Raw genomic sequence first — 144,179 nt, forward strand, 5'->3', positions numbered from 1 at the left:
ACATACGCATATTTATCTATATTTTAATACACATAAATATATAATTGCACATGTATTTATTTATGTATATATCTAACTAATTAACAGCTTCTATTCCAATATGACAGCCCAAGGTGTGCTCTTATTTCTCCCATTTTGATGTTTTTAACTTCCTTCTTGAAAAGTGAGAAAACTGCCTCCCATTATCATAAATATATTAACACATTTTTTCTCAAGCCTAGAATACACAATAATTAATTTCAAAATTGCCAACCCACGCCACTCTTAAAAGCAAATAGACTAGTAAATTCAATTTTTCTTAATATCTGTTTGAGGTTTAATTTACGGTGAGGTACACAAATGCTTTGTGTATACTTTAACAATTTTTTTTTTTTTGAAAAAACTCTAAACCCAGTAACATGCTGGAGCTGTCTCACAAGAGCTGATTATTAATTTTCAGGAACTTTATGAGCTAGTTGTTAAAGGCATCTATAGGATATTTATTACCTACAGGAAATTTATGTTGATTACTTTTACTTTTGTTATATAATATCTTATTAGGATCCTGAATGTATTCCTTTCCCTTTTTCTAAAAAACATAAATTAGATTTTTCAGAAATATTGTTGAGTGGTTCCTATAGGGATTGAGGATGGACTAGGATATTTGTCCAAACTTCACAATTTAAGAGATCTCTCTTCCGTTGCTACAAGATTGCCCATTTTCTTAAAATAGGGTTCCTATATGTAACCATGTCTCATCTGATTCCTACAGCTTAATCTTGCTGAGGACAATTTTTACCACTACTTTTATGATTCTGTATTTTCTTTATAAACTAAGTCACAGGCTACTGTCATCAAGGGACACAGCATTTGCCTTCCAAGTTGACAGGATCATAGTTGAGTGCATATTTGGTTGATGTTCTTGAGCTCTGCAATTTCCTTGCCCCTGCAGGTACTTTCCATACTTTATTTCTCCATTGCACAGTGTCACAGTCTTGTTAGGTCTCAGCCCAGCTGATAGCATCTCTCCCCTATTCTGGACTCTCTTTCTAGAAATAAATACTTGCCAGAGCTTTCTGAGATGTGTCACTGACTGATCTGATCATTGACCAAGAGAGAGAGAACTGGTAACTGATGACAAAAGAGATTGAAATAGTCAGCGCTAAGCTAGGGAAATATTATCAGCTCTCTCATAAAGAAATCTTCATAGTCTAAACTAAATGCCTGCTAGAGTTTATTGCAATTAATTTTAAACCCTTTACTGTAGTGACTGAATTTAATCCCATTAAAATGTGTTGGGGAATGGGCTGATCATATGCCCCAGGTTCTGGGTTTGTGCTTCCATTCCACTGCTCCCATGTCAAAGGAGCCACTTAGATAGAGCTCTGTCTCTACACCCAAAACCACGTATAGAGTTCTCATGTTCATTCAGATATCTTAGCTGCTTGCTGCCTGTTCTAACTAGGAAAGGAAACGTACAGATGCCACCTTCCTGGCTCTGTCTATTGTGTCCTGGCACTCCATCTCCCTACCTACTACCAACCCGCGTTTATAAAACATATTTCCCCTGGATTACCTCTTCTGTGCATCAGAGGATAATGCTTCGTATTTTTCTAATTTAGGCAAAATGGTATGGTTCCTGTGTTAGAGTTAATAAATTTCACACCTGGCCAAATGTTCCATATTGACAAACCCTGCTGCTAACTAACAATGATAATAAGACTACCACAACTAATAATAAATTAATTTTGAATTGGGTTTGCAAACTTACCTGAAAATAGCTATGAAAATATGCAATTTTACTTAATTTAATATAGCTTTCTAGTCATGCTATGGTGGAATTTGTTTAAGCTTATTTTTTGAAATATCTATACACATAAGTCAAAAATAATCTTTAAATCATATGAATAGAAACATCGTATTGTCACAAACATTGATGAATAAAGTAAAAAATAAATTCAAATTTAAAGAGAGATGAAGTCATTTTCTAAATTCTAAGTCTAGTTTTTGTTGTTGTGGGCCACCATTTTAATATTTATTTAATTGTTTACAAGTCCCAAAGGTACACCTGATATTCAGCTTACTTTGGTATATTCAAAGTATGTTCAAAGTACCTTTGACGGATTAATAATAAATTGAAAGTCAAAACCCCAACCCCCAATTGAAATTTTTTTCTGCCATAAATAGTTATTATGTTAGACTTGGCTGGATGAAAAGGAAGTGAGAATTCCAAATTGAGTATCTTCTGTGTTAAATATACTATTATTTTAAAGTGATTTCAAATTAGAACATGTAACATTGATTTTGAGAAGCTGACAATGAAAAATTAGCTAAATGAAAATGAGAGATGTTCTCACCAATTTGAGAATAACTGGAAGATCTTGGAGAATTCTGGTGTTTCCTGATCTAAACACACTCTTACCTCTGAAAGAGGGCTGTATGAGCTTGGATGTGATGTACTACTCTTCTGAGTCAGGAATGCGCAGATTCTCAGAATTTCCAAGGGGTCACCCCAAAAGATGAAGAATTATGATGTTTCTCCTCCCAAAAATCTGTTACAAATTGACAAATTAAGAAATTAAACACTGTGATGTTGTATGAATAACCATCCAGACAAGAAGCAGGGCCCTTTGGTTCTGAGTCCGTGTGAGCCCCTATGGGGTTTGAATGTAAAGGAGTTAGAATTATCCTGTTTTTCAGATGCAGAAAAATAAGCACAAGTAGGTTGTCTTTTTCACAATAGAACAGAAAAGTCTGTGTAATTGATTGTGCCTACTAGTGACAACCATCCAAAATAAAAATAATTTCCCCACCAACAGAACTCAGAGAGTAGGGCAAATCTGGTATACTAAAATGCTTGCATGTTTGCTCAAAATTGGCAAAAATGTCCCATACAATAGTCATTTTCTCCAGGAACTTTTTCCTAAACCCCCTGATTGGGGGGTAAGTCTGTGTCCTTATCCTTTGAAACATCCTGCACATCTCTCCACTATTGGAATCTATTGTCACTATTGAAAATATGTAATTATTTCTGCAGTTAATCATCTCAAACATTAAAATTAAAATTTCATCAGGCAAGACACTGTTGCATCTCAGCTTCTAAAACCATTTTTAGCACATAGTAGGAACCTAATAATTATTAGTTGAATAAAAAATAAAATTTTCAATAAGCAATATAGTAACTAGCAAACAATCATGCTAGAGAAAGACTATAGATCAAATTATATTGTAAAAATAAAAAAATCTCTTTACACTATTAAGACTTCCAGGTTGCAGCCAGAAACTATGATGCTAATAGCTATTTTTGTTGCAGTTAAATTTCAGTTTGCTCACTAACATAGTAACTATTGATGCCGACAATTCCGTGAAAGAGACAAGCCAAGAGAGGAGACTCCAGAATGTTCCTAAAGCTGGAGAGGAAAACTGGAAATTTCCTTGGGGAGGAAACCTGAATTTAATCCCCCAACCAGAGGATTTTTTCTTTTGCAAAAGTAGAAATATGTTTTTCTTAAAAAAAGATATCAAAAATAAACTTAACATTTTTCTCCTGATATTTTAGCTATTTTCCTATTGTTTATAACTATCAGCAGGAAACAGAACAAGAATCTGCAGATATTGATGCATGTGTGGAATCAGTATCCAATGTATAATATTCAATAGTAGAGGACCAAAAGGAAGCAGCAGTTCTTCTTGCTTTTTACCTTAAAATTTAATGAGAGTTTAGACAATCCAGAGATTTTTCTACATGATTACAGTACATATTTAGTAGCAAAGCAAAGCCTGAAGAATGGCTTGAAACCCTTAATGTTCTAAAGAAAACACACATAACTAGTTTCATGAAAGCCACAGGTAATGTCCAATTGGCCTTTGGAATCTAGAGCATCCAGGAAATGTTGGACATCATGCCAAGAAATGGAATACTGGCATTCATAAAGACACTGATGCAGAAACAGAAATCTTTGCTCAGGGAGGTGGGAGGGGAACGTGTATATCATCTCAAAAGCACTGTTCTTTAGGGAATGCCATAATCATTCTCACATGCAAGGTATGTGCATACAAAACAAAAATGGTAAAGCATTAGGGAGCTCTGGACGATGAAGTGCCAAGTTCTAGGTGGTTCCAGCAGGAGAGTTGAGAACCTGGAGTTTCTGGCTGCTTTTTGAATTCTCTCAGCACAATTGAAAGTTTGATCTATGTATACATACCTCCCCCAAAAAAACTGAAACAAAAGAGTTTTACTACCAAGGTTCCAATTGCTATAAGATGCTAGTAATTGTTATAATAAATTTAATGCAAGGTAATTCCTTTACTTCATTTCAAGAACTTTAAAAATTAACTTTCATCTCTAACATCATTTTTTATCTTCATCATTGTATCACATTCTATCATAATTTTAGTTTATTCTATATAACATGGCTCTCAAGTTTTTTGTTTTAGTTCTGCTTTCTCTGCCCAGTTCTCAGAAGACCACCTGACAGAAATAATGACGAGACATCCATCACCTTGTTGAGTGGAAGATGGCTGCTGGTTTTTCGGGGAGGTGCCTACCCGCAGCTGACGTATGGCTTGAGGGAATTTTTTAAAACCTACTGATGGGGTCCAGTTAAAACACATTGTGAAATAGTGTAAATAGAATTTGGAGTTGGATTGTTTATATGTTTCAGTTTTCTTTTGACACTTAAAGGTGGAAACTCTAAAAGCATGAATATAACAAGCACAGCTATATGAGAAAATGGAGTGTAACTCTGATTAAACAGCAGGACAAGGAGATTCAAAAGAGAGGGATGATGTTTAAATGTTTTCTAACTTTGCCTTTTTAGATGAATTCACACAACCATAAAATATTTCACATTCTACAGCAAGCTTTATGGTTAATTTTTACATGATTTGAGCTTAAAATGAAACTAGTTTTGGATCTTGGCTTTCTCTTCAATATTTAGAAAGAGTATGAAGAAAAGCGTTACCTTAAATACTATAACACATTTTCAGTTTGTTGCTGTAGAAGATAATTCCTACTCCGGCTGGCTATCCCTCATTATTTGACTTCTTCAGAAAAACTTTTCTGACAATAATACAAAAAAACACAGTCAAAAAATCCAATCCAATAAACTGGAAGTTTAATAGCTCTGCACCGCTCTTGTCACTGATACTCAGAGTACGGTTTTACTGCTATGTAAATATAAGCCCATATTTAAGGAAAACTTTTCTGGTTTGTAGGATGTGTGGTATTGAAGCTAGTGGCTAGAGGGAGCTCTTTTGTTTCAGAAACAATTATCTACAGAAGTAACTCATGTTTAAAAAAATAGACTTTTTTTTTTTAAATAAAGGCAATAATATGAAAGTACAATGGATAGCCAGCATTTGATTTAAAGTTTGTGTTCCTGTTTTTGTGTTTCCTTTGCATAAGAAGAACAGATAAAGACAAATCACGTCAAGTTCAACGTTTTCAAAGGGCATGGAGCCAAGTGCCGATGCAGCCAATACCTCATATTTATCGTCTAGAAGTGGCTTGTCAGTTTACACGAGTTTAAAGACATACTATCAAGAGTGTGTAGCTTCCTTTAGAAAAAAGGGAGAGTGGAAGGACTTCGGCCCTATCACTGAGAAGGACAAGGATTCTCCTCATGTGGTTGGAGAACACATGAAACTTGAAAACGCTTTGGCCAAATGCATCCTGTCTGGCCCAAGCAGCAGAATCTCAGAGCCGAGGGGTCACCTGCTTTCCTCTCTTTTCCTTTCATTGCTGTGTGGGAAAGTCAGAGGCAGATGTGAGAGAGAAACAGTTACAAAAAAGAGATGAGGAGGGAAAAAAGCTTATCCTCTTACCAATTAGTTTGCTTGCTTTTGCCTTTTCTGTTTCAGACCACCGGGTGCCTGGAATTAATATATTTAGGGCCAAATCCACTTCAACTCAGCCACAGGTTTGGCAAACTGAGCCTTTGCTGTGTGGCTTGGTGTGCCTTTGGCCTTCTCTATCTGCTGGTCAGGTAGTTAGTTCTCTCTAACCATGAAATTTGTGGGCTGGTTTCCTAAGCCTTTTCCTTACTCTTTCCATAGCATAGAAATTGGAGCGTTAATATTTATTTAAAAATCAGAATCTTTGAGTGTTGGAAAAAAAAAAAGTGTGGAGCTTAGGTGCCCTTACGCTGGTGGTATGCGCTTGAGAGACTGATGGTTTGGGACTTTTGCCAGAGGAGGGTTCAATCTAATTATAAAAAGCCATCGATGTCACTGAGTCCATCTCTGGTAGAAACTTTTAACTGCGAGTCTACAGAACCTGACCACACACTAGGCCTTCTAGAAACCTGAGGTATGCTCTGAGGGTGTGGTCTGTACTTTGCAGATTCCAGTGTCCGGGTTAGGAAAACAGGCGGCAACTTTCTCTGAACGTTAGAGTTATTTTTTTAATTTACCTCTGCCTAAAGTTAAAGGCCAATATTTTTATTATTTTGTATGCCACACATTTCAAATACTAACCAAGACACTAACATGTAAAAAAAAAAAAAAAAAAAAAAAAAAAAGAAGGTATACTTGATTTGCTGCAAAAGGAGACTATTTTTTTTTTTTTTTTAAAGAAAACTTCTGATTTTTATTGGGGGATCTCAAAGCACTACCAGTAGTAAGTAACCTAATGAAGTGTCCCTCTGGTTTTCACAATGTGGCTTTTGGATAACTGGAACCCGTGAAGGTGTTCCAGGTGGTCTGGGACAAGCCCAAAATGCAAGTTACACACATGCAACAACATATTTTTATAAATGTATTTTCCACAGCAGATCTGAGTCTGTGCTGGATAGCACAAATATGAATTTAAATTTAAAAATCTAACCACAATAATGATTACAGAGCCAAGCAAAAACACCACAAAATGGTATTGAGGGTTTTGTTATATCAAAGAAAGGAATACACTAGGATAGGTGGGCCTTGGGGACTGATTCCCTGCCTAAGTGGTCTGTGGAAACCACTGCAAAGCAGTGGAACCACCATAATTTTCCCAAAGTCTCTTGCAGGTGAATATTTATCTTGGAAAAAGGGCCACATTTTCCAACGTTTGGGAGTTTTTCTATATTCTTTATACACACTTCTATGGTGAATTTAAAATTCTGAGCATATGATACTCAAAATTTTTCTCATGAAATCTCTCTAAACTTAAAAGTACGTAGAAGTGAAGTGTTTTAAGTTAGGGGATCAACAGATATATATGTAAACATCAGTGTCATTTGGCATCCTGCATTCATTTATATTTTTTTTAGAGAATGGAAGCTGTGGTATTCTATCATATCAAGAGTAAGTTCATGCCAAACTACTTCCTTATTGGATATATGTAGAGTTGGGGAGGGGCTTGGTAGAGAAACATCTGTGGGACACCTGCTATAGTATGAACACAATGTTACTAACTTTACAGGAATTGTCTCATTTATATCTTCCAATAAAACTTTCTGATAGGTATTATTATTTTGATCAAATATACTGAGAAACAGAGGCTCAGATAGATTCAGTAACTTGTCCAAAAATCATACATCCTAGAGGTAAGGTGTAAACCTGAACCAATGTGATAATGTAATCAAAGCTATTTCTATTATATCTCTTTTTAATCAGCTATCCTGAGCTTTTTCATAGATTGATTTTTAACTTGACTCTTTTTTCTCACGTAAATGGTAGCGACTATGCTCCATCTATTTCCGATTCTCTTTATTGAAATTCAGGGAGTACACTGCTTTTCACTGTAACTGAAACTATGATCTGGAAGAGATCTTTTTACTTCATTGGGAATAACCTGTGTATTCAGAAATTGAAGGTTAATTTGTCATTTGAGGTTCCTCAAGAACTTTGGGAGTCTTTTAGAAGAGACAATTCTCTATGGGTCTCTTGCCTCCTATAATTCTTGATGTGGCCAAGAATGCAATGCCCTGGCCCCTCCTTACCCGATTAATTTCTCAGGGTTGTGTTTATGCAATTGATGGATATAACCCTGAAAGATGAGGCAATGTCAACATTAAATAAAGAACAGTCTTTCTTATTGCTTGTTATAAAAGTGGTATATTCCTGAAGCTTACAATTTCTCATCCAGGATGCAAACCCACTGTCTGTGAGTTTGACCCATCTGGACCATATCTTATCATCCTCTGGGGCAAGAGAAATTGTGGCAAGAGGTGGTGGCCAGTTAGCACAGTTGGTTAGAGCGCGGTGGTAATCACACCAAGGTTGCCAGTTCAATCCCCGCATGGGCCACTGTGAGCTGCGCCCTTAAAAAAAAAAAGACATTGTTGCAAGAATTATGATGCTAAGAAGATTCTACACGTAACCCCTGAAACTGTGATAACAATGACATATTATGCTTGTGAATATGTTGCCTTACACAAAAAGAGGAATTTGCAGAGGTAATTAAGGTTACTAAATAGTTGACTTTAAAATAGGGAGATTATACTAGATAATCAGGGTGAGCCCAATGTATTCATATCAGTCTTACAAGCAGAAGCAGAAGAGGCAGTCAGGGAGCTACAGACAAAGAGAGTGTCAAAGAGATTCAGAGAAAAAAGAAATATCTGATGTGTCATTACTCACTTTGAAGACAGAGGGTCCCACAAGCCAATGAATACAGGTGACCTCAGGACAGTGAGAACAATTCCTGGCCAAGCCAGCAAAGAAACAAAGGCCCATTCCTACAACTGCATGAATTTGAATTGCATTCTGCCAACAGAATCCTAAAGGTGCCTGGAAGCAGATTCTCTCCCAGAGGTTTCAAAAAAGAGCCCAAGATCACGAGATCACGTCTCGATTTTGACCTTGTGAGACCTTAAGCAGATGACCAGTCAAGTTTGCTCAGCTTTGCCTACAAAACTATGAAATAATAAGCTGCTGAACTTGTGGTAATCTGTTACATCCGCAAAATAAAACTCATGCAGAAACTAAAGCAAATCTACTGATGTTCAGGTTACTTGCTATGTGGTGAGTAAAAAGTTCTTTTGTCTCTGACCTAGTAGTTTATTGCTTTCTGCCAGCATCCATGAAATAGTAACTGGCTAACTTATTAGCTGGCAAGGAGAGTAAAATTAAATCAAAGACTCATCAGTGTCTGCACTTAGTAGAGACTAGTGATAATGCCACTGTTGTACTGATAGAGGTTTCATGGCATAATGAAAAGAGTATTAGAGTGTAGAAGACCTGGGTTCCAATCCAAGCTCCAACACTTAATAGCTATGTGATCTTAGATTACTTAATTGATCTTTCTGAGCTCCTTCTTAAAAAAATTATAATAGATATGAAATAGCTGAGTATTGAATGCAATTATAACTCTATAATACTTGCACAGAATCTGAAAGATTGTAAAGTACCCTCTCCATCACTTCTTGGACCTTGTTCATATGCCCGCCAAGATGATAGTTCGGTGACCAAAGCATAAAAAGTGATTGAACTTTCTGAACTAAGAAGAAAATAACCATCAGGAAAATAACTTGTTTTCTTTTTTCAATTGATGATCTAGTGTGAACATTAAGGATTTTTGGGAGAAAACGTACACATACACAGACACACACACACAGACAGACACACACACACACACACACACACACTGGTGTTTCTAATAGCTACACTTATACAACCATAGCTATAGACTATTAGTTTATTCTTAGATAATTTTCATGTGAAAACTTTTTTAGTATCACAAATGCATTGATAACTTTCAGGAATTCTTATTCTTCTCCCTTCGTTTCACCCTCTCAGTATCCTGCTCCCCTACACGGAGTTGCCAGGCCAACCCCACAACCACTAGTTTGGAGCCACTTTATGCTTTCAGATCACTGAGGAGACACACCTGGAATAAGCACTCATTAGGTGACACCAGCCAGACAATGTTTGGGATTCATAGGCTTCTGGCTTTGTCACACCAGTCAACAAAGATTTGTGAAATCTTTGAGCTGATATCATCCATTTTATAGATGAGGAAACCACAGTGTAGCAAGTATAAGAATATAGGCCACATGGATCAAAACCCAGCAGTGGACTCTTTACTCTACCCCATCTCTAAATAATATATAGACAGTGTCTCTCCTTTATGATAAATGCTACATAGAGAGACACTGGGTGATACAAAAATTAGTGGCATTCTCTTCCTACTTTTCCATTGCTCTTCTATTTACTCCTCCTTTCCTTAGCTATCAAAAATAGAAGCCACAATGAATACAAATATATTCAGGGCAACAAGGATTGCCTTCTCTGTGAGAGAATCTTGTATTTATTGAGCCAGCAAGTGCTTGAAGGGGCAATAAAGCAAAGGAAGGGACAGAATCAAGTTGAGAACTAAGGTTCTTGACAGGTCACTGTTTGTAGAACATTGCTAAGAGGCTGTTTGCTTCCCTTTCGTACCTAGACTAAGTAAGGAAAAAATTCAGGCTTCTATGGACACGATTTTTCTCCATTTGCTCAACCATCCCTAGCAGCAAAGAAACATTTTAAGAAAGTCTTATTTGAAAAATCCAGGCACTTGCTAGCATATAATTGAACTTGAATTATTTGGTGGAACTAAATTAATATGTCATGAAAGGAATAAAAGAAATGTATTACAAATTCTGATGGTGGGGAACCTTTCTGAATGTTGAAATAGCCCAGGATGCAATGCATATTTCTCACATCATTAACTTACACAAAAACATGCCATTGTCGACTACTTTTCAAATTAAGTAGATTGGATGACTCTAAAAAATGTTTGGTTTGACCCACTCCATGAAACAGTCAAGTTCACCTCTGAAGTTGTAAATATAAATCATGCTTGATTTAGTAATCTGCACTGATTTAAAACATTTTTGTAAAAATGGAGAACAGGTAGTAAAAGAAAATTATTTTAGGGAAAATAAAAGTGAAGAAACCCAAAACATGGTAAATCCGCTCTTGCAGTAGTTTTGAAGAACATTTTGGAAATTAAGACCTATCAACATCTTTTATGCATTTCTTCTAGAAAGGTCTCAGTATCGTCATTGATTTCACTTGTATTTGTACCCCATATAATTTTGCATTCTTACCCATATGTATTTTCCCTGAATCTTTCAGAGACTAGCCGACTAACAACAAAATAACAATAATCAGAAAAATAGTTTGTTCAATATCACTTCCCTTGAAATATGCATAGTAAAGAGCAAAACAGTGAAGTTCATATTTTTAAATCACTTCCCTGCTTTCTTTGAACCTCACTGGAAAATAACACTCCTCAGCCTTCTTTAGTAAAATTTTTAAGTTTTAAGATGTTAATATTTCAACTTATTCTAATTCAAACCTGTATCTTTTTTTTTTTCAATCAACTTATCTGGATATGCAATAGAATTTTAAAAATACATAAAGCCTTTTCGATGTGATTACTTTGTTTTTGCTTTTTGCAATAATCACTGTTTTTCAGGCTAAACCACTTTTATGTCTTACATTTTTCCTCTTTGGACATAATTTATTGTGCTTTGCCACCTTTGTTTCTTTCCTTTGGACCTTCTTATGGACATTGCTATGTATGATCAGTCTCAATGCTTAAAATGAAAGAATTTCAAAAGTTCTCATATTTGACACCTTTCAAAAAGGTATAATTTCTTAAGTTACAGGAGGATAAGAAGCCAGACCTTACTGTATATATTACTGGTTAGAGGTGATGATGGTATGGTTGTTGATAAAGAAAAATGCACAGATTCCGGCCTGAGGTTTTCTGAGATAGTAGATGAGGTTATCACAAATACTTCACCAGACAAAAACGAGCTACCAAATGAATATTGCTCATTAGAAACAGCTAATGATTCAATGAACAGTCTGCAATATTTTATTTTTCATGACAGTAAATAAATAATTGATTCACAATTTTCTTTCTTTGAAAGTATATATTCAAAGCCCTATTATATGCCTGTTGATAGAAAGATATATATATAGTCTTTACTTTTTCACTAGCCTCCCCCTCATTACATTATCATAATTTTATATAAGTGGGAATAAGTGATTTAACTCAATCGAATTCCATGATTAGGTTGGCACTTACTGTCAAATTTCGATTACTCACATATCTGCTGTTTCCTTATTTTTCTATCATATACTAGTATCCATCATTCAATTATCCACTGTTACTTAATATAATTAGATGAGGACAGGAAAATGAGGAAAAATAAACAGCATTTATTGGCTACTTAACACGTTGCGTAGGGCGGGGTTTAAATCCCTCGTGAAGATTCTCATGATCCGTACGCAACGTGTTAATACAGACCAAGTATTTGATATTTTAATATATAATTTAATTAATCTTTACAATAAAACTATGAGCTAAGTTTCTTTGCATTTGTTAAATAGGTGAGAAAACTAAGGCTAGGAGAACATAAATTCACATAACTACAAGCAAAGAAGTGATAAAAATAAGACTCAATCAGGATAAGCTGACTACTAATTAAGATAGTAATTTTAAAAAAAATAATTATTAATGGCTTAAGGGAAAGATTTAGAAACCCTGAAGTAAAATTTCTTAGCCAACATACTCAATCAGTTTATGAAATAAAAATATCAGGAACAATTTGATAAAAATATGGTTTACATATATTTACAATTTAAGAATAAGTGCATAGTCTTCAATTTCCTGTATACCAATTTTTTGTATACAGGAAGCAACACTTAGGAAAGTCAAATAGCACCCCCTACCCGCAACACACACACTTACACACACACACACACACACACACACACACACACACACACACAGAGAATGTTTGAATGTATGGAAGAAGTGACGGGGCAGGCCGACTTTCTACCTATTTTTGTCCTTGGAGTATTTGCTCAGTCTTGGTGGTGGGAGAAGCTGGAAATACAGGCAGAGAATCACTATTAAAATAAAGAGAAACCATTAAGTTTTAGAAATCCTACAAAGCTGGGAAGAAAAATAGACTTTGTGTCTCTCAAGGCAGTCAGCACTTGTAGGGCCAAGATGTCAAAGAGAAAAATAGTGAAAGATATGAGCAGACCACTCAGCGGCTTCCCCCTTAACACACCATCAAACTCTTTAGTTGCACAGGATGAAAGGCTGAGACTAGCAGAAATTTAATAAATACAGAGTGGAGTTTTAAGTAGTCTCACAGTGTGAGAAGATTAAAAATAGGAGCTCAATACCCATTAAGGTGGTCAACCACTAGCAGTCATCCCAGGCTCCTAGGAAGGACGCCTAACTAGTAGGGGCTGGAACAGAGGTAGATCAAGTCTTACAAAGTCTACAGATTAACCCCATTATAACTGGTTATCAGAGAAAAGACTGAACTTTCTCTGAAGATAGATAAACTCATCCTAATCTTCCATTATGTTTCATCCAAAAACAATATATAGCATTCAATTGATTATTACTGAGGAGACAAATAAATAATCCCAAGGCACAAAAGAATAACACAACCAAAAGAGACACAAAATAACTCAGTTATTGGAATTATCAGACTTAGACTTACCTCTAAAATAGGTAACAATAAGGACAATTTCTCCAGATAACTAGAATATACGAAAGTAAAACAAATGGGAATTATGGAACAGAAAAACACGATACTGACATTAAGTAGTAAATGCAAAGACTTAACAGCAGGATGCTGTTAAATTAAAAGCAAAGAAAGAATTTTGAAATCATCCAGAGTAAAACAATGTGTTACCTGTCGTGCCCAAAATACATAAAGAATTCATTAAAAAAAATAGATAACTCAAAAGAAAGACGTCTTTTGAGATTTGAACCAACATGTCAAAAAACACACGATATTATTCAAATAGCCAATAAACATGTGTAAAGATGTACATGTTTAATAGTGATTAGGAAGATGACAATCAAAACAACATGAACTACCACATGCATCTAATTAAAATAGCCAAAATTAAAGACTGACAATACTAAGTGCTGACAAGTTCATGCAAAGATTCGACTTTCATACACTGTTGGTGGTAGTGTTATTAACTGGTACAAACAGTATGGAAAACTCTTGGGCATTATCTACCAAAGCTGTTGACATGCATACTTCACAAACTCACAAGTCTACCCCTTTGTACATATCTAATATATTGGTACCCATTTGTCCCCAAGGGACAAGCAAAAGAAAGTTTGCAGCAGCACTACTCTTAATACCCCAAAACAGCAAACAACCCACATCTCTATCAAATGAATAAGCAAACTGTGGTATATATTGATTGAACAGAATACTATACAGAAATAAGAAAAAACAAACTGTTGCTACATGCAACAATTACATAGTCCACAAACATAGTATCAGTTAAAAGAAGCCAACCAAACATAAGAGTACAAACTCCAATATTGCATTTCTATAAAGTTCAAAAACCGGCAAAAGTAAACTATTGTGAGTGGGGGCTTCTAGAATGTGCTTATATTCTTTCTTCAGCAGAGTGCTGGTAAAGTAGTTGTATTCACTGAGCACTTGTGAGTTATGTTCTGTTCTGTAATTATATTTCTATAAAAAAGTTTACTTTATATTTTATGTATGCTTTATTTTTCAAGCTATGCTGACCCCCCCCCCCAGACTTATCAATCAACCTTTAATAGTAATTTTAAAATTTCAGAATTTAAGTATTGACAAATTAATATGGTCTGGTTACAAAAGGGAGGAATAAATTATTAGATGTGCCAAATGAGAGAAAGGTTTTTAATTTCTTTCCTATTTCAACTATAATCAATTTTTTCCCAAGAAAATATCAATGGAGATATTACTATAACCTAGTTTAAATCATATCAACCAGTGTCTAGTTAAGTAAGTTTTGTCACTTTCATTGATTCTTAAAAATCTCTTTTGGAAAAATCCTAGTATCACTCAATTTTATGTCAAAACATGTGGAATTAAGGCTTGACTGTTTCTTTAATTTTATGACAAGTCATTTGTCGACCATATGAAGACACAGGTTAATGAGTATTTTTTGATGATCGATCAAAAAATGAATTTGACATCTCTTTGTGAACTGATATTCATCATTACTCCTATTAATTTTTTAAATGAATTTATTAATTTCCATATATTGCAGAAATATTCCACAGGCAGAAATTTTAATCAAAATAAATTTAGTGTTTGCTAAGGAAAGAAAAGAGCACTACAATTTTGAGAACACATACTGGAGCCAAAATTGCTTGGGGTGAAGGCAGCATGTGTTTTCCCTGGATGGAGTTTGGATGTAACTAAAATTCTCCCTGATGTTTTTCTATATTTTTATATTAATATTAAAATGCAGTCAACTGTTAGTCTCAAAGTTTTATATCCACTTTTCACTTAGATCATTGAAACGTTATGTTTTGCTTTTAATACAGACACTTTACATTTTTTGCTTTCCTCAAAGTTACATATATACATACAGTCATTCATAAAATCAAATAGTACTATTGAGACAATGGAGAAAAGTAGCCGTCTTCTGTCCAATTGCGTATTCCCCATTCTTGCTTTCAACTCTTCTAGCTAGCATTTATTTGCATATTTCTAAATAACGTAATACCATTATGCTTTTTGTTTGTTTGTTTAGCTATCACTTGGCTTCCTACTATGGAAAACGGTCCTTTAGTTCTTGTCCCAACTTTAGTACACTTTTTCTCCAATATGATTTCACAATTTGTGATGAAGTTTTTCACTCAGATTCAAGCTCCTCAGGAAATCCCTGAGTTTGGCTATGATGGGGTTCTCTTCTTGTCAGCATTATCAGACACCCTGGATCTTCTTTGTGATTTCTCCCATACAGGTGTTGATATCATGAAGGGTGTGAGGCTTATGGTGGGTTATGGCAACCTCCTTCTCTGTGGGGCTTTTGGAGTTCTTAGGAAAAACTTAGTTTGATTGTAAATGTGCATGGATTTTGGGGTTTATAATTTAGTTGTTCTGTCTGTTTTTAATGTAGAGATTTGGAAAGATGCAAAATCTCTTCTGCCTTCTCCAATGCCCTGCCATCTTCCCAGTATCCTTAGACTTACATATAAAACTGGGACAGTGACACATGTTCCTACTTAATAATTATACAGTCATGAGCTGTGTTTAATGGGAGGGATACATTCTGAGACATGCATCCTGAGGCAATTTTGTTGTTGCACAAATATCATAGAGGGTACTTTACACAAACCTAGATTTATAGCCTATTACACACCTAGGTCATATAGTATAGCTTATTGCTCCTAGGCTACAAGCCTGTACAGCCTGTTACTGTACAAAACAACATGAGATTATATCAGGCACAAAAGAAAATTATGCAATCAAGAGATGCAGTAAACATGAGATGTATGAGGCTGCTGCAGGCATAATACCGCAGAGTGCTTTGCAGCATTTTTTTTTTTATAAGTAGAGAGAGCACACTAAAATAATGATAAAGAGTGTAGTGAAGAAAATGCATAAACAAGTAACATGGTCATTTATTATCATTACCTGTATAATTGTATGTGCTATACTTTTACGACTGGCAGTGTAATAGGTGTGTTTACACCAGCATCATCACAAATAAGTGAGAAATGCCTTATGCTAGGATGTTACAATGGCTACTACATCACTAGGCAATATGATTTTTCAGCTTCATTATAATGTATCTGTCATTGAATGAAACCTTGTTATGCGGCACATGACTATATAAGAATTAATTTAGAAGATCACAAATAACAATAAATACTGTTATTGAGGGAAACGTATGATAAATCACTGAAATGGGGCTATACATAACAAAAAAGGATATTTTCCCAATGAAGACTTATGTGATCATCGCAGCCAAGGTAAAAAATTTTTTATCGTAATTCATCTCTGGCATTTACCAGATGGTGACTTGGATAATTTTCACATATGGACATAATTTATCTTCTCAATTGTATGCTCACGTAGGGCAGTGGTTGTATCCTCTTCATTATCACATTGACAAGAACATTAAGCAAAAGTATTAGGATGATGAAAAAATAATTGCGGTTTAAAATGTTAAAAAAGAAAAATTTGCAAAAACCACAATTACTTTTGCACCAACTTAATAGTACTAATGGCAACCAGTAAATGTTTGTTGGGTGAATAAACAAATGAATAAATGAACACATGAATTGATTAAACATTATTTTATTAATAGTAAACACACATGTATCTATGAACAGGTTGTCTATATATCTCAGAGTTATCTTGTATGACAGTCCAAAAGCACTCACTGAAATATTTGCTTATTGATATATGACCTCCTATTTTCTCTGAGCACAGAGATTTCTAAACAACTGGAGAGGTGTTAGATTTAAGAATTAAGAGAGGACAGCACTTAGAGTACCCTATTTTCTTCATGGAGGCTATTACAGAACAAGGTTGAGTTTGGAATTAGATTGTAGAAGTGGGTTCCTTTCCAGTTCCTCCTGTGTCAGATCTTCAAAATGTAGCTTTATATTCTGTTCACCCTATCAGACACACACATAATAACATATGTGTCTAAAATGTTACCACGACTGGCTGAAATAAATTAATTTTGTATTATTTAATATTTTAGATTAATCACTTCTTCCTTGTTGTGATTAATAATAGAATGACTATTAGTCGCATCATTAATTGATTAGCTTATTATTCTCTCATACTCATCTGGCAAATTTAAAAAAGTCGGGAGAGCACTGGGCTCCCAGGAAAAGGAAGAGTATGACTGTTGTAAGAGGAATATGGGGCCTAAATGAACCCACATGTCACAATTGAAGCATGTCAAGGAATTTGGAATCAGAAAAGATGACAATCACAAAGGACCTTAAAATTCATCTGTTAAAAACATTGTAGCTCATAATTTGTGACCCAGAAAGATTATTAAGCCAAAATTTCATATGGCGGCAAACCTGAAACTAGAATCTAGATCTCCTGACTCTCTGTTCAGTGATTTTTCTCCTTCATTTCCTGAATTTGTCCTACAGCAAGTTTGTTTTGATTAGCCAGGTTCTGACCCAGATTATTAACACCTGAAAACCATACACAGAACAGTCCAGAAAAAAATTTCTACAGGGGTCAGATAACAAAAAGCATGATAAAGCCCATAAAGTTTGAGAAGAATTGAGAAGTGGTTCAGTAACTGAGAAGTGGTGTGATACAGACCTGTGCCATGTATGCTTCTCGCTTTGTTCTAAACTGTAAAGCTCAATGTCTCCCGGAAATGTTCCAACGCTGCACAGAAAATTCTATTAATTATAATTCTCACAAGGAATCACTTACAATTACCTTTATCATGCCTCCTTCCAAAATGCATTATATATGTCTATCACCCCGATTCCAGCATGGACCTAGGCAGCAGTAGTAGGTTATAGCTCACATGCATTTTCTCTTGATTTTTATTACTTCGTTTAATTGATGTTTTTTTATATATGTAGCACAAAGCTCATGGATTCTGAAATCTCAAATCCAAAAAGACATATTCTTTCAGATTAAAAAAATATATATCATTCCACTGATAAGGTTCATGTTAATTTGGCCTACTTGTGACCATTAAAAAAAAAAAAAAGCCATTTTAAAGGGAATATTTTTTTTAAAATCTTGACTAAAGTTTAGAATTTATAAGACAGCTAAAATACTATTCTCTATTTTAAGGTAAATTTTTAAGCTGGAAATTTACGTTATTAAAATATTACACAAATGAAATGATCTATGGCTCATTATGGTTTTATTTGCTTTTGTTAACATAATGTTAAAAGGTTTCTTTAACTCATTTTAATTTTAGAATCAACTATATTACTTTCTATAGCTCAGAATGATATATATGTGTGTGTGTGTATATATATATCTTGATAAAGATTAATATTGAAAGAGATCAGATGATTTTTTCATCTCTTTGTTGCTTTTAAATTTTTTCTTTCAAAGTTATCCCTATTCTTCTATATTCAAATAGTACAAAAATATAAAATGAATGCTACAAGTTATACTATTGTCATTCTTCAAATTTCCCACCTTTAAATAACCACAATTAATATTTTTTGTAGATATTCTTAAATATAGGAAGCATAAGCAAACCTACGCATGTCATTTCCCTGTAAGTGGGGTCCCACTATATACATGAATCTATAACTTGACAACCCACTTATCTCTATTTTGAGGACATCTTTACTAGAGTGACCTAATTTTTTATTTCATTAGCAGGCATACCTTAAACCTTTAATTTAGCTGAAACTTAATCACCACAGCTAAATGTAAGCTTCTTAAGACATTTACATGAGAAGAACATAGTACTTAGGGTATTATGTGAACAATTTCAAGTTTCAATTTAGTTGACCATACTTTCCATATTGGAAAATTATGACTGGATTTGGAATAATGATGTTATATCAGATCACTTTGAATTATGATAAACATTAATCCCAAATTGTCTTCCTCAAACCTGAATTGACGTATTTCATGTTGTTTCTGTGTTCCTTTTTAGAATTTTCCTCTGATTCTGCAGATGACATTAGCTTATTCACTAGAATTGAGACCCAGTCCATGGTTTAATATAATCAGAGATGGAGCTCACAAGAGCATAAGTGATGGTATAATTGATGAAAAAAGACCTATAAAGAAGACACTTTCAACTTTTGTGAGATAACATTTCAGATCCTATTACTATATTTGTCATGAAATAAATGGAATTAAAAGAAAATCAAATTAGTACATTCAGGCATTAGTTGATGGTCCAACTGGTGTGCTTAAGCCTTCTTTTCACTTTTATTGTGAGAAGAATTTACCAATGGCCAGAAACTGGCAACTACTCAGTGGTTAGTATGATGGAAATTCTGACCTTCTTTATGGAGATTATTCAACTCTGAAAAGCAATGGAGGAACTGTGAAAAGAGTTTCACAGCCAGAAACTCAACACTCTCACTTGAAAAGTCACTCCATATATATTTTTATTGTTTTAAACATAACTAATCATATTATACTCCTTTCGTAAATATTTCAGCTAAAAGAAAGAGGTCACCAGGTTAAATTGGAAAATTAAGAAAAAACATACTTTCTCATCATTTAGATGTCCTCAGAATGCCCAATTTCATTTAGAATATTTTTAGTGTATGTAAAAATGTACCCCGGGCCATTGTTTTTAAAAGATAGAACATTCCAGAAATCCCCTGGTAGAGATGATGTTATTAACCAATCGGTGCAATGTATACAAGAGACATGGGATTATTTGTACAAAAACTTACAGCCAAAAAATTTATGGCAGTAATATAAACTCATGAATGTCCTGTTATGCCGGGGGGAATTTTCTGCAGTAGCTAGATGACTGATGATGTGTCAGACTGCGATAACAAGTACAGCTGCTTCTATAAAAATGAAATCATAACAAGCTAAAGAATAAATCCTCCATAAGAAATCTCTTCAAGTGACAATCTAGTTTACTTGTTTTCCTATAATGGGATTCTATCATCTGCTTTTTTCCCTCTATGTACAAATGAAGTTTACAATATTTCTGGTCCTGAGTCTTCAAATGTTGTAAAGAAGATAATTTTATAAATGCAATATTTTAAAGGAAAGCATTCTACAAAGTAATAATATAAAGTGAAGACAATTGCACCAAATATGTAGGTCTGTGAAGAATTACTGAAGGAAAGCCTTTTCAGATACAATGAGAAAAAAATGCATCATGAGTGATAGAAGGGTCCTTATTTCTTGAGTTGATTGTAAACTTTGATGATTCCACATCACTTTGGGAGATCCCAGAATATAAAATGTTTTGAACCTTTATTAAAATTCTCTTCTTGCAATACAAATATTTTCTTTACAATTGTCAAAATATGTTTGGCTAGGGTGGGAATTAAAAAGTTACTATTAATTTTATCTGACCTCAATTATGATATAAGAATTACTACAACTTGGATAAAGAATGTGATGCTGCCTATTCCAAGGAAAGAAATCGCAGGGTTTTTGGTAGTAGAGAGAGGCCGGAGTACTCAGTAAAGATGCCAGTCTCCAAACAGAGAGTGGAGGTGGTCTTTGAAACCTACTTCAGCAACAGATGTTCCAATAGAGGCAAGATGAGAACAGTTATAGCCATTCACTTACCCAGTTTAAAAAATTCCCACCACTATCATGCACTGTAATCGTTTCTATAAATGATCTTATATTGTGCAAAACTTACTCTTTAATCCCCAAAGATGTTAAAAGTACATACATACTAGATGTTAACAGCTACCTTTAATTTTAGGTTATTTCTGAGCATCCTCACTAAATTGAAATGCTATCCTATTCAAAGCAATCAGACTTTGCTAAGCCATACGTTAGTTTGACACCTGCATGTATGTGCAGATTTTTTAAAAAACTCAATGGACGTGTAATAAGTAGGGTAATCATATATTCCAATTGATAAAGGTCCTAGTTTCTAATTGTCCTGGCATAGTTATTGAGAGTATCCTTTTTTGCTCAGACACCTTTGGACGATTAAATTATGTGGTTACCTGGCATGAATACCGTATTTTGCCATGTATAATGCGTTCCCATGTATAATGCACACCCACATTTTTGACTCAAACATTCAGGGAAAAAATTCTTTCATTTCCATTTTTTAATTTAAATTTTTATTTGTTTACATTTAGGTACTTGTTTTTGCATTATAAAGGAATTTTAGTATTTATTTATTTTAACATGTCATGGTACAAGAAATTTTATGTAACTAATAGTTACAAAACACAGGAACAGATATAAGGTACAAGAAATTTTATGTACCGGTAACAAATTTACGATATTTATGCATCATAGAAGGCCAAGAACTCTTCATTGTTGCAAGTTCATCGTAAGTTCAACAAAACCAATTATTGTATTCCAGGGTATTATTTTGCATATGGATATCATTATTGATTTCTAAAATTACACTTTTAACTCATGAGCATAAATAAAAGAATTTAAAACATTTATATAGATACTGAATTACTACTACCCATATATAATGTGCATCCTTATTTTTCCCTAACAAATTTGGGCAAAAACGTGCACATTATACATGCAAAATACTTGGGTATTTCTGGTTCCTTTATATTTACCTGACTTTTCATTTCAGAATTCAAGCAACGTGCTAATAAGGCTGATGTCTTTGTTTTATACTTAAAACAGTACTGAAGACAACAGAGTCCTTTAAGCCATAATAGCATGCACTAACCATTCCATGTTAATTATGACAATATTGCTGCTGCTAGTAAAAAAGCTAACTGAAAATATGATGTTAAATCAAATAGGGGAGTCATAAAAATCACAGATACATGTGTACAAGATGCCAAGCTTTCTCACATACACACACACACACACACACACACACACACACACACACACACTTATGAGAATAGAAACTGCCCCCTTCCCCAAGGATCAATTCCAATACGGGTAATTTACGTAAAAACAGATTTCTAAGGAAGTGTTTCATTGAGATGAATCAGACAGATTCATTCTTAGACCAATGGACCTGAGAAAACAATCATCTGTTCCTATATTACATATAAGAAAAGAGAATTTGGGGATTTTCCTTACGCATTGATTAAAGCTCTTGAACAGAAAATATTTGCAGTACATTGCCCATGTATAACAAGTGCTCAATATGGAATGAATGCATGAATGAATGAATGAATAGGCTGAGTAGGGACAACGTTTTTACCCTATATCTCCATTTGAAACTTTTTCCCAACAGAAAATAGTACTGTAAAAAGTGAATCAGTTCCATATTTCTTTGTTATAATGTGAATTAAACAAACTTCTTTCCTTGGACTTACTGTATACTAATCTTAAAATGATTATACTTGAAAGAATGTTTGAGAGTGAGTTACAAAATGCAAGAAAAAATGAGGAGATAGATTACAATAATCGACTACTTAAAGCCAAATATCATCTTAAATATAAAAAAGTTAAAAATTAAAGAAAATATGTATTATGGCTATTCTTTTTTTGCTGATGAACTATTTTTCCATTTAAATTAATAAGTATTTCCTTCTAGCCTCAAAATCTGCTTGTAAATAATTCTTTAGAATCAGTTAAAAAGCTAACCTACATCAGAAGAAGTTGTGTTACTATCAGTGACATGTCAACTCACTTATTTAATCTGCCTTCAAGGGGTAGAACGGAAGTCCTTGATATAATATGAGAATCCAGACCAAGTAGCTAGCATTATGTATATTTTTCTTTTACTGATAAGTAATAAATATAAATTATAAGCATGCTATTACAGACTTAAAATTGAATCTCTAATTTCCCTGTACTCTATCTGCTAATACAGCATCATCTCTTGCAGTCAAATTTTCCAAATGGGCCAACCTGAAATAGTAGGGTATGAATTACCCAGTTTAGTATTTCTTATACATGAGTGGGAGGAAAAGTGCAATGGTACCCATTCTCTACAGCCTTTCTTTTCATGGATAAAGGATATTATGTGTTTTAGATAAGTGATCGTGTTTGAACTAAAATGAGGCTGCCCCTTTCTAGTAAACTGGACTTTGTTATGGCATAGGATATTTAGACTCTTATTTGGTTTGTGAAGTCTGGCTTGAGATTTTTCACTTTTGCTGTAGTTATTTTTTTGGTTTAGAGTGTTGGTTTATTTTCATGCTTAATTTTTCTGTGTTTACCAGCTGAAAGGCCTGATTCATAATGAAACATTTGCGAGCCGTATGCATAGTACCAAAGGTTTTACTAGGTAGCTGCCAAGGACTGCATGCAAACTGGTCAAAGAGAAAATGAGCCTTCTGGAGGATGTTTGTTGGCGTGGAAAGGGAGGCTAATGCGAAAATGTGTTTCCATTATGATAATATGAAGGTTTTGCATTTATACAGCTCCTTTTCTTAGAATGCTCAGAGCACTTATCCTCTGCCTCCATTTCCTGATATTTGTCATGTATTTCGAGTGGCTTTTTCAAAACTGAGATAGATAAAAGAGAAAATGCTCCAAAGTTACTATTTCTCAGACACTGACAAGGTCAAGCAGCCTTGGGGTCCAGGGAGCTCCCAGGTATGACACAGAAATTGGTATGCAGATTCAGACTTTTTCCATCTGCAGACATAACTCTTGGAACTATGATCAAATTAGAAATTCTAGCCTAAGCATGGTTGCGTTGGGTCACCAAGGATGAGAAGCCTCCTAAAAATGCTCAGGTGCCTGAAGAACAGAAAGATACAGGCAGGTTATACAGTTCAGATCTCATCAACGGGAGCCACAGTTTCCTTACCTACTTTCCTGGTAATTTTTCTTTGTTTCCAACCCCCAAAGGAGAAGTCTTCTTATAATGTTTCACACATGTGTCAAGACTATATAAAGTTTCAAGAAACCAAACCTATACTGCAGCCAAATTCCCCAGAAACCATGAACCCATAAAGAGAAATCATTTGCAGCGAAAGAAGTCCATCTAGCCTGGAAATTAACTATTGTTCAGTTGTCTCTTTTCTCATTGTTCCACACAATATTTTATGAAATGAAAACTATATGTGTATATATTCTGCTTAGTATTTAGAAAGACCAATTGTACCTTGGGAGGGAAGGGAAAGACTATAAATTCAAACTTTATTTAATAAGAAGATTTGGAAGATTACAAAGAATTCCTTAAAAAAAAAAAAAAAAAGCTAATAAAGCCTCTTGAAATCTCTGAGTTAAAGGCAATGCTCTTGTAAAGCCATCACCAATTTTACAGGAGAACACTAAGAAGTCATGATAAGATGAGCAGGAAATGGACATCTCATCCCCCAAGCCTGCTTTCCAACAGAGAGTCGTACTCTTTTCCAAGAGCATAGGAAAAAGCACCAGACCTTTATTTGTCTTTCCAAAGAGCTTGACTACTCTATTTTGTACTTTTTCCATAATTGGAATAAAAGATATTTTCTACCAAGGACAACTCTGCTTATAATTAACCTTTAAGACTTATATGCTTCAATTCTAGGGATAAAGTTAATACCATGTTAAAAATTTTGTGCCAAAAAATCACAGAAATGTGAAAGCTGGAGTACATTCCCACCTAGCCAATCTGAATGGAAGAAATCATTGCTTGCTTTCTCTTGAGAGCAAGGAAGTGCACTATTGCCATGACCCCAAGGTCTTCTATTTTACTTGAATTTCTCTAGGTAATTCTGTACCCATGTTCACAATACAGATAGAAGAATACAGGGCTTATGTTTATTAGCAGTAAATCTGTAAAAGGTGAAACGTATTTTTATTTTAATGCACCTTTGCAACAATTAAGAAGAAAATGATGATTCTCTTTGATGTGACATTAGATTCCCTTTAAAATTACTTCATCTTCTAATGCTAATTTAGTTGCATAGAGTCTGTTTTTGTATCACCAGACTACAACCGGTTGAAATTTAAAATAGGGTAATAAAATGGAAGCTTAAATTTAAGGAATGTCTGAAAACACTATTGGTGCAAGCCAAAACTTATAAAATGCAGAAAGGCTTGGGCAGACTGATGTATGGGGAGCAACATTTATTGAAATGTTAAGTGCACTGATTTTCTATCTATTACAGGGGTCAGAGCAGTGAGGTCCATTGCACAAATATGGCCCACCTGCCTCCTATATTTGTAAATAAAGTGTTATTGGAACACAGTCACACTCATTTCGTTAATTGTTTTGTTTGTTTTTCTTGTTCTTCTCTTTTCCTTCTCTTGATCTCTGTTCTTTTATTTGTTGGTTTTGTTTTGGGCCTTTACGTTTATTCTAAAAGTACTACATGTTTATCTTCTACTCTATATTTGTGATATCATGTTTTACATACTTTTGTTTTGTGTATCCCCTGATTATTCATTGTAATTAGTTAATTTTGCAACTGCTGTTTTTTAACCTTCATATTATCTTTTTAAGCAGTTGATTCTCTGTGATTATTGAATACTTGCCATTATCAATGATATTTTTTTCTTTCAAATATTTTCTTATTTCTGGTTATGGCTTTTCTTTTCTGCATAAAGAAGACCCTTTAACAATTCTTGTAAGGCCAGTTTAGTGGTTGTAAATTCCTTTCATTTTTGCCTGTGTGGGAAACTCTCTCTCCTTCAATTCTGAATGATAACCTTGCTGGATATAGTATTCTAGGTTGTAGGTTCCTTTCTTTCAACCCTTTAAATATTTCCTGCCTCTCCCTTCTGGCCTGTAAAGTTGCTTCTGAGAAATCAGCTGATAGCCTTATCGGGTTTCTCTTGTATATGACGTGTTTCATCTTGCTGCCTTTAAGATTGTCTCTTTATCCTTAACTTTCGCCATTTTAATAATAGTATATCTTGGTGTGGGTCTTTTCACGTTCATTTAGTTTGGAACTCTGTGCTTCCTGGACCTGGATGTCTGTTTTCTTCTACAGATTATGAAAGTTTTCAGCCCTTATTTCTTCCAATATTCTTTCTACCCCTTTCTCTCTTCTCCTTCTGGAATCCCTATAATGTGACTAGTAGGGCACTTGAGGTTATTCCAGAGACCTCTTATACTATCCTTATTTTTTTTTAATTCTTTTTTTCATTTTGCTGTTTTGATTGGGTGATTTCCACTGCTCTGACTTTCAGGTTGCTAATCCATTCTTCAGTATTAACTAATCTGCTTTCAAGTCCTTCTAATGTATTTTTCATTTCACTTAGTGTATCCTTCATCTCTGGTCCTTTATTACATTTCCCATCTCTTTGTTGACATGCTCTCTCAGTTCCTCTAGTCTACTCTCAAGTTTGTTGAATATCATTATGATCATTTCTTTAAATTCTTTTTCAAGCAAATTACTTATCTCCATTTCATGAGGGTTTTTCTCTGGAGTTTTTTTCTTGTTTCTTCATTTGGGGCACAGTCTTCTGTCTCCCCGTTTTGATTGACTATATGTGTTTGTGCCTCTGTGTTCGATGGGACAGCTATCTCTCCCAGTCTTGAAAAAGTGGTCTCTGTGAAGATAGACTGTGTGTTGAACAGCTTTGGCAGGCCAGTTGTTGTTGGGGCAAGTGCCTACCGTGCCTGGTGTGTCACCTGAACTGAAGGAGTGGGTTCCAGATGGGTCAGCCTGGTGTGTGTAGGCTTCCTTGCCCTTCTAATCCAAGTGGGGCTACCTGGTGCAGACTGGGCTGCTCAGTGCACACTTGGCATGCCCTGTTGCTTTGTCTATTGTCAGAGCAGAGTCTGGGTGAGGCTGCTCTTCCTGACTGCATCTCAATGCCCTACTAGCTTCACCCTCCCTCGGGTGAGGCAGCCTTGTGTGCCTGCGCAGCCAAACTTTGCTAGTTCTGTACTCTCGGGGGTGAGAGGCAGCCCTGAGCACAGGCTCAGCAGCACCCCACGTGCTCTGTATAGGGCAGCCCTGCGTGTAGGTACCACAAAGTTTTGCTTAGCTTCATACTTTCTTCAGGTGTGGCCGCCCCACGTGCAGCATGGGCCCCACTATCTCCACACTTTGGATGGATCTTGCCTTCTTTGAGAATAAATAATATTACTATTGTTCCAATTCCCCTTTATCATGTTTTTAATGATACGTGTGTGTTTTTTATTTGCAATTACTCTAGAGATTTCAAAACACATCTTGGAATTGTTGCAGTCTCTCTTAATTTGTACTTTAAATATTTCCAGATCAAGATAAGGAACTTGCCATATTTCAATGCCTTCTCTTTTGGGTGCATTGTCATGTATTTTAATTCCACATATCCTTAAACCTATTATTATTGTTGTTGTTGTTGTTTTAAACAAACAAACAAAATATATTTCTATTTAATCATGTATTTAACATTCCCAGATATTTATATTGCCTTCTGCATTACCAAGCTTCCATCTGGAATCAGTACATGTCACCACTAACAATAATACTAGTTGTTGACAAAATCATCATATTGTAACTGTGCCCCAACATTCAGTGGTTTCCTATGTAATAAAGTCCAGATGCCTTGGCCTGACATTTGTGATCCGCTATGAAACTAAATTCTAATCTTATCAACTCCCCTATCCAAACTCATCCTTCTGAGCTCACTAAAATTATCCGGATCATACAAATATATGTACATGATACATTGACCAAGAAAGACTAATAAAATGTAATTTAAAAAGCATCTTTATTTTTGTTTCCCATTGATTTTTGAAACTTTCTTCCGTGGAGGTTACCTTGGATGAAAACCTAGGTAGGTCCTATATAGTTTTATAGTCACTTTTATACATCTATACGATATAAGTTCATCAGTGTGAATATCAGACTAATATATGAATCTACATTCAATCTCCATGCAAAGCTAAGACTTCTTTGCTTTCTCCTGCTAGCTGGTTTTATCCAAAAAAGGGGTGCAGATGGGGAGTATAAATGGCTTCTCCCTTTATGGTACATACATTCCCCCATTCTTAACTGATATTTCAGACCCATTCTGGCCCAGGGTTGAGGAGCAGCATGAAGGATATTTAAAGCAAACCTCTTCTCTCATGGGATACTTTCATAGGTTCTACAAAGACCCCTGTTACTGATAACCTCACCTGCAGACTTCTTGACCATTTTATCCACATGATCCTCAACCCCTGAGAACTCACTCTCTGCCTTCTGCTTCCCTCTAGGTGGCCCTATTGGACAAGCTCTAAGGGAGCCTATAATTATGCACTGCATCTGGTCCTCAGGAAGCACGCAGGCTCTCTGAAAGCACAGACCAGTCACAACAAAGTAAGCACATTTCTCACACTGCCATCAGGTGATTGGGTGGCTTTCTCTGCCTTAGATTTTCCTGCAGGCATCAGGTAGTAGTGAAACTCATTTCAGGAGCCTCAGGAAGTTCTCTGAGTGGTACCACAAAAGGCCCTCTCTTTTGTCTTGACATGAAGGGGGAATTACCTCCAACATTAAAAATTTGGAGAGTGGTACTCAAACATGTAGGTCTCTGTACAGAAAGCCTCTTCACCAACCTCCGTACTCTTCTACTCTCTTAATGTGTCTGAGATTTTCAAGGTGTGCAACAGATTTTGATTCATTTTTGTAACGTGTCTTTGGATTCAGTCTTGATTGCATCTAGTGCCTAAATTGAAACTTCCAATTTAATATTTGGTTACATACATTTGGCATTTACTCATTACCAATGCTCTTTCCAACCCTCTCAACCATTCCATTCATATTTCCATGTTGTAATTACAGTTTGTTTTTTAATACAGCAACATTCAGGGAAGAATCTTAGAAAATGCAAAACACCTGCAGTTTACAAATTTCTAATTGCTAAAGTATGTATATTGCTATTTTTCTAGAAACACTACCGCCTGGGACCTATTTTGGTTTCAAAATGTAAATGATGTAAGTTGGATGAATGCAAACCTTTCTTGGACAAAGTTCAGAATATTCACTTCTAACCCAGTCCAATTGGATATAATACTTTATCGCTAGTACGAGCTCTGAATATAGATTTAGAAATCTGTTTATCAGATTTCTTCCTCTGAAGAAAATATGGATCAAACATCTTTACTGGGCTGCAATTAAAACCAACGTAGAAGCTACTGTTCTGGTTATTTTTAGGTCTAGCTGCATGCTTTGCATGTTTTAAATGCAGTGTAAAGAGAGGAAAAAATGTTTAGAGTCAGAGTGAACTCCATTAGAGTCTCAGTCCGCTATTGAGTAATTGTGTATCCCTAAGTAAACTATTTAACCTCCTGGAACCTCAGTTGCTTTAATACAAAATGGTAATCAAGCAAACTCACCCCATGGAGAGTTAGTGATAAACATATGCAAAATGCCTTACTGGGATCACTAGCCATAGAAAGTGCTAAATACAAGTTACTTCCCTTCTATTCTCTAAATTATCTTGTTTTTATCCTCTCTCCTAATTTCAACCATACCCACCGTAATTTTACTTATGACTTTTAAATCATTTGGGAGAAAACAATTTGGGGCAAAAATGACATTTCCTTTAATGCACCTTCATTATCCCCTTCCAAGATCAGCCTATGCCACAACTACCTACTCTGAGTTTTCCTCACTACCTTTGGGTCACTTCCTATTTGGTAGGAAACACTAGTTTCCTTTTCATTTGTCTCATTGCTGATAATAGATGAGACTTACTGATTTGCAAAAGCAAAAGGAGTCCACACGGACTTCTCACAGGACCAGCATTCAAATCGTTCTTCATCAGGTTAGTCCAGGTATAAGATCAGTGGAAGACAAGTAAAACTTGAATGGGTATTACTAACATGACTATTGTTGTCATAAGTAGAGTAAAAATATTATTCTTATTGTTCTAGGTTACATTCACTGGAAAGCAGATTCTGTGATAGAGATCAGAGCACCGGAGGTTTATTAGGGAGTGCTTGGTGATCAATGCTCACAGAAGGGAAAGAAGGATTGAGAGACAGAAAGGTCAGCTGAAACTCCATCTCAGTGAAGGCAATATCCAGGAAATAAAAAGCTGAAGTGACCTTCATGGTTGTCGTGAATTAGGACAAAGGGCTGGGCCTTAGACCCCTACGAAGATCATCACTGGATACTGAGCCTCTTAGGAAGGACACACAGCTCTTGGAGAGGTGGTTCTCTTAAACTTAAGTAATCCTCAAGGGCTTTCATTTGTCTTCAAATGCAGACAGATTCCCAGCATTTGGGGTAGTAATTCCCTCACTTCTTGAAGAAGGATCTGGGCATCCACCACACCTATGAATGCTGACTCTATTTTAAATAGCACATTCATGCCTGTATGTATAGTGATTAATTGATCATCAAAATAATGAATCTGAGATTGAACAGAACCCTTAAACGTTTTTCTTTATAACCTTAGAAAAAAGTTACGGAACAAGTACCAAATACTAGAACATAATGAGGTACCCAAGTTCAAAAGAGAACAGGACAGTTCCTGCTCTTAAGTGCTTAGTGCACAAAATTTCTACAATATCAAATATATCTTATGTTTGGGAAGATGGTAATATCATCTACATGCAAATCCACATGTGCACATGCTGTGCTTGAAAAAATCATCCTCTGAACATAGATGGACAAACTAGAGCCTGTGGGACAAATCTGACCACTTGGTTTTATAAATAAAGTTTTACTGGAACACAGTCATTCCCATTTATTTACGAATTGTCTCTGGCTGCTTTTCTGCTACGAGGGCAGAGTTACATAGTTGCAATAGAGGTCATATGGCTTGCAAAGTTTAAAATACTTATTATCTAATCCTTCACAGAAAATGTTTGCTGGCTCCTATTCTAATACATTCGGAGACTCACAGGGATATGATATTAAGACTGATCTTCAATATACAAAGTGATAATGATCTGTGTTCCTTTCTTTTTATTTTTTTGAGAAGTATGTTGTCTACACTTTGGAGAATGTGTTATCCTTGATTCTTAATCACATCCCACTTCCTGAGTCTGTAATGCTCCCACTATAAAGAAATTTTCCTTTAAATCCCTTTTCATCAATTTATTGTCATCATCATCATCATTATTTAAACTAAAAGAATGAACATGTGTTTAATAGATCTCTAGATAAATGAAGTTTGGTCAATATGGTGTAACATTTATTAATGGTTAGATGTCACCCTAGACAAAAATATTATGTGGTATTCTACAATTTTTTATACTCTTTTCAACATTTTTATCAGAGATTTGGATGAAAACAAAAAGCATGTTTATCCAGTTTGTGTATGAGACAAAGCTGTGGAATGATAGTTACTATATTGAATGACAGAACAGTATTCAAAGGGATTGCAAAAAGTTGGAAAGATGGTCCAAAACTAACAGAGTGATATTTAACAGGGCTAGCTATAAATTCTATATTTGGATTAAAAAAAAAAATCAAAACACAATTGTACTAATACAGGATGGTGAACACATGGCTAAATGGCAGTAAAAGGTGACCAAGTTTTAGGGTTTTAATTAACTGCAAGCTTAATTATGAACCAATCCTTTGATGTGGATCTGAAAAAAGGTTCATATGAGCTTTAATATAAGTATGTATTCTGTCCAGATGAAGGTGGCTAATTGTATTGCATGCTGCATTGGTCATAAGCCATTTGGAATGATGCGTTCAATTTAGACAGCCATTTTGTGATGGGGACCTTGACAGATGCTGTGAATGTTTGACATTTTTTCCCCCAACATAGACATTGCTCAGACCTTTGAAGCTAGGATGCAGGCATAAAGCTAGGCTCTAAACAGAAGCACCTGCTGTGGAGTTGGGTTGAGAGTCAAAAATGCAAAACAACAGAGAATACTTAGAATTCATTTTAGCAAAGATGAAATCACAGGCTGTAGATCCAATTACTTGAGGCCTCACAGTTAAGTCATGCACGAGCTGTTTTCAGCAGTGAGAGTCATGGTACCTGTGGAGAAATTACGTCTTCCCAATATCAGTCCTCTGTGCAATTTCAAACCTTGTTCCTGGCTATATATCTCCCAGGCATTTGAGGGATGGTGGTCCAGAGCAACTCTCAGGGACTTCTCAATTCTAAATATCTCTAGTCTCCTATTTTCTAGTGGTTACTCTTTACAGCCTGACAAATGTGTGGGGGTGTACATAGAAAGATTATAGTGTCAGGGACAAAGCAGAATTAATGGAGGTAGAATAGAGATGGGAAGTGGGTAGAATCTACTTACTGTTAAATGGCTAACATTGAGGTTATATTTTATAAAGAGAAATTTGGCTTTTTACTTAACTTGCTAATAAAATCTTTCATAGAAAAAACTATGCAGTGCACGCCATCAGGATACAGTACGAATAGGCATAAAACACCAAGTATATAATGTAGAAGTGGAGTTTATGCTATTTATATCATGGCATGTGATCTGTCTGATGAAATTGCCCATAGGATATAAGTGGAAAAGATGACAGTTTTGAATTTTTTCCATCTCATTTAGACATAATCTGTGAAAGCAAAAATTGGCAAGTTGAATTTCATCAAAATTAAAAACTTCTGCTTTGTGGATTATGTCTTTGGTATTATATCTAAAAGTCACCAATAAACACAAAATCACCTAGATTTTTCTCCAATTTTATATTTTACAAGTTGTATAGTTTAGTATTCATCCATTTTAATTTAATTTTGGGGAAAAGTATAAGGTCTGTGCCTAGATTCAATTTATATAACTGCCTAGATTCATTCAGTCCATAAAACAAAGTGGAGGACTAACCCTAACCAATTTTAAGATTAAACCTACAGTAGCCAAGATGGTTTGTTCTTATTATGTTGGGTATTCTGGTCTTCTGCATCCCACATAAACTTAGGCATCTATTTGAGACAACCACGAAATAACTTCCTAGAATTTTTATTGAGATCTTATTGAATCTATAGATAAAATTGTAAAGAACTGACATCTTAACTACATTCAATCTATCTATGAATGAACATTAAATATCTACCCATTGATTTAGATCTTTAATTTCTTTCATCAGAGTTTTGGAGTTTTCCTTGTGTAGATTTTATATATATTTTATTAGATTTATACCTAAGTATTTCAGGTTTTTTGGCATGAATGTAAATGGTTTTGCACTTGTATTTTCAAATTCCAATAGTTAATTCCTGCTATTTAAGAAAGTAATTGTCTTTTGTATATTAATCTTGTGTCCTATTATTATCTTCAGGAGGTTTTATGTCTATTTTGGGGGATTTTTCTTTTTTTTTTTTTTTTTTTTAGATTTTTTAATTACATTTATTGGGATGAGATTGATTAGTAACATTATATAGGTTTCAAGTGTACATTTCTATAGTACATCATCTACATATTGCATTGTGTGTTCAACACCCAGTCAGTTCTCCTTTCATCTTTGGGATTTCCTATAGAGACAATTATGTTATCTATGAAAAAAGACAGTTTAATTTCTTCTTTCTGAAGCTGTATATATTTTATTTTCTTATTGCATTAACTATGACTTCCTGGGAAATGTTGAATACAAGTGGTGATGGGAGTATACCTTTTCTTGTTCTGATCTTAGGGGAAAACATCTAGTTTCTCACCATTAAGTATGACATTAGTTCTTTTTTTAATTTTTAGTGTGACTGTATGTTGGATTTTTGTCAAATGCTTTTTCTGCATCTATTGATATATATTTTTCATCTTTAACCTGTTGATGTGACAAATTACATTAATTGATTTTTCAATGTTGAAACAATCTTGCATACCTAGAAGAAATCACACTTGGGCAAGGTATATAATTGTTTTTTATAAATTGTTGAACTTGCTTTGCTAATATTTTGTTGGGGATTTTTACATGTATGTTTATGAAAGACATTGGCCTGTAATTTTTCTTCTTAGTAATCTCTGTTATGTTTTGGTATAAGGGTAATGCTGTCCTCATAGAATGAGTAGAAAAATGTTCCCTCTGCTTCTATTTTCTGGAAGAAATTGTAGAGAATTGATATCATTTCTTGTACAGAATTGGTATCATTTTTATGATGAAATTCAGTAGTGAAACCCTCTGGACCTGAAGCTTTCTGCTTTGGAAAGCTATTAATCATTGAATAAAGTCATTTAATTGATACGGGCCTATTTACATTCTACAATTCTGATACATATATATATATATATATATCATATATATGTGTATATATATACATATGTATGTATATGTATACATATATATACATTTCTGATACATATATATCATATATATGTGTATATATATACATATACGTATATATATACACATACACATATATATACACATATATACATACATATATATACACATATATACATACATATACATACATATACATATATATATCTATATATATATATATATATATATGAAATACTGAAAGGAAGATATTTTGATGACATTCAAGACATCAAGGATAATACAATGAAAGCTCTAATGGCCATTCCAGAAAAAGAGTTCCAAAATTGCTTTGAAGGGTGGACTAGGTGCTGGTGTCAGTGCGTAGCTTCCCAAGGCGGTACTTTGAAGGTGAACGTAGTGATATTCAGCAATGAGGTATGTAGCACTTTTTCTAGGATGAGTCCGTGAATTTACTTGTCAGACCTTCATATGCTGTGATCAAGAAATATGGTGAATGTTTAAATTAAAAAAATATATATATATTACAGTAAAAGGCCATTAATCCCCCTCAAAATACTCCCCCTTGCTTTGAACACATTTATCCCATCATTCTTGCCACTTTCTGAATCAGTTCTGGAAGTCCTCTTTTGTGAATGTCTTTAGTTTTGCTGTCATGCTGCCTCGATGTCTTAAATCAATTCAAAACATTTACCTTTCATGGTCATTTTAACTTTGGGGAAGAGCCAGGAATCACACGGTGCCAGATTCAGTGAATAATGTATATGAGGACACACCATAATGTTTTCATTTAACAGAAATTGCTGTACCAGAAGCAATGTGTGATATGGGGCATTGTCATGATGGAGGATGAAGTAAAGACACTCACAAAAGAGGACTTTCAAAACTGCTTCAGAAAGTGGCAAGAATGATGGGATAAGTGTGTTCGAAGCGAGGCAGAGTATTTTGAGGTGGGATAATGACAATATGTCGTTCCACTCCCCTGTTGTCTTTGGGTTTCCCTACAGACCCCTTATTAAATAGGATCTGAGCCTACTTTGCAGCTGTAATCACTTGTTATTATACAGGTTCTCTATGGATGTGGTGCTAACATGTCAGGAGAGCAGAAGCATTCTATAGTCCTGAGTAGGTTTCAATCTATTTTTCAGGCTGTGCCCCTGAGCACTGGCCTCTACCTGTGCTTCTCATCTACTAAATACCACAGGTGAGACAGGAAAGCTACAGGGGACTAGAGTGAAGTATTTCCCTTCCTCCAGGTCAGTTGGGCTATGGTTAAACTCCAACTTGGTTAGGCTCTGGTAAAACAGTTTCTCTCAAGGGCAGGCCTTTGTTAAGGAGAACAGAATGATCTGGGCATATTTTCAAATGATTAATTTTCTTCTCTTCTTGCCAGAACCAGAGGGGATTTTTCTCTGATCTCACAGTAAAAACATGATGGGGCTCCTGTAGGTAAAACTCATGTAAGTGTAGAGGGTCCCCTAAAATCATGTTTCCAGGAGATTTTATCCCTCAAGCTAGTCCACACTAGTCTCCAACATGCAGTCAACTACCCTTTACATGTTTATATCAAAAGCTGGCTCCAATGGCAATTTCTCCTTCCAGTAAGATATGACTTCTCTGTATCTGGCTGACTCCCCAGGTTTGGAGATGGTAGTTTACTCTGTGACCTCAATTCTCTAATGTATCTAAGAAGTGTTGTCATGCAGCAGCCTACCTGTCTGTCCCCTCGTACCTGCCCCTAAAGAAAGGAGAATCTGTGAGACTAATCCTTTCAGGGACTTTGCTTCACCTTTGTGCTTACACTTTATGTCTCCCTGTTTGGCCCCAGAAAGATGGCTGGTTAGCCAATGACAGGTAAGATTCCCCATGGGGGGAAAAACCTAAGCCAGGCGCAGCCATGTGGGGACCAACAGGAGAACCTACAGGATTGATAGAGGTGGGCATAGACCCCCACCTTCCCCTGGCTAAGGAGAGCATCTGCCTCTGTGGCTACATTCTTTCCTACAACCTGCTTGGGAAGAGATTCAATGATATGTTAACATCAGTTCTCCATCTATTCATATCCGTAAGTTTCAGCATAAAGATTTTGTCCCTTGGGGAGGTACATCCTGAGACTTACCGTTCTGCTGCTTGCAGGCAAGGGTGATTAATTAGAATCAGTTTCCTAGTATAAAGTATGAAATTCACAGACCGTGGAGAAAACAATGTTACTTCCTTGTGTGAACATCAATAAAAGCCACAAGGTGGCCCGAGTCGAGACTCTCAGTCCTTTGAGGCTGTGAGACCCTTGGCCCCGTTTCATAACTTTCTTGATTTCGATTTCTTTCTTAACCCTTCGCCACCCCTTCTTGTTTGCTTACTGTTGGTGTTGCGCTGGACGCGACAAAGAAGAGTTGTTGATTTTCCATTTTCAGCTTTTTTCTTTAAATAAAAATGAGAGTGATGAAATCTAAGCCCTTTATATATCGAACCAGAAAACTGAAATCTATATATTATCTATTAATTCATTGATTAAAGGATGTGGATATACGAGGTTGAACAATTAAGTTCGTGACCTTGTTGCAATGATGTTGCTAACCTTTTTTGACATCAGAGGAATACTTCATTATGAATTTCCACCAACTGGACAAACAGTTAATCAAGTTTCCTATTTTAAAGTGATTAAAAGGCTACATGAAAAAGTTAGACGACCTGAACTTTTCACCAACAATTCATGGCTGTTGCATCAGCCAATGCACCAGTTCACATCCCACTGTTTGTGAAGAAGTTTTTAGCCAGTAAACAAATAATTGTATTGGAACACCCTCCCTACTCATCTGATCTGGCCCCCAATGACTTCTCTCTCTACCCGAAGATAAAGGAAATATTGAAAGAAAGACATTTTGATGACATTCATGACAGCAAGAGTAATACGATGACAGCTCTGATGGCCATTCCAGAAAAAGAGTTCCAAAATTGCTTTGAAGAGTGGACTAGGTGCTGGCATTGGTGCATAGCTTCCCAACGGGAATACTTCAAAGGTGACTGTAGTGATATTCAGCAATGAGGTATGTAGCACTTTTTCTAGGATGAGTTCGTGAACTTAATTGTCAGGCCTCGTACTCTCTTAATTGCCCTGGGTGAGGTCAGAAAACTTGAGCCAGCCCCTGTGCCCCAGAGTCCCCCAAGTTATTCAAATTAGCCAATCTCCAGGGAGTCTGGGAAATCTAGCTGACCTCCCCCACAATTTGCCATATATCAGGTGCCCCTTTAGCTCAAGTTTGCTCTTATCCTGTCCCAGGTACAACAGCCTGTGTGACCCTACCTGGCAGCCCTCCTACCTTTGGAGTTTTAAGTAACAAAGACTTATACCTTTCATCTATCTGAGAGTCATCTGTATCTTGCCATCAAAAGAGTCTTTAAATCTAATAAAACAGGGAAATATAATGGTGAACAAGACACAGCCCCTGATCTAAAAGACTTTTCATACTTATTGGGAAGACAAGAAGATTCTTCAGTTCCACAACATGACCAGACAGAGCCATTACTAGAAATTAGTCAGTGTCTATGTTTAGTGGTTACCAGAGAATAACGAGGAAAGGAGGTGGCATAAGAGGGAAACGGGGATCAAATATATGGTAATGGAAGGAGAATGACTCTGGGTGGTGAATACACAAGGCAATATATAGAAGATGTATTATAGAAATGCACTCTTGAAACCTATATAATTTTACTAACCAATGTCACATCAATAAATTTAATTTAAAATGTATTAAATGAGGGAAAAGGAAGAAATTATATGACAGGTGTGAGAGACAGGGTAAAAATATTCCAGGAAGACTTTATAGTATTGCAGAGACTAGGAGATAAGAGAAAGCTCAACACATTCATAGAGTATAGGTGGGGAAGTGGAAGAGGTAGGAAGGAGAGGGTAGTGAGGAATGATCTTGATTGAACAGGGATAAACCCTACATTTCATGTTACACCAAGGTAAAGAATTTGGCCAATGAAGAAGTACTAATGGCAATTAGTCAGAGAACTGGTCATGATCCAAATGGTATTTTGGAAAGATCATTCTGACTTTAGTGTGAAAAATAAATTGGGAATTTTAAGGCAGAGTGTAAACTGTACACAGGGGATGCTAGTCAGGAAACCCGTAACACTGGCTACAGTGGGTGGTGGCATGGCTCAGAATAATGGGAGTAGGGTAAGAGAAGGGTATGGGATGACAGAACTATGGCAGATGGGGGTAGGCATAACAACACACCCATAGTTTGTTTCCTGATTAAGGATTTCAAGGACTGTATTTTTAAACTTCTAATATGGCTTTAACATATCCTGTTATCTTTTAGCAGGTACTGGCTCCAGTTCAGGGTTTTATAAAAATTATCTCATTGAAACTCTTCAGCCTAAACCAAACCTTAATCAAAAACATAGTTCCTTCTGACTTTTCCAATGCTAATTTATACAGTAGTAAAAAAATGCGAACTTAAATTAGCTTTAACCTTCATTTATATCATATCATTTAAAATTGAATTAACTTGTTAAATGTAATTGATTACAGATTAAGTTTTCCAGGGAATAAATATATCCTCTTGTGTAAAATGAACAGAGGGAAAATCAAAGCATTTGATGCAAGCAAATCCTAACCAGTCTACTACAACAGAAGGAACAAAAGTTTTTCTTATTTTACATGTTTCATCTATTATTGTGTCACATCTTTATTTTTGCTGAAATCACCCAAAATGACTGAATCCCACCTCCAATAGCTGGTAGATGGTCGTTCAACTCATGGGCCAAGAGATCACCCAAATAATCTGTTTTTGTTTTTGTTTGTTTGTTTGTTTTATTCTAAATAGTTGGAAATTTATTGGTTATAATAAAATTTTCACAGGATGTTTTACTTATTTCTTTAAGTAAGCATTAAGTTGAGAACTTATGGAGGGGCAAGATATAAGAGTATACTTCTGGGATTACGACACAACTTTTATAGGCTGAGTGTTTCTTTTCAGTAAAGTTAAGCTTCATCCTGAGTTATTCATGTTTTGAACAAACCACATCCCCAGACATTACATAGAAAGAATCAATCGTACTGTCCCTCACTATATCCTGCCACTGAGAGGACTTCAGATGGTCTTAGAGGTAACACTATAATCCAGCAGACACAAACTATTCGAGCAATTGTGGGCCAGATCATGAATCAGAATGCAGAGTCTATAAATAGAATCATCTTAATCTGCTCCAGTACCCCTTGAGAAATCTGAGATATAAAGTGAGTCACACATAATTAGAAAAATCATATTGCATTCTGGGAAGAGGAAAGAAAAGGTTTCTCAGTGATAAAGCTACATGTTAAAAGAAGAAATCTACTGAGCAAAAGGTTAGCAGGAAAAGTGTACTCGGTCACCTCAGAGCGTCGCCAGATGCCTACTTTTTTTGTACAGGACATCAAATAGTAGCCTAGGACTGTTGCTTGATTTATCTGGTTTACTGCTCAAAACTCTAAAAAACTCAAAGGACTAGAAAAATAGAAAATAAATACCTTTGAAGTTAGCTATAATATTTTATGTATGCATCTATCATACGGTCACATAGAATTTATGCTTAAAAGGGTGCTGTTGATCAGCATTTCTATGCCTGAATCAAGAGACCTTTTATAACTTCTTATTATGAGATAATTTTAATTTCTTATGCAGTTGTAAGAAATAATACAGAGAGATCCTGTGTACCTTTTACCCCGTTTCACTCAATAATAACATCTTGCAAAACTATAGTATAATATCACAAGCAGGATATTGACATTGATACAATGCACTTCACTTGTGGGAGCCATATTTTGAACTACCCAGTGAACGTGCCCCCGATGTCACTAAGTATCTCTCCTCATATTGTTCTCCACACTCTACTCCCATCTTTACAGCAGGGTACTTGGGCAAATCATTTGCCACTTGCTGCGACGAGGAATGAGAGGTACGTGCGGATGGGTGGTGGCTGGAGGCAAGCGTTTGCATGTTGAGCTGGGGTTCCCTCAGAACATCCAGTTTGAGATGTCTAGCAGGGATTTGGCTTGACAACTCTGCAACCCAAATCTCAACGCTGCCATGCCTAGCTAGAAAGCAAGCATTGTAATTAGGTCAAAGAAGCCAAGAAAAACTTGGCCACCTTTAGAAAAAAACACCACCGACAACAGCCAGCCTATCTCCTCCAGAATGCTCCTCTAGGAAAACTACTTCCTCTATTCCTTGGGGCTTCTATTTACACCTCTCATTGGCCTCTGCAGTGAAATGTCAAGAATACAAAGATTTATTTGGTTTTGTCTGGGGATAGAGTTTATTTTAAAGATGCTAACAAATTCAAGTGGTAGCAGAGTATAGTTTCTATAATATAAAATTTCAAACAGCCAGTTACTGTTCTTCCATCCCTTTGATGGGGCCTAAACTAAACAGCTCCACATTCATTACAAAAGACCTCTGTAGAGTACCTTATTATGCATCATTTAAAGAGAGTAGAAGAACACAAATCCAGGAATCCTTTGGAATTTCAGACTGTATAAATAGCCCTTCGGTGAATGACAGCTTAAGCTGTGCTATGCAAAAAGCATGGCAGAGACAATAAATTATTTGAACTGAGTTGGTTTTTCCATATTATTCTAACCCTTGAGCATCATAGGGACAATTTCCCTTTGCTATATTTCTATACTAAAGTCCAAGGGTAATATTTAGAGTGATTTCCCACGAGCTCTTGTGATGATCTGCATTATTAAAAACGATTATTTCCAACCAGAGGCCATATCTGCCAGGAGCAAGGCAGGCAGGAAGCCTTGTGTGAGCTCCTGGCTCCGAGAACACTGCTGTAGATCCCGGGACAAAATGCCAGCGACTTTTTTCACCTGACTGGAGAGTTTGGAAATCATTTTTCTTTGTGTCTGCAATCCATTTTAACAAAATAGTTTCTGTGTTTAGTTTAAACGGGGATAACAGAGACGATGAGGCCTTTGAGAATGGTTGTTTCATCAACTAAGAATTCCTGGAAAATTTAAAACAATGTAGGATCTCAATACTACTTGATTTTTCTGGTGAAAATAATGCAACCGGTGGTACAAGTGCAGGTAGACTCATGGCTTGGATATGGCTTAATAACACGCAACTGAGATTTATACAGAGATTAGGGAAATGAGTGTACTTGACTAAATATTTGTTAATGTCAGTCGGTGCCTACATCTTGGTTGTGTCTCTTACACTCTTCATACTAGCCTGAGGCTCTAACATTTCTTACTTGAACTTGGTGTGTGTGTAGGTGGTAGGGAAGCTCTAAAGCTGAGAGAAGTGCTAGGGAAGTTTCCTCCAGAAACCCACTGAAAACCTTAGCCTGAGAATCATAGCAACACTCTGATGTCAACAGCCCCTTCCATTTTTTGGCTCTGTTTCTGCCAGTGCCACTCTTGACCCAAAACACAACTCCCTTCACTGTCTTTCTTAAGAAATCCAAGCACATTTAGTATATTATTTTTGAATTTTTATGGGATTGTGGCTTGGGATAGGTAGGTAACATCCCACAGCCCATTGGCATTTCACTTAAATAAATAGACATTTTTCTTTGCCAAGTCTTTCCTTCCTGCTGCCAACCACAAGTTCACCCAGCTCTAACCATTCCTCCCACACAATGTACAGCACCATTTCTTTCCCTTCCCTTCTGTGCAGGGTTCCTTCTTCCTTTCACCAACCCTAGGTGCCAGTCCTGGTCTAGCTTCTTCCCCACCGTAGGCTTTTCAAAATATGTTTTCAGCAAAGCTCAGCCTACCCTACAAAGAAACTCACATCAGCTGTTTGGAAAACCCAGATTTCTCGATATGGTTAGATTAATAATAATGATAATGATCTCAGAAGAAAAGGAAGGAGAGAGTATGTCTCTCATTTGTATCTCAGAAATCTTCAAAGCAGAAATACTACTCACAAACAGAAAAAGGGTAATCGTCTGGGGTGGGGAGAGAGGCAAGAGTCAGGGCCAGCTGAAGTCAAAACAGTTACTGACTCCACAAATGAGAGAGCAGATCTGGCCCTTTGATTTGTTACTGATGGCTGCATATTATTGAGGTGTGTTTAACAAAGCTAGGAGGAGTGGCTGTATGGAGAAATTAGGCAGGAGGTGCTTTTATGTTTTCCAGTTATCAACATTTCAGAATGTACATTTCACCTCCTTAAATTAGCACCTTTTCACCCCACATTGATACATCCATTCCCACAAGGATTTATCCAGTTTTAGGCCTTATTCAGACAGTAAATATAAAGTATCTTTAGAAAAAGCAAAATTCATGAATGCTGAATACTGCCTATGCTAATTTGAGAAAAACCCTCAGAGGCCAAATTTCAATAGGTAAGGATAGAGAAATATTATAGCTGCAAACTATTACTTGATAGATCCTTCCATGTACAGTATGCTCATTAACATCTTTCTCCTCTTTCTCTCTTCTTCACTATCACCCTTCTTCTGAATCTCCCCTCCCTTCCATCCATATCATGAATAACCTTAATTTCTATCATCCATGATAATCAGTATTATATGTTCAGGATTTCATCTCCAATTTCTAAATATCTATGATTTACCCAGAAACTACTGATAAAGTTCATAAATGATTGGCCTCTCACATGTCTCATCTTGCTAAGTGGGGTTGAAAAGTGTCCTTTAGAGAGAATGGCGATTGCTGGAAATGGAACTGTGAAAGGACAGCATCTTCTTTTCTTTGACGACCTACATCAAGGGTGGGATAAAAGTAAAGAGGTGTAGATATTAAACCTTTTGGATTTGGACAGAGAAGGAGTAGAAAGCATGTTAGGCCTGGTATGCTTAATTACTGACGGAAACAAAAGAGGAAAGGAGAAAGTGAGAGAAAGTTGGATAGCCATCAAAGGATGATTGTATAAAAGCTCCCCCCTCCTCTGTCTTTCTATTTCTACCAACCAGTGGGAAACTGCCAGCTTCTCCTGGACATTAACTCTCTTTTATAGTGATTGCCAACAATAGAGAAGTCCTGTTTAGAGAACTCTCTCTGTGCATAAAGAAACTGGAGTCCCAGTGATGAAGAGATATGTCCAGGGTCACATGTGTAACAATAGTGATTAGTTTGGACCTTAAATGCAGGTCACCTGAAAGACAGACCAGTGGGCTTTTGCAAACAACTTAGTGCCAGATGCAAATATGAATATTTTCATGTGCTAGAGTAATATACATAGGTAATTGTGTACAAGGCATTTGTCATTCAATTGACAATATTTATCAGGATCACCAATTACTCAAAAATTATCCTTAGACTAACTCTAAAAGAATAAAAGTAAAAATAAGTAAGACTAGAGTAAGTTATAAATCACTTGGTTGTGACATATTTTCGATTATGTCTGTTCGCATATAGGCACAAAGAAGAAAAGAAAGGCCATCAAAATCATACAAGTCAGGATTCTGAACTCTAAATGATGGCAATATGTATCATTTAAAAAAAATCATATCATTTAAAAATTTTTTAAATGATATGTATCATTTAAAAAATCAAAGTCTCTGATTTCCTCATGCTTTTAGTATTTTTTTTAATATCTCAATTTCTAGCAAGCTCAAGTGCCACATTTTCTTTTTTGTGTAATTAATAGCTGAGAGACCTTGGGCAAGTTACTTAACTTGTTGGAAGATAAGAGGAGGTATTTTATGCAAATGTGCTCCGTCTGGCATCTGGCATATAATCAGTCGTGTTAGCTGTTTTTATTAGTAGTAAATATTTTTTTAATGACAAGAATAAAAAGGGAAGGATCCCCAAATCAGAGGAAATGTAGGGTTTGGCTACAAGCATTGGTTCACTGAAACAGCTGGTCTCTTTATAGGGCTTAGGGTACAGATTACATAAAAAATATATATATAGGAAAAGGAAAAGGGTAAAAACTTGCAAAGTTCACCAGTTGTAGCCTACAGCATTTCACTCAAGCTCATTAGGAAGTTTACATTTATAATGTAATCTCTTTGAAACAGATTTGATTTTTTTTTTTTAGTAAGGATCTTGTAAATTAGAACTTTCCCAGGGGGCTAACCTAATACAAGTTGTTCCAGAGGTGGAATTCCTTCTGATCAAATATCTCAGAGCAGAAGAAAAATGGTTCACTAAGACTCTAGCATACTAGTTTATATAATTAGCAGTGAATATCGGAATACCGGGGGCAGAATTGGCAATTAATAATACCCTTGCCTTCAGAACTGCATAGAGCAAAAGAAATCCATTTAACAAACATAAAAGAACTGTGCAAATGAGCAGTCCACTGTCTCAGCCCAGCTGTTGTAAAGTATTACCATATGGCTTTATAGTGCACCTTTATTTTACCTTGGAGATTAAAAAGCCTTTTTAAAAAATACTATTTCCTAAGGTTGTTCTGTACTACACGCACACACACTCACACACACACACGAATACCAGTACCTCTATACATTTTGGGGAAATTGGCTAATGTATGAAGGTTACAGTTTACACGCTTACCTTTTCCTACTGCCTCATCTAGCCAAAATTCCTATGAATGAAGTCATACTTACATCAAGCAAAGCAATTCAGAAGTGAATTAAATTCTCCTCCCAAACAATGCATTCAGAGACAGTAGCTGTGAAAAGGGTTGATACAGGAATGAGAAGAGACAGATGCAGGGGCCTTTTCTCTGTTCAACTTGATATGAAAATGAGGCCCTTGGGTCAAACAGACTGAGGGTCACATGTAACCACCCAGCACTCTGCCTGGCAGCAAAGGACACCCCATCGATAATGGATAAATCAATGAATACACCTTAAAATGTCATTAGGGTAGAGTTACATGAGTATGCTACTATTTGTAAGGAATATCAGAAACCATAGGAGCGGATTCTATTCTGGAAGACAGATGTTGAAAAATGCTAGATCCGGAATAATCCTGCCTTGGGAGAATCCTGCCACTGGGAGGTGAACAGATTTGAAGTAAAGAAGGTAAGAGAACAATGAGGAAACAAATATTTCGTGAGGATCTCTATGAATGGAAAGATTTTTTTCCCCAACATGATCAAAACAGCTTATTAAGTATTTAAGGAAAAAAAAAATCAATTCAAACAGACCCTCATTTAAAAAATAGAGATAGGCATGCCTGGGATATTTTAATTTAAAGCATAAATAAATGGCACTCTGGAGACAAATGACTAATGTGGGACAAAGGCCTACTCACAGCATGACATGGTTCCTCAGACTTTTTCTGTAAAGGGCTAGATAGCTAACACTTTAGGTTTAAGGGCCATGTTTGTCCTCTCTCTCCTGCTTCCGTGGCTGCTCCTCCTTCCCCTACTTCTTCTTCCTCCTCTTTCTTCTTCTTTTCTCCTTCTTTTTCTTCTTCCCTTCCTTCTCCTTGTTCTCCTCATCTTCTCCCTCCTCCTCATCCTCTTCTTCCTATCGCTTCCTCCTCTGCGTCTTTCTTTCCTCCTTTTCTGCTTGTTTTTTTTAGCTCTTTAAAAATGTGAAAAATATTTGGACTCATGGTCTGTACAAACACAGGTCATGGGCTAGTTTTGACCTAAGCCATAGTTTGTCCATCTCTTGCGTGTAAGTTCACTGCTGGTACTGTTTCCTTCTTTGCCCAAATCACACCCATGATGGATCAAGCGTAAGTTCCAAGTTCTGTTTCTTTTAACTTTAAGCTTAAACTTTAAATAAATCATCTAAAACATGAAAAGCAGTACAAACGCAGAATGTTAAAACATTTTTGTGATTTTTTTTCCTGACTCTTAGTTTCCTCACTCATTCTACCTTATAGTAAGTATTTTTATAGCTACTCGTTTTATATAGTCTTTCCAAAGCATTCAATTTAGTTTTCCTAGAAACATCAGTTACTTTTTGAATTCCGATTTCATAGGCTTGCCTAATGTTCAATTAAACTACAGTAATAACCAAAACAGGAATAAAGAGGTTGGAAATAACATAATGTCTCTTGGGAAACACCAAATTCAATTGTGGGAAGAAGTAACGTGGTTTCACACTAGACTTCTAACTAGGAGCCTTCAGCACACTCTGAGCATTGCTGAGTATGTTTTAAAGAAAATGAAGAGCCTGGATAACCTTGTGACTCAGTTTATAAGTAGGTCAATTCAGAAAACTTATACGGAATTTCTTGGGCACTTTGCCAAGTACTTCATATATGTTAAATGGTCAAAGAGATAATGTTCCATGGCAGAATAAAAAGAGCTAACATATATTGAATACTTAATTCACACCAAGGGATTTTTACATGCATTATCCTATTTAATCCTCACCACATGCTATGATGTAGGTACAGGTATTAATAGTTTAGTTTTAATGTTTAGTAGATATGTGACCTTAGCCAAATTACTTTGTTTCCTCATCACCTAATAGAGTAAAAATATCTACCAAATACAGCCTCTGTCTATTCTTTTAGCAAATATTTATTAAATACCAGTTCCATGTTAGGCACTGAGGATCTAGCAGTGTTTAGAGCAGTACTTCTCAAAGTGCGGTCACTGGCCCAGAAGCATGAGCAATACGACGTGGAACTTGTTAGAGCTGCAAATATGGGGGGTCAATCCCAGATCTACCCAATGAGAAATTCTGGGGCTGGCACTTGGCAATCTATGTTTTCACAAGCCCTTCGAGGATTCTGATGCCTGCTCAGGTTTGTGAAGCACTGGTTTAGAATATAAGGTCCTGTCCTCTTGAAGCTTACATGATAATAAATTCTTTTGAGCATTATTCCAGTTAATCTCCATAGAGGCAGTCAGAATTCTGCCAGGCACAAACTTAATGGTCATTAAATATTTGCTATTATTATTATTATTAGTAGTAGTAGTAGTAGTAATAATAATATCATAACTATGAAGTAAGGCAAAATTCTAGAATTGCTTTCATTTGACACAAATTTGATCTGTATGTATGTTATGAATATGGCATCATGCTAATCTTAAGTAGTTGACTCTAAAGGCAAACTTTAAAAACTTTACAAATTTCAGAGAAGAAAATGATCACTTAAGGGTAGGACAAGTAACACGAGTTACCCCTAGGAGACCTGTTCTCAGGAGGAGACTGCATGCTCTGTATACAGGCCACCACTCCTCAGCTGTGCTCAATGGCTGCTCGGTGGAAACGCAAGCCCAGCAGTGCCAGATTATACAACTGGTTTCAAGTGAAGCTGAAAATCTGAAGTTTTCTATAAAATATCCTGGCTTTTACATATTTAAACCCACTTCACCTTATGGATCCAACCAAACATGTCTGCAGGCCCCAGGATCCTCCATCTGTTGGCAACTTCTGATTTTACTCATTCCTTTTCATTTTACACACACATTGAATGTGCAGAGTAACTCAGAAAGTAATTTAAGTTCACAGCACTCGATAAGAGTAAGAACTATCGTTTACGCCCCTTTTCCCACTACCCCAATGCTTTGTTTAGCCTGCTTCCCGTTCTAAAGCACATTTACCTAAATTGATTGGCAAGGAGTTGGGACAGAGATGAAAGCATATGAAATGAGAAATTGCCGCATACAGTGGGATTTAATAAATGCTTATTGAATTAAATTCCGGCATGAATTAGAGACTTTCAAAGCTCTCATATTTCAAATATTCAGGTTCACAGGAAAGTATAGGGTTTTGTTTGTTTGTTTTTTCTTTTAATATGCCAACGTTGTCTGATTCTTGGGAAGGAGTTTCAGTTTTTTTGAGAAAAATTCAGATTGCTTATTATTGTCTCTGAATGTTTTTACTACCTTTATTCCTTTTCTTTGTCCCTGGTGTCTCAGGTCCTAAATTATAAAATAAATTTGATTTGTAAATGCTATGTTTGCATGCAAGCAAGGTGAGGACACTTCGCCTGTATGAAAAGAGTTGAAAGCCCAGCCTATCTGCACAAGGCCAGATTCCATATGAGGCACCTCACACTGCACCCAATATGGCATTTCCAGGCCCCAAGTGAAGTTAAAGTTAGCCATACTATACACCATCATTCAGACTTGTTTAGATTTTTTCTTTTGATTCATGCCTTTGCTGCATTTTGTACATCCTCCTGACCATTCTTAGCAGCTGTAACAACACTTGTGGTATTACCAGTAATTTGCAACTTATCAAACATGATTGAACCTTGTTCTTTTGTGTAAACGAAACAGAACTCTTTGGTTGGCTTTCTTTATACTTTGGACATAGTGTAAAGGAAACGGAGACTATATTTGCATGCCAGACAATGAAACATAACTCACAGTGTATACATGCCTTTGACATTGTAATTACTAGCTGTTGTTTAGATTCCATGTATGGTCACTGGCTTTGGCTGTGTTGAAATCAGCTGTATCAACATTTAATCAAAGTCTTATAGATTTTGGTTGTATATTTTTCTAACGTCAAAATAGAAATGCTGAGACTAAAAAATAGGTTGGAAGGAATGGAAATGTGTGTGCAATACATTGCAAAAATAATGAACATTCACAGCATAATAAATGAAGTTCATTCGGAATTTGTCAGTAATGAAATCAAACATCACATGGAGCCCATTTCAAATTAGGATTATTTCTCTTGCATTTCAGCAACTTCTAATTAATTTTGCTTCAGTTTACATTCAAAATAGCCCCCATCACAACATATTCTGCTGAAATATTATCTGATTTAACATGAAATATTAAAAAGAAAATAATTATAGGATTTTTTTTGCTGAAAAAATATAATATATAACTCTTGGAAATCACATGTAGAATATACAACCAACACCATATCATTTAACACCATATAACATGATGGCATTCAGCAACATAATGACCAATATTACCTTGTTTCTGAAGAGCGGGATACATTTCTATAGATTTATACATGAGAGTTCTAAAGTTTCACGTACAAGATTTTTTTCCTTGGTGGTGGTATGGGGTGGGGGAGGATGGGAGCTGTGATTTGCAATGTCAAATCCAGGCTTTTGCTCTATGCGTTTTCAGAAAACTCCCAGGATAATAGTCCTCTCTATTCTTTACTTGTCTCCTTTCTTGATTATATAAGGATCCCATAAAATTGAAGGCTGTAAAACCATATGTCCATAACAAAATCATGAATATATCAGTTGATTCATATACTACATGATGTTATCTTGAGCAATATCTTTCATACTTATAGAATCAAAGGACTCACAATGCCATAAAGCAACTGTGATATAAAAGTAATGTATATTGGATGCTTCTTTACTTATTGAACAATTATCATGTGCCTACGATATGTAAAGCACTGTAATAGTTAATATAGGATATATAAAGATAACTAAACATGAGATTTTTCTGCCATGAGCTTACAACCCCACAATAAATAGTGATTGTACAAAACAGAAAGTAAACCATGCAGGAACACGATGATATCTGGGAGTTCAGAAGGGAGAGGAATCACCTCCAAGCACAATGATCAGGGAAGTCTTCGTGGAGAATGACACTGAGGAATAGACAGGGTTAAAGAGACGAACACTTTTATTTTCAAGAAGCCAGGTCTGCAAAGCTGAATTTTAGGGGACTAAGTCCATAAGTCTAGATACATGATAGGAAACCAGAAACATGATTTAAGAATAAAGAAATATATGGGAAGTGAGAGGATGCAATTAGTGGTACAAAAGAAAAATTAAGAGGCTGTTTCAATGATTTTAGGTAGAAAGTAAGACAATAGGCAGGGCTGTTGATGTGCGAATCAATGAAGGAATAGAGCCAGGAAGTAGTAGTAGAATTAACAAAGGAGGCTAGGAAAATTTAGATAATTAAAATTTCAAACTTGAATGATTTCGGGAATGGTGGCCTGTTATTAGAAATAAAGAAACTGGATTGGTAAAACAGATTTAAAAAAACAAACAAACGAAAAAACAGATGAGGGCATGCAAAATTTACAAACAGGAGTCAGCTAGCTGTCATGATTCCCTAGAACCTAGGGAAAAAAAACAGAGCCAGAGATGCAGATTCACAAAGTGGCTGCCCATTGGATGAGGACATTACCAAAAAGTTACAAGGAGTCAAGGATAAAATCTTGAAAAAAGGTGAAAAGTACAAGAACAATTGTTTGTTGAACAAGCCATACCCAGAGAAACAGGAGATTCTTATACGGAAGTCAGAGAAGAGATTTTCAAGGGGAGCTACGTTTCAACAATATTAAAATTTTAAAAGAACCTGGGAAGAATGTGGACTAAAAATTAATTTGATAATTAAGGAATTATTGGAAATTTTTTGTAAGATTGCTTATAAAATTTTTTTTCTTAGATTCCTAGACAGGTATCAATGTAAGATTAAATAATGGAAAAACAGAAAAAATAAATATATGATGACAGATATTTTTAAGAGAACTGTAGAATTAAAACATAAGAAAGATTCATTTTACATTCCCATTAATATACTTAATATCCCCTTTTACAGAAGAGAATTTTAAGAATCAACAACAAATATAAACTAAATTCTGCGTGCTGCAGAACTATGTAGGAGACTCCTATAATGAATGAGCCAATACTTCTAAAAGTAATTTATAAATATAAAGCACAATTAAAATCTATTACTTATTCTTATCGTCCATCCACACAGTAACTCCTCCACTAAGGCTGTTCTCTAAATTCCAAGTCAGGTAACGGGGTTTTATAAGTAGCCCTTCAGATTCTGGTTAAGAATTAGCAAATTAAATTCAAAGATAAGTAAAACACACTTTAATTGTAACAACAGTTAGAGAGATATGTCTGCGTTATAAAGGACGAGCAGGGAACAGAGATGTTGTTGTTTGTTTTCTTTAATTAAAAGAGACATAGTTAGATTTCAGGTTGAAAAGAGGGATTCTTTACAAAGATAGATGGTGGAGAGGAACACTTGATGGAATAAAGTCTTTCAGGACATTAGGGAGAGAAAAGGAACCAAGGAGCTCTATTAGAAATCTCACATTTGGAAAAAAAGGCTTATTTCTTCCCCAGATGCAAGATGGAAGAAAAGTATAAAGAAAATTTGGAATTGGATAGAAAAGTCACATAATTATATGTGCATGTAAAAAGGTGGGATTTAGAGTTCTATATATAAACACAATTCTATGTAAAACCATGGAATCCATAGCACATCAATTTTTTAAAAATGAAATCCCTTGGTAACATTTAAACATATTAAATAGCACAATTCTATATTCACTATGAAGTTCAGCCAGCTTTTGTACTTTCGAATACATATGAATAATGTTAATCATTTGATGGTTAGCCAAAAACCACTATCTGAGGCTACCGTGGAATGGTTCTTTGTGCTGGCAAAGCTCCTCAAAGAAAGGGAGCAATTCAACAGGAAATCTGACTTCTTATTCAGTCTTAATTTTTAGATTGTACTTTTTGGGGGAAAGTTTACCAGTAGTCACTAAATACAGAGACAAATTCAAATAACTAAATATAAACATAAACTATATATATTAATCCTACTAACAAGATGTTAAATGCCTAGATTTTATAAAGACAGAGTTAGCAACAATTTACAACTGCTGCATGGAATTTGAATGAGACTTCATCTGTCATTAGGTAGAGATTCAAGAGTCAGCATATGAGGCAAATGTAATGGCTATAAGCCCCTTTGGGAGAAGATTGAAAACATTACTTTTTAGCTTCCAGGGATATTTAAAAAGCTATCTTTGTTTTCCGAAAATAGGAAATAATTTTTCAAATCCACAATGTTCCCTTTGTAACAGCTAACCTCTTTCTAAAGATGACTTTGTGGGATAAAAGCTTCTTTTTTTGTTTGTTTGTTTTAATCAGAACACGTGGGATGTTTTGAGATAATGACACGAGTTTCTCTGGCTAAAGCAACTCAAAGGCAGACACAGAGGGGCACTGGTGACTGTTACTCAAAGACATAAGAAGGCATTTTGTGGGGAAAGCACTGGAACAGCCCTTGAAGTGTTTTTGAATGATGGCAAAAGTCAGCACTATGTCTTTTTATCTAGCAGAGAAAAGGAGCAAAAAAAAAAGATGAAGAATGACAAGTGACAAGTAACATCACCCAGATCACCCTTTGAGGAGAGATAACATTGAGTTGAAATTGCTTTAGCTAGAGAAACTACTCCCATCTAGAAGTCAAAGATTCTGTGTCTTTTGTTGTCTCCTCACATGAGCAAAACCAAAGTTTACTTAGTTTGAAAATCATTCATTCAACCTATAGTATTGACACCTACTATGTGCCAGGCACATGCAAGGATATAAAATAAACAAAATACAGAAATCCCTGATTCACTGAGCTTACATGTTAATGGAAGGTAAAAGACAATAACCAAAATAACCAGGTAGAAATAGTCTGTTTGGGGGTCATAAATACTATGAAGAATATTAAATCAGAGAAGAAGGAAGTCCTAATAGGGAAAGAATTAATACCTGAGGGAAATGGAGGAAGGAGCTCTGTGAATATCCTGTGAATAGAAAGTACAAAGGCTCCATGGCTTGAATATGACTGGCAAGTTCATGAAAAAGCGCAGAGGCGAAGGCGGCTGAGTGAGCAAAGGGAGAGGAGAAGGGGATAAAGTCATAGAGATGGTGTGTCCATTGGAAACACACTGGCTTTTACTCTGAGTGAAATGGGAAGTTATTGAAGGATGTAGAGAGTGAAACTGTATTCTAATGGAATCACTGGCTGCCATAGTGAAAATAGTAAAGAGCAGGAAGCAGGAATATCCACCCCGAGGCTATTACAATAATCCAGGTGAGAGTTGATTGTGGATTGGATGAAGACAGTGGCTGTAGAAATGTGGTTGGATTCCAGATGTATTTTAAAACAAGTGTTGACAAGATGTTTTGATGGATTGTATATAGGGTGTGAAAGAAAGAAGAATCGGGAATGATTCCAAGCTTTTTGGTCTGAGCAACTGTAAAAATAAAATTGCAATCCACTGAGATGAGTAAGACAGGGTAAGATTTGGGGTAAGGAAAAAGTCAGCAATTCAGTTGTGCATACCTGAAGTTTGAAATGCCATTGGATATCCAAATGGAGATGGTATGTAGACAGTTGGTTTTAACACTCCAGAGTTCACAGGAGAGGTTTGGGCTGGAGATACAAACCTTGAAGCCATTGTCACATATGTGGTATTATAAACCATGACTCACCAAGGGATTGAGCACAAATAAAGAAAGGAAGAGGATTCAGGTTCAGAGGTCAAGTAGATGAGAAGGAAATAGCAAAAAGGAGTGGGAGGAAATGGCTCGAGTAATAAAAGGAAGATAAGATGAATTTGGGTTTTAGACACCAAGGGTTGAATATGTTGCAAAAAGAACTGAGTGCTCATCTGTGGCCACTGACAAATTCAGTATTGAGAATGGCCATTGGGATTTGTATTGGGGAGGTCACTGCTGGCCTTAATACGAGCAATTTCAGGGCACGCAAGAGGATGAAAGCTTGGTTAGGGCAGGCCCAACAGAGAATGCAAGGAGAGATCTGGGGACTAAGTCTTAACAAATTTAATGATGCAGGAGCAAGAAACAAAGTGCTGTCGTGATGTTCTGAAGTAGGGGATAGAGGTAGAACTGTGGTGCATAAGGGAAGAGTTTGGTCTTTGTCAAGAACACAAGCAGTTCATCTGAAACAAGGTGAAACAAGAACAAACCCAGAGTACAGAGGCTGACATGCTTGTAGGAGAGAATGTAGTGATAGAACAAATGGAAATTCTCTTCTGATAGATCTTATTTTCTTAGAAAGGAAGCGGTCCTCAGTTAAGACTGAGAGTGGGAGATGAGGTTTGAGCAAAGGGGGAAAAGCATGGATAGTCATCTAGGTGTGTGGGAATGCAAATGAATTAGGGAATTAATTTCCGTGATTCATTAAGGATCTAGTTGAGTTTAACGATCATAAAATTATTGTGTGACTATTGTTTGTCTTTTTCCCCAGCCATATTCAGCTGCTTGGGTGTATTCATAAGTTTAACAGAAACTTGAGTTAAACCAAACTTCAAATGTTCAAGTGGTTGAAAATATTGACTGTGCTTTTGTTTTTCTGTTGTACCATCTTAAAAAGTGGTACATACATGAAATATTCTTGATGAACATCAATTTCATCAAAATGACATGTTCTGGGTGAATTATTGCAGTTCTATGCCCTAAATTCTTTAGGCTATGCATAGATTTGCCTAAGTAAATTGATTTAAGCTGTTTCATGATACAGGATCTCTTTAAACCAGGGATTGGCAATTTCTTTTTCTGTAAAGGGCTAGATATTACATATTTTATGTTTTGTAGGCCATGAGTTCTTTGTCACAATTAGTAAGCTGTAAGGTTTTCGTAACAGTTACACAACTCTTCTGTTATAGTCTAAAGCAACTTTAGAGAACATACAAATGAATGGGTTTGGCTAAGTTCTAATAAAGTTTTATTTACAAAAACAAGTGGCAGGCAAAAATCACAGACCTTCAGTTGTCAACTCCTATTTTAAACTATTGTAATATATCTTGCTTAAATACTATATGAAAGCAGCCAGGCATGTATTCAATAGCCATTAGTAAAATATTTAGATAAACTTAAAATTTGTGACAACATCTACGATTATACCTGGCATGAGCTAACCTACTTAGAACATTCCCTTCCATGGGACATATGGTTGGAATCCTTGGTACTCAAATAGTAGTCTACAGATATGCAGCATCACCATCACCCAGGAACTTGCGGAATCGTGGGCTCACCCCACCACCTATTTAAAATGCACCACCTGCATTTTAAAAAGAGACCTATCTATTTTCTATACACATTAAAGTTTGAGAAGCATTTGTTTAGAAAGTAATACCAGGATTTTCCATGGGTGAAATCAAATAACCTATAACAAATATCATAAGATTAACAAAAAAACAGAATAATATAAGGAGAGAGAGAGAGAAAGAGAGAGAGAGAGAGAGAGAGAGAGAGAGAGAGAGAGAGAGAGAGAGAGAGAGAGATAGAAAAGATAAACTATTTCCCTCTCAAATGTCCATCAAATGATGAATGATAAATAAAATGTGGTCTATCCGTACAATATAATATTATTCAACCATGGGTGAATGTTGAAAATATGCCTAGTGAAAGAAACCAGTCACAAAAGGCCACTTATTTTATGACTCAATTTATATGAAATCTTTAAAATAGGCAAATCCATCGAGACAGAAGGTAGATAATGGTTGCCAGCAGCCAGAAAGAGGGGCTACTGGGGAGTGATGCTAATGGGTCCAAGGTTTCTTTAGGGGGTGATGCACATGTCTGTAACTAGATAGTGGTACAACTAGCTAGTGGTAATAGTTGGACAAATCTGTGAATATACTAAAAGCCATTGAACTGTACACTTCAAACTGATGAGTTTTATGGTATGTGAATTATATTTCAAATTTTAAAAGTCTGAAAATTAGAAAACAAAGGCAATAATAATAAAAGAAGTCATGAAAGGTTTCCATCCATAACAATTTGGTGGCAATTGGGTTTAAGGAGTTCAAGAGTTTTTGTAAGAAGAGACATTGCAGCTTCTAGAAAACTAAATAAAATAAATATCTATAGTCAGTATTAGTTTATATTTAGAACTCAGGTGGGTTTGATTATAAGGACAAAAAACTGCAGAGAAATTGATTTTCTGGATTACCTAAGGTAACCTACCTCGGGTTACACTGACTGTAAGGTTAGCTTGCAACTGCTTCGGAGAGGGGGTGGGGGATTTTGCAAGTTTGGTATGTTACACGGGATGTAAGTTGAGTATCTTCCTGTATTAACGAACACCCTAGATCTACACCACCAACTCCACAATACCACCGCCCAGTAGCCTCGGATAGCCATCAGGTTTTTCCTCCCTATCTTCGTAAGAGCCTTAGGCCCAACCACATAATCTGAATTGGAAGATATGGTTTGTTTGTATGCGTTCCAAAGGAATCCCAACTCTTTGAGTGTTTCATATAGTTGGGAGTCAGTAATAACACAAACCGGATGATGACTGAGTGAGTCACAGTGGGGGGAAAACACAGATTGAAGTTGAATCCAGACTACGGATTTGCAGATGTGCTCTCACACCCACTCCCAACGAAAATCTTCATTTACAGCCCCTTATATATAACTTAGTACCCATTCACGTTTATTCACAATTTACAATGTCCACAGTTCCCAGAGTTTCAAATGGATTCTCAAGCAATGCTGAAATTTTAAGTTGCAAATTGTTTACAGTTTGGAAAATATAAGCAGGACATTAATGCAGTAAATGCTAATTTCTAGTACACTGTGATTTTAAGGCCTTTGAGAATCATTTTCCTCATTAAGTCAATAGCATCAAACTCATCTATTTATGAGCAAATCTTATTTCTTCTTTTCCTGCACATTAAAATATATCAGTAGTATAAACTATAATCATTTTCACAAATAAAACCTAACATCTTAAAGAACTTAATTTTGAATTAACTCAATAATCAGATTCACGCATTTTGTTACAGTGAACATAGCAACGATAATAATTTAGAAATAAAGTAGATTATAATCTGATAAGGAAATTTTGATTAAGCCTCTTTTAATCACCATGGGTTTATCATGGAAATAGCCCTACAGCTTTAAAAGGAAAAGTGCTCTCTCTCCATATGCCCTTCTCTCAGATTAGTTCTCATGCCAGTGAAGAAGTGAGTGATGTTATCATCTCTATGGAAGAGAGGAAGAGTAAATATTAAAGCTTAAAATATTAATCTAATGGCAAATAAATTTGCCATTTGATTAGGATGGCAAATAAATTTCACCGTTTGAGTCAACTGAAAAACTTAATGGTGGCTGCCTGGAGCTCAGACTCAAGGAAGATTCTGAGGCTATGTCCATTAGATATGTCTGCCACGGGCTTCAGAAGTGGGGAATCAGTAGAATTCCTATATGGTATCGATTGCTCTGGTTATAATTTCAGTCCTAAATACCTAACCCTTTAGTTAACTATCTTATTTAGCACACCAAAAATTATCTTCTCAGAAAGCCGTACTCAGGATGAGAACTCAGCCCTCAGTTAAAATGAATTTTAGAGAAGAGAGAGAATTTTCAAGAGAGCTAGCAATCATCAAAATGAAAATCACTTGATCAAATACATGTGTTTTAAAAAATTACAAGTCTGAAAGGTGGGTGAGTCATCCAGAGAATACCTCCCAGGGAAGTAAATTGGCTTAGTCTAGGTACATATGGTAATACATCTGAATGCAAGTCCTTAGAAAAATGATCAGCCATGCTGCCCATCTTTATTTACATGTATTCTCTTCTCTTTTCATTTATCCTTTGAATTTAAGATCCCCCTCCCCACCCCCGCCCACCAAGATCACTAAAATCTTTCCTTAATGCTTTTGGTGCTCAGTCATTTTCTCATAAAGTTGTCCATTTCTGTTAAGGACTTTTGTCATCTCTTCCAGCAAATCAAAATATTTGACATGGAAAAATAATCAATCAAAACTACCTTTTGGAATACATAATATATAGACATACGTTCTTGGTTGTCTGAATAGTGTTATATAGCTGTGGTCACTAAATAACTTAAAATGTACATATTTTTTTTGTTTTACTTGTGCAGCATTTGCAATTTTAGTCATTAAATGAGCTTTGCAGGTGTGCAAATACCCTGTTAATCCTGGTGTTTTCTGAAACCCTGCTAGCCACATCCACCAGTTCTTTGGAAGACCAGCAAAATGGAGAAGCTTTTTCAAAGCCCAACAATAAATTAATAAGACGAGTTATATAACAAATGGAACTTTGTTGAGTTAAAAAATAAGACCACCTGAAGTTTTATTTTTTTAAGCCATCAAGGATTGGATTTTTAAATGCAAAACCAGATATAACCATTCTTGTCTGTCCTTTGCTGTTCTTTTTATGTAAACATTATTTTCTTGATACATGGGGGGGAAAAAAGAGTTCCTAACCTGTACTTCTCATTACAAAATTAATAATAATAATAGTAATAATGTTATTATTAGTAATACTAGTAGTATGAATGCTTGGTCTTAAAAGAGTTTGAGTCTGGGATATTTCTTTTAAGAGATATTTGTGTGCAGGCGAGAGAAACCATCTTTAGGATGATGTGTGGCTTTGAGGAAATGCTAATGAAGCTGTTCAGATACTAAGCTGTAACTAGTCAAAAACACACCTACCTTTTCAGTGTTTTTAATGGTCTTTCCACACCGTGTTCTAGGTGATCACACTGAGTTTTACAGTAACTTTGAGCTTTTCCGTTTCTACAAGAGGAAAGTAACCTGATACGTAATTCCCATTGTAGAGTCAGCCTGAGCTGTGAACTTCTACAACGTGTCAGTAACAGAAGTCAGAAGTCAGAAGTCAGGCTTTATGTTACTTTGTAGCAGCCAAGAATTCAGGTTATATTTTGGACCCAAATCCTGTAAATTATGTAGGGGAATAATTCACTGGAGTCCTACACAAGGAGGGTAAGAGTGCCTCTTATACTTGGATATAATGAAAGGGACTTGAAAAAAATGGCAAGTTCTTAAGTATTATTGCCACCCCACTGGTGCTGATACTTCAATTGTTTTAAAGTGATCCCATACATATTAGTGATTATGAAGCTACAATAATTGACTCACTATGAATTTGGTAACCCTTTGTATAAACAATTCTCGAAAGGGAGTATGAACTTAGCACTAAGACGCATATAGGCATCTTAAACATCCTTTGATGATCAGCCTAAGAGAATCATGTTTATTTTTTTGCTACATGTGAAAGTTCATTCTCAGTATCAAGTTTATTTTGTCCGCTAACTTTGTTAACCTTTCCAATTTCTTCAGTATTTGGTGTCCTTTCACAAAGAGCTGTTAGGATAGAACAGTTGCATCAGGGTTAAAGGTCAGAGCCATTACAGTGTTAACCTGAAGCATATATGCTGTTCCTTGAGCTCAAAATGTGTTTTTGATTATTTTTTCAAAAATAAAAAAATGCCAAGGAGAGTATAATAGCAATGTATGAGGCATCTATGAAACCTGTATCTACTAGATTTTTGATAACATACTTAAAATATTTCAATTGATAAAGTCTCTAAGAAGGCTAGACAAATGCTGTATTTCATTAAAAGAATCGTTTTTTGATGATTTCATTTTAACTAAAATAGCACAATGTGTGATACATCTTCAGTAGTCTGAACTTTTCAAAAAATGGTATATTCTGATCTTTTAAAATAATATTTATATGACAGCATGGTTAGTTAATGAGTGAAACAATATCCATTTTTATAGAACTCATGCTATCATAATGAATAAATAACTGAGAGATGTTTTTTCTGTAAAGATTTACTGCTAATCCCTTAGTTGAAATTCATTTTACTCCAGAGACATTCAACCCATCACTTAGAAACAGTGTTTGCAGACTTCACCAGGGTAACAGCTCTAATCCTTAAGGTAATCATCTTTCACCCTCCTCTCCAGTCTTTTCTCCTTTTAAGTCCTCACTGGTCTTTTTAGAAAAACAGAAACTAGAAGACAGCTATTATTCTCCTCCATGGGATAGTCTACTCGATTCGGGCAAGTAATATCGTTTTCTGTTTACCCTCACCTAACACAAGTGTGCCGGGTCACTGTTTTCATGCTGATGTTTTCCCAGAGCAAAAAGAAAGGCTATGGCAGGAGACAGCCAGATCGCCCGCTATAAGAACCTGAGAAGTAAAGTCCGTTTGCCTTTTTATCATTGCGTTTGATATCAAGGGGAGGAGAAAGAGAAGACGGTGAAGAGGGGGAGGAGGAAAACAAGGAGAAGGAGAAAGAGGAGGGAAAAGCCCATGTTTCTATTCACATCCTGAGTCCATTTGAATATCTTTTACTTCTGTGAATAGTCATTAACAACATTCCAAAGTATACCACGATCAGCAATAAGGCAAAACAAACAAACAAAAAGGCTTCATTATTACTTCCATTTAATGCCAGCATTTTCCAATATAACTTCAGCTCAAAGACATACTATACTATACTAGCACATAAGAAGGGATTACATGTTTTCCTGCACCATAGCAGAGGACAGGAAAACATACAGATTTTGTATGTTTGTTTGAATCAAAGAAAAATTAGTCCAGTGAATGACAGCGATTTCAGAATTCTGTAGTTGAATGAGTTCTTGAGGACTCTGAAACTATTTTGTTCCTTTATTATTATTTTTAAATCCAATACCCCCATACATCACTGGCCCTGGCTGGGAAATTCAAGTCATCCCAAGGCATAACCAACAATGCACAATTGACAAAAATTATAATGCCTGCCATTTGGTAATGAATATGAGCCTTTCTCCAAATAAATAAACAATGTGGGTCATCAAAAAACCCTCTAGATAATATAAAGATAAAATTTTGATTCAGAATCTCAAGCTTGTGTTGGGTTCTGAAAGTTATTTAAATTGCCACCTTCAAAAATATAACCTTAGTCCATATAAATTTAGAAAGGAAAAATCTCTGTTACTACCAGGAAACTTATTTTCAAACTGCTTCAATGTGATGTAATTAGAATTAATCTACATTTTATATTTAACATATGCATCCAAATGTTTGCTTTCTCCCATATGCTTTAATTTTAATCTACCCAAGGTTCTAAATTAGAAACATCCAAATCCCTGACTCGCTCTTCTGCCAGTTAATCACCAAGCTCTTTCAACTCTACCTTCTAAAATGTTCTGCTGTCCATGCATCCCCACGGCTATTGCCTTAGTTCAAACCCTCATGGAAGGCTAGAGTACCCAGTGGGCAATAAAATCAGATTCTTAGAATGTTGGTAAAGCAAACACAATATAAAATATGAGAAAAAATTAGGTTCAGTTTTAAAGTAGCATCTATGGAAAGTTATAACTATGACATTTAAGTTTTAGGTGTTATTGTCATTTCAACATTTGTGTGTGCTTTGTATATTAGTTTGAACTGTATAAAGGGTGCCCTCAGAATCTTTTCAATTTTCAGATCTTTTTAAAATTCTAATCAGGCCTTTCTCTGTCCGGCTTACTACCACCAGCACAACTTTTGCAGAAACTCACCATTTCTGTCACTCACCTGTTTAATGATGGCGATGGGTACGTAACACATATCCCTAGTTTCACAAGCTAGGCCCTCAATCATATAGCCAGAGCTTGTCCTTTCAGTCTAATCTCCACAAATTCACCCTTTAACTATCACTTCGTTAGGGACAGGGATTTTTTTTTTTTTTTCTTGAATCTTCTTATACATTATTACTCTTCTCCTTACAGGCAATTCTAATAACTGACTATAGAGTCTTAAGTGTTCGTTAAATTTAGATAATTATTTTGGACTAACACTGAAACCTCTTTTGCTTATTCTCCTTTGCCGCTTTATACATTCAGGTTACAAACAGTCCCACTTCCAATATACTTCAAAGAAGACATTTCAACTGGCAACAGTCTTCCTCACATACTTTGTTTTTCTAAAGACAGGATGTGGCTTCTTCAACCTGCCCCTTGGACACTCCTATTAGTATGCAAATGCATAAGTGAATTATAAAAATCCACTTATTGACTCACATGTTGGTTCACCATATAAAATCAGCAAAAATGTTACCACAAGTTCTATGTACCACACCCAAAAGGAGAAACTTCATGTGCTACCATACTATTAAGTAGCCTCAAAGATGTCTACCCACTGTTTTAATGCTGAGTTCCACAATGAGGTCATGTGAACGAAGACTTCAGGTTCCCACAGAGTGTGGTTCTCTCTTGAAGGAAAAGGAACTTTCACTCTCTTGCGTTTCCAAGGGCCACATGCACAAACCTTAGGAACAGGGCCAGACCAAGATCCGTGGGCACTCAAGACAAGCTAATAATTTGGCATCCCTTTAAACCAACATTCTTCAAAGTTTGGCTAGCTTACTATTTATTTAGAAAAGAGGTTGAGAACTCAGTAAGAAAAAGACAGAAAGGGGGTATTCACTCAGCTTCTCTTTTCTTGTCATGAAAAATCAACACAAAAAAACAAACTGGAAAAAAAAAAATGGAGCTTGGGAAGGCTAATTTTATGTGTCAATTTAACTGGACCACAGAGTGCCAGATATTTGCTCAAACATTAATTTGGGTGTTTCTGTGAGGGTGATTTTGGATGAGATTACCCAGTAGACTGGGTAAAGTAGATTGCCCTCCCCAACTTGGGTGGGCCTCATCCAATCCATTGAAGATCTGAATAGAACAAAAAGGCTGACCCTCCCTGAGTAAGAGAGAATTCTTCCTGCCTGGTGCCCTTTAAACAAGGACATTGGCTTTTCTTCCTTGCCTTCGGACTTAAACTGAAGCGTTGGTTCTTCAGACCTTGAGCCTGCCAGCCTTCAGATTGGAACTACACCATTAACTTTCCTGAGTCTCCGGTTGCCTACTACAGCTCTTGGGACTTGCCAGCCTCCATAACGTCAATAGGCAGGTAGGTAGGGAGATAGATAGATGATAGATAGATAGATAGATGATAGATAGATAGATAGATAGATAGATAGATAGATAGATAGATAGATAGATAGATAGATAGATCTTTGTTTATAATTCCTCACACACCACAGACAGTAGGTTGGTTATGTGATTTGTTTTAGTCAGTGAGATATGAAAGGAAATGAGAGTGTGAAAGTCCCAAGACAAGACCAAAGAGGCATCAAATGTTTCTTTTTGCTCTCCTGTACAGCAGTGATCATGGCCCTGGTAGTCAGTGCCCCTTCAGTCTGGGTTCCAGAATGCACACATGTTGAATAGACCTGAATCCTCAGCTTAAAGCCTGGTCCAACTGAACCTCAACTAGGAAACTGATGGATGTAGAAATAAGTGCTTACTGTTGGCTAGCCACTAAGGTTTGGGTGGTTTATTATATACCATTTGCCATAGCTGATCATTACACTCAAGCCTTTCCACTGGGTTGAGGTCTCATTTCCCACTCTGAGCTGTTTTAAAATGGTCTTTTAAAACAACACACACTACTTCGTAAAATATAATTTAAAACATTATTTTAGATTTCTAATATGGTTTAAGGACTTCAGCAATGTTTTCATGCTTCTGGTTGATTGATGCCTTGGGCAGCAAACTGGACCGTCTAAACTTAATTTTGACTATGCCTAGAAAATAGGTCGCAAATATCTCTCATTCAGGACAAGAACACGAAAGATGCCTACTTAGCCTGGATCTTCATTTTCCCCTCTGACCCACAGAACTCTGTGGACTTGACACAACAGTATCCCTTGACTACAGCTGACTCTCCAACAAAAGGAGCAGGAGAAGGACAATTATCTGCAGATCCCAAATAAAAAACAAATTAAATTTAAAAATATAATTTCCAATGGTAAAAATCATTTTTTTAAACATGTATCCAACATTTGAGTGAGAATGAAGTGAGCAGTTAAAAGTCATCATTATTGAGCATAGAAATAAAATAAATATGATTGGGAGAGACAATGACCATAGTATGTACAGCCAGTATTTATGGAACATGTAGATACTTTCAATAGTACTTAGAATCTACTTTTTTGTCTTACTGTTGAATCACTTCCTTCTCCACTCTCAGACTGTGTGGTCCTAGCAACTCCTTCCTGACTTCAAGGGTTGGGCAGGATCTTGTCCTCAGATACACTGAGGACTCCTGGACATGGCTATAGTAAGTGGCTGATGGATAGAATAATCAGAGGCTAACAAGTCCCAGTTCCAGGACGTTGTTGATTGGGTGAGGCTGAAGCTATTGGGGAACTGGACTTGATCCTTTTTTCAAGACTCAAAACCTGAAGGTGTATAGGTCTAAGAGCTGATATGCAGCCTGTCTGATATCAGCACAGTGAAGTAGAGCCAGATATTGATTTCTATTCAAAGCACTTGAATTCTGACTTAAAGCAATGTTGAAAACTTATCAGATATGTTAGTGACGTGGTCCATTTTGGCTAAGTCAGTTTTTTTACTCACAAAGTAAAGAGTTCCAACTGATATACTGTATAAACATAGTTCCTGCCCTCAAAAAGCTTACGGTATTGAATCAAATTATGGTAATAATTTGAAAGTTGATTTGTACTGCTGATGGTAGAGCTGATTAACCAGATATTGACTAAGTGGGACACACAATACTGTTTTTAATCAGTAAACATTTTATTGAGTATCTACTATATGCCAGGAATTGTGACAGGAATCGGAGATATGGCAGTGAATAAACATAAAAAGAGGCCTTCCTTCTATGTGCCTTATATACCATTTTATTGGGGGGAAACAAGTGATAGACAAAATAAATAAGTGTCAGAGTATATTAGAAAGTGAAAGGAGTTATAGAGAAAAATAATGAAAGGAACTAGGGAGAACCAGCAGTTGGTAGTAGACGTTGGGGAGAGTAATGCTGCTATTTGAATAGTCAGAGAAAATCTCACTGAGAGGGTGACATTTGGGCAGAGCCTTGAGAAACATGAAGAAGCAAGCCATTTGGACGTGAGGAAAGGAACTCTAGCTATAAGGAACAGCAAGTGCAAGGGAAGTTCTGGGTCTAAAATATGCTTGTTATGCTTTAAGGAATAGCAAGGTAGTCAGTGTGGCTGGAGCAAAATGAGTGAGGGGAAGAGAAACTGGAGACAGAATCAGAAAGTTAATAGGGTCCAGTCCATGCTGGATCTTGTTGGACATTTTAAGGACAATATCAAAGTCACTGTGTTCAAATGTATTTTTTATTTTATTTTAAAATGCAAAAAAGAGTAGCTATGTTGCCTTTCCAAAAGAGAGGATATGCTGTGGAAAAGAAATCATTTGTTCATAATATTCTTTGCCTAAATAAACATTCTGTGGCTTTAAACAACTGCATCAATAAAATAATTACTGGCATCGATAACAGGTGGGAGGTATCCTTAAGAATGTCATTCTTTCCCAATCAGTATGCTATAGCTATCCAGAATTGTGATCCTCTTACTGATGGACTCTGCAGATTTGAACAATAAGTTAATATATTTTGATAAAGCTGAGTAAACAATTAATTGTTGTGATGTATGCTGAAGTGACTATTGAGCGAATGAAGTCATGTGACCTATTGTAGAGTTGAGATACAGCTTGCCGCAACTAAAAAGTGAGAAGCACATTATAACACAAGATCGTAAAGCACATAAAACAATTTCATCTTGCTATTTACTGCTGAATATCTTCAAATATACTGCCAGAATACTATTAACAGAAAATTTGACTGAGATGAAGATGTCTGGTTTGAAAACGTGGAAGAAAAACCAACATTTTCCTCTCCTTTACAGAAAATAACTCAAATTAACAAGGACAAAATGAAACACAAGCAAGATCTTTGACAAAACTAAGAGAGAGCTAAAATTATGAATCACAAAATAAGTGCAAAAGCAGCTAAACGCAGTGAAATTCAAACAGTGGATAAAAGGAAGTGCAGAGAGATTGCTAATGGAGGTAGATCTCAGAAAAGGCTGGCAGAATGCACTTCTGCCAGGAGAGGAGAGTATCTTGGGTTGCCTGGCCAAAATTCCTTGCTTGGAAAAACAAGAATGGAACACTGGATTAGTGGCTGCAGGGTCCCTGGAACTGGTTTGGTTTTAAGAAGCAGAGGTGGTAAGGGCTGATTTAGATGTGTAAACATGGGTGAGTCTGTCATTGAACAGCAAAAAGAAGTTGAGTGTCACCATTGTGAACAGCCCAACAGCTGCCAGGCTCTATTAACTGGGGTGAAGAAAAGATTCAAAGAACTCACCAAAAAACCTGAGTTATATCAAACTTTCGGCAAGTTTACAGCATGGGTATGGCCCATCTGTCAAATGAAACACCTGCAAATGACTAATCCGGGGTGGGGGAGGGAGGAACCTTCACCTCATTCAGAACTGAAAAAATGTAAAGAAACAAACGTAGGATCTATATACATTCCCTAAGAACAAAAATGAGGAAAAGAAAAGTGAAAAAAAAAAAAGGTAATAGTCAAACAAACGTTACTAGGCTATGTCACCAGAAATCGAAGAAAAATGTTGAACAAATATTTCACCATACATTTACAAAATTTCAATAAATTTACTGGCTTTAAAGGTGGACACAAGATAGATTAAAAGCAAGCAAAGCGCCTAGCCCGGTTGGCTCAGGTGATTGGAGGCTGTGATCCTAAAACAAGGTCGCTGGTTTGATTCTCAAATGGCCAGTGAACTGCGCCCCCTACAGCTAAGATTGTAAACAATAGCTCTCCCTGGAGCTGGGCTGACCGTTGACTCAGCGGGGAAGGGTGGGGGGCAGAGCACAAGGCTCATAATACCAGCATGGGCCAGGGAGCTGTGTCCTACACAACTAGACTGAGAAACAATAGCTTGAACTGGAGGGGGGGGGGGCAGAAGCAGAAGAAAGGGAGGGGGAAGCAAGCAAAAGGTAGAGATAAGAGCTCAAGAGGCGGCAACTTTACTGTATTCATTTATTGTTTCTAATTAGCTTTTTGGTGGAGTCTTTAGGGTTTTCTATATAGAGCATCATCATGTCATCTGTAGAAAGTGACAGTTTCACTTCTTCATTCCCAATTTGGATGCCTTTTATTTCTTTCTCTTGCCTGATTGCTCTGGTGAGGACTTCCAACACTACGTTGAAAAGCAGAGGTGATAGGGGACTGCCCTGTTGTGTTCCTGAACGTAGAGCAAAGGGCTTCAGTTTTTCTCCATTAATTATGATATTAGCTGAGACTTTGTCATATATGGCCTTGATTATGTTAAAGTATTTTCCTTCTACACCTATTTTATTAAGTGTTTTAATCATAAATGCATGTTGTATCTCGTCAAATGCTTTTTCTGCATCAGTTGATATAACCTTGAGATTATAACGCAAGTGAAATAAGTCAGACAGAAAAAGTAGAGAACCATATGATTTCACTGACATGTGGTATATACTGATATGTGGTATATAAACCGAAAACAACAAAAGAACAAGACAAACAACTGAAAGAACAAAAATTCATAGACATAGACCAAAGTTTAGGGGTTGCCAGAGGGTAAGGGGGAGCGGGGCTCTAGAAGAGGGTAAATGGGGTCTAATATATGGTGATGGAAAGAGAACTGACTCTGGGTGGTGAACACACAATGTGAGATATAGATGACGTAATACAGAATTGTACACCTGAAACCAATATAACTTTGCGAACAATTGTTGCCCCAATAAACTTTAATCTAAAGAAAAAAACAAGGGGAAAAAAAGCTCAAGAGGAAGATGGGCAGACAAAAGAGGATGAGAGATTAGCTGGAAATATTTAGGAAAGAATTGGAAAATTTTTAAAAATTTGAAGAAATGAACTTGAAACATGAATTGGTACTGACAATGCTGAATACACAGAATCAGAAAAACATAGCAAATGGAAATAAAAATAAAAAGCTAAAAGAATTTGACAGAAACTGATGGGTATTAAATGTAAGCAAAAGATATCCAACATACACATAATTGGCATTCCTGCATTAAGTCCTGGTATGGAAATTAAATATGTTGAAATAAATTTTTTAAATTTCTTATGTAAAAGATGACTTGAATTTGCAGATTATAAAAGCAAACTGTGTCCCAGAAAAAACTGATGCAAACTGGACCACACCAAGAAAAAAATTTCTGGATTGCAAAGGTAAATAAAGGATTCTTTGGGCACTCTATCAAGGAATATGAAGTCACTTTTAAGGTGAAAAATCATCAGGATGGCCTCAGGAATTTCCAAAGAAATATTAAACCCGGTAACTCAAGAAACTGTGAAGCAATGTCTATAAAATCCTTCAGGAGAAAAGAATTGAAAAAATGTTTACCAAGCGCACCTGTAAAGCTACATAACTATTTCTGAACATGAAGGAATTCAGAATATTATACTCATTTGCCCTTTTGGTAAAAACCAATAAAACGTTGAATTGATAAAATACAGCAAATATCTTGGTATCAGTGAAAGAGTAATAAAATAACGATAAGGAAAGTGAAGAGAAAGAATTATGTTTGAAAACAAGAAGCAGCAGAACTAATGAATAAGTCCAATTGCTGCTTCCCTGGGGAAAAGTGATAATAATGACAGTAATAATAATAATAGGTAACACTGTACAAAGAATTTGTTTATTAATTCACTGGATCCTAAGAGTAATCCTATGAAGTGATTAGTATATTATCCTATTTTATAGATGAGGAAACTGAGGGATATAGAAGCTAGAGAAATTTCTTCAAGGTCTCAGACATAGTAAGTATATCTTGGACTAAGCTTATAACCACTATTTTTTATTGAGTTATAATTGATATGCAACCTTATATTAGCTTCAGGTGCACAAATTATGTTTTGATATTTGTATGTACTGTGAAATGAACACTACAAAGAGTCTAGTTAACATGGTCACCATAGATAATTACAGAAGCATTTTTCTTGTGATAAGAACTTTTAAGATCCACTCTTGTAGCAATTTTCAAATATGCAATACAGCATTATTAACTATAATCGCTATGTGGTAGTTACATTGTACATTAACCACAATTTACACTGCTTCACAAACATATTTTTAGCTGAATACTTTTTAAAGGGGCCATGAAAAAGGAGGAAGAGGAAGCACAATTTTATAAGTTATGAAATTATGAGGAGCAAATATACTTACAGGAAAAATGAAAGAATCCTTGGAATGTTTTGTCCACCCAAATTTAGGCAAAAATTTTGGACAATATGAATAAAACAGATGTATTTTTAGAGCTATCTAATTTACTAAAATTTGCTGTAAGAGGAAAAGAAACTATAAATTAATTTTATTTTTGAAAAAAACAGAAAAATTGGCCAAAAGCTTACCTCCTCCAGCTCCCCATCAAAAAGACCCCAAGCCAACACTATTCAGTCAAATTCTATTGAATAGAAAATTCCAATGATATATACACTTTCACAAAGCATAGGAGAAAAAAAATCTTCTAGTTATTTTAAAGTAAGCTGGAATATATATATATATACCGTGTTTCCCCCAAAATAAGACCTAACTGGAAAATAAGCCCTTGCATGATTTTTCAGGATGACATCCCCTGAACATAAGCCTGAATGCATCTTTTGGAGCAAGAATTAATATAAGACCTGGTCTTATTTTTGGGGAAAGACAGTATACGTATATCATATATATATATATACCATATATATATATATACCATATATATGTATATATACCGTGTTCCCCCCAATAAATATATATATATATATATATATATATATATAGAGAGAGAGAGAGAGAGAGAGAGAGAGATTTGAGATAAAGATCATCTATCTATCTATCATCTATCTATCTATCTAGCTAGCTAGCTATCTAGCTAGCTAGCTATCTAGCTATCATCTATCTAGCTATCTGTCTTCCTACCTCCTTCCTCCTGCTGGTTCTGCCTCTTTTGTGGAATCCTGGTTGGTTAGGATGACAGACCTAAAAAGGAAAATTTTGTTGTATCCTTCTTGTATCTTTAAAATTGGAAAAATGTGAATATATTACTAATTCAATAAACAACTAAGTTAATTTTAAAAAAATGTGCCCTAAACACAAAGTATTAGAACCTCTGCATTAATTAATAGAAAACAAGTGTTCTAGCTCTTTTGAGAGGACTTACAGACCTGCTATTTTGCTATTTTCTACCAATTTTTTTTTTGAACTGGGAAGTTTAATATAAAGAATTATTTACCAAAATTAATTCTAATATTTTTTCAAGTCCCTGATACTTAGTTGCATACACATGGTTATATTCCTAATTCTATCTCAAGTAACAGTGTTAAAAAGAAAAGGAACTTGTTATGTATCTTGACACACAAAATTAGCAGTGGATTATCCTATCACTTCACCCTTACCTCCTAGCATGAATATGCCCTTCATCTATGTACACGTCCTGCTCTTCCTAGGCCCATTCCTCTGCCAATAGCAAGACAGAATGATAGAGAGCCCTGTCCTTAGTTTGGGGACATCTGGGTTTCAATCTAACCACAACATTTATTAACTTTTTGATGTATGACATTTCTCTAAAACTGGTTTGAGTTTCAGAATAATCTTCTGTGTAATGGCAATAGTAATAGTTGCTTTGTCCACACCAAATAACATTATAAATCTGGGAGCATTTGTAAACTGTAGAGTGCTGACTAAATACAAATTATTATTTTTTATTATTGTTAGTTATTTCAGGTTTGAATCTATATGTACTTGACCAAGATTATAACTAAAACTAAAGAAGAAAAAGGAAAGAAAACAGTGAGAAAGAAAACAGTGAGTTATTTGATGAGTGCACGCTCTGTGTAGGCTGCTTTCTATATGTAACCTTATTTAATGTAGCAACTCTGGAGGGTAGGTTCTCTGCCAGAGTCCCAGAACTAGTCAGGAGAGGAGCTGAACTGCAAAAATAGGACTGACTTTAAAATTGGTACTCCAAAGGAATGACCACACAAAAATCCTTCCCTTGCTTATTTATACGTTACAAACATAAATAAATATTCAAAAGCACCCAAATCCTTGTACCCCAATGACTATAAGATTAAAGCTAGTTAAAACAATGTTCCACATCAAAACTATTCAATTCAGGTTTTCTTTTTTAATCTTATTTTTGTTTGTTTGTTTTACATACTCAACTGTAAAAAAATATGATTTGTACTTCTTTGAGATTTTATTTGATAAGGAAAGATAAATTAGACTAATGGACTGAGATTGCATTAAAACTTCCATTTGATTGGTTGAAGAGAAATACAACACTGTTCAAAATTATCCTTGAGGATTTTCTCAGCAATAAGATTACTTTAAAAACAACTTTTTAAAAATCCCTCAGATTTACTATTGATTCATTTTAATTTGGCAAAAAGAAATATGATATAAGAAAGGTATACCTTTTTTATCCTGAATGCGAGACGGTACTATAGATGCATAACTTTTGCTGAATGTAAATTTTCTCTGGATAATGTTATTATAAGAGAAAAATATCTATTTATAAAAATAATTTCAATTTTGAAGCTACATATTAAACTATTATTATAATTCTTATAACTGGATTTATATTTTAGATTCAGAATAAAGTAAGTAATTTGAGTGCTTAGTATATGCCATATGTTTTTATGTTATTTAAGCAATCTTCATAATAATCTTTTATCCTATATCTAAATTTCTTGGTGAGTTAATAGGCACAGAGTGGGTAAGATTCACTAAACCTAAACCTACCTCTTCTGACCTCTTCAGAGCTTTCCAATGTAATTAGAAAGATTAGTCTTCCTCATGCTTTGAAACCATGAGACTAGCTTGACTAGCTTCTTAATTATTTGTCCTACAAATAGAAGATGGAAGAGACTTCTCTGAGTGAATTTTGATTTACATCACTCCTCTGCCCAAAGCTTGATAACTAACTGTTTCCAATTAGTTTTAAAATCAAGTTAGTATTTTGAATTGGGAAGCTAACAGCTAATTACTTGATTACTACAATTTGACACGGTATTTATTTTCCAGTCACATCATTCAGAATTCTGTTCCCTAATTATAAAGCCCCTTTCTTATTTCCTACCATTCCTTTGGAAATCTGTCTCAAGTTCAGCTCTTCCTTAGAGCTATTCCAGACTAAAGACAAATGTCCCCCCATGCATGTTTGTACATTCACTCAATGAACACACAAATACCCATAAATGATCACATATGTATATCTGGGCTTTTTTGTTGTTGTTGATGATGTGGTGTTGAATGTAGTTATTGTGCTTCAACCATCCTTTGTAAATGTGTTTGAAATACTGTAAACTCGGAGGCCTTAGTAAATTTTAGTTGCCATCTTTTTTATTTCCTTCAGATTATAAGCACCTTGAGGGCAGTGTTGCCATTTCAGTTCACCACCTGGCTTGTTATGGCTCTTCTAATATGGCAGGTGTTCAATAAATTGCATTGAATAAGGATCTGTGGTTGACTGATTAACTTCTTGGCAAGTGAAATATATTTAATATTCCCCTTGAGTTCACAAATGGTTTATGCACTTCACAAAGCACCATACTCAGAATCATTCTGGCCTCGCAAGAATCTGACCAGCTTTTAAATAAAGCACGAAGGGCCCTAAAATGAAGACGGTCTTCTATTCACATGGAGTGTTTTCATTTTTATTACCCTATTGTTGCATACATATTAGACTGGAATATGGTTTACATACTGAAACCTTCCAACCTCCAACCCTGCAATCTGGCACTGGCCTTTGTGTGCTCTGTTTTCTTTGTGGATCACGGATTAGAACTGCAGCCTTTGTGACCTGCAATAAAACTCACACGTTCCCTTAAACATATGCTACTATACAATGAATTTCATTGAAGGAAAAAATAAATGTGAATTCTACCTGACTGATTCTTTTCAGCTTTGGGGTCCTGTGGTTAGAAAGATCAAATAATGCCAGTATGTCAGGTAGCGCCAGGAACTTCAGACCTCCATAAATTCTGATCCTGGAAACTGCATGACAGAATTAGAAAGAATATTTTTCTTTGTCAAGACGTTAGACTTTTTTTTTCTTCTTCTTTTTTTTTTTTTTTTAACTTCAGGCCCTTCTACTCAACTTGCTGTTATTTCTCAGACAAAGCAAAATCAGAAGTCATATTCAAAAAGAGGAAGTGGCACAAGATAAATGGCTGGAAATAAAGCTTGCTACTGGAAAATGCCTTTTAATAGTTTCCACTAGAATATCACACTTCAGCTTGGGTCCACCACCCCCTCCCCGCCTCTCTCTCTTTCTCTCTCTCTCTCTCTCTCTCTCTCTCTCTCTCTCTCTCTCTCTCTTTTTATAGGACTACATTTTAAATACCCGGTATCCATACCCACACCAACGCACAGGTGAGTTGATTTGAAAATACTAATACTTATGAAGATTACTAAATAGGAGGGTTTTTTAATCAACTTTTGTAGTTCTACCTTGATCATTTCCAAATCTTTTTAAGAAAAAGGATCTTAATTTATCTATCACTGAAAAATACTTCTAGAAAATTCTCTTTCATCACCACATATAGAATAGATATATACATACAAATACACAATATTAATGCTGTTTGCCTTTTTCTACATAAAGACCCAGAGAGAGAAGATTCTTAATTTCTAAAAATGCATATTTTATATATACTTTAGTCTCATCCATTTTCTTAATGAAGACTTTCTAGAAGTTATATAGTATTCATTTGTTTTTACTATAAACACATTCAAATCACTTCTAATCTTGACATTATTGTAGTAGACTGTAGTAGAGGGGTAAATAATTTTATCCTATCATGAATTATGGTATTGGTCTTAATATCCTTAAAAATATTTTTTAAAATGAGTATAATTTGTTTTTTTAGAGAAGTTTTAAGTTTACAGAAAAATTGAGCAGAAAGTGCACAGACTTCCCATATACTACCCACTCCCTAGTTTTTCCTAGTATGAACGTGTTGCATTGATGTGGCACATTTTTAATATCTTTTTAAATATGTGTTTGGCAATTAAATATTAAATCCCCAGTTATGCTTAGAAGTAGAAAGTGCATTCTTTTTAAATGAACATTTTACCTTCGTAATAAAGGTACACAAATATACTATATATTTTTTGCAAAATATATAAATAGAGCATACATAATCCTTCCCATTTTCATGATCTTTGACAAAATTTTAAGCCTACTTTGAAGCTTTACTTTTAAACACACATGCACACAACAGTTTGTTTATTTTCTGAGGCCCGCATGGGCACTTGGCTTCACAATGTGCTAATTGCTCTGACTTTGGCCCGTGTTGAGCTGCTTGCCTCTGCCCTCTGCATCTGTGTTTACATATCTTGTGGGATCACTCAGAGCCCACTGCAGGTTCTTTCAGCTTCTTTCAAGACTAGGCCTCAAGGAGTCTAACCAAAGTCCAAGTCACCCAGATCAGTTACTCCAAAAAACCTACCCTGGTCAGAATCTGCCTTCCACTGACATTTTGATGCAAAATCCCAGGCAACATATTCCCTCCACTGAGGATATACATGGTTTGTAAAAGTTTGAATTCAAAAGGTTGTTGATAAATTACTCCTAAGACCTTCACTATTAATTTCTGTCAGGAGACAGTCAAATAGTAAAGAGCGTCTAACATTGTTCCAAAAATAACATTTTCTGCTACAAGGTAGAGTTCTCTGCAGTGCCAGATTGAAATTAATCTTGCCCAGTTGGTTATTGAGTGCCGTCCCAAATTATTTAGCTGGAGTTAAACAGAGGTATTGTTCTTATTGAGGACTATAAAACCCAAATGCATATACCAGTATATAATGTTAGCAACACAAGTTTGAGATGGAAGGAAGGAAAAAATTGTTAAGGTTAGGAGTGAGATCCACCAAAAATTGGTGGGAAAAAGTAGGTGCTGTCTTATGTCTCTTCTAATGGATCAAAGAGATCATTTATTCCAATGTGGGCTTCTTTTAAGTAAAGCAAAAACTGATTTGTCAAAAAAATATATTTAGAAATAAAACTTTTTATTGAAAGAGTTAACTAAAGCACATACATATTCATAAAATGTACTCCCTCCCACTAAGAGGGGAAACGATCATAATTAAGGAAATTTAACACAATTCTAAATATATGTCATCTACTTTTTGGATTGATATGTAGATATGTTACATTTTTATTCTTTAATAGTTTTTATAAAAATCATCATGCTTCAAAACTGATTGTAGTTCTGTTAATATTGTTCTAACGTAGATTGGTAAATTTGTTTCCTGCCAACAGTTACATAAGAGTGAGATTCAACATGTCCTTTGGTAATTACCTTTTGTTCGGGAATCATTTCATTTACTGCTGTTCTCTATTCCAGCAATTCAACATCCATATCGCTCAAATGCTTACCTATCCTACACAAAGTAGGAGTATTAAAGAAATATAACATTTGTAGTCTTCAAAGTTGCTTACTGTTCATTTTAGCAAATATTTCCACCAAAATATGTCACATGGCAGAAATAGCCTACATTATGCCTATATGGTAGAATTGGATTCTGTTGAATGTTAAAGCTACTTCTTCACTGGCTTTCAACAATATTATTGGCTCAGAACATGGTTAAACTACTAGAGTATCAGAAAGCTATTTACCTTGAGGATGGCTCAGTGAGGGTTGATCCAAGGCAAGAAGAAAAGACAGCATCATGGATTTCCCTGATGTGTGCCACGGTGGTAACAGATTTATTCTACTGACAAAAAGGTTAGAGCTGATTATGTGCATCTTACAACCCATTGCTGTGAGGGGCTCTTGGCTTCTTGGCAGCGCCACTTCCATCATAGCTTCTGATGTCATCCAACTTTCAGAACAGCCCCCAACTACTTGTCTTCCCCTGGCTTTCTTGAAGCTGCAGAGCTGCTTTCCCTCACATTAGGGTTCTCCTATTCTCACTCTCACTAGAATCCCACCTACCTCAGCTGTAGGTCCAGGCTTCTACTGAACTGGCTCAACTAAAAGCATTTACTTTGTATCTGAAAGTACAGTAGGTGTTAGGATACCAAGACTCATTGCATGTTGATTTTGACTCAAAGAACGCTTGTTATAGTGAGAAAGAATGATAACATTGAAAAAGTAATAAATGCTTTAGATCATATGAGACTTAATGACTATATAATAAGTTTTAGTTGTTGTTTTGTTTTGTTTTTTAAAAAAGGAAATTCCAATCTTTAGCTTTATTGGTCACCTTCTTAGGAGATTTCTAATAAGGTTTGGAAATTGCCTCCCCCCAAAAGAAATAAACAACTACACTCTTAGTTTTTAAATCAAATAACAACTCATACTGCATATTTTACAAGCAGCTAAGGATGAGAATAAAATGAAATTACAACTAAATCAATCTGATGCATTTGAAAACCTAGATGAAAATAAATGAACTAAATCATAGTTTTGTTTTTGTCATAAAATTTAAAATATATATTCATTTTTCCATTCATAAGGTTCAAATTATTTTGCCCAAAATAATGATCAATTATTTTATCAAAACTTAGTAGCATTCTAATGAGAGAGAAAAGCACCCAATGGAACATTTACAGATATTATACATGGGGAGGACTCTGAACAAATTCCTATTTATCTGTTCAGGAATAAGGTATTTTTTGCAAGACTCATGTCATCTATTAAAATAGGGTCATTTTGATACTTCCAAAATACAATTACCTAGTAGGAAGGTTTATTTGTAGGATGAAGATGTATTCTAACTTTGATTTTTTTTTTTGTCTTGGTTACTCAACTTCTAACTCATTCTTACTCATGTTTGAGACAGATAAATTTTTTTTCAGCCAGTAGATAAGTGCTTATCACATGAAGGGATAAAATTTAACTGATGAATAGAACAATGTACAAATGAAGCATTCAGTTTACTTCCTCTTTATTTTCCTATCCAGAGCTCCTTTTCTGAGTAAATCTCTTTGGCCATAAAACTCATTGAATCTGCTATATGACAGATAGGTTACCAGGATTCTGAACAATTAATTTACAAAGTTGCATGTTACACTTTGAAAAAAATATTTCTTACTGAGGGCATTAATTTGTGTTAGTCAATAAGGAGACCATAAGAGGAATTAAAGCTAATCCTTAACCATACTGATGGTTTTACACTTTTTTCTTCCATTTTACATTAATTAAATTTTTATATTGTGGCCATGTTATTCACCTGTTCTTACCTCTGGTACAATTAACAACATATTTTTACCCCAAAGTATACATGTGTTTGATAGAACCTAAATAGTAAAATTGATAAAGATATTTTTATTCTCAAGATACTTTCTCCCTCTACTTTTTCCTGTATCTGCAAGGGGGAAAGGTATATCCATCCTAGGTTAAAAAATTTTCCTGAACTCTGAAAATCTTCCAGCTGTATCTTGAAAAAAAGGAGACTTTGGCTTTTGACTCTTTCCTGTCTTACGGATAAGAGCCCGGCTGTTTTCATAAACAACGGCCAGCTGTTCAACTTTTAATACTCTTTAACAATCTCCCACTTTTCACAGGGGAAACACATCTTGATTGCATCTTCTTCTCCTGCCTGAGTTAAGAAACTCATTAAGGATTTTGAATATAAACACTTCCTTAACCAAGACAGTCAAAAAAATGTACTCAGCTGCTGGTCTGAACCTAGAAATTGGCTATAAGTTTCAAAGAACTCCTTTTATTTATTACGCTGATTGTTCAGGGATGTTTTGGAATTTTTAGAATAAGAAACCATTAAATAAGAGGACAGCTGAAGGGCAAGTATATGCTGGGCACTTATGAGAACTAGCCAATACAATTAAGAAAGTCAGCTACATGGGAATGTTACGGGAGCAACAGATGCTTCTAGTTTTCACTACCTGTTCCACCATGTAAGTGCCTACGGAACAGCAGTACAGTAGTACATGGTAGCCAAACATATTGTCACAAGGATTCTGCCTCAAAGAATGATTGCAGAACAAAAAATACAAAGCTCAAAGTTAATCTATCACATAGGAATCTAAATGCTTTATTGTTTTTTAGATGAAGACTTACTGCAAAGACCAAAAAGATGTCAGGTAAAGTAGAAAAGAATAGAAGGAGAAGGAAGAAATAAAAATGCAAATAAATGTTTAAAGCAGATGAAAATAGACTTAATTTTTTTCATTAGACTTTTCAAAATGAAGAATAATGTTAATTATGCTCAAATAATTTTTTTTTTGTGTGTGTGCAAAAACCATCAGGTGAAGGAAACAACTATTAGAATAGAATCCAAATGATGAGAGTAAATGGGGAGACCTCCCCTTCTTATTAGACAAAGGATGGGTATGGATATGGACATGGATATTTACATTGTTCTAGTGATACCTCCTTCTTAAATGTAGACTACCATAGACAGGGCTTATATGGGGATGGAAGATGGAAGGATATGAGAGGAGGAAACTGAAAAATATTTTCCACATGGTAATTCAAATATTTAATGAAGAAAAATTCCTGAGTGAAAAATTGTTTAACCAGTGCTCTCTCAAAATATTATGAGTTGCTTTTCAATGAAATACATATATGTTAAAAAAAAATCTTTCTAATGATCCTTAATAGCAAAGGTGTTACATGAAGTCCAATCTAACTCAGAGCCTGTTTCTTGTGAAGTTGCATGTGTATTTTCCTTACCAAATCAGTGCCTATAAGTTTGAAATTCCTTTGAGCTTTGAGCTAAGGAACTTTAGCAAATGGAAGGATAAATATCAGAAGGTTTCCTGCTAAGTAATTTAAAATGTCAACAGAGTGTGAAGTTTAAGCATCCTGGACTGTTCTGAAATAAGTTTATGGGCACTTCTGAATATATATAATAAGATCAATTGGATCGACCACTAAAATAATCAAGGTTTTTGTTTGTTTGTTTTTTTCATTATATATTTTAGGTACCCTATAATTCGTTAAAAGACACAGTGCAAACACAACTTTTACAAAATAAATTTCTCATGTCTGATTTAGATTGTCCTTGAAATTTAGAATTTGTACCTTCCAGCCACTATGGATTTGCGATGAAAATGTCCTCTCAGGAAGGAAGGGAAAAAGATCAAATATCAAGAATAATTTAAAACTTTGGGAAAAAGAATACTATTTTAGATCTACATAAAATATCTCCATGTATAAAACACTGACAGCCATCGTATCATTTGATTGTCTCAACGACCCTGTGAAGTTGGTAAGGAAGTACCATTTTTCCCATTTCCCAGGTACAGAAACTGAGGCTCCACATGATTTCATGCCTTATCTTAGAACAATGTGCTAACGAAACTGTGAGACTTGAATACTAACCAATTTCATCTAACTCCAATAATCCTCTACTCCTACGTCAACTGCCAAACAGCTGCCTGGGCGACAAAGGGTGACCCATTATTAAAAATATCAGAAATTAACTAATAGACTATTTTTGCTTTCTAATTAAAACTTGTCTTTTTGTATGAAGAAAACAACACAATTTAAGTACACTGAATGTGTAAAAAAACTTTCTTTCATCAATTTGATTCTTTTCCAATTCAAGGAGTTGAATGAAATTGATGTTGAAGATAACACTACACAACTCAAAATACAAACATGTAGTTCAAACCTATAAGGATAGCGATTGTCACTGAAATTCAGAATCTCTGTTCCTTTTCTGGCTAATTAATAGAATTTTAAATATTTCATATGGAAGGATTTCTTTTTTTGGAAAAAAATGAAATGAATCTAAGATTGACTGGAATTTATAAGTTCATTTAAAGAAAAGTCTCAACTATTTTTTTCTTACAATGTAATACCTCCCCAGATGGCAGTCTTTGTAGTTCGTGGCACTGATTCAAAAGGCATATTAACTGCCACTCTCTTAGCTGCAGCAAGCATTTACAGGCTTCCCTACAGAATGGGTTCAACAGTAATTAAAATATTACCCTTCCTCAGGGTGAAGTTACACTTGAAGAGTTTAGGGATTGTTTTTTTCCCTTCCTTTGGATAAATAATTCTTTCTCTCCACCCCTTCCCACAATATGAGAAAAAGGTGAGAGTGGAAAGACCTTGAGAGAAAGGAGATAAGGAGGGGGAGACCAACGGGGGGGGGGGGGGGGGCGGGGAAAAGAGAGAGAGAAAGAGAGAGATTCGAAATAGTACACCAAAGCGTGAGTCCCATAAACTATGTTAAAATGTTAGTATTTCTTTATTTCCCTACCAGACATTGATAGACAAACAGGTTTTTTTGTTGTTGTTGTTGTTTTAAAAAAAGAAAAAAAGAAAAAGCAAGGGGGAAAAATACCATTTACTCACTGTAGCAGCAGGAAATCAAGGAAAAAAAATAAACAGGGCTTGAATTGTGGGCCTTTAACCTGCTAGTCAGACAGTTTCATTCTGTATGTATTTGTGTGCTGGTAAATGGCGAACGGGAGGTAAAAGGACAGGGCCTTGTGGGATTCTTGGGACTCCCACAGCTACCAGTCCAGCTGTACAAACACACACAAGCTTTGTTAAGGTACAGTGGGCAACAGGCTGAAACTGCTGAGCTATCTGACCTATAAATCCCTCGCAAAAGCTCCACTTGAGGGGAAGCCAGAAGTTATGTGTAAATGTTTTATCCAGCCAGAAGCCAGCTATTGGTCATTTCCATCTCCTCTCTTTTTCTCTCAATGGAGTCTCTGCTTGGATATGTGTAAAGTAGTATGTTTAGATACAGAAATGGCCATCTTAACTTCTACTTCCCTTTAGGCCAAACAAGAAAGGGAATAATAACTCAGAAGCTTCTCCTTCATGACTTTATGGCTTGGGGCATATGTTCCACAATTATGAGCAATAAATTCTGGCACAAGCAATGGAAATTTCTGTTATTGTTCTTTTTTTTTACTTTTCTTTTACAAACTCAATAAGTGTACCACTTTAAAATTACCATGAATTTACATATATATATTTTTAAGTGACTCAGGCTGGAAGGATTAATGTATTTGCTTAAATATGACACCACTTACTTTGCCCCAGTTTTTCATTTTGCTTTTAGCCTGATTCACAACAGATACTCTTAGTGTGGCATATTGGACCTTGAGAGCAAATAATGCAGAGGATCCACATTGCTAACCCTAAGGAGAATTTTGCTAATAATTTTTTCCCCTCTCTTTTCTAAACATTTCTGAACTCTAAGTGACCTCCTTTTATGAAGCCTCCAAACGGCATCAAACACCTTAAACGTCACGCAGTTAGTAAACTTATAGACTATTAAAAAGCTGAAGAAAACGACAGAAAACAATGACAAGTGAAGCAGGTTTAAGTTAAGCAGAAAGTGGCTTTTTAAATATTCAGAAAGCTACAAAAGTCTTTACACTGAAAATATTCGGAAGCCTCTTTGGGCTTTCCAAATCCTAGAGAGAGGGAGGAAAAAATACAATACACACTAAATATAAAAGACACATCAACACAGAGGTGTTTACCTTATGCACATTCTCTTCTGAGTTGAGTAATTTTGGTAGCATTCACGTAATATCAACCATTCAAGACGAGATACCAAGCAAAAGTTGCATTTTTCTGGAATGTCATTCTGGGGTGGGCTGAAAATTGACTTCAGCAAGTGTTCACTGACTTCCTACATCATGCTGTACAATAGATGAGGAGAGTGGGTAGCAGGAGGTGAATCATGGCTCTTGCTATTTTGCCAGAATATGCACTCAAGCAAAAACAAACAAACAAACAAACAAAAAAACACAACTATCACACAAGACAAAAGGAGAGAAATGCACCAGAAAAATAAAAATGCATACCAAAGTAAATTCAGAGGTGGCAGGAAGGACTTACAGATAGGGGAAGTCAATAAAAACTGTCTTGAATATCATCATCTTCATATGTCATATGAAAGACTGTGAATCACTACAATCACATTGAATAATGATAATAAAGCAAAGGAATAGGGATGATTTGTGGCAAAAGAGAGAAAGGCTAGATAGAGTAACTCCCCATTTAAAAGCATCTGTAGCTCAGCAAACACATCCTAAGAAGAGACATCTTCTTAGAACGCACCTGCTTAGAAGGCATCTGCTTCCTGGATCCCATTCAGAAAGCAGGATCTGATCATCTGATATGGATTCAGTTTTCTGTGACCTCTAGGAACCCTGGGAAGTCTAATAATGTCAATGTTCTGTATGCGCTTTCTCCAATAAAACTGATCTGAAAATACTACAATTTATCTGACCATCATTTCTGTCTATCTAGTTAGTTCTACAGGTCAATTATCTAAGTGTTCTTTTGATACCTCTAATGTTCCAAGAAACAGCACATAAACTATCAATATATTAAGGTTCCAGTAATAAAACACAGTATAGCATTTCTGACATTCATAAATGAAGATGATGTTGGTGACCACTATTTGTGGTGGCTGGGGATTGACTGTAGTTTATCTATTGCCTCTTGCCTTGTTTCTGTGAACTAAGAATGACATCGGCAATATACTGGTAAATTCAGCACAAAAGTAATAACATAAAGTCACAGAGCATAAAGATCTGACCAATATGTCAGTGACCCTGAACTTCAACTGAATACTTCATAGCGTATCACCTCTCTTTGTCATTCTTTTGCACACTTAAAAAATGTGCCACTTGAAAACCAAAGGTACCAGATATATGTAGACTTTATCTGGTTGAAACCACTTGGAAGGTTCAAATAAAGAAAACAGTCTTAGCTAAACATATAAGAAGAAGGAACCAAATTTAAAACTATGATATATTAAAACTGACCATTATCTTCAATGCAAAAATTATTGACCTGAGATTTAGGACATTCAGTTGCTCCCCTGAGTCCCTCCCTCCACGATCCACAGAAGTTCCCCAATCATATTTTGCTTTGCTTTTTCCATCTGTAAAACTGGAAACAAATTGTTTTCATTCCCTATCTCCTATGGATGTGAAAATATTTTAAAATTAATTATAATGTTATTATTAACATAATGCCTTTTAAAACTATAATTAAGTACTAAAATAATAAAACAATGGAGCACATTAAAAAGTTATTAGTCATACAGCTATGATCAAATGTAATTAATACTTTTAAATTTCATAAAATTTATCATTTAGACTCACAAAGTATTCCAAAATACCAAAGACAAATTATTTTTGTTATTTCAAAAAATTCCTCACCCTCCTCCTCTTTCTTTTTCTTCTTTTTCTTGAAAAATCTTAGTCAAATAATTGACACAGGAGAGTGTATTAGAATTCTGAGTTAGTGGCTTTGCTCATTTTTTTCAAGTAAAGACTAGTGCAAATTTTCCATTGAATTCTAAGCACTATTACTCTTACTATCTCACTGGAATACATACAAGATAAGTGGTATTGTCTGGATATTTTAAATAGTGAAAAATACAGATTAACATTTGATTAGCATGACTGACAAGATACTCCATAATACCAATAGTTTCAATGCAATATGATATATGGGGACAATAGTTTTTAAAACTTCTGACCAATAGAATAGTCATGTCTTAAGATAGCATTTTAAAATGCAGTATATTTTAGATGTTAGGAAATATTTTATATAATTTTGTTGGGTTATTCCCAGTTTAGCTACTAACCTACAGTAATTTTCTCAATTTTACAATATAAAATTAATTATTAAATATAATTATCTCATCTCACCATTACATGTATTTTGGGGGGCTATACACTATATACCAGGGGTGCCAAAAAAGTATACACATTTTAAGAGATGTTATCTTAAAATGTGTATTTTTTATATTTCAAATGTCAGACTGAAGATGCATTTACTAAACTGTGGTTTGAGAAGATATTTCTTGAGCAACTACGTGCTGTTAACTTGCAACACTAAACACCTCACCAATCATGGAAGCCTCACACGAAACCTATGAAGTAGGTATATTCATTCCCTGCTCATTCTGTCAACCTACCAAACTGGTGGGTTTGCTGATATTTTCTATGTCCCTCTGCGGGCCTGCTTCAATCAGACCAGTTTGCTTCTATTTATTTGTTTATGTGGACATGCAAAACTTATTTCGAACAGAGATTTTCATGGCTAACAAGTTAGGAAACAACTGTTTTATACTACAGAGCCTCCTGAGCATCTACCGTAGGATTGTCCTTCATAGTCCTGTATAGTTATGATTGAAAAGGCAGGAAAGCACCACTGGAAATTCATAATAACCACCTGACTTTTTCTGGAGGGAAGCAAAATTTTGCTGAAGTGATGAATTTCCTTGCTTTGGCAAATGTAAGTTTGTTCTATGATTTTCTTATAACTTTATGGTAAACAACGCAGTTAATAACATCCCTGTTTCCAGGAGACCTGTAGCCTGTGCTTTCACTAGCATAAACAACATCCACAGTGTGAAAATGGGTGGATAGAATAAAACATTTACATTTAAAAATGCACTTGATTTATTCCCCAAAACCCATAATACCAGTCTAATCATGAGAAAAAACATTGGATAAACCAAAATTGAGGGATATTATACCAAATATCTGAACAGAACTCTTTATAACTGGTAAGGTCATCAAAAACAAGTGAAGTCTGAGAAACTGTCACAGCCAAGGAGCCTAAGAAAACATGACTCCTAATTATAATGTAATATCCTAGATGGAACCCTGGAACAGAAAAAGGACATTGGGAACAAACTAAGGAAATCTCAACAAAGTACAGACTTCAGACAATAATAATATATCAATACTAATTCATTAATTGTGATAACTGTACCATACTATAAGTAGAATTATGAGAATTCTCCGTACTATCTTTGTAACTTTTCTATAAATCTAAAACTGTTCTAGAATAAAACTTAATTTTTTAAATGTAAAATATGCACTTGGTTAAAAACACATTTTTAAAAAAAATTTTGATTAACAGGAATCTGTAATAACCACATGGAATTCTTCTAAAAGAGATGAGGGATGTTGATGCTTAGAAGAGATCCATTGTAAATTATATTTTGTGTCGGAGTAATTTGCTGATTCTTCATTATACCTGTATCACCATAGGAACAAGAGAGATAACAAATTTAAATTTTTAAATTGCCCTAACTAATAATGTGGTGAGTAAACTACCTACATTTTATTTAAACAGATTTTGGTATTGAGGAGAACCAACTTAAAAAACTTTCTCAAAATTGATATTTCTGTATAGAAAAATAGTGAAACAAGAAATGTAAATATAATAGCCCTAAGTTTTAGAGGTACAAAGGAAGATCTATTATATATACATGAAATGTTTTTTAAATCTATGCCTTCTAAAGTTGGCATGAGGAAAATAGCATCATCATCTTCATTTTAAGTATAAAGACTATTTTCTTATCGCATGTGTCTATGTAATGCTCAAGCAACTGGTCAGCCCAAGAAAAAGGCATATTTCAAAATGGCTCCCTGGCATCCGATGTGGGGATGAGACATCCAAATATTCATAAAGTGCCTCTGGAGAAGAACTCACTTATTTGCTTTGACCCCTGGGAAGGGATATATCTATCCAGTATCTAAAGTGAGATCGCTTTGTAAATTTCCTTTGGAGCTGAAGCTAAATTAATATTATTGAACAGACTCAAACTGGCAAGGATATACCAGACTTATTTTTGGTTACCCTCTGGACTTTGAATAAGCATTGCTAATATACTGAGGGCAAAGGAATCTCTATTCTTTTCTAAATATTTCCAAGATTGACAATTCACCCTTTATTGGGGTGTTTATCAACCTCAGAGACTTGCTTTCTTACATCTCCCCAACATCTCCTTTTTGAATCTGAGTCTGCTTTAGTTTGAGTAGGTCTCCACCAACACAGAGTAAAGTGATTATCATTCTTCTTCCAAAATAAAACAAAATAAATTTTTTTAAGCCTCGGCACATATATAACAGATGTTAGTGTTGACTGGCTAATGATAACAAGTTAAATCATTTAAAGGTACTACTAACAACACCAATGTAACATAACTAACTTATATAGCAACAGATAGCTCATTTCCATTGCTGTGATGTTATTGACAGAGTTCTTCCTGTGTTAAATCATGCACTGCCCTATCTTAGGAAACTAACCCATCAATTTATAAAAGTATCCTAAATCTTGACCTGATAGTCTAGAGTTTGATGCAGCAGCATTATTAACCCCTCATCACAATGGGCACAGAATTTTGAACTGCTCGTATCACCTGTGCATTATCAATATGCAAAATAATATTTAGCAATGGCAGATAGAGCAGAAAAGATACCTAAAATCTAGCTTCTCTTTTAAGAGAAAAAAATATAGATTCATAGATACTGTGGTATATGTATGTTTGAGGATAAAGTAATCGGAATGGAGGAGTGTAAAAGATGAATGACAGATATGAACATTAAAAAAAAAAAGCTGACATCTTCATACTTTAAAAAACTATACAAGAAAAAACTAGAACACAGCATAATGGAAAAAAAACTTGAATTACTATCCATTAATCAAGAGGAACAAACATGCCTCTTTTCTTTTGACCTCAAGAAAACACAGTATTTATTTTTGTCTGCCTAGGTCCTTCTTACCCATCCCTAGCTACTGTTGTTAACTCAGCTATGCATATCTCCGTAAGGAAGACTTCATTCTTTTAAATAAAAAGGAACCATCTCCACTGCTAGAAATGATGAGTATGCTGAAGAAAGGTGCTATAGAACAGCAGATAATATTAAGTGTTCAAATTCAAAAATATGTTAACATTGCTCAGGGTCATGTTCCATACAAGAGATGATGTTTTTCTTGGGGAATTTTAGCTGTCCTCAACCATTCACACTGTTTGAAGTGCCCTCTGAGAGCCGTGGAGCCAACTCAGCTAGTAATCTTCTTCCACTTTGATGTTTCACCATGACTAGGCTCCAGGAGTTGCCCAAACAAAAAAATGACACATTCAAATGATGTGTGTGTGTTTTTATGGTAGACTTGTAAAAAGATGCTAAAAGTAGAATAAAAATATGTATGCTTACATTTCTATATTCCTTCTCATATGTACTTGTGCATAGAACAGAGTTATGTCGGGTTTTGTCCCTTTGGCAGACACTATTATTTGCCCTCCCACCAGGCATTTTCATCCCCTTCCTTGTTGCTGAACTCCTCCAATATTTTGCAGGTATTTATTTTCCTGTAAGTTTAAAGCAGTTCATCCTGCCTTGAGAAGTGAATGCAGATTAGTCTTCCCAAGAAATCGTGGTTATTCCAGTAATCATGTTAGGGGTAGGCATTAGGTGTAAACCAGACCAATGAGACATAGGGAATTTAAGAACTTCTGGGAAACCTTTTGTGCTCTAGAGATGAAAAAAAAATTAAATTCTTCCTGACTTTGGATGGGATCTGGTGGTATGGTAGAGCGAGCATATATTGGTTCATGATTTTGCAGATCTCTTCCCAAAGGCTTCATTCAGTGACATCACACTGGAGTTTGAAATTGGTCATGGTTGGGAAATTTACAATATGGAAATAAACAAAAAGTTGAAAATTGGAATGTTTTGGGTTGGTTTTTGTTTTCCAGAGAGTGCATCATTAAACATTGGCCAGAATGCTGCTAATTGTATCCTCTGAAGATGCGATGTTTGGCTCTGGTGACACCATCTTGTCACCATGAGTGTAGACATCCTTGACACACTGAAACAGTGAGGATAATGGAGGTGGCAGTGTGATTTTGATACAAAACACCTGGGTTCTTTATAACAGTCTTCAGCTACTGAACCAACCCTGGAAATACTTTGCTTCCAGCCTTCTTATGTTAGCTAATAGGTCCTTATTGTTTAGACCACTACTACTGGACATCTTGTTACTTTATGTGAAACTGAAAATAACATTTACAGTTTGTGAAATTAAAAATAGGGCGGATTCAAATTCTCTACTTGAGAAATTCTGAAATTATATATATTTCCTTTTATCAAAGGAAAGAAGCAAGGAGATTTATTGAAAGCATTTTCATTTTACTTAAAGCTTTAAATTTAAAAGTGGGGTGCATTTAGTAAGAACAAGGTAAAAGTGCACCCACTATTTCTTTTCCAAGTTAGGAATATGACCACTTTTTTTCTTAATTACATGATTAGGGACATATTTAGTGCTTGTCAGGCAAGATGTTCCGAAGGAAATACGACAGTCATAGCCAGAGCGGCCGGGTGAGCACAACTAACCACGGAAATAACATTATAATAATCCTTACCACACAGGGACTACCAGGACACAATCAGATCCAATTCAGAGTAGAATTTAAGGGGTGGGATTTCCATGAAACTGGGATTTTGCCTTGAATATGTTATATTACGTCCTCCAATTCCTTGGGCAGTGGGATGAGGACAGTGTGACATGAATTGTTCTGGGTTCATCTGAAACCAATTACCATGAGTGGACCCAAATTGCTAAGACGGGTGCTGAGCATCCCAAGTACAGCTGGGAATCCGCTGGTGTGTGCCGTCAGGAATGCTCCCTATCAATTGATTCCAGGCCAGGCTGTGATTGCCTTTCACCTCTCAAACATCACTTTTCCAGTGCTCCAAAAACTGTTCCAAATGGCAAGAATTTGCAAATATAATTAAGTAAGGAGGGGGAAGGGAAAGATTGGGAGACAGAAGACTCTGGAAAAATCAGGGGGAAAGAACTTCTCATAGGACTGTAATACATTTATTTGGCTGGTGAATTCTAATTTATCTGGGCTCAATTTTATTATGAATGATTTCCCTTCCCACTCACCAAAACAATTTTTCCTTCAGAGGCAGAACCCTGTTGCCATTTAAATGAATTTTCTAAAAGCAACAATTATTGGTTTATTAATTATAAATTTGGATTTCTAATTTCTCTCCTTATTCTGATCATTCTTAGTTTAGACTAAAGTTCCTTAGTCTCCTTAATACACAACCTGTTTCTCCAGTACTTGTTGTTTTCATTTCACAAGTGTGTGTGAAATGCACAACTTTTCAGTTTCCTGAAAGGTCGTTATCAGGTAGTTTTATTAAGGAACAGTAGATTGCAGCATATTATAAGAAATAGTACTTAAGAAAGACAAAACAAAGTGTTACTTTGTTATTATATTCAGCAAGGAACAGGATAGTGAGTAGGCTAACACATGATTGTGATTTCCCAGTGGTTTCCAAACTTAGCTTCACATGGGAATTATATGAGCGTTTTCAAAAATGCTGAGCCTGGTTTCACCCATATAGATTCTGATTTAATCAAGAATATTAAAGATCAATATAATGAACCCAAAGTAAACTGAAAAAAGATAAAATTGAAAGCAGAAACTAGTGAAATTGAAAACAAACATACCCCACCCCAAAAAGATTTGATAAAAGCCCAAGTCTGTTTATTTGAGAATATTATCCTTTGTGCTTTTTAATTTATTTTCTTTATTTAAGTGTAATTGGCATACAATCTTATATTGGTTGTATTAGTTTCTGGTGTATAATCTAATAATTCAACATTTTTATACCTCACAGTGTGATCACCCCACTAATTCTAGTAATCATCACACACTAGTCCACAAAATAAGCTTCAATAAATTTTAAAAAGATTATATCAAGCGTATTTCCTGACCACAATGGCATTAAACTAGAAATCAACTACAGGAAAAAAAAAAAACTGGAAAAAACTCAAACATGTGAAGATTAAACAGTATGCTCTAAACAACCAATGGATCAAAGAGGAAATCAAACAGGAAATTAAAAACTACCTTGAAACAACTGAAAAAGAAAACACAACCTTACAAAATCTATAGGATGTAGCAAAAGCAGTTACAAGACAAAAGTTTATAGCTATAGGTAGGTTTCTACCTCAAGAAGCCGGAAAATCCCAAATAAAAAATCTAAATTTTCACCTCAATAAACTAGAAAAAGAGGAACAAATAAAACCCAAAGTAGGCAGAGGAAGGAGATAATAAAGATCAGAGTGGAAATAAATGAAATAGAAATTAGGAAAACAATGGAAAAGATTTATGAAACTAAGAGCTGCTCCTTTGAGAGCAGAAATACAATTGACAAGTCTGTAGTAAGACTTACTAAGCAGAAAACAGAGAGAACACAAATAAGTAAAATCAGAAATGAAAGAGGAGAGATTATAACAGACTCCACAGATATACAAAGGATTGTTAAAGAATAGTATGACTAATTACATGCCAACAAATTGGTCAATCCAGAAGAATTGGATAAATTTTTAGAAGAATACAACCTTCCAGGACTAAACTAGGAAGAAAAAAAGAATCTGGACAGACCAATTACTAACAATGAAATTGAAGAAGTAATAAAAAACTCCCAACAAACAAAAGCCAAGGACCAGACAGCTTCAAAGATGAACTCTACCAAGCATTTAAAGAATTAGTACCTATTCTTCTCAAACTTTTCCAAAAAACTGAAGAGAAAGAACACTTCCAAACTCATTGTATGAAGCCAACATTACCCTGATACCAACACCAGACAAAGACACTACAAAGAAAGACAATGACAGACCAGTATCCCTGATGAACATAGATGCTAAAATTCTCAACAAAATACTAGCAAACCGAATTCAACAAAATGTTAAAAGGATTATACACCATGATCAAGAGGGATTTATACCAGTGTTATCTCAAATACAAACCCAACACTGATCAAAAAATAGAGATACAATAAAGATTTAAAAAAAAAAAAAAAAAAAGAATACAGCAAAATAAATACAACTTTGCCAATCAATTTGAAAATTTAGCTGTAAGAGTGAGTAAGTTTCTTGGAAAGATTTTAAATTACAAAAACAGACTCAAAAATATACAATACCACAATACCCAAATCTTGGTTTCTAAGTACCATTCTTGACAAATAAGAATTAGGGTTTCTTGGAGAAAATACCATTTCCAAGGGTTGTGGTTAGGAAAGTATAAGGTAAGTCTAGAATATCTTAAAGTACCAGAGAGTAAAGTGCTCATAAATGATGAGAATGTTTCAAAAGGGCATAGGAATCAGCTTAAAGGGGCTCCTATTCAATAAATATGGGATAATTTGTTTCACCATGAAATCAAAAGTGGTAAAGGGTAGCACTAGAAAACAGTATTAAACTAATCTTATTCATTAAAATGGGTGGAAAAATAGTATATAAATTAGCAAAAGACTTAAGCAGTATTAAAAATATATCATAATGATAATCTTTCTGTTCCTACTCCTCCATCCCTAAAGTTTATTCTTAACAGAGCAGAATGAGCCTTCTAAAATATGTCAGATAATGCCACTTTCCCTTCTCAAAATACTTCAAAGTCTTACCATATCACTTAGAGTAAAAGTCAAAATTTTTACAATGGCCTATAAGCCCCTTCATGATCTGGTCCCCACCCCTTTACGTTTTTTTATCTTTTCTGCTCCTGCTTTTCCCCTCACTCAGCCATTCTGCCCACCTGGCCTCCTATTCAACAAATATGGGATAATTTATTTCCTGAACACACTTGGTCTTTGTTTTGTTAAGATCATGATATTATTTGATAGATTTTCTTCTACTGATCTATCTTTAAATTTCTGAGATAAATCTTATTTGGTAGACTTTAAAAATTGCTGTCTCACATTACAGCATCCCTAAGTTTATTTGTTATTTTCATTTTAACTTTTTAATTTATTTTTTATTTTTCAATTACAGTTAACTTTCAATATTATTTTATGTTAGTTTCAGGTTTACAGCATAGTGGTTATTGTATTATAATAACGATGTATAGTGCCAGGTGGGTACTAGACTAATTAGGGGGTCACTTCATAAATTATAATGTCTAACTACTAACTTTATTTCTACCAGTAACTCTGCTGTTAGTGTTTGGAATTATGCTTTTAGTTTTGCTTCTTTGATATCTTTCTGTCTACAGTTAATAGATTGTAACTTCACTATTGTATCCGCAATGGAAAATACATCACCTAGCAAATATGAGTTAGTATTTGTGGATTTTAGTAATCTTCATTTATGTAAAACGCTTGACCTTCATAAGACAGAAGCTAAATGCTAAAGAAATAATTGGGTATGAACATATAAGCAAAAGGAGATTAATGATAGCAAAAATTGAAAGTTGAAGGGCAGAATTGAAATCTGCAAAAAAAAAAAAAAGCCTAAAGCTGCCAAAATAAATGACAGAACATTAAAGTGGTGAAACGTAGAATGAATTAAAATTGCTCCAGAAAGCAAAAACAAAAGAAAAAAAAAGAACATGATAATATTTAGAGGGGGTGTGGTGGAGATTGGATACTGGCCTTAGAGTCATAGATATAGATTTATTAGAGAAATTGGAATTATACAAATAAAAATCATTTTCAACAACTTAAAAATATTTTTGGAATGAAAAAAACCAAATATGGATATGTAAATGGAAAATTTTACTGACTTCTAAACAAATATGTAAAGAAGTTCATTCATAGACATATGCTAGCAATTCTTAAAATCAAAGATAAATAGGACATTCTACAAGTATTTTGTGACAAGATAAAATAAGCTGAGAAGGGGAAAATGCCAGAATTATTCCAGCTTTCCCTTTGTATCATTAAATTCTAGAAGATAATGGAAGCAGAATATTTTAAAGATGTATGTTAACTATATTAACTTAATTTGCATTTAATCAGGGGGGAAATGTGGCTAGAAAGGAAACTCTCTTTTTTGGCATATCTCTGCTTGCACACAACCAGTCGTGTTGATTCTATTTTCTAATGATCCAAAATTATTTTATTTGCCTTATCTTCAAATACTCTAGAACCAATGGAGTGGGGTACATAAAAGGGGAAGAATACATTACCATAACCAATCTTGTGCTTTGTCATTTTAAATTGTCTTCAAATTTCAGAATTTTTGTACACACAAATTAATAAAGGGTCATGAACTCAAGCCAAAAGTCAGTCTCTTAGGTCTAAGGAATCTAAGAAGTTTGGAACGACAAGAATGCTTAGAATTCATATAGGTACCGTCTCAAAAAGTAAAAAGTAAAAAAGGGAGCAATATGAAAAAATGCACCTAGACTTTCCCCAATCCTTGGTTGATATCGAAGCTGCACAAAACCTGGAGAAAACACTCCACAGAGCCAGGGGAAAAGAACAGCTTGAAAACTAAAAGACATAAGCATAAATTTTAGCTTCTCTTCATGGCAGGGAGACAGAGTTTGAGTTCAAATCCTATGCATTAGAAAGATTTGCTAAACACCTCAGACTTTCCATTGAAACTCCAGAAGGGACACGCCATAAGAGTAAAGATTACAACCCAGTATCAAAGGAAAAACTGAAATAGACATAAGCGAATAAAACATCCAACCAAGCCTACAGACATTAAAAGTGACCCACCAGTAATTTCACTCCTATTAGAACAAATTTCAACACCGTTCAAAGGAAGACACTGGAAGCAACAGTTTCTGTAAAACCGTCCCATTTGTTTATTTTTTTCTTTTGTTTCCTTTGCTTGAGGAAATACATCAGAAAAAATATTACTAAGAGCAATGTCAAACAGTTTACTGCCTATGTTTTTTTCTAGCAGTTTTATGGTTTGGGGTCTTACATTTAAATCTTTAATCCATTTTGAGTTTATTCTTGTACAGGGTGTAAGAAAGTGGTCCAGTTTTTTTTTTTGTTTGTTTGTTTTTTTGCTATCTTTCATTCTTTTTTTATGGTAAAGTAAGATTCCATTGCATAGATGTATCATTACTTCTTTATCCAATCATCTATTGATGGGCACTGAGTTAGCTTCCATATCTTGGTTACTGTAAATAGTGCTAGAGTAAACATGGGGTGCATATATCTTTTTTAATTAGAATTTTTGATTTCTTTGGATAAACACCCAGCAGTGGGTCATAAGGTAGTTGTACTTTTAATTTTTTGAGGAGCCTCCAAACTAATTTCCATAGTAGCTACACCAATTTACAATCCCACCAACATGAGGGTTTCCTTTTTACCACATCTTCACCAACACTTGTTGTTTGTTGACTTATTGATGATGGCTATTCTGACAGGTGTGAGCTGATATCTCATTGTGGTTTTAATTTGCATTTCTCTGATAATTAGTGACATTGACCATCTTTTCATATGTCTATTGGCCATTTGTATATCCTCTTTGAAGAAATGTTTGTTCATGGCCTTAGCCCATTTTACAATTGGATTATTTGTGTTTTTGGTGTTGAGTTGCATGAGTTCTTTATAAATTTTTAATATTAACCCCTTATCAAATGTATCATTGGCGAATATCTTCTTCCATTCGGTAGGCTGTCTTTTCATTGTGTTGATCAAGATATGGAAGTAACCTAAGTGCTCATCTGTAGACAATTGGATAAAGAAAATGTGGTACATATATACAATGGAATATCACTCAGCCATAAAAATGACTGAAATCTTACCATGTGCAACAACATAGATGGACCTAGAGGGTATTATGCTAAGTGAAATACCATGTGATCTCACTTACATGTGGAATCTAAAGAACAAAATAAACAAATAAACAAAACAGAAACAAACATAGATACAAAGAATATTTAGATGGTTGCCAGGGTGGAGGCTGGGTGAAAAAGGTGAAGGGATTAAGAAATACAAATTGATAGTTACAAAATAGTCACAGGGATCTAATGTACAGCATAGAGAATATATCGATAATGTTGCAACAACTCCGTATAGTGCCAGGCGGGTACTAGATTAATCGAGGGGATCACTGCATAAATCATATAAATGTCTAACCACTATGCTATACACCTCAAACTAATACAAAATAACATTGAATATAAAGTGTAAATAAAATAAATATTTTTATAGAATCTCTAATGCATATGCCAAAATGTCTAGTGTGCAATCAAAAATTATAAGAGTAAATAAACAAGAAAATGTGACCCTGCTATCATGAATTCTGTATTCAATAAAAGTATATTTCAAAAAAATGAAAGTGAAACACAGTAATTGCCTATAACATATAGAGATTGACTAACTGGAGGCATAAAGCTAATTTCTGGAGGTAGAAATGTTCTGTACTTTGGATCATTGGTTACATGAACGTATAAATTTGTCAAACTCATCAAATTGGACACGTTAGAAATATACATTTCTATACAGGTAAACTTACCTTAATTTTTTTTTTTTTTTTTAAGGAGGGCACAGCTCAAAGTGGCCCATGTGGGAATGGAACGGGCAACCCTGGTGTTATTTGCACCACGCTCCAACCGACTGAGCTACCTGGCCACCCCTTAATTTTTTTCTTAAGTAATGGAAATTCAAAGACATTTTCCATTATACAAAAGGCAAAAGCATTTTTGCTTAGGCAACATGATAACAGATAAAAATTGTAATCTACCAGAATAAGGAGCAGTAAGCCTGAAGAATAGCTAATAGAGATCATCCAAACATAAACTAGAATAAAGGTGGAGCTCTGAAAATGGTAACTATGTTTGTTGATGCAAAAGACTGCTTTTCATTCGTTTCTTGGATTCTTTAAAAGTCAATTCACTTGTTAAAATAAGTATAATGGCTATGTACCGTGTCTCCCCCGAAAATAAGACCTAGCTGAAATATCAGCTCTACTGCATCTTTTGGAGCAAAACTTAATATAAGACCTGGTATGGTACTTTTATATTATATCATATTATATCATGTTATGTTATGTTATGTTATGTTATGTTATGTTATGTTATGTTATGTTATGTTGTTATGTTATGTTATGTCATGTCATGTCATGTCATGTCATGTCATGTCATGTTATGTTATGTTATGTTATGTTATACCTGGTCTTATATTATTAAAATAAGATCCAGTCTTACATTAATTTTTGCTCCAAAAGACGCATTAGAGCTGATGGTCCAGCTAGGTCTTATTTTGGGGGAAACACGGTATTATAAGGTTTATAACACATGAAGTAAAATATATGAAAACAATAGTAAAGGACGGGAAAAGGTGTAAATGTAATTACACTTCTATAAGATTCTCACTTTATATATGGAGTGGTATAAAGTAGACTGTAATAAGCGAGGAATGTATGCTGTAACTCCTAGAACAACTATTAAATAACAATATAAAGAGGGATAGCTAAAAAGACAATGGAAAAGATGAGATAGAAAATAAAGAAAATACATAATAAATCCAACAGAAGACAGAAATAGGAGCACAAAGGGGGGAAAATAGGGCAACTATAATTCTCATACATTATGGTACAGATAAAAAAAAGTATGCAATTACTTGGAAAAGAATTTGGTAGATTCTGATATGAAGTTCAATATATTTACCATAAGTCACAGTAATCCATTTATCATAAGACCCATCCTTAGGTATTTACCCAAGAAAAATGAAAACATGTCTACAAAAAGGCTTGTACAAGAATCACTACAACATAATCTACTAAACTGGGAAAGAACCAAATGTCTAGTAATAGGAAAATGGATAAACAAATTGACATATTCTTACAATTGTGTGCTATTAAGCAATAGAAATTCAAACAGGTGATATACGCAACAATATGGATGACTATCCATGACATTTTGTTGATTCAAAGCAGACAAACACAAAAGAAAACATGTTATGTGATTCCATTTATATGAATTTTTGGATCACTAGACTATATAAACTATAGTGATAGAAACCATCAGATTACACGTTGCCCTGGGGAAGTGGAGATAGATTGGGACTCAAAGAAATTTACTGGTGTGATGGAAAGGTCTTACATCTTAATTGGTCTCACAGATTATTCATTTTTCAAAACTATTCAAATTTTTCACTTAAAATTTGCTCATTTTATGACATACAAATAATACTCAATAGAAAACAAAATATACTGTATCTTATTGTCCTATTTGACTTCTGCTATTTAAACATTTCATGCCATTTACATATGCAGTATCTATAATTATTCCATCATGAATCATCCTTAAAGAAGACATTTAATTTGTTTGATACCTCCACTTGAATACTGTGCTCTTTTAATCTTCAGAAAAGGCCTTGGTAAATGTCTGTATACAGTATTTACGCTTAAAACAAACTAAAACATTTATAACAATTTTAGTCTTTAATTTGGATAATTTTAGTGAATATTATTTCACTGAAATGTTAGGTACATTAACATATACCTGATTCAAATAAAACCATTGTTCAGGGAGAGGTCACTCTAGGTTTGCTGATATATAACTAACTACAATTTTTAATGTTTCTACATACATATGTATCATTCGATGTTCTGAAAGTAACAAAAACCAGCTCTGGCTTATTTAAGCAGAAAAGGAATGTGTTAAAGAAATATGTGTTTGCTCACAGGATAACTGTGTTAGTTCCAGTCCTCCAAGAAGCAGACACCAAGACACGATTAAAAGTACAAGAATTTTATTAGGGGAAACACACCTTGAAAGAAAATTGGGAAGGATCTGGGTCAGCTTGAAACATCATCATACCTTACTGCATGCAATCTGATGGCTGGTGAAGGAAAGAGAGGGGGAAGATTGGATGAAAGCTTCTGAGTGCAATCTAAATAAAGTTCAGCAAGGCCATTCGTCACCCAACAGAGCATGTGTCTTAGAATTCTTGCTGAGTTCAGTTATGGCTCAGTGCAGCCTGTGCAGAGCCTGGCTTGGGTCAAATGCAGTGATGGATTTGAGTCCATAGCAGCTGGACACTTGGTCAGTTCTGCTTTCTACAGTTGGAGGTATATGACACACCTTCTTCCAGCCACCACAAGTAACAAGAGAACTAAAGAACAAGTCTCAAAGCCGTGTTACCTAGAACAACTCTGGAAATCAGATCGCAGCACTTCCCATTGAAGACACAACTGAATCACCTCTGAGGACTGGATAAGGTAACGTACATTGCTAACACTGAAAATACAAAATTTAGGATGCCACCATTAGCAAAACAGTCCTGCTGCTTCTAGGAATTGAATCTTTCTGCAACTTCCAACAGAAGAGTTGGCAGTCCTGGCATTGCTAACATCTGATTTGAAGTCTGGGACTGGTGAATCTGACTGAATTCTAGCCATTGCTCTGTACCCTATCTACCAAGGAATCTGGGAAAGCAACTATCAGACATTTTCTACTTCCACTGGGAGGGGGTATTAACTCCCACCAATGCTCAAAGGTAGAAATATTTGAAAGATAGTTGCTGGGCAGCCAAAAGAATGACAGATTTCTACTACCATATGTTGCTACAAAGAAATGGAAATATTATTTCCAAAATTGTCAACTGTACATATACTGTTCAACATTTTTTCTTTATGCAAAATCTAAATTATCTATATTCATCATTCATTAGATCAAGGTATTTATTGATGCCCACATATTTTTTTAAAAAAAGAGAAATTGTTGGGAAGAATGAACACACAGCTTATGTCTAAAGAGGATTAGAAGGCAACACATTTGTCAAACATCTGGAATTTTCATTGAAAACCTTTCTGACGTGAATACTTTGACTATATCTGTAACCCTAATAATGCCAAAAGAAAATTCCCAGGTGCCAAATATTTCCTAACTTTGCTGATGTGTTTTAAAGACTCTACAGGTTAGTTGTTATACCCTATAGCTTTAAGGCCTTAATTTTAAAAGCTGCATGTAATTTTGCTCAAGGGCTATTTCCACAGCCAATTTGATTAAGTGCAACTTAAAATTTTCAGGCAATATATTTGAGTGCACTGATTGAACCAACCACAAAGACTGTATTTACAAAATTGAATACAATTTTTTTACTCTTAAATCTTAATGTTACTTTCTCATTCAACTCCCTATACTTTATTCCTTTTTGTTTTTCATTTTTGGCATCATAAAACAATGCAAACTTACAGAAAAATTCTGAGCTAACCTATACTATACATGACTTCAAACGCAAGTACCATATATGCACAATGCAGATAGATAGGCAGAGATTACCGAAAAAAAATAATTTTCTTCTAGAAATGCAACAAAAATACTTCCTATCCATAATTAATTAATTAGAAAAATGTAGAATACCTCACATCACTACAGTTTAGAATGCTGAAAGTTAAGAAAGTATAACAAATTCTAAGGGATAAATAATTTCATGAAATCAGCTATCTTGTTTATTATTTTCTGAAAACAAGAAAACACAGCTGTGACAAAATCATTAAAATTTGAGTTGTGATATTTTAAATCTCCAGTTTTTGAAAATTATACCATTTTAAATTCTACCATATACTATAAGTTAAATAAATTTAGTATGTAATATTTATTTTACTCTTATTCACCATGTGTACACCAGCACTTTTCTAAATGACATGAGACTGTATCTGTTAAGTCTCAGTTCCACATATATAGTGTTACTGACTTCTCTTCAATTGTGTTCCTAATGAGCTGAGTTCAGTTATGGCTTAGTGCAGCCGGTGCAGAGCTGAATATTTTAAATGTACAAAATGTTTTAAAATATTTTGAAATCAAAAGTAAGTCCAATGTAACTATTAGACATATAAGTTTTCACTTAAGCCAGAAAATAAAATATTTATTCATCTTTTTATATTGAGCCATACAGCCATAGATGATCATCAAATCTTCCAAGCCTATCTCTGTATCTCATTTTACCAGCGTTATGAGTTTTAGAGTGAGTTACTTTGGACTCGAGAGATCCAATTTATCGATAATACAACAACTAGACAGATAACAGAAGTTGCCCAAGGTCACACCACTTACTATTTGTGGACGTTAGTTGATATTCCATATATTTTGATTACTTTGCCATTGGTCTTTTTATTATAACATATTGGGGTTTTTTATCATAATAATTTGATGGCTGTTTTATAGTTCTTAGATATTTTCCCTGACACAGGAAATGGGTTATATAAACACAAAGACAAAAATGTCCAAGTAAATTCTTATTTTAATTCTCTAGACTATCTAAACCAGTACCTTTCAAATATTATTCATTTGTAACTTTGCACACATTTTAGCTGCATAACAGATTTGATAGTAGAGTGCTTGGCATATATGCCTAAAATTTGTGTTGAATAAACATAAAATGACCATCCATACAGATAGAAGATTTGAAACAAATTGTGGCACACTCTTACTTTCCTACTCAACAACATCTCCCTTCCTTGATACTAGAACCTTAATTATTTTCCAGGTAGTGATATATCCAGCCCCTGGAAAAGAATTGTGATGAACCCAAACCAATCATAATATTTCTACTCCCCATTGCCAGACACTTGATTTCCCCACTTTTATGATAGCTATAAGTGATCATATGTTTCAGGTCTGGCCAATAAGAAATGAGGGGAAGTCTGGTAGGGATGCTTCTTAGAAGCTGTAGCTTTCCTGATAAAAGAGATAGATGCAGCTGGGGCCACTTGTCCTTCCTTCTCTGTTCTTTAAATATGGCATGATTCCTAGATCCAGTGTAACCCTTTGCCAACATAAGGGAAAGACCACGACAGTTGTAGAGCTATCTATACTGATGTTATTGCATCTATGAACTGACATCAGAGCTTCTATTTCCAGATTTAACTGCTACATGAAAAAATTATAAGCATAAAATCTCCTTTTATAAGTCACTCTAAGTCAGGACTTCATTACTTTTATCTGAATGCATTCTTAATTGTTGTCCATGCAACTGTAAACACTGTTGTACTTGAAATGCAAATACTATCGTTATTTAGGAAGAATTACTGTTATAATATTTCCATCTACTAGTAAATGTTCAATAAATATTTATTCAATGAATTTTCAAAAAAAAATTACTTCGATCTATATAAAACTATCACAGTTGAAAAACCATTATATCTAACCATTGTAAAATAACTAAATTTCTACTTCTCCTATATCATACATGTCACCAGAACAGAAATTATTGTTAATGTGTTTGAGTTTTTGCATATGTTATAATAATTATTTTTCTTCTGAAATTGTGAAAGAACTTTGCCACACTACCAAGAAATCACTTGTCTTTCATCTTTGAGTGCCAAGTATTCAATTTGGCCTTTTAAACTGCTTTGGGTTTTCAAATAAGACTGTAAGCACTGAAATTGTAGCAATTGAGAGGTCTACCATCTAACATTTCTTCCTGTCTTAGGCCTTGATTAATCCCCAAATGTATCCCGGGCAGAAGTCATGGACCCTCTGATTGATATATCAACCTTCTTCTCCCAGTTGGAGTTTCCTTATTTGAGACCCTCATTGCACAGGTAGTTCACTCTCAGAAAGTTCTAACTATAAGAAATGGATGGGTTATGCCGTATCTCCGCTCAGATAAGGTAGAGACCCAGTGACACTGGCATCTGAGCAGCTTAGTCCCTAAGGAGCACGCACTTGACCATGGGTGAGGCCACAGGTGTCCGAGAAAAACTCTTTTCAAATCCTGGTTCTGTCTCCTAATTCGTTGGTCATAACCTGATTGAAGTTTGCAAACTCCTCATTTTTGAATAGAACAAATTTTCCTTTCTTTCTTACTCTAAATTTCTTTGGATTGTTGAAGCTATTTCTCAAATTCTTTTCTAGCTAGGATTTCATCTCTACTTTGATTTACTCTAAACTCTTTATCTAAGGCACAGTCCCATGCAGTCTGAGCTCATGGAAACAAATTGAAATAGAAGCCCATGGTATCTGTTTCTTAGAAAGGTAAGAAGTACAAAGGTTTTTCTAAGATTAACTGAAAATATAAATTCCAAAAGACAAACAGATAAATTTTCCTGAACAGACTCTTGTGAAAATGCCACCTGACACAGGGCAGAAAAAAAAAAAAAAAAGATCTACAGTAAATGTTTTCTGTACTGAACTAAACAACTCAAAAAAAAAAATCCTCTTCTAAATTACAGTGTGACATGTTTCTAATGCAGAAATAATGGATTAATCTGTGCTACTATGGAAGGGGTATGCCATAGAGATATAAAGGGGTCTAACCTATAATTTAACTTTGACAAAGTTATGTAAATTTTACACATATAAAGTACTTAGTGAACACTTTTTGGTACAGGAATTCAAAAAATTTAACAACCAAGTAATAAAGTCCTCTAAGATTTCAATCTTGACTTATATACTAGCTTGATGTGATTAGTACTAAAAATATTGAACCTCTACTAATATTTGCTTGTTTCAGAACGTACAAAATAATAGAATACACAGAGTGCAGAACACTACCAAACAACTCCTAAAGCTGTTCAAGTAAGAAAAATGTATTTTGAAGGGGCCCGAGGAAACTTTGGGAAAAGATGGGAAAATGTATTACCTTGATTGTAGTGATCACTCCACAGGTGTATACATGTGTAAATTAATCAAATTATATATATTAAATGTGTGCAGTTTTTATATATCAAGAATAACTCAATTGAGCTGTTATTTTTAGAGAAAATTTTAAAATACTGTTTTTTTTATTTTTAAATGTCAACAAAGTTTCATTTTAGCTTACACAAAATCACCCACTAATAGCATAGTAGCATCAGTTCCCTACATGGGATCCTATGAAGATTCTTTGCCAGCCTATGGAAACTGAATTTCTAGGAGAATGGTTTCTAAAGCCAAACTTGACAGAGATTTAATTTATGGCATACTAAATGTAACTATTTTCTCCTCCTCTTAGCAAAGTCAAAGGGTGATACAGCCATATGGGTTACAAATACATCAACAGGCTAAATCTATTCCTGGAGCTCATTCATCATTATAACACCCCCTTGACATGGGAGGGTGACAAGGATTATTGTTCTTATTTTATATTTGATTGAAAAGTCCTTGACTGAACTTGGTTTGATGGTGGGAAAGCAATTGGACTATGCCCTCACCCATGGTTTTACTTGAATGCACGTCTCTTAACACTAAGTTAATGTTCTTTGCTTCTAAAACATGCACTTTCTGAATTATATCTAAGGCCCATTCTCATTGAAAAAATTCTAAATGATTGAATATATTATGAAAGAAAACTATATACTTTTAATAATTATTATTTAATATTATCAAATACCCAGTGACTATTTAAATTCCCCTAATTGTATGTTTTATAGTTCACTCAAACCAGAATCAGCCAAGGACTATATATTTTATATGGTTGTTTTCTCTCTAAAATCTCTTTTGATGTGCTATAGTTTCTTTTCCTCTAACTCTGCCTTTTTTTTTTTTTTTTTTTAAGACATGAGTTTCTCGGAAAAAATGGGACAGCAGTCCTTACAGTCTTATTTTCTGGTTTCTACCATTGTTCGATTTTTTTTTTCTATACCTTGTCTTTGTTGTAAACTGATCCAAAGAAATGACAAATTAAATTTTTTGGCAACATATTCCTTTAGTTACTTTGGAAAGTCCCTATTTTTAATGGAAAAATAGTAGAATAAACCTAAGGTTTTAATTTGTTTTTACTGGGATAATATAATCATTCCTGATTTTATGGCAACTAATGGCCTCGAATACTAGGGACTTTGGAAGACATTTTATTCATTAGGTGACAATCTGGACCAACCTCTAGGTATTTAAAAGCTTTCAGGGGCTGGGATATGGAATAAACTTTGCAAAAATTCTGATGTCAAGAGGTTTCCATCTCAGTTAATAAAATTAAAAGGATCAAAAGAGGTTCTGAGAAATCGACAAAACCAGACTTGGAAAACATGTTTCTCACTCTAGATGACACATACACTCAATGGAAGTTTCATGACTAAGAGACATATTCTGGACAAAAAAAAAATCTACTTAGTTTGGAAGTCATATGGGCTTATTCTCCTTGGTGCAGCTACATGTATTCAAAGCAATGGGAAGGTAACCTTAGCGCTCCCTACTTCTTCCAATTATTCATCTGTTTCCAAAATTATGGTGGCCATGACTGTTAGTTGTTAAAAAAAATCTTATTTAGTTGATTTGCTTAAGTGCAGGGAAATAAATTTTTACACTTTTAATTCTTTGATTTTGAATCAAATTCAGAGAACATGGTGATTTTATCCTTTTGCATGGATAATAGCAGAAATTACAAATACACAAAGCAGAGTACAGAAGTAGTGGGGAGGGGTATTGCTATTCCTCTAAGGTAAAAGTAATATTCTTGCATTCTTGATTCTTAGTGTTTAATTCACAATGTGCTACCACAATGTGCTATCTTGATTCTTAGTGTTTAATTGACAGTGTGCTACCACATTGAGACAGCATTAATAAAATATTTGTAAAGTCAGGAACTCATCCTTGAATCATGACTAAACTCTTCTGAGCATTTTATTTCTTCCAGACCACACATGACTACATTTTAATCATGCTTCTCATATGTTCTTTAGATCATGTCCACCACCACATTTTTAAAACTAACATCAATGCAGAGTTTATTTATTGCTGTTTCCAATTACTCCCTCAAGATATTAATATAATGATGACATCAGCCTTAAAAACTTGTTTCATCATTTTTTTTTTCAAAAATAAAGATGGACTTATTAAAAATTGCTAAGAACTTAGGCTTAACCCTTTTTTTTGAATTTCAATTTTATATAGAGTCTGTACACACATCTGCCATACAAACACTAGTTTGGGGACTTTACTACCAATCTCCAAAATTCTTCTCATTCAGCTGGGACCTTCTGCTTTCCTCATTTTTATTTGACTCTGAGAGTCACAGAAGAGGCTTCTGCCAAATTAAGGGTAAAAAGTGTTTTTTCTTTGCTAGTTACACAAGACCCCGCCTGATGAATAACTTGTGTTATTCCAATGGCAATTGAGTATTTAACTATACTTTATCTGTCTATGCAGGATTATGTTAAATTCTTAAAGAAAAGTTGGCCAGTACTTTCTAAAATTTGATACACAAATACAAACATAATTACTCATTTGTATTTAATTTTTGACATGAAAAATATTCATTTAATATATCAAATATTAAGAAAATAGGTACTGGCATGAACTATTGTTATATAAATTCTATTGACAAATTTTACATTTTAAGAGTTTCAACTACGCAGATATTCCTGTTTGCCATTCAATTTAAAACATTTTTTTAGCACCTAGCACTATACCAGGTCTCTAGTAAACAGTCTCAAACTTTAGGGTTTGTATGGAAATTTACTAAGGAAGGAAATTTCCAACCACATCCTTGAAGACTCTTTAAGAAACTCTGGGGTAAGTCCAAACATCTGCATTTCAAACAAACACTCCAATTTCTGGCACAGCTGGCCAATGGCACACACTGTGAAAAGCACAGTCTACACGTATACAAGGGCTTTAGATGCAAAATATAACAAATAAGAAGAAATAGGGGTGGCCGGGTGGCTCCGGTGGTTGGAGCACTGTGCTCACGACACCAAGGTCGCCGGTTCAATTCCCACATGGGCCAGTGAGCTGCGTCCTCCACAACTAGACTGAGAATAATGGCTTGACTTGGAGTTGGTGGTGGAGAGAGAAGAGGGGAAGAAGGAATGGGGAAGGGGGGAAAAAAGAACAAGAAATACAAGTCAAGTAAATGGTCAACTCATAAGACACTACAGATAATACCATATACGTGTACATGGTATAAAGTGGGACAGTATTTCACAGGGTGTTTCAATTGAAAAGATTATGTTCAATTCTATGTTATTCAGTATTTTATTCAATAAAATAATTAAAAAGTATTTATTATCATAGAAAAATATTTAAGACCTTAAAATTGAATTATATACCATCTTTTAAAATGTGATTGCATGATTCTTCAACTCTGAAGAAATTAAATCACATCTCATTTAAGTTTATTTAGAAGCATTATAAAACTTTACTTATTTTCTGCCAGATTCTCTTCGACTAATCATTTTCATCACACTTGGAATTTCATCTAATACTCTACATCTCAGACTGCGCAATACAATTTTCATTTGCTGGATCCAAGAAATTTAACCTCTGTTTTTGCCAAAAATAATTGCAAGTGGTATTATCCCCATCTATAGCTTTTTTCTCTCTCTCTAAATTCATTCCTTTTATACCAGTTAGCTATATCTGGATAACAAACTACCTCAAGCTTAGTGCCTTAAGTCAAAAACATTTACTTCGCTCATACTGCTGTGGGTTGGTCTGAGCTGCCTCTGCTGTTCTCCAGGGTGCTATTCAATAACCGGGAGCAATCAGCAGTTGACTAGAGACTAGCTGGTCCAGCAAGGCCTCACTCTGAGACCTAGTGATTGGTATCCTGTCAGTTAGAGTAGAGGAGACAATTCGGAATCATGTGGCCCACACTAACTAGAAACATACAGAAAAGAATATTCTGGAAAAGTAGGTCAGTGTAGCTAAATTAACACTTTACAAAGTATCACAATTCAGCAAAGCTGTGAAATACTAAGACAACTACAGTGTGCACATCACAGCAATTAGAAATTTGGGGCCTTAACTTGAAACAATCATGAATCCTAATGTTGAATGCCTAAAAACTCTGTGTATAGCAGGTGTAGCCTCGCAACTAAGAATATATTTTGGCATATGTTAATGTTTTTTTCTATTAAGATCTGTACTCATTATAAAAATTACTGTCAGCATATTCTTAAAATGTAGTGAAAAATATGTGGTCTATGGATAAATTAATGGACGGACAAGAGCTAGAAATATGGCTAGAACTAGAGCTGAGAAAAAAATGAGAAACTAGGAGACTAAGATAGAGATAAATGAATCATACTATGAACTTATTTCCTGGATGTGTTTTAATATTGAATACAATTTTTAATCTTAAAACAAGGTGTTAAGAGATCACATATGTGTTGTTTCCCTGTGTAATCAAAATTTAAACTCTATATAGAATTTTTTTTTCCTCTCTAACATAGCTCATCTTGAGGAGTACGATGTCTGATTTAGTCACATCTATAATTGTGGTGTCTTGCACAATCCCTGAACCATATTGATAACAATAATTCATGAACAAATTAAATCCTTTTACTGAAGTTTTTGAAGCAAATGTGAAATTTCTGTATTAAAATGAATGCAATCAATAATATTCACAAATTAAAAATAATAAAAGACCTTTGAATAGTCTACAGCAAGAATTAAATCTCCATTGGTTCTGCTCTATATCACTTTTCTTTGTTAAACTATTTTCCTTTATAGTAATTATTATTTTTCCACTGAAGAACTTATCTGATTAGACAGGGTCTTTTTATTCCTAACTATGTTTGAAAGGATTTCTGTTTCAGCTGACATAATAAGAAGAAAAGAGTATCAAGAGATTCATAAAATTTAAGCTCTCTAATTTTGAAACATATCAAGCAAATTATGTACTGTAACAAAAAAAAAATGTTATTTCATCCCTTATTACAAAAGGTGTTTCTGAACTGGAAATCTGGCAGATCTATCTCTGCATTGCTCTCAGGCATTCTTCAAATATCATCATGGGACATGTCAATTGGTGACCAAAAAATCAGTTTCAAAATTCATAGGACCTGGATACAACCAGAAATTAGCCCAGGCCTCAATTGAATTACTCCATTTAACATTCTTCAGATATGACATAATTTTTAGCAAACTTTAAAAGAATGAGCTTTGAAGTTAGACTTCAAAACTACTGACTCTTTTCCTGATTAAAATATAAATTGACTTACAAAACTTTCATTACCTAAAACTGTTATTGGTGTGAGCACATATCAAGAGCAGTTTTTTACCGTAAAAATCAAGCAAGACTAACATGGTGATAGAGCATCATTTTCCAAAACAAAAATTGTAGACATTCCTCTGCCAGTATAAGAAAAAGCATAATATAGTTACCTGTGTTTTTTTATTTGAGCCTAGAGCCCAAGGGCATGTGATTTAATGGCACGCCATCAGCAGACAGTGGCCACCCCCTCCTTGAGAGTGGCCACTGGTTAACAGCATTTAGTGAGCTCATAATCATAAAGTGAGAATGAACATTATTTCATACATTTTGGGACACTGTGGTGAAAGTAAAGTCTAGAAATCAAAGGAGGCAGAATAAACTTATTCAAATTACAAAGAACAAAAGAACTTGACATATAATGCATTCATGGCCCATTTCCTAAAAATTACTAGCATAATTGCATAAATAGCACAAGAAGAGAGAGGTAAGAGAGGGTTTTGTCAATGTTTCCTACTGAATTTTGAATGAAGGAAGAGGAAGAGCATACAGAACAGCATATGGAGGGCCTTTTAAGGTGAGAAAGAGATTGATAGAAGAAAGATAGATAGATAGATAGATAGATAGATAGATAGATAGATAGATAGATAGATAGATAAAATTAGGGGTGGGCAAAAAAAAAACTTACTTTCTCAGACAAGCAAATATAGAGAATTTCTCGCCAATAGACCTACCTTGCCAGAAATATTAAAAGAAGTTATTCTAAGGGAAAGAAAATTATATAGGTCAGAAGCTTAGATCTAAATAAAGAAAGGAAGAGAATCAGCAAATTAATAAGTAAAGTTAACCTACAAAATTTTATATTTCTTAGTCTTAATTGATCTAACATATAATAGTATGTTCAAAATAATAGAAACAATATACTTGGGTATATACGAGGTCCAACAATTAAGTTTGTAAACGTGTTGCACCAATGTTGCTAACCTTTTTTGATATCAGAGGGATTATTCATTATGAATTTGTATGGACTGGACAAGCAGTTAACCAAGTTTACTATTTGGAAGTGCTGAAAAGGCTGCATGAAAAAGTTAGACAAAAACAACCTGAACTTTTCGCCAACAATTCATGGCTCTTGCATCACCATTTCACACGGCACTGTCTGTGAGGGAGTTTTTAGCCAGTTAAAAAATAATTGTATTGGAACACCCTCCCTACTCATCTGATCTGGCCCCCAATGACTTCTTTTGTTACCCTAAGATAAAGGAAATATTGAAAGGAAGACATTTTGATGACATTCAGGACATCATGGGTAATATGACGATGGCTCTGATGACCATTCCAGAAAAAGGTTCCAAAATTGCTTTGGACTATGGTGGACCAGGCGCTGGTGTTGGTGCATAGTTTTCCAAGGGGAGTACTTCGAAGGTGATCATAGCGATATTCAGCAATGAGGTACGTAACACATTTTCTAGGATGAATCCGTGAACTTAATTGTCCGACCTCATATGCATCAGTAAAATATATGACAGTAATGCTACAAATGATGGAAAAGAGAAATTAGGGATAATTTATTATTATAAGGTAATTGTACTACTCATTCATCAGCATAATGTTATTTGAAAATGGGATCAGATTAGTTGTAAATGTATATTGCAAACTCTAGTCTAGAGCAACCACTGAAAAAAGTAAAAAAAAAAAAAAGTTGTATAATTGATGTACTAAGAAAGGAAATAAAATGGAATCATATAAAATGTTCAATAAAAACTACAAAACACAGAAAACAAAAACACAAACAGAAAATAGTAGCAAGTATAGTGTATATTAACCTATTTACATCAGTAATTACTTTAAACATCAGTGGTCTAAATACACCATTTAAAACACAGGTTGAGTGAATCACAAAACAAAATCCAACTATATGCTGTTGATAAATGAAATGTCTCATTAAAATTAATAACAGTCCTACGGTGAAATTAGTATGATCCCAGTTAACAGGTGAGAAAATTGAGTTTTGCAGAAGTTAAGGAATTGCTAAAGGACACGGGTATTAAATACAAATTTTGAATTAAACTCTAAAGTCTATGCAGCTAACAACAAAATACAACATGAAGAGCAGAACCTAAGCTTAGTTATGCATTCACCTAGACATCAATAGGTCTTTAGGGAGCTGATCAAAAAGATGTGAATCAACACAGTCTGATTGTTACTGTTGAAGAAAAAAATGATTGGTGGTAAAGAAGCAAGGCCCTCAGAACTAAAAAGGAGACTAGGATTACAGTCCAGATGTTCAGGTCCTATTCTCTCATCAACATAAGTGACCTCAAGCAAGGCCAATATCCTTCCTAGCCCTCTTGATCTCAGCAGTAAGAGGAGGAGTGGAACCGTGCTGTCTTATTGGAATGAAACATTATCACACAGAGAATGCTATGAAAATGATATTGTGTGTATATATTTCATATAGATAATAGTGACGCCAACCAAAGCATCGTGAAACAAATTCAAGTTAAAGCATAATTAAAGGACAGATTATTCAGGGGAATGCTATTTAACAAAACCTTGCTTTGTGAAAAAAACCATTGAGAGAGGGTATTAGCAGAGGGTGCTGGAAATCACATTATGGAGAATGATAATCTGAGGAGGTACCAGGAGGGTCCAGATCTCATAGAAAGCTCTAGGGCACTTCCCATTCACTTTTTAGCTTGATGTCTAAAAGGTGAGATAGTATAATGTGAAGCACGAGAACTGAGAAGCAGGGAAACATGCAAAGTGATGAGGGTCCCAAGAGCAAGTAAATATAGAAAGGAACGGATTGTACGTAAATTTTTCTTTTTATATATTTTGCTAAATTTGTTCACAGAGTTTAGTTGTTGGCAATGAATCCCCTTAAACTTCAGTGGATACATGAATAATAAAGGAGACAATGGAAAAAAAGAAACACACTAGAAACACAAACAGTCCCTACTAAAATGTAAATGTTCTACTTTCTTAAAATAATGACATTTTACTTAATTGTGTGGATAGGAATATCTTTGTAAAGAGATAAGGAAATTGATGTATCAAGTATAATTTTGACTTGTGTCTTAGCCTATCCAAAAAAAAAAAAAAAATGATGAGAGGTGGGAAAAGGAAATAGAAAGCCAATTATATGCTGATTTGCTAATGTTATTTTTCAGATTAAATGCCACTTCAAATTACAAAACCTATAGTACTTGAAGCTGTCAGTTTTCTGAGCACTTTCTTGAGAAGTCTTGTTTTAGCAAAGAGAATGTTGAAACACAGGGCCCCTCAGGGGGCCAACCAAACTTTGACAGAGGTTTAACAGTCCTTGAAATTATATCCCTAAACCTTAGAAAGCCTGCTGATTCAGTGGGAAAGGACATAAGCTGAGCAAGTTATAAATAAACTCTTTTATCAGAGGCGATGGTGTCATGGTGACTTCAAAGCCCAAACCACGGATAGTAAGTTCTCTGATGTTCTGAAGACAGTAAGAACTTTATTATATTGGTCAAGCCATTCTTGGACCTACACTGAAATTTGATAGTGTTAATGGTGTTTTTTTTATCGCTATTTGTACAATTTTGAATAAATTTCTAGTCAATCAAAGTCACTAATGTATATCGTTAAATTTAAAAGAAACAAGATAGCATATATTTTATGACATATTATTACCATTTCTGTCTCAAAAGGAGTCAAGATTTTCTAATAAAAAAATACCATCCCATATGGTGCGCCCCATAGTAAAAATATGTTCTAGACAGCAAGCTAAGTTCTTGAAGAGGCACAAAATAAATTGCCTCTACACTGCCCTGAATAACTTGGGATAGTTCACTGTGCCTTTCTTGGTCCCATAATAGCCATAAAGTAAATAAGATACAAGAGAGAATCTTGCTAACTAGGTTTTGTGGATTTCATTCCTGAGCAGGTCACTTTAGAATCTAAGAGAATAATGTAGATAAAGTGCATGTTATAATAGACAACACATATGTTATTTCCAAGGTAAATATGTATAGTTACCCTTTGTTCCATATAGAAATCATTTTAAATATTAGCTGGAAAATAATACTCAGTGAAGTTTTTGAAAAACACTCCAAGTGTTAAGGTAAAAATCACTTGTAGGACAATTGGAAGTCTAGCTACCTCTAAACTCGGTAAGGAAATTAAACAGTACACAGAAAATATGTCATGCTAGGCTGAAAATGTCAGCTCACAAAGAGATGAATCACATATGAGCAGTAATCACTGTGCATAAGCTTACGCATTTTGTAAAAGTGATTCCAATAACCACCTAAGACGTAAGACTTGAGGCTTTTACATCAACCAATATGTTTCAGAGAAAAATTAGGAGCAAGTTTAATTATGACATGATATAGCCATAACAGTCAACAGCAGTGAAGCTCTGTACAGCATCTGCTCGTGGCTCTCTTGCCAGTTGTAGTCAAGTGCACAGGGCTCATGAACACTTGAGTGCGTGTGTGCATATGCATTTGTTGTAAAGGAAACCTTGTCAGAAACATACCCCCAAAGGAACTCAAAAATGAAGAATATTGTCATTGGCAAAGGAAAGGAAATAAATTGAAGCCTTGCCAGCATCTGAGGAAACTGGTGGAAGGGGCTTTACTCTAAAGGATTCAGAACTTCTCGTGTTGAGATCGTTTGTCAGACAAAGAGAAAAATAAAATAAAATTATGAGTAGCGCCTGTGCCTTATAGTAGGGAAGCAGTCCTTAATTTAGGTTGGCAGAGTAGCTGTTAAATGTTGGGGGCACACTCATGGATGCCCCTCTGTGCACGGTCCTGGGATAAGCATACTCTTTCTGCTAAAACATGATTGTCATGTCACAGCATTTCACAGAAAAACAGAATAGACAGAATATCTGCACTCACAGAGAAAGCATGTAATTTTTTGAAACTAATATTTGTATTGTTTTAGCAAAATGAGAGAAGTCAGTAAGCAGCTGGGTTTTCATGGCACTATAATTTTTCATGTTTGTCATGAAGTCAGTATTGTTTGTGGGCTATCAATAGAGCTGACTGGAGTGTCTAAGGAAAAAACTCATCATGTAACTAAACAAATAAAATAATGATAAGTGTGATGTGATATGAAGGAAAATAAACAAGAGACTTAGATTAAAAAAAAAAAAACCACAGGATTTGATCAATAAACATCTTCTTAGAAGAAAGTGGTACTTGGGCTAAGACCTTAACCTGAAGGCTGCGAGGGGGGAAGAGAGCAACGCAAGGAAGGATGGCAAATACAAGAAGCAACAAAGCATTTACAAAGCACTCAAGATGCATTTATAAAGACCCAGGGGCAGAAGAACTGAGAAACAGAAAGACCTGTTTGGCTGGAGCGAAGTGAACCTGGGTGAAAGCATCATGTAGGAGAGCTGGGAAGAACCTGATCGTGCAGGCTTTGAACATGCGGTGAGAAGTTAGAGTTGTATTCTAGTTGCAAGGAAAGCCACTGGAGAATTTTATTTTAAGAGCACTTGATGCTCTTCTGAAAATTGATTGAGAAGGAGTGAAAGACAGGAAGTAGGAACACAAACTTGTGAATTGGAATCATTCAGGGGAGAGAAGTGATCCTCGGTCATTGCCCAGTTCAGGACTTGTCTCCTCTCCCTTAGCCTCCGTGCCAGCCTCCCTGTCTCCTCTTTTATCCACTGTAGACCATTCTGCACTGTGTTTGTGTCACTGCAGCATTAGTATCAGGTTTTAGGTCCCTTACAATCAAACTTCAACTTAGTAGGGATCAAAATTGTTAGTAAGTCAATTCACACCTAATAAATAGTTCATTGGAATATGGTATTATTTCTAGTGCTAGAATATGGTACTAGATTAAAGGGCTAATTTAATTTTCCTAAGGATGGAAATCTCCCAGTGCTTAATTTTCTTTTGGATAAAGTCCGTCATTAGCCTCAGAGCATCTCAAGGACATGACTGCAAACACACTTGCTAACACGCTGTCTAATTAATTTCTCAAAATCTTCTCACACTTCTGGTAACTGAACTTCTCACCATTCCTTAGACACCCCTTGCCCTTGGCTGCCTCTATAACTTTGATGAATTGTTACTAGTACCGAGAATTTCCTTCTTCATTTTCTGTCTCTCAGAACTGAAGCATATTCATGACCCAAGAAAAAGATCCTTCCTCTATGAAGTTTTCCTAATCTTTCAAACCAGAAGTAGTTTCTTTCCCCTCTGCATTTCTATTCCACATTGATTTTGATGCCATATGGTGTACATCATGAACTGTCTTACATTTTCATATAAATGTTATTTCACTTACTAGCATGATGTTAGGGAAAAGCACACATGCTCTGAGTCCAGAAAGAACCTGGGTCTGTGTTCTGGTCCTGCAACTCATGAACCATATGGCTTTCAGTAAGTTATTCAACTACATTAATTTTCTCAACTATGAATAATGTACAATAATCTACTCAAAAATGTTTCTTGAACTTCTGCAAAAGGTTGTCATACATTTTTCAAATATGATATAAACTGACACATGGGAAATGATTAAGTCATATTATTTACTCTTCCTTTTTGAGATCTTTGCTCCCTTGTAGTATTATTTAATGGCTTCCATGTTATAAGGACCAAATAGGCGTTACATGGTAAATAGTAGGTGTTCAACTCATGATTCTTACCGATTGCTTCAAATAATTTAGAGTACATATCACATTCAAATTTACAATATATCCTATAATTTAACCTATTAACTCAAAGAATTTATTAGAACAGCAGACCATTTTTATAAAGGGAAACTTTATAAAGTTTAATCAGTGAATGAAATACTAAAATGGTTATCAACATGTTAATATAGTCAAACATCAGAAGATACCTCATTTAGGTTTGGGAGGAAACAGAAATCTGGATTATTGCCCCGAGTTCCTCATATGATCTAGTCCTACAAACTTCTTTTTAAGATGAATAAACTAAGGCATGAAAGATTTAAATTCCTTACCCAAGTGAAAATAGTTTAACATTCTAGTTATTCTGCATCTCCCTCCAGTGTTATTCTAATCACATCATAAGAGGAAAAGGAAAACAACAAGAAATTTCCCATCTGATAATATCTTATATGAAAATTTTAGAAGGAAAAAATAGCAGATTTTCTCTAATGTAACTTATTTCAAATACTTTATTTGAAAATGTTCATTATTTACAATTATTATAACTATAAAGATGACAGTATATAAACCTATACATATTTGTATAAAATAGAGGCCAGAGTCATGGAACAAAGAGAAATGCATTAGTGTAGTTGAGACTATGGCCTCAGTAATTCAAGATTAATTCATTTCTGGGTAAATTTCTCCCTCCCCTTTCTCCTACCTCTGAAATCTGAAAGCAACTGTGCTGGTGCCACTGCAGCACTGGTGTCCATGTTTTATGCCCCTGACAGTCACTCAAAAGTCTACATAATTAGAGATCAAAATTGTTAGTAAGTTAATTCATACCTAATAGTTCATTGGAATATTATACTATTTCTGACAAAACCAACATCTCCAAAATCAAATGGAGATATTCTGTAAGGCTTCTTTGACAAAAGTAACTTATTGCCATTGAAATTATTCTTTGTGATTACGTATAAAGACCAGATTTTTACTTATCTGTATCTAAAGGTATCACTTTCCACACATTTTTTGGGTGAGCTCACAATTTTCTCTTCACTGGGAGCCTCAATACTCCATCTGGGGTAGAAGCCCCATCAGCCTTTCCTATTTTCCACTCAGCTTGCTGAAGGCCTCATAATATCGTCAACAAGCCCAGCTGTGGCTTTCTGAACAATACTTTCTTTTGTGGCAGTTGTCAACTCCATTTAATATAACCAAAGAGAAATAAAAAAATCCCTAGAAAGTCTAAATCTTCACTCAAAGGCGGCTCCGCCAAGCACCTGACAGGCTACAGAGAAATCATTTACTTCGATAGTTCTAAGTTGAAATGAAATGGATAAATTTTAATACCAATGTAAACAATGTGAACTTATGTGATACTCATGTATAAATAGAGTTTAGAAAGTCAATTTAAAACAGAATCAAGCATATACAAGTTTTCTCTCAGACCAAAATTAAACAATTTCTTTTAAATATATTGTACACATAGAGGGACCCTGAACAAATATTTTTAGCATGTTTTCTATATACTAGATGCTTTACATAACCAGTTAAACTTAGTTCCTCCAATGCTACTTCAAAGTTATTTTCTTTTTACAAATAATGAATTATACTTAAAATGTCCTAATACCTACAAGCAAAATGCAAGTGTCTGAAACTAAAACCTGTGTCGTTTTTATTCTATACAGAACAAGAAAAGATTCCCAAAAAACTTTCTCCTGATATTTACAAATAGGTAAAAGGAAGAGAGTGTTATTTTGGCAATATTAACCTTCAGATTGTTCCATAAGTCTTAATCAAGGTATGAATTCGTAAATTTTCATATGCAAAAATATATAAGGGGAAAGTCTTTCAAACTGTCTTAAATGAATCCAAACATCCCAGAATGTAGGATAAAATATATCTCCTTTCACATTCAAATTAAATAGAATCATAACCATTCAAGTTGTTCCTTTTTTTCAAAAAATTTTCAGTTACAATGAACGCTGACTAAACCATCTATTTAATTCGCTTAAAAATGCCATAGGATATATGTTAGCTAATAACTAGATAAATTTGAGGGAAAATGAAGTAAACTTTGGTGGCTAATTTTTACTTTAAAAAAATTCTTTGTGTATTTTGAATAAGAGTGCTTTATCAGATGTGTCTTTTGCAAATATTGTCTCCCAGACGATGGCTTGCCTTCTCATTCTTTTGACATTGTCTTTCTCAGAGCAGAAGTTATTTATTTTAATGGTGTCCTTGTTGTCATAACTAAACAGCTATTGTCATACTCAAGATCATCTAGGTTTTTTCTATGTAATCTTCTAGGAGTTTTATAGTTTTGCATTTCACATTTAGGTCTGTGATCCACTTTGAGTTAATTATTGTGAAGGGTATAAAATCTTTGTCAAGATCAATTGTTTTGCATGTGGATGTCCAGTTGTTCCAGCACTATCTGATGAAGAAAACTACCTTTACTCACTCTATTTCATTGCCTTTGCTTCTTTCTGCAAGGTCAATTGACTGTATTTTTGAGGGTCTATTTCTGGGCTCTCTATTTTGTTCCATTGATCTATTTGTCTACTCTTTTGACAATATCATGCTGTCTCGATGACTGTAGCTTTATAGTAATTCTTGAAGTTAGGTATTGTCAGTCCTCTGCTTTTATTCTTCTCCTTCAATACTGTGTTAGCTATTCTGGGTCTTTAGCCTCTCCATTTAAATTTAAGAATCAGTTTGTTGCTCTGGGTGATGAATACACAATGGGATTTATAGATGATGTAATACAGAATTGTACACCTGAAAAAAAAAAGAATCAGTTTGCTGAAATCCATTTAGTAACTTCCTTAGATTTTGATTGGGACTGCATTGAATCTATAGATCACATTGAGAAGAACTGACATCTTGATAGTGTTGAGTGTTCCTATCCATAAATCTGAAATACCTCTCCATTTATATAGTTCTTTCATTTCATTCATAGTTTGTAACTTTTATTTTCTTTAAAATTATTTATCCTCTGTGTCCATTTATTTAAAGAGAACTTAGACACATTGAAAGGATTAATGGTTTAGTTATTCAATCATTCATTAGGACTGTTGGGAAAAATAGATATTGCTCAATGAAAACCCATAGTATAACTTGTTCAGCATTATTTTTCTCTAAAATTAAGTAAAAGAGGTACTCATGAATACGTTTCTGCTTTAATCTTCATTTGATAATAAAACACGTATTTCATAACTGTGGAGTGCTCAGGCTTTATATTCAGATGCATATAGGAATCAAAAGCAAAAGAGCGAAATGGTTGGTTTTCATTTTTCTAAATACAAAGTTTTAAAATTATATTAAGTAGAAAAAATATCTTCCACTCTGGCATTCCAATGCTGGGTAAATATGCCAGTCTCTACATAACACATTATTAGGGGAGAAAGTGAATGGGGAAAATCTTAAGAAGCCATCCTAATGTTAGTATCTATAAAACACACAAATTCAAGCTTCATTAGCTTCTCAACATTAATTGGATTCTATTACTGCAATTGTTAGATAGTGTGAGTGTTAACTAGAACTCAGGGTAACTGGCATAAATCTAACAATTTTGGAATAACAATTTTAGTTATTGGTTTGTGATAATTTCATTCCATGGTAGTCATTCAAACACAAGAAGGTCCTTAAGAATTTGGAACTATCTCCCCAAGGGTTTGCTATGACTTTTGCAAACTCCCAATCACAGCAGAGCTTCTAGTATATAGAGCACTCATATTCTATAAAAATGTCAACAACAGTTCCTCAAGATATCCTCCATTAAAAATAAGAGTTTTCAACCACCTCACACCCATTAGGATGGCTACTATTAAAAAAACAACAAAAAAAAAAAACAGAAAGTAACAAACGTTGATGAGGCTGTTGAGAAATTGGAACTCTTGTGCATTACTGGTCAGATTATAAAATGATTCAGCTACTGTAAAAACCAATATGGTATTCCTAAAAAAAAAAAAAAAAAAAAAAAAAAAAAAAAAAAAAAAATTACCTTGAATCAAAAAGGCATGTGATTCCAGTGATTCTATTTATACGAGATACCTAGAGCAGTCAGACGCATAGGGACAGAAGGTAGAATCGTGACTGTCAGCGGCTGAGGATGGGTGGAATGGAGAGTTGTTCAATAGGTAGAGTTTTAGTTTTGCAAAATGCAAAGAGTTCTACAGACAGACGGTGTTGATGGCTGTACATAATGTGAATGTGCTTAGCACGATTGAACTGGACATTTAGAAATGGTTAAGATGGTAAATTTTGTGTTGTGTGTATTTGACCACAACTAAAATTTTTAAATTAAAATACATAAATAAAAGATTTCCAAATTCAGGATTATTTGGTATGCTATACATCACTGTGAGCCGATGAAATACAAAATAATTGGTAGATGATTCTATATTTTAAGGTAGCTAAAAATAGTGCTTTCTATGTTCAGCACTTAAATGCATCATATCTTTTGGTTCTCACTTCAGAAGTGAATACTACCAATATTCCAAATTTACAAGCAGGGAAACTAAACTATAGAGTGCTAAGATACCTGTCTAAGATCATACCTGTCAGTGGATGAAAATGGATTTTCACCCAAGTCTATTTTCTTCCCCTGCCCATAAACAAATTATAATTTACTCAAGTAATTTTTTTTTCACGTATAGAGTGATACATGCAATTCTTTTAACAAAATTTATAATAAATCTTTTCTGAGAATATTTATTTATTTATTTATTTATTTATTTATTGGTAATCATATAAGAATCTTACTCACTATTTTGCTTGATACTCACATGTGGATGTTTGGAAATGTGGGCATTGCTAATCCACTACTCTAACTAGCATCTGGTCATTTGGGAGATTGATATTCCTGCCTCTGTTGCTGACATTGCAACTTTAGACATCACTGAGTCTTAAATTTTTCATTAGTAATATGGGATAATTTTCTCTTTTCACTTACAGTGGTAGTATATTGGAAAGTGCACTGGCATCAGAATCAAAAGATTTTGTTTTAATTTTAACAAATGGCACTTAGTTACATGCTTTGGAAACATGACTTCTTCAAGTTTAGTTTTTTTTTTTACTTCAGAATGAAAGTTGTGTGTCCTTCAGTGTGCATGTTCATAACTCTATTTCAATGGGATAACATAAGGATTAATAATACTAGCAATTTTTCTTGAGTTCCTTAAATATTATAGATTGATCTAATTTGTATTCAGTATTTTTCAAAACTAACTTAGGTATAAGGTTACAAACTATAAGTCTATATAGCTGAACAAATATTGTTCTCCAAAATAAAAATAACTTGACAGATTTTGTAAGAAAACATTTTTATCATATTGGTGGTTTTCTGTGTGTGTGTGTGTTTTTTTACCAGGAACTTTAAATTTTATTGATTTCTATTTTTAGGAATACTACCGGGAAAGGAAAATAATTCATTAGCATAGTATTTACTTTCTTTCTTGTCTTCTTGCACATCGCAATGACCCTCCTCACTCCATCATTCTATCATCATCTTGACAGTCTCCAAGCAATATTTCATCCTTTCCTTTTCATCACCATCCTTATTTTGTACATTCCGTCAAGAAGCAAAAACAACTCTCTCCTCTCAATTACAATTACAAATAATTTAGAAACCCCTAAACATATACAAAGTACAGTCTGTTCGAGTTCTCCCCTTAACATCATGCATTTCCATGAAGTTCCATCCCACTTGTTGAATGTGGGAACTTTGGTTTCAACCTATTTTAGGACATAATTCTACACAGTGCATCATTCATCTGCTCTCAGCGAACATGGTATTCTCTAATAAATGAGAAACATTAAACTATATAAGGATGGTTCATTCCCATCCTTCCAGGTCAACAATGCACTCCTCAGAGACCTAGTCAAAGTATCATGATAGTTAGGATGAAGATATAACTTGTATAGAATCTTTAGGATTTCCAAATACAAAATTCAGTTCAATGTGTTTAGTATGTCTCTTGACTACTTTCAAGTGTTCTCTATATATTCTATGGCTTTTTAATGTTTTTTTGTTTTTGTTTTAATGAATACAATTCTGGTTCAACTTTTTGGCTAATGTTACTTGTTATTTCAGTCAAACATCTTGATTTGACCTTGAAAAATAAAACAAAAAAACCTCTCCTTGGGGAAAAAAAAAAAAAAAAAAAAAAAAAACTCATCCCCTTAAAACTGTTGTATATAATTTGTGATCAAATTAACATTTTAGTTAACTTTGTAAACAAATGTTGGGCATCTGTTTACACAAAGTCAAAAGTACATTATGAGAGCAAATTTAAAATGTTGCCAGTGGACCCAGTATAAAAGAGGACACTTTGTTTATCCCTCCTGTCCAGAAAAAGAATAATTTATGGAGAGACCTAATATAATAATATTTATTTGGCCCCTGCCTCACTGCATAAATGGGGTCCCTGCCATTCTAATTCTTATTTGAAATCTTCCCTCTCACACACAAAAAAGAGATTGGTAGAAATTATCTTTCTTCAAAGAAGGAAATGTTGGACCTACAGCTTCAACTACTCTATCAAATACTTTTTCTAGGCTGCCTATGACCAAATTCTCCTCAACTTTAGGCAACGCATACAAGTAGATAAGTTAGATAATTCATTATAAAGCAAGATCGGAAGGAGTCTTTGCAAGCAGTTGGACAAAATTTTATGTTATAATTTATGTTATTCTGTGGTGTGATTGAAAAAAGAGTATTTTTATATTTATATTAAAGATTTATTGAACTAAGCTATGATTGTATGAATAAGAGCTGAACAAATAGTCTCAAATATTTGTCTTGTTTAAAGAAAGAACTAAGCTGATATTAGTGAAATTGCCTAAAAGGTATAAAGATGTTCTTTGATCTTTCTATTACATATATTAAAAAAATGACTGCAATATCATTAAATGAGAGTTCAGAAAAAAAGAGAATTCTATCAGCTTAGGAACTGGACTTTAAGTACTGCATTATTAGAGTTTCCTTCATTTCATTGCAGGTTTTCATTAGTAATACCTTGTAAAAGATGCACAGGAAGAATCTACAGGTATGTTCAGTAAATATGAAAACCACAATAAAAAGAAATGAAGACATTTATCTTGTAAGAGTCTGCACAATGTCTCCAATTAGACAAAGTCTCTCATTACAATTCTATTCTTTACAACCTATAACACAGTCACTTAGATAATTGTTATCAAAACAGGCCTCTTGATTGATTTATCTGGAAGAGTGGTTCTTATCTTCTTTTGGAAACATGGTACTTCATATTTTAACTTTTCTCAAGGACCTTAATTGTCAGCAATTTTTCACTAAACCATCTGCAAAGGACACCACAAAAAAGCTACAGATAGGCATTCTAGGTAAATTAAACATTTTAAGTAGTCATTCACTTTTTCTTTCAATGGCAACATAGCCAAGGGAATGTGGTTTCCAAATATTTTAGTCTGATGTCCTCAATGTCAGACTACTTACTCCATGATGAGGAAAAACAAACAAACACTTACTACATTATGGTGCAGAAATGTTTTCTATGAAACAATTTATCTCACTTTCTGCTTGGTCTAAATATCACATTGTGAATGGACACTATTAAACACTTGGTTAAAAATAGAGAATTGCTTCACATGCTTCCTCATCTACAAACCTTTTCACATATTAAAGCATTTTGTTGCTTAGTCTTACTGAGTTTTTTTCTCTCCACTCACCTTGGCAGTGACTCCATAACCATCAGTAGATCCATTGTTAGTGCTTTTCTAATTGATACTCAGTTTCACAACTATGTTTAGAAAATCATTCCTCCCTATGATTCCTAAAGAAAGTCATATTTCTCTACAAACTCCAAGGGATATTTATCACAGAATTATGCAGAAAGAGTGTGTGTTTTCTTGTTATATAAATAATTTGAGAACTAAAAATATAATCCATTGCATACATAGATAAAGATGGCTTGGTTTAAGAGCAATTGTTTTCTGAGAACACACTGCATCTTCTATAAGTTCTTTGATGGCCACCAGTCTCTCATTCTGGGTGGGTTGCATTCCACTGTTGATGTACTTAAGTTTTGTATTTAACTCAAATGTCACCATTAGAATTGTTGGTTTTTCAATGTTTTAGTCTTGGAGACCCAACAAATCCGCAGCCAATGAAAACTCATTCTTTTAGTTTCGTGCCCAAAATATATCATCATGTAACTTAAAAAGATCATACTTTTTATTGCAATATCAGATGGGCTAAGTTTGTTACCTCCCAGCAGATTAACCTCCAAGTCTCTACCAATTCATTAAACATGCACATCAGTCACCAGACTGCAGTATAATTTATTGCAATTAAGCACTTCTGTGTTGGGGAACCAAAATAAGATTGTCCATTATCAGTGCTGTTAATGGTTTTCTGAACAGTCGCCAGTTCATTCACCCCACCCACCCTTCAATAATAAAATAATTTTGACAAAGGGCCCATGTTTCAACATTTTTAATAAAAACAAAATAGAAAAACCATCAGTAACTGAGCAGTAAAGTTTCCTCTGTCTTTCTTCCTTGCCAAAACTAACAGAAAGGAAAATGTCAGTCTGGCTTCTTGCCAAAAAAAGAGGAAATTGAATGGTCTCAGTTCTTATTCTTTGACTAGTAGCATTGTGTACGTAGAATGCTTGGCTCTTGGGCTCATTTTGACAGAACTGAAACACAGATAAGAAGTTTTGAGGACTCCATTCTGCAATTTATAGACCTTGATTCTGTTTAAGATCTTTCAATACCACATAACAAATCAATGTGATTTAGAAAATAACGTTGTTTCTGCCATTGACATAAGCCATATGTGAACTGCTAAGCTACTATACAAGCCACAGCTATAAATTCTGGTCACTTGCAGGAGATTCCTTATTATTTGGGGGCTCAAAATAATTCAAACCATTATCATCTTGAATGATGTCTCACTAAACTGCTGCCTGGTAATGAACTGAAAGGTCTCGCACACTAAAAGCAGATAGAGTTGTTCTTAAATACATTTCCCAGGTAATTCATTCAGAATAATAGGACAGTAACCTCTGTTTAAATAACAGGTTTTGATATATTGAAATCATTAAATGTCCCTTTCACAGAAACTATGAATATGACCTATGGAATTCAAATATCTGACATAGACAATGTTTGATCCTGATAGTAGAGCAACTAATTGCAAAAACAAAACAAAAAAACCAAAAACCTAAAATAACTGTGGCAATTTGTCTTTCTGCAGAAAACAAAATGTGTTCCTGCTAATTGTAGGGGGAAGTGTTTATCTTATAAATAAGATGAGATGAGATTAACATGTCAAAAACAATCCAAAGACTAACTACTTTAGGGCCATAGTCTCAAAAGCATTTTTAATGGTGATGTAGTCGCTCTGTATTTCTTTTCTTCCTGTCTTAAATGCTCATTTTTATCCAAAACTTGTCTCTTCTTTCACATTTGCACGGAGAGCCATTCGACTTCTTAGCTAACTTCTAAAATTTGTTCAAATCCTCCCTCATAATTACAGAAGATATACTTAATAGCTTTATATACATTATGTGTAATGCCCCCACTTCCAGAAATGTTAGTTCAAAACACATATCTAATTAACCTTAGTAATTAATTACATTATATATATTAATTATATGATTATTAGGCTAAGCAAATCAATTATGTGCCTTAAAATATTTACATTTTCATTCTTCAAAATTAAATATTTTGAGATGATTAGATATTTTAAAATATCTGCTTTATTTTATCATTATTCTAAGTGATTACACATGAAAACTATAAGGTCTTATATTCTTGGTGTGAAAAACAAATATTTTTTAAAGTCAACCTTATGAAATAGAAAATATTTATTGAACTAGGATTTTCTCTATTCTCTTCTCTAAAAAAATGATTTTTCAAATTAAAGAAATGCACATAAATCCAATTCAAAATTTCATTTGCTTGAGTTTGAAAATAATAGAAATAAAAAAATTAAACATTTTTCTCCTAATTTTATAAACACATAACATAAAAGATATATAATGTATTGTACAGAGGGTGCCAAAAAAATGTATACACATTTTAAGAAAGGAAAAAAACTATTAAAAGTGTAATACTCAATATATACTGATAACAACAGATGAATACAAGTCACGTGTGACTTCTGCAATTACAAGAGGTGCTCAAAGTGGTTACGATCAGTATCCAGACACTTCTGATGATGGCGAACTTCTGCTTGAGCAACGTTGACCAAAGTGTCCACTTGTATACATTTTCTTGGCACCCCAGTATATGTACATATATTTAAACTCGTATATAATACCATGTATAAGGAACTAAGGGAGAAAAAAAAGTCTAAGACACAGATCACTGGATAAATGAAAATATAACATAATTAGGAAAAATATAAGAAATATTCATTAAGAAACATTGTGACATTGCTCATAGTGGGAAACTGTTAACATCCGTTATGAATTGAATTTATTATGGATTGAATTGAGAAGAAAAGGATTTGACTGTCAAAAGCAGAGTTGTTTCATAGAGTGCAATGTGTAGAATAAAAGCGGGAGGGTTGAAGTTTCACCCCATAGGTGGAAGGGAAAGAAGCCAGACAGAGTAGTCATTAAGGTGAAAACTGGGTCAAGTCACCAATAAAGAGAAGTTGAAATGAAACTTGAGTGTGAAGTAATCGTTTTCTAATTATAAATATGCTTGGCTAGGATGTAGGGGGTGAATTGGCAGGGAAAGGCTAACATTAATTTTGGTGGATGTGTTGTAATATGGAGTAGTCCTAAGGAGTTTAGAAAGTCACTGTACATTAGAGTGCAATGTATATAATGCAACCAATTAGAGATGAGGAATGGCACATGATGGCTGTGGCTTACACTATCATCTTGTTTTAAAATGATTGGTCCTATGTTTGGGAATCAAAGAGTAAAGTGGAAACCATACTTGGTTCACTCCCACCCTGGAGAAGCAAATATAAAGGGTGCTGAAGTTAGCATCATGGGATTTTTGCATGGTACTGACTAGCATGTAGATTGAAAAACAACAACCAAAGATAGTTTCCCCTTACTACATGGCTACAGTTTAAAGCCAATTCTCTAAGAATGGGTAGTGATTATATGCCCTCTCTCACATATATCTCAAAAGGTTATTTTAAAAGAGATCCTATACTACAGGCTGGGAGATTACATTAGAAACAAGGAAACACAACCCTATGATTAGGCGGGACCTTGCATAATATTAACCTTTACTCCCTTTCTGGAAACAGAAAGAAAGTTGGGTTCACTGAACTCGGTTTTCCACCCTTATCTGACCATTTTCTAAGCATAAGAGTAACATAATATCAATCCCAAGAGAATGACAGTTGCAAGAGCTGCTACAGAGCTGAGAAAGGAGCTGGTATGGTGGACTGGCTGCAGGGAATGTGGACTTTGCCGGACAGATATGTCTGGAAGTTGGCTGGCAGGTGGGAAGAGAGAGGACTTTACAGAGGAGCAAAACTGAGTAGAGAAAATTACATAGATCTTTACTCATGTGTCCCCTTCCTTTCTCCCTCCCCCCTTCCTTCTTTCCTTCCCTCCTTTCTTCCCTTCCTTCCTTCCTTCCTTCCTTCCTTCCTTCCTTCCTTCCTTCCTTCCTTCCTTCTTTCCTTCCTTTCTTTCACTTTTGAAAAGTGAAGTACCTCTAACTTCCAAGAAATTTCCAGGAAAGGACTTGAAGCTACAGACATTGAAACTCCCAGATACTCCCCTGACCCTTCAGTCTACTTTAACTTAACTGATCAATATGTTTTGCATGATCAAATGAGGAAACCTGACTAATACCAATGTCATTATGGCTTTACTTTTTCATTCAATTTTAACCTATTTTCACCACCCATGAGACAAGACGGAGAGAGCATGTTTCCATCACCCTGTAACTGACTGGAGATCTTAGTATTCCCTTGTCTTTAAGTTACCTCACAGAAGGTCAGGCCAAGGACACCAGGGTGGATCTGGGGCCTTTACAACATCCATGAAATCGCTAATATACTGTAGCACCAATGAGATCTCAAAAAGTAAATGGTGTGGAACTCAATTTATCTGCCTCAGAGGGATTAAGAGTAGAGTTCAGTCTGCCAGGATTCAGAACTCTGGTTCCGTGGAGTCTAGGTACTGAAGACCTGGGGCTGAACTGTCCCCCTAGCTATAATTATGCGAGTTGTGTATGGCAGAAAAATGCTATAATTAAAGTCACGAAAGGTTTTTTATCATAATTTTCTTTTATTGGTATATAACTTTGTGGGGGGAAAAAGGCTCTGGTTTGTCTGAAATTTTCTTCTCTGGCATTACACATTTCTTTAAAAAGACTTGGGTAAATAGTAGGTCAACTCCTTTGGAACTAAGCGTGTATGAAAAACATTACAAAATAATTAGAAGAGTATATATTTTTATTTCCAAGTTGAACTTTGTATCACCAAAGCGTCTCACATCTCCCAGTTTAAAATATTTCCTCTTCTTAGGTAAGTTCCCTTGAAAAGTTACCACAAACTTTTCTTGTTATGAGACAATTTTAACTAAAGAAAAGGTATTCACGTCTTAAAAGAAAATGTGGAGGGAAATAAGTAACTCATAAACTATTAACCTAAAAAACGTTCCTCCAAAGAAGCATTCTCTTTTTTTTTTTTTTTTGCATTCTGTAAACTGGGTATGTGCATATTTCCTTGCTCTTGTTTAATTGTAATTCCATGATATTAAGGTTGATGTGTGAGGTGTCATTTCCAAATATGACAATGGAAAAATACATTACACATGGTAGGTCCTCAAGAAATAGTAATTTCCCAAATCCAGGAAGATGTTTTACTTTTCTGAAATTACTTATCACTTATAAGTTAACTGCTATTTCGATAAACTAAGTAATACTTGTGGATCTGTAAATATAAACTTAAAACACATGGGAAAAATTACAATGGAATTTTTTGATGAATTTGGTTTGCAAAAAATCCAGCAAATAAAATCACATAATTAAGAAGAAAAATTGTAATGTTTTATAACTATAAATGTTGGTCATTTGTATCAATGGAAGAACACAAACGGGTGAACAATCCAAGCAGACAGATCCTCCTAGGAAAGTTTGTGCTTTGAATCAAGTGATTGTGTTTTTATACTGACATTTGGTTGAGATGGAATCTGCTCCTCTGGGGATCAACTCCAAGGGAAATAATAATGTCCTACTGTAATGACACCACACAGGAGGCTCAATAAAGTTGTTCAGTTTCTTCAACCTTTTTCCTTGTTCACATTGCACCCCATGCTGGGAGTATATCGTTGTGGAACAGACTCACGTAAAATTTTCCCTCTTTTACTTTTCCCCCAAAGGATTGTAAGTGGCTCAGTTTTCAAGTTTAAAAAAAAAGAAAAACTTTTGTTAAAAGCTAAAGCAAAAATTACAACAAAAATGCCAATCAAACACACGATATATACTCAATAATTTTTGCTTGAGGAGTCACATAGTGGTTGATTATGATTGCAATGCAGATATTTATGTCAGATAATAAGAGATAAAAGTGTTGTTTCCTAGAGTTGGATGTTCACCAGAGTGAAAGGGTTTTGTTTTTTTTTCAGATCCTTTATTTTGGAAAGAACATATTATAATCCTATATCAAATTAAAAAGAAAATCTTAAAGATTTTACTTATTATTAGTGGAGTTAATAATCACAGAAGTTGTATGCAATTAAAAATATTTTTCTCAATAAAATTAAACTGTGCTCCAAAAGCTCTTGGCAGCCCCTCAACTATAACAAAGAAACTTTGTTCATTTTAATGCGTTCATAAAAATAGAAATTTAATTAATCCCATAGAAATATGAACACATTTTAAATTCAGTATTTCAACCTGTGCTATTTAGACCAGCATGCCACAGACATGTAGTATGAAATCAGAATGATTCAATAAAGCCAAGAGTGCAAATACCAAGAAGACAGATGAGATGTCTGTTCAGTGCCCCCTCAATGCCTAGAACAATGTCTAATAAACAGAGTAACTCTATATAAAGTATAGATGAAGTGAATACTCTCCAAACATATTAATAGGGTTTTCACTCAGAAAAAGGAGTAAGATAAAGAGAGTTAAAACTTGTTAAGACCTTCTCCCAATATTAAATTATTCTGCCAGACATGAAATCCAATCTCTCGAATCCTGAACAAGTAATGAGAGAGAGAGAGAGAGAGAGAGAGAGAGAATTAATGATGTCAGTCAGGTTGATTGTGACCCAGTCACAACTTCTCACCCTTATCTTATGGGCAGAGAACAGGTGTTATTCATTTTGGGATATATTATTCTCACAACACACACACACACACACACACACACACACACACACACAGAGTAATATTGACCACCTTATAAGATAAACAAGCAAACAAAACAATTCTCTAGGTCCTAAATACTTCTTACAAAATGTTCTATGTTCTCTGTTTTCTTTTCTACCAAATCTCATCCAAATACCTGTCTATACTCACTCTCCAGTTTCTCACCCTTCATTCTTTATTCAGCCAACTCCAGTCAGGTGTTCTTGCCTATATTTTCACAGAATCTAGTCTTTTAAAGATCTCCATTGATGTTCTTGTCAACACAGCTAATCATTCTGATGTTCATTTTACCTGATCTGTTAGCAGCACTGACAGAGATGGTCACGCCCACCTTTGAAATACTTTCCTCTGAGGGCTCACAGTCCCCTGGTTTTCCTCCTACATTGATGGCCACTCCTTCTCAGTCTCCTTTGCTGGCTTCTTCTCATTGGAAATACCTGTCTAACATCCAAGTGGAAATGCCCAATTGAATATACAAGTCCGCTCTATCTCATTCGCGTACTCTCATCACAGTGGCCTTTTTGCTCATCCTCGGCCTTTTGACCAAGTTAATTCTCACCTTCGAATATTTGCATTTGCTGTCCTCTCAGCCTAGAACACTGTTCTTAGAATAGCCCCAGGACTCCTTCCCTTGCTTCATGTGTATGTCTACCTAAGTATCACTACTGTGGAAAGATCTGTTCTGACCTTTATTTGATATCGCCCTTTTCTTCATGGTCAATGCTAAGCCCTATGCCTGCTTCATTTTCTTCATAGTATTTATTGAGAATAACATGTCATATATTTATTCATCAATTTGTTTACTATCTCTCTCTCCCCCACTAGAATATAAGATCCATGAAATCAGGAACTCTGTTGTCTTTGTTCACCACCAATGTTGTTCACCACCAATGTTGTTCACCACCATTGTATTGGTGACTACAACAGTGTGTGGTATGTTATAGTGCTCAGTAAATATCCGTTGTATGAATGAGTTAAAAAGAATAGCAACACATTTAAGCTTAGTATTAGTGTATAGTATGTTTTGGTTTGCCGCTACCATGCCTTCATTTACATATTAAATATAAATTTTTTTGTATCTACCAAATACTATGGCAATTTTCTGAGCAAGGTACGGTGTGTGTGTGTGTGTGTGTGTGTGTGTGTGTGTGTGTGTGTGTGTATGTGATGCCCTCAAAGAACTTACAGTGTATTTATACAAAATTTAACTACAACACAACCCAGTATATGGTAAATGCAACAGATACATTTGATTATTTGTTCATTCATTCAACAAATATTCGTTGAGCATTTCCAAAGAACCTGCACTATAACAGGCAACAAAGAGGGGAAGTAACTAAACTGTAGGGGTTAAGTAGCAGTATTCTAGATATATTTAAAACTTGTGTAAGTGGCAGGTTAAAGTTGACTTAAGAAAGTTAATAATAGACAAGATAAGATAAGAAGGAGGATTTTAGTACATTTTTTTAAAATATAGGAAAGAGTAAAAATGTAATGAGTAACATTTCTAAGCCAAAGCACCTGAAAAAGTACAGGCAGTAAAGTATCCCATGTAAAGAAGTGTTTGCTTCAGTCATTCCCTAGAGAAGAAAGATATTTTTGTTCTGAATACATAGGATAGCAAAGACACAGACTCCAGAAAATTTATTTCAGACATGAGGGAGAAAAAGCCAAATACCAAGAAAAATATGTTCCAGACTATGATGATCAGATCAAATCATATTTTTATGAAATACTATGGGGGAGCATCCTGCATGGGTTTTTATCCTAAATTTTTTTGAGACCAAACTAGCCAAGTTTTCATATGGAATTATTCCCCTGTTTTGAGCCCATAATAGTTGATATTATAGAATTGTCAAAAGTGGTTAACTTCAATTTTTGGTCATTTACATTCTTATGCATTTTAAAAATCGCTCAACAAGAATATTTGCCATTAACATTGAAAAGCTGTTCACTTTGAAGAAAGTGTTAGCTGTCTTAGAAAACCACATGGCTTATTATTTGCAACTGTAATAGAAATGCTGTGTTCAGTAATTTTTTCACAAGGAATGTTGGTTGGTCGGTTGCTTGCTTAGTTGGTTGGTTGGTTGAAGTGCTAAATAAGTTTCCTAACAAGATTACCATATGGGGATGAAGATTTTAGATCAATTAGATGGTATAGATGCATGACCAGTGTGCTATATACCTAAAGCTGAAGTGGAATATTATTGAATGTCAACCATAATTAAAGATAAGTATAGATATAGATATAGATATAGATACAGATACAGATATAGATATATTTATCGGGGTGCCAAAAGATGTATCCAAGTGGACACTTTGGTCAACATTGCTCAAGCAGTAGTTCACCATAATCAGAAATGTATGGACACTGATGGTAACCACTTTGAGCACCTCTTGTAATTGTAGAAGTCAAAACTGACTTTTATTCACTGTTTGCTATCAGTATATATTATTACAATTTTAAGTTTTTTCCTTTCTTAAAATGTGTATACATTTTTGGCACACTATTTTTATAATTTTAACAGTTTTTTTCCTTTCTTAAAATGTGCATACATTTTTTGGCACCCTATATATACAGAGGGTGCCAAAATACATATATATATATATATATATATATATATATATATATATATGTATATATATATACATATATATATGGTCACAGGAAGTAAAGTACAGCATAGGGCATACAGCCAATAGTATTGTAACAGATATACACGATGTCAGAGGGGTAGTGGATTGGTGGGCAGGGCTTATCAATTTGTGAGGGGTATAAATGTCTAATTATTACATTGCTTTGTATACCCGAAACTAATAAAGTAGAAAAATAAATAAATAAAAATTTAAATAAATAAAAATACACAAAAATCTTAAACAAAATACTAGCAAACTGATACAACAATACATTAAAAAGATTATATATCATGATCAAGTGGGGTTCATTCCAGGGGCACAAGGATGGTTCAACATATGCAAATCAATCTATGTGATGCACCACATACACAAAATAAAGGACAAAAATCATATATCAATAGATGCAGAAAAAGCATTTGATAAGATACAACATCTATTTATGATTAAAACACTTAATAAAATTGGTATAGAAGGAAAGTACATCAACATAATAAAGGCCATATGCAACAAACCCTCAGATAATGTCATACTTAGTGGTGAAAAACTGAAAGCTTTTCCTTTAACATCAAGAACAAGACAGGATGACACTGTGCCACTGTTATTCAACATTGTATTAGAAGTGCTAGCCAGAGCTATCAGGCAAGAGAAAGAAATAAAAGGCATCCAAATTAGGAATGAAAATGTTAAATTGTCACTTTTTGCAACTGACATGATTCGTCATATAGAAAACCCCAAAGACACCACCAAAAAAACTATTAGAAACAATAAACAAATACAGTAAAGTTACAGGATACAAAATCACTGTACAAAAATCCACTGCATTGCTATATGCTAACAATGAAATTTCAGAAAAAAGAAAAAAAAATTCCTTCTGCAATTGCAACAAAAAGAATAAAATACCGAGGAGTAGTCTTAACAAAGGATATGAAGAACCTACACACTATGTGAAGACATTATTAAAAGAAATTGACGAAGGCACAAAGAATTGGAAAGATATTCTATATTCATGGATTGGAAGAATCAAATAGTTAAAACAGGAGCCAGGTCTTTGAGAACAGTAGCTCACCTGTGTCTCCAGGCTTGGTGCCACTCCTTAAATAAACCTATATTTTCTTTGCTGCAAACTCCTACTTGTGTCTTTTTTGGCTTGGATGCAGAAGGCAGGCAGATCTTTTGAGTCTGTGGTAATAGTTCCAACCCTCTAATCACAGTTAGCTCCCAGGGAAAGCAGCCCTCATCCTTAGGTTTTTCCTAAAAGTTACCTCATTACCATAACAAAAGACAGATTGATTGCTCTCATCACTTGGGAAATTCTAAGGGTTTTAGGAGCTCTGTGTTAGAAATGAGCAAAAAGACCAAATGTTTACTTCTTATTATAAAACACTTCAGAACCATTTGTTGGAAAAACTATCCCCCCCCTCCCGCCATTGAATTGCTTTTGCACCTTTTTCAAAAATCAGTTGGCCATACTTGTGTATTATTTCTGAGTTCTCAATTCTTTTCCTTTGAACTGTCTATCCCTCTACCAATAGCACACTGTCTTGAATACGGTAGCTACATAATAATTCTAAAAATCGGGTAAAATGATTCTTCCCACTTTATTCTTCTGTTTCAAAATTTAAAAAAAAAAGAAAGTTAAAATGGCCATGTTACCCAAAACAATATATAGATTTAATGCAATCTCCATCAAAGTCCAAATGTTATTTTTTAAAGAACTAGAACAAAAAAATCATCAGATTTGTGTGGAACCACAAAAGACCCTGAATAGCCAAAGCAATCCTAAGAAAAGAAGAATAATGCTGGAGGTATCACACTCCCTGACTTCAGCTTGTACTACAGGCAACAATAATCAAAACAGTATGATATTGGCAGAAAAACAGACACACAGATTCAATGGAATAGAATTGAAAACTCAGAAATAAAGCCACATAAATACGAACAGATAATTTTTGACAAAGGAGCCAAAAACATACAATGGAGAATAGAAAGCCTCTTCAAGAAATGGTTGGGAAAGTTGGAAAGCCACATGCAAAAGAATGAAACTAGGCTGCTATCTGTCACCAGATACCAAAATTAACTAAAAATGGACCAAAGACCTAAACATAAGACGTGAAACAAAAATTGCATAGAAAAAACCATAGGTATTAAATATGGACCTTTGGTTCAGTGAAGATTTCATGAATTTGTGAATGGGACTCCAGCAAACTAAAAAGTTTCTGCACAGCAAAAGAAACCACCAACAAAATGAGGAGGCAACCAACCAAATAGGAGAAGATATTTGCAAGCCACTTCGATAAGGGGCTAATATCCAAACTATATAAAGAACTTGAATAACTCAACAACAACAAAAATCTAATTTAAAAATGGGCAGAGGACCTTACCAGACACTTCTCCCAAGAAGTCATACCAAGAGATATATGAAAAAATGCTCAAGTTCACTATCTATCAGGGAAATGCCAATCAAAGCCACAGTGAGATACCACCTCATACCTGTTAGAATGTCTATTATCGGCAAGAGAAATAATAAGTGTTGGAGAAGCTATAGAGGAAATGGAACCCTTATACATGTATGGTGGGAATGTAAATTGATACAGTCACTATGGAAAACAGTATGGAGATTTCTCAAAAAATTAAGAATAGAATTACCATATGACCCAGCAATCCCCCTTCTGGGAAACTACCACCAGAATCTGAAAACATTTATCCATAAAGATATATGTACCCCTACACTTGTCACAACATTATTCATGGTGGCCAAGACGTGGAAACAATCAAAGTGTCCTTCAATAGATGATTGGATAAAGAAGATGTTTTATATATGTATGTACGTATGTACGTAGGTACGTATGTATGTATGTATGTATGTATGTATGTATGTATATGCTGTGCCATGAGAAATATGAAATACTGACATTTGCAACAACGTGGATGGATCTTGAGATTATCATGTTAACCGAAATAAGTCAGAGATAAAAAGTCGAGAACCATATGACTTCACTCATATGTGGGCTATAAAACTGAAGGCAACAAATGAACAAGACAAACAAGCAAATAAACAAAACTCATAGACCCAGACATCAATGTAGTGGTTACCAGAAAGTGAGGGTGGATGGGAGCGGTAGATGATGGAAAAGGGGGTCAAATACATGGTGATGGAAGGCGAACTGATTCTGGGTGGTGAACACACAATGTGATATATAGATGATGTATTATAGAAATGCATACTTGAAACCTATATAATTTTACTAACTAATGTCACCCCAATATATTTAATAAATAAAAAATAAAAATATGCAGACAGTTGTGAAGATAAAGACTTGATGCAGAATAAACTAAAACATTCAGAGAAAAAAACTATAAGGAAATAGTGTGTCCCTGTTTCAAGTCCATGGACAAATTAAATTATTCTTCTTGGGCTTCAGTTCTTCCTAATTCACCTGAGTTAGGAATCAGTTTACCATGATCTCTGCAATCCTTGTACTATCTTAGAAGAAACTCTCATATTCCATAACTACAACAAAAGAATAGCACCTCTCTGCAGTGGGGAAGGTTCAGAAAGGGCTGATCCTAACAGATACAGAGAGTTCAGAAGCAGAACACCCATAAATTCACATTTTATTTGCCTGGTTCACATCCTGCTCAGCTCTTTTCTCACCCCACAAGAGTAAATTCCCATTTACCTATACAATCTCCTTGGGACGGTGGAGAAGTATGAATTGTGCTCTATGAAAAGATCTACAGTCAAATGTGGGCAAAGTAAGTTTAATATGACCTGTGAGGGTTGTACATCTCCTAATCTAAATTCCTCTTAAGAGATCTACCATCCTCAGTCCAATGAACTTGAGTTCATAGGAACCTCCTGTGAGCATCAGTTACTTTAAAAAGTTCTACAGTTAATAAACTAATAAAACTGACAGTTGAGTATGACTGACATTCTTATTTTAAAAATGAAGATAGACTAGCATGACTACAGAACAAAGGTAGCTCTATATTCTGAATGTATCTGGATCTCTGAAACTTTGATATTGTTTTTTAAATACCTGTTTTGTTATATAAGCAAACATTCCTATTCATATGAATTCTATTGTATTCTCGGAGACTGAAATGACTTTCCAAAATAACCTATAGAAAAAATATGTAGCGCAAAAATATGTGTGTCAAAATATTCTATCTTACTTGTTACCTGGGATAAAGATTCTTAGAGTTACAAAAATATGAGGTTTTTAAAGATGCATACGGTGAAATTCAATGAGATATCACCAATATGTCATGCAATTCTATCTTTAGTTACTTAACTTACTGTTTTAGGTAAGTTATTTTGTTTGAACCACTCTACAGAGACACGAGAAGCCTTGAGAAAAGCAAACCATTGGGGCAGAGGACAGGAATCTGAAGATAGTTCAAAAGGGATTTTTCTAGAGACTACTTTGAAGAACTTTAAAGAAAATGGAAGGCAGTCACTTTACAGGGTTAGTTTACATTTGGTGTGACTGTAAGACAGGGGACTTAGAGAATTTAACTTCATTAGATTTAACTCCTAGCTTTTAGTGTTATATTTATTTCACCAATGAATATATAGCCTGCTTTGTTCCCAAAGGTCTTTGTGGTTGCTTATAAAAATCCATATGGTAAAATAAAGCTTTTTAAATTAGGGAATTCAGGGAATAGAGAAAATTAGGTTCATATATTACAAAGAAGCCCAAGAATGAGAACTCAGAAGTAAACAAGTACATTTCTGCAAAAGAATTAAAGGTGGGGCATAAATTCAGTTCTGAGTCGTCTCTCAGACACGTTGAAGTGAGAAATACGATCAGTTATAAAATTATCATTGTATATAAGATAAAAATATATCAGCTGCTCCAGAGAAACACACATTATCCTACATTAAAACCTGCACAAACTTCTCGCACAGAGCGGAGCATAAGGGGATACTGAGGAACTTTGGGGGTATCATCGTCAATAATACCCCTATATCACATAGAGAGCTCCATAGAGTTGTTTCTTACTGTGGCTGTCCCACCACGCTCAACTGGGAATTCATGCCAAAGAACAATTTAATAAATGCAGTTCAAAAGGATTGCCAAAACCACACAATCCATGCACACAACTTTCTGATTGCCTAACTTTATCCATGGATACATTTTTATGCTATTTAGCCAACTAGATGGACAGGGATGCATATGCTCCAAGCAATCTTTTTTAATATTACTTCTCAAAAACCAAGTTTTGGTAAGAGTTGGGTCACCAAGGTTATACTCTCTGCCAACAAACACCCTGGAGTGTAGGGATTACATATGGCTAATCCTGATTGACAGTTTGTCCAATTCATTTCCAAAATCGCTTCTATTGGAAACCTCCAAGATACTAGTCTGAATCATTTCCCACTCCAACTCCACTGAAAAGTGACAAAGGCAGTACCTTCAGGTGGGCCCAAGATTATTTTAGAAAACAATTCTGGTTGTACCACAAACACAGGTATTATAATGTAATACACATAACATTGAAATTTTAGCTCCTCAAAAGTGGGATCTTTGTCCATTTTCTTTACTGCTATCTTGAAGACTAGGATAGTGTCTTGCATATAACTGGTACGCAGCAAGAATTTTTTTTTCCATAACAATGGACTAGAAAAATGATAATGACTAAAACTCCTAAGAATCAGTGGTGATTAGCAATTGAACTTGTATTTTATTATTCACAAAACATACATTTACATTTAATAAATAATATGTGTAACATCTTTATTGTCTACAGACAATGCTTTATGAATATTTAGACTCAAGGATGACTTACATTAACGTGGCCCAGGGACCCATGATCCATAGGTTGGGAAACACTCGATAAAAGATTTGCTTATATTAGTTTGGCCTTAAAATTTATCTCAGAGGATATTTCAAATTGTCCACCACAGCTGTAGAAAAATGGTGTGGTTAAGTGCCTGGGATATGAACTCTTCAGAGCTATGTTTCAATCATGGCTTCACCATGTTCTAGCTGAATGGCTTTAGGAAGCGTACCTTGTTTCTCTAAGTTTCTGGAAAGAGTATAACATATCCGCATCATCTAAGTGTTGTGAGCTCATATGAAATAATATATGAAAAGAGTTTCACACACAGTAGGAGCTCTGTGAAGTGTTCCTTTCTTTCCAAGAGATGCTAGATGGATAACCAAAATTTAATTCATGACTCCACTCCTTGTTCCATTTCATTAAGTATTTTTCTGTTCCCGATAGCAAGAGGACCAACAGCCACAATATTTGAATCCATTATCTGATCTGCCAGAAGATTTTCTATTGACCCTGACTTTTGCAGCATCATTAACCCTCAGTTTCCAAATAAATTTAATATCTGGATTTCTCACATGATGCTTATAAAGCTCATCCTATAAGCAATGCCCTGAACTTAGGGGATAGAAAGCAAAGAAAGAATCAATAAAAGATGTTAATGCTTTTCCATAGTTGTCATATTTCTCCACAAATATTGTGTACTTAGTGACATACTTCCATACCAGACCAGAAGGACAAAAGAAGCCCTGATAGTTTCCTGGTGAAATATTTATAATCAACATTATACTAACAAACAAGCATTGCTCTAATGGTTTTACTCAGTATTTTCTTTAGAGTTACCCAAAAGAAAATCTAAACAATGACCCTTTAGTTTGCCTGTAACAGGAATTAGAGAACCTCTTTCATCTTTTCCTTGTTTTGCAGGACCAGACAATGATCTCTTTATTGTAGTTATTACTGACATGAATGCAAACAGTTCTGGCAAGTGGAAAAATCTTCTTGTAATTAACTTTCTGTTGTACTTGAATGTCTGTTCCCTAAAGAAAGTCCTTGTTAACAGATTTCAAACTGTGGCAATAACATTTTCTTCCTATGTTATCAAAAGTTGTAATCTGTTTTCCTTCCTGGACAGTACTCAAAATAGCTGTAATTTTTAAGAAAACTGGAAAAGATATATATATATATATATATATTTAAGTTTGGGTGAATTGTTCTCAAGTATTAACTTAGAGTTTCAATGGAACAGAGAACACTAGCATACCCAGCATAAGACTAGATTTAGAAAAAAAAAAAAAAAAGAAATGAAAGACTCAGCAAATGTTATAGTATAGAAACTGCTGACTTTTCAGAAGTGAATGGGCAAAAGGAGGGGTGGGGTTAGTGCATGAAAGGAATGGAGTTTATATATTCTTTTGGACCCATAGCCTCTGTTAATTAAGTTATAACTTTTAAATATGATACAAACAAACTCTGAAAACAATCTCATTGAGCTCAACTTCTCCATTTTTGCTTTTGACTCATGTATTGAAACAGCAATAGCCTATCTTAGCTTAAATTTGAAATAATTAATATATTTGTGAAAATAAAATTTCAGCTTCCATATAATCACCTTTGAGCCAAAGGTGTTATGATATCAAATTCCTTTGTATAAAACACTCAGTTCAAGACAGATAAAAGTCAGTTTTCAAAAGCCTTTTATTTCTTATTTTCATACCTCTTTTGAGCTTTTTAGTACTTTTGATTGTTTTTTAAAGGAGCCTTTCAAATAAAACCACTTTTCTTCAATTCCAGCCAAATAACTAACTTCATTAAGAAGCAGGAATATAGTATGTAAAACATTTACAGAAAAAAATCTGTTGTCCCTTCTGCACGAACCAATACTTATAAAACATAGATGTGATAATAAAAAGTGCTGCCAAAACAACTAAAACCATAGCAGTTTCATAAACTTCAGTCTTCATAAAGTATTGCTAACTAAGCCAAATATTTATTCCTCAGGATATATTCATAGGCAAGCACTCACGCCAACAGGGATGGCATGGATGCATTTTGGTCTGAAACAAATCTGGGGGGGAAAAAGGTCATTCATTGAGTTGGGACAGAGACAAAACCGTAGAAATGGAGGCTTTTGTTTAGCAAATGAAAAGGAAGGCCTCAGAGAAGTTAAATGACTTAATCAAGGCAGTAGGCTAGCTTGTCCTTACACTAGGACAACAATTAAGGCGGTTGACATCCAATCCAAGAGTCTTTATCCCATACTGTTCCTCAATAGACATCTCATGCTGAAACATTTTTATTCCTAGATGTTTTACAGCTATGGGAATGGAGAATCCATATTGCCCAGACGGAAATCAAGTTTTTTTAAGTATTAGCAATTCTTTCTTCTACTACATCTGCGAAACTAAATCATGGCCCCTGCGGTGATAAGCTATCAACTCACTGTGGATGTCAGGAAAATGAATCTCTAGAACATTTGATGAAAGGAGGATTTATAGTTTATCACAAGCCACTTAAATGGCCAAGAGGTAGGATAGTTCAGAGACTTCTGGTTTTCATTAATAGATAAAGTTATAAAACTTGCTCCCATTTCAAAGATGAATTGCCTATATGTAATCCTTAAACAAACAAAAATAACCGTGAAAGAGACTCAGAAGCTCAACAGACTTCTGAGGGCTTATTAGCACTTCAGGCAACAGATGTTTCCTTCCATGAAGACAGAAAATTAACATCAAGGGAGGTTCCTGATAAACGTAAAGGTGAAATAAGAATTGGCACAGTCTTTGTCACCAATATTTGACAAGTTAATTTTGCCACCACAATTACTAATAATTGATTTATCAAGGAAATATGTACACATACTCACCACTAATATTTTACTCTGCTAGTTCTCATTTTAGGCACTTAGTAATTCTCTTTTGAAAAGAACCACTGAAATTCCCAATCTGCTAAGGCTATCAGAGAGATTGAGCCATTGTAAAGAAAGAGTTGCTGTGCCCCCAACCCATTCATTCCAATCAGAAATCCCAGCTCCTAAATCATCAAATTGAATGATGATCTTAGCCCAAAGATTCATTTCTGGTACTATTATTATATATTTCTCCCCTTGAGCTTTCAAGGAATAATTCCCAGGGCAAGGAGATCATATTCAGCACTGCTCTATATCCCCATGTTCTGTAAAGAACTCCTTTCTCTAAAATTCTTTCTACCTTACCCATCTTCCATGCACCACCACTCCTTGGTTGTTAGCCTTTAGCAGATTGGGGAAAAAATGAGAGACAACTGATAGTCAGTGACTTCCAAAAGCAGAAAATTAATTTCTGTGTGGCAGAACAAACCAAGAAAGTTGTAGGTTGCCAGCAGTACAGCTTCATGCCAGATCCATGAAAATGACCTGTTTCCTGAGTGGTTTGTTTTACAAGAATGTGGAGCACAAGGTTTTTAATTACAGCCATGCCACTTACAATGTAACTTCAGGTTTTGGACCTCATTTTTCTCTTCAGTAAAATGGGGATAAAAGTAGTACCTACCTTTCTAAGGTTATTATATGAGCAAAAATTATTATTATATATATATATTTACCACTTAGCACAGGGCTCAGTAAATATTAACATTTTCATTGGATCCCCTTTCTATTTTTTTTTAAATTTCAAACAATATTGAAAATATTTTATTTGGGAACACATTTACAAATCAGACCAAACAAAAGACAAGCTTTGTAGCTCTCTGCATCCTGCTTCTTAGAATGCATGTTCGTTATATGATAGAAGTTATAAGCATTCTTGAAGTATATGTTTATGATGTAAAATATACAGTTACATATATAAATATAGTTACAGAATGGGTATCCAAATACAATTATAATACAACATAACTATAGTAAGAGGGCAAAGAAATATAAGGGAATGGGAAAGAAAAGGTTAATATATGAAAAGAATGTCTTTACACTCTTTAGAAGTGGTCATGGATGTGGCTCTGAGTTTTCTAGCAGCCAATGCAAAGAAGCTAATGTTACTTTTACATGAACCACAGTATTTACATGATAGAAACACATTAGATGCTGAGGACAGGAAAAGTTTTTTGTTTTTTTGTTTGTTTTTAAACAAAACATTAGTGATTATTATAAATCTACACTGAATCCTAATGACAAACTGTAAAACTGTCTAAGGATAGCGACAAATAATATAACAGGAATTTACCCAGGGATGAATGAGGTGATATTTGGGAAGAGACAAGACATTGTACTGTGGAATTTGATAAAGCAACCTCTATTATTTCTCAGCAGTGTTAATTAGTACATATTTAAAACTAAGATTAAAGTGATTGTATAGTACTGCAGTATTTTGATCACTGTGTGTCTTCATTTCTTATAATTGATGTCTAATATTTAACTCATGCTATATTCATTTAATCAGAAAATTGAAGTAAGATTTACAACATTTTTGTAAATCCTGGTTTTAGTCTAGGCATACCATGTTATGTCATGTTCTTCAGAAAGCACTTTCTAAAATAGCAACTTCTGAGAAATGAATGATTTAGGGATGTCCTTGGGGAAAATCTATTTTAAATTCTCAATCTCTCTCTCTCTCTCTCTCTCTCTCTCTCTCTCTCTCTCTCTCTCTCTCTCTCTGTCTCTCTCTCTCTCTCTCTCTCTGGCTCTCTGGCTCTCTCGCTCTCTCTCTGTATTTCTATCTCTGTCTCACTCCAGCTTCAAGTTAAAACTGGACCCTAAAACCTAGAGTTGACTCTGCTGATGTATAAATGCTGATGATGTTTACCACAGCCTTTAGCTATCCTATTGGATTTACAATATCAAACAATATAATGATTATATTATAACCACAGGATGACTTGGCATTAAACATCTTTTACTATAATATTATATATAAAAATAACTGAGCTTAAAAACATCAAATTATGTATATTTTGAGGGCTTCTATTATAAGTAAATATGTCAATAAAACAACCTGTAAATATTTTTCTTTGTTTCTGAGGTAGAGAATTAAAGAAGCAAAATAATTTTCCATGTTATTTTAAATCTAAATTCACACAAGAAATTGTCACTGTATGTGAGTTACTTCAACTGAATTCTCTATGTTACCTTAAATAGAACACAGCATTGGAGATGTTTACTGAGAATTCGTCTTTTCATCATATAGCTCCTTCTTTAATGCTTGTTTAGGTTTTGACCAATCAGGATAACTTAAGGACATCTCAAAATAGAGATACTGTTCCTTGATCTTTTACTGCCCAAACCCTCCTTTTATTTACTTATTTTGAGTGAGGGGTTTGGAGAAAAGGACTAATCATTGCTAATGAATTTGGTGCTGCTGAAAAATGCCAGATGGGCAGTCACAGAGACTGAAGTTCTTTTATTCACAGGCTAAAGCAGAACATTTCCCCCTGGACTTTGCTTTCAGATGCAACCTGGAGTACAAAGTTATCTTGCATTCCCAGACCTGTACAATCTCTTCTTCATTAATCAGCATTTTCACATTTCATCAAGTATCATTTCTGATAGGCATATTCCGGCTACACAGAAACCACCATTTCTCATTACTCATTCCTCGGACAGCTTTGCAAAAATAGGGGTTTCGCATCAGCAAAATGTCTTTTAGCAACAAGGTTATATAGTATTGCAGGACAATTAATTTCAGGAAAACAGGATAATATATATGATAATACTTTTTGTTCTTTCAGTCATCTAATTTAGGACAGGTCTATGCCAAACCGGTAGATGGTTTTGTACGTGTTGAGCCAAACTGCCCACCCTAGAGTGTTCCTGGTAAAAAAAAAAAAAAAAAGAATAGAAAATTCGCAGTGGCTCATGATGGCGTTCCCAATTATTATGCCGATTTCAGTTGCAGTGAAATTACTGTGACGATACAATTAACTTTTTAATAATTATTATTTCCTCAGGATAATTAACATTTTAATTGTGTCATAAAATGCTAGCCTCAAAATTCTAAGATAGGTTTTTATCTTCACAAGGAACTAAGACCCTAAGATTTAGATAACTTGCCTGAGGTCACCCAGATAATAAACAGAAATAATCATAATAAACCCTCAATCTATGTGAACATAAAGTCATACTGTTTCTCTACTGTCAAAACTAAATCTCCAGACTGGGTCTCTTGTCTCATGTCCAACAGACTCTCAGATGTTTTCAACTTCCTGTCAGTAGGTCCACAATTGAATTTTAATATTCACATACTAACCCAGCTCCCACTCTGTTATTTGTACCATTGATACAAATTCTTTTTGGAGTCACATTTAATTTTTCTATCATTTACCATCCCAGTATTCAGGTATTCAATTTTCCATTTTTTCTCCATATTCCTTTTAGTTTTTAGCAATAATGGGATTTAAAACATATATATACTATTACAAGAAAAAATTTAAATTACATAGCTCTTTGGATACCATAATGTCAAAATATATGGCAATCAAGACTGGGAGGGCATACTCTGAAATGAAAACTATTGTATTTGAGTTGAATAATTAAGTGATAGTTCTCCCTTTTTTACAAAATAATATTTAATATTATATCATTGCAAAAATATGGAAAATACCAAATTATGTCACAAAAGTATCAGTACTTTCTCCTTCTCTTGCCACTACCCCTAGGCCACTACCTTCTCAGGCCCTTGTCATTCAAGTTCGCCCCTTGAGTTCCCTCTCCCAGCCATTCTGCAAAACTCTATGCAGTTGATCTTCTCTAAACAAAGCTTTTAAAGAATAACTCCTATCGAACAAACTTCAGCAAGGTGTTCCAAGTCTAACGTGCTGTGGGAAATAAAGACTCTCCTTAACCGTGGCTTACTTTCTGTTTCCTATATCACTTCTCCAAAATGAGCGCTTCACTCCTGCCAGGCATCACACATTCTTACTTCCTATGTTTAAGTCTGAAAAGCTGTTGCCACCTTTCCTTAAATAATACCTTTTTCTGAGCATTTAGTTAACATGCCGGTTCCTTCATAAGACCTTTTGCAAGCATTCCTTTCTGCATCCTTCATGTCTTGGGAATAAAGTATCCACTGCATCTTTAAACATTTATTTAATGCTGTCTTATATTAGTCTGTTTGTATTATTGTATCTGTTTTCCCAGAGACCAAAAAATGGGTCTTATCGCCCTTCTCTTGAGCTTTCAAGAGCATACAAGAGCCTTCAGTAAATAGAAAAGGATTAACAAACTCTGGTTGATTTATTGACTGAAATTAATGCTGCCTTCTACAGCAGACATTTATTGTAAGACACAAAAAGGTGACTTTTCAAAGATTTCAAGAATTTTCTCTCAAGTCAAATATTAGCATATTAGAAAATTTAAAACACACCCAGGATTGAATGAAGTGTGAGTTCCGAATCTTGATAGGTTAGGTTTTCATTCGTGAACATTACAGTAACTTCCTATCCAGACAACTTCTATGGTTAAGAAAAATTATATTTATATTTTAAATTCTGTATTCTGAATAAGACAAATCTCAGGAATTTTGCTGGTGTTTGGATGTTGCTTAAACCTAACCTGAAATCCTATCATTAAATTTTCCTAGAATTATGAACTCTTAGAAATCTTGTGTTACCATTTAAAGTAATTGTTAACAATATTCACTGCATAATAAAGGCAAATATTAGTCTTATGTAGTTAATTCTACTGAAGTTATTATAAACTACTGATGTTACAAAATTCTTAAATTTATTGTCAAATATTAGCACTTCATTTATATATCTAGCAAGGTCCAAAACTATAAGAAATAAGCATATGAAAATATAAAAATATGAAAACTGAGTAAAAACAACTCTAACTTTTCACAAATGTTACAAAAGCAT

The sequence above is a fragment of the Rhinolophus sinicus genome, chromosome 4, assembly GCF_057876585.1.
Source record: "Rhinolophus sinicus isolate RSI-liver-muscle chromosome 4, RSI-T2T, whole genome shotgun sequence".
Taxonomy (NCBI): Eukaryota; Metazoa; Chordata; class Mammalia; order Chiroptera; family Rhinolophidae; genus Rhinolophus; species Rhinolophus sinicus.